Source organism: Oncorhynchus mykiss, chromosome 27 (genome assembly GCF_057628025.1).
Source record: "Oncorhynchus mykiss isolate SJ-2025 chromosome 27, ASM5762802v1, whole genome shotgun sequence".
Classification (NCBI taxonomy): Eukaryota; Metazoa; Chordata; class Actinopteri; order Salmoniformes; family Salmonidae; genus Oncorhynchus; species Oncorhynchus mykiss.
The window spans coordinates 44,192,501-44,295,000 of record NC_143048.1 but is presented as its reverse complement, the minus strand read 5'-3'; the positions used below and the strand labels follow the sequence as shown (position 1 = coordinate 44,295,000).

General features: G+C 41.8%; 3 protein-coding genes and 1 pseudogene across 7 annotated transcripts in view; all 4 read right to left on the bottom strand.

Moving 5' to 3' along the window:
- Positions 1-31,946: 31,946 nt before the first annotated feature.
- LOC110508067 (aldehyde dehydrogenase family 3 member A2) lies at positions 31,947-64,885 on the bottom strand. 2 transcript variants are annotated; one of them, XM_036965656.2, is made up of 11 exons: positions 64,636-64,885; positions 59,360-59,538; positions 59,056-59,184; positions 58,652-58,754; positions 49,425-49,510; positions 48,615-48,823; positions 46,497-46,614; positions 38,176-38,317; positions 37,394-37,560; positions 36,944-37,043; positions 31,947-33,910 (listed from the first exon to the last, which is right to left on the bottom strand). In XM_036965656.2, exons 2-11 carry the CDS (start codon positions 59,513-59,515, stop codon positions 33,618-33,620), a joined length of 1,503 nt encoding a protein of 500 aa, XP_036821551.2. In that variant the 5' UTR covers positions 59,516-59,538; positions 64,636-64,885; the 3' UTR covers positions 31,947-33,617. The 2 variants fall into 2 exon arrangements, with proteins under 2 accessions (XP_036821551.2, XP_036821549.2); XM_036965654.2 differs by lacking the exon at positions 31,947-33,910 and adding an exon at positions 35,397-35,754.
- Positions 64,886-65,142: 257 nt separating this feature from the next.
- On the bottom strand, positions 65,143-84,599 carry LOC110508068 (aldehyde dehydrogenase family 3 member A2). 3 transcript variants are annotated; one of them, XM_036965659.2, is made up of 12 exons: positions 84,420-84,599; positions 83,617-83,819; positions 83,137-83,265; positions 82,664-82,766; positions 81,384-81,469; positions 78,729-78,937; positions 78,182-78,299; positions 75,198-75,339; positions 74,564-74,730; positions 73,172-73,271; positions 72,791-73,029; positions 65,143-65,755 (listed from the first exon to the last, which is right to left on the bottom strand). In XM_036965659.2, exons 2-12 carry the CDS (start codon positions 83,776-83,778, stop codon positions 65,741-65,743), a joined length of 1,470 nt encoding a protein of 489 aa, XP_036821554.2. In that variant the 5' UTR covers positions 83,779-83,819; positions 84,420-84,599; the 3' UTR covers positions 65,143-65,740. The 3 variants fall into 3 exon arrangements, with proteins under 3 accessions (XP_036821554.2, XP_036821553.2, XP_090080220.1); XM_036965658.2 differs by having other exon boundaries at positions 84,330-84,466; XM_090224094.1 differs by lacking the exon at positions 65,143-65,755 and having other exon boundaries at positions 72,782-73,029; positions 84,330-84,460.
- A 3,620-nt stretch (positions 84,600-88,219) lies between these two features.
- On the bottom strand, positions 88,220-93,352 carry LOC118944686 (zona pellucida-like domain-containing protein 1 pseudogene; annotated as a pseudogene). Its single transcript, XR_016492552.1, has one exon. The product of XR_016492552.1 is annotated as a zona pellucida-like domain-containing protein 1 pseudogene (transcript).
- A 7,532-nt stretch (positions 93,353-100,884) lies between these two features.
- The window catches only part of LOC110508072 (syntaxin-1A), a 198,949-nt gene continuing 197,333 nt past the window's right edge, over positions 100,885-102,500 (bottom strand). The window contains exon 10 of the mRNA XM_090224092.1: positions 100,885-101,759. Coding sequence (XP_090080218.1) covers positions 101,676-101,759 — 84 coding nt within the window. The 3' untranslated portion in view covers positions 100,885-101,675. The remainder of the gene's footprint in view (positions 101,760-102,500) is intronic.

Below are 102,500 nucleotides of genomic sequence, written 5' to 3'. Positions count from 1 at the left end.
GGTATTTAAAAGGTATTGTCTCCCAGCTGCCTGATGGTAAAGTGGAGGGTATTTAAAAGGTATTGTCTCCCAGCTGCCTGGTGGTAAAGTGGAGGCTATTTAAAAGGTATTGTCTCCCAGCTGCCTGATGGTAAAGTGGAGGGTATTTAAAAGGTATTGTCTCCCAGCTGCCTGATGGTAAAGTGGAGGGTATTTAAAAGGTATTGTCTCCCAGCTGCCTGATGGTAAAGTGGAGGGTATTTAAAAGGTATTGTCTCCCAGCTGCCTGATGGTAAAGTGGAGGGTATTTAAAAGGTATTGTCTCCCAGCTGCCTGATGGTAAAGTGGAGGGTATTTAAAAGGTATTGTCTCCCAGCTGCCTGATGGTAAAGTGGAGGGTATTTAAAAGGTATTGTCTCCCAGCTGCCTGATGGTAAAGTGGAGGGTATTTAAAAGGTATTGTCTCCCAGCTGCCTGATGGTAAAGTGGAGGGTATTTAAAAGGTATTGTCTCCCAGCTGCCAGCTGCCTGATGGTAAAGTGGAGGGTATTTAAAAGGTATTGTCTCCCAGCTGCCTGATGGTAAAGTGGAGGGTATTTAAAAGGTATTGTCTCCCAGCTGCCTGATGGTAAAGTGGAGGCTATTTAAAAAGTATTGTCTCCCAGCTGCCTGATGGTAAAGTGGAGGGTATTTAAAAGGTATTGTCTCCCAGCTGCCTGATGGTAAAGTGGAGGGTATTTAAAAGGTATTGCCTCCCAGCTGCCTGATGGTAAAGTGGAGGGTATTTAGAAGGTATTGTCTCCCAGCTGCCTGATGGTAAAGTGGAGGGTATTTAAAAGGTATTGTCTCCCAGCTGCCTGATGGTAAAGTGGAGGCTATTTAAAAGGTATTGTCTCCCAGCTGCCTGATGGTAAAGTGGAGGGTATTTAAAAGGTATTGTCTCCCAGCTGCCTGATGGTAAAGTGGAGGGTATTTAAAAGGTATTGTCTCCCAGCTGCCTGATGGTAAAGTGGAGGGTATTTAAAAGGGCAGGAGGACTGCAGAATCAATGAACACTGTGACAATATAGACAAGAAAAATACAATAATTTGTGTGTTATTAGTTTAAGCAGACTATGGTTGTCTATTGTTGTGACTTAGATAAAGATCAGATAATATTTGATGACAGATTTATGCAGAAATCCAGGTAATTCCAAATGGTTCGCTTACTTTTTCTTGCCACTGTATAAGAGAGAGAGAGAAACGGAGAGACAGAGAGAGACGGACGGACAGAGGGATGGACGGACAGAGAGACAGAGAGACCGAGAGAGAGAGAGAGAGAGAGAGAGAGAGAGAGAAAGAAAGAGAGACAGAGAGAGACGGACGGACAGAGAGACAGAGAGACCGAGAGAGAGGGACAGAGAGACAGAGAGCAAGGGACAGAGAGACAGAGACAGAGAGACAGAGAGCAAGCAACAGAGAGACAGAGACAGAGAGACAGAGAGCAAGGGACAGAGAGACAAAGAGAGACAGAGAGAGAGACAGAAAGAGAGGGAGAGATGGAGAAACAGAGACGAGAGAGAGAGAGAGAGAGAGAGAGAGAGAGAGAGGGAGAGAGAGAGAGAGAGAGAGAGACGGAGAAACAGAGAAACAGAAAGAGAGACGACAGACTGAGAGACAGAGAGACAAGAGACAGAGAGAGAGAGAGAGAGAGAGAGAGGGAGACAGAGAGATGGCGAGAGAGACAGAGAGACAGAGAGCAAGCAACAGAGAGACAGAGACAGAGAGACAGAGAGCAAGGGACAGAGAGACAAAGAGAGACAGAGAGAGAGACAGAAAGAGAGGGAGAGATGGAGAAACAGAGACGAGAGAGAGAGAGAGAGAGAGAGAGAGAGAGAGAGAGGGAGAGAGAGAGAGAGAGACGGAGAAACAGAGAAACAGAAAGAGAGACGACAGACTGAGAGACAGAGAGACAAGAGACAGAGAGAGAGAGAGAGAGAGAGAGAGAGGGAGACAGAGAGATGGCGAGAGAGAGGAGGAGAGAGTTACCACTACCAATGTAAAGTGTTGACTGTTGACTGCAGGGATGATGTGATGTCTGTTGTGTTGTGATGAAGAACCATCTTTAGTCATGCATTCTGGCATTGTGTAGAGTGTTTGTGTGTGTACATGCCAAGGTCAGTAGGGGTAATGAGTTGCCATAGCAACAGAAGAAAAAAAAACACTGGGCACAAGCCGGTTGAATCGACGTTGTTTCAACGTATTGTGACACGGAATCTACGTGGAAAATAAACGAAAGTCATCAACTGTCTACAACTGTTGTTTTGAGGGTGTTATTTCAACCACAGTATAATGTCATCATGGTAACCAATTTTAAACATGGACAAACCTTGTATAAAATACGTTGAATTTGTAACTTTGAAACAACGTCAGATCTTCAACGTTATATCCGCTATCAAAAAACAACAACAACAACAACAATAGGCCGGGCAGCATCTCCTACTGGAGAATTGATTTATTTACAGCTATCCCTTGGTCTCCCATCCAGGGTTTTAACCAAGCCCAGCTTAGCCATTGTGTTATTGGGAGAAGGATTCTTGAGAGATCTCTCCATTCACTGTTGCTGTCAACGTCATTCCAAAGGATAGGTTTTAACAAAGCAAATTAAATGTAACCATACTCTAGAAGTTACACAGTGTATCATCAATTATATTATTTCTGCGTATGTAATATTTGCGTCGGTCACGCCCTGACCATAGAGAGCCATTGTTTCTCTATGGTGTAGTTGGTCAGGGCGTGACTAGGGGGTGATCTAGTATATCTATGTCTATGTTGTGTTCTAGTTTCTTTTTCTATATTAGTGATTTTGTATGATTCCCAATTAGAGGCAGCTGGTAATCGTTGTCTCTAATTGGGGATCATATTTAAGTAGTTATTTTTCCCACCTGTGTTTGTGGGATCTTGTTATTGTGTCGTTGCCCGTGAGCACTTCATTGTCTTCACGTTTCGTTTATTCTTGATTGTTTTTGTGCGTTTCAGTTAATAACCATGTGGAAACCAGATCACGCTGCATCTTGGTCCGGTAATTCTTACGACAAACGTGACGTTGTCATCAACAGTTATTGTTTGAGTTCAACCCAGGGTTCAACTAAAAATAGGACAGTACATATAGACCTAGTGATTCAAGCTTTGGTTGATTTCAAATGTTGTTTTAAAGTTAATAATTAATATGTTAGATTCACATCTCAACCTAAAATCTAAGTTAAAGAATTGGACTAAATCAAATCAAAGTTTAAATGCATTTAAAGTTTGACTTGATTTGATTTTGTCACGTTCTACAACTTAGATTTTTTGGGTTGAGATGGAGATGTGAATCCAACAGAAATTATACATGTATAGACACACTGGATATTAAATTGTGTCTGTTTGTCAACGCAACCAAATATTAACATTTGAAGATGGATGTTAGGAGGACTGGTTGTTAGGAGGACTGGATGTTAGGAGGACTGGATGTTAGGAGGACTGGATGTTAGGAGGACTGGATGTTAGGAGGACTGGATGTTAGGAGGACTGGATGTTAGGAGGACTGGTTGTTAGGAGGACTGGATGTTAGGAGGACTGGTTGTTAGGAGGAATGGTTGTTAGGAGGACTGGATGTTAGGAGGACTGGATGTTAGGAGGACTGGTTGTTAGGTGGACTGGTTGTTAGGAGGACTGGTTGTTAGGAGGACTGGTTGTTAGGAGGACTGGTTGTTAGGAGGACTGGATGTTAGGAGGACTGGATGTTAGGAGGACTGGTTGTTAGGAGGACTGGATGTTAGGAGGACTGGTTGTTAGGAGGACTGGATGTTAGGAGGACTGGTTGTTAGGTGGACTGGTTGTTAGGAGGACTGGTTGTTAGGAGGACTGGTTGTTAGGAGGACTGGTTGTTAGGAGGACTGGATGTTAGGAGGACTGGATGTTAGGAGGACTGGTTGTTAGGAGGACTGGATGTTAGGAGGACTGGATGTTAGGAGGACTGGATGTTAGGAGGACTGGTTGTTAGGAGGACTGGATGTTAGGAGGACTGGATGTTAGGAGGACTGGTTGTTAGGAGGACTGGATGTTAGGAGGACTGGATGTTAGGAGGACTGGTTGTTAGGAGGACTGGTTGTTAGGAGGACTGGTTGTTAGGAGGACTGGTTGTTAGGAGGACTGGTTGTTAGGAGGACTGGTTGTTAGGAGGACTGGTTGTTAGGAGGACTGGTTGTGAGGAGGACTGGTTGTTAGGAGGACTGGACGTTAGGAGGACTGGATGTTAGGAGGACTGGTTGTTAGGAGGAATGGTTGTTAGGAGGACTGGTTGTTAGGAGGACTGGTTGTTAGGAGGACTGGTTGTGAGGAGGACTGGTTGTTAGGAGGACTGGTTGTTAGGAGGAATGGTTGTTAGGAGGACTGGTTGTGAGGAGGACTGGTTGTTAGGAGGACTGGATGTTCAACATATTGTCGCTGTCAGATGAAAAGCTTATCTCCAAAATGTCCCAATTTTACCATTAACAATCTTACAAATCTTCTGACTCTATTTTGAATACATTTTTTTGGTCCTACCGTCATGCAAAGTTCAGGGTATGTTGAAAGGAGCAGCACGAAGCAGCAGTGCTAGTCTGATATTTCAATTCACCACTTTAACAAAAAATATATATATTTCACCTTTATTTAACCAGGCAGGCCAGTTGAGAACAAGTTCTCATTTACAACTGCGACCTGGCCAAGATAAAGCAAAGTAGGTCGACACATACAACAACACAGAGTTACACATAAACAACGTACAGTCAATAACACAATAAAAAAATCTATGTACAGTGTGCAAATGTAGAAGATTAGGGAGGTAAGGAAATACATAGGCCATAGAGGCTAAATAATTACAATTTAGCCATAACACTGAAGTGAAAGATGTGCAGATGAGGATGTGCAAGTAGAGATACTGGGTTGCAAAATAGCAAGAGGATAAATAACAATATGGGGATGAGGTAGTTGGGTGTGCTATTTAAAGACTGACTGTGTACAGGTACAGTGATCGGTAAGCTGCTCTGACAGCTCACCACACCACAATCTACATACAATTTAGCAACATTGTGGACCATTGTGAAGCTGCTAGATGAGACAAGTTAACTTTATATGTGTCCCAAATGGTTCATTCCCCCTATAACCACACACTACCTTTCCCCCTATAACCACAAACACATCTCCAAACGGTCCCAATACAGGTTGTCCCAGTACAGGTTGTCCCAGGACAGGTTGTCGTAGTGCAGGTTGTCCCAGGACAGGTTGTCGTAGTGCAGGTTGTCCCAGGACAGGTTGTCGTAGTGCAGGTTGTCCCAGTACAGGTTGTCCCAGGACAGGTTGTCGTAGTGCAGGTTGTCCCAGGACAGGTTGTCGTAGTGCAGGTTGTCCCAGTACAGGTTGTCGTAGTGCAGGTTGTCCCAGTACAGGTTGTCCCAGTGCAGGTTGTCCCAGTACAGGTTGTTGTAGTGCAGGTTGTCCCAGTACAGGTTGTCCCAGTGCAGGTTGTCCCAGTACAGGTTGTTGTAGTGCAGGTTGTCCCAGTACAGGTTGTCCCAGGACAGGTTGTCGTAGTGCAGGTTGTCCCAGTGCAGGTTGTCCCAGTGCAGGTTGTCCCAGTGCAGGTTGTACCAGTACAGGTTGTCCCAGTGCAGGTTGTCCCAGTGCAGGTTGTCCCAGTACAGGTTGTCCCAGTGCAGGTTGTCCCAGTACAGGTTGTCCCAGTGCAGGTTGTCCCAGTGCAGGTTGTCCCAGTACAGGTTGTCCCAGTACAGGTTGTCCCAGTGCAGGTTGTCCCAGTGCAGGTTGTCCCAGTGCAGGTTGTCCCAGTGCAGGTTGTCCCAATACAGGTTGTCCCAGTGCAGGTTGTCCCAGTGCAGGTTGTCCCAGTGCAGGTTGTCCCAGTACAGGTTGTCCCAGTGCAGGTTGTCCCAGTGCAGGTTGTCCCAGTGCAGGTTGTCCCAGTACAGGTTGTCCCAGTGCAGGTTGTCCCAGTGCAGGTTGTCCCAGTACAGGTTGTCCCAGTGCAGGTTGTCCCAGTACAGGTTGTCCCAGTGCAGGTTGTCCCAGTACAGGTTGTCCCAGTGCAGGTTGTCCCAGTGCAGGTTGTCCCAGTGCAGGTTGTCCCAGTACAGGTTGTCCCAGTGCAGGTTGTCCCAGTGCAGGTTGTCCCAGTACAGGTTGTCCCAGTGCAGGTTGTCCCAGTACAGGTGCAGGTTTCTGTGTTTGTGTGTCCATGACCCATAATACAGTATGTTTGGCTAACATCCAAAGACCTGAGGCTGCCGTGTGAGCTGGCTGGAATGCAGACACCCACCCTCGTGCTCACACACACACACACACACACACGCACGCACGCACACACACACACACACACGCACGCACACACACATACGCACGCACGCACGCACACACACGCGCACACGCACGCACACACACACGCACGCACGCACGCACACACACACACACGCACACGCACACACTGCACCGACTCCATGAACCTCACGCCTCTTCAACAGAGCTCAGCTTTATCCCATAGTATTGAATTAATCAACAGTATAGAAAATACATGTTAAAACCCATTCAATTAGAAAGACGAGCACATATCTGAATTATTAACAGGAGAAACATTGTACTACACATGTCTTGCCCTCAAGCTAACTATGCAGTGTACAAAACACGGAGCTGTTTTCCCCAGAGCTGTATCTACAGTGTGAGTGTGTCAGTGGAGGCTGCTGAGGGGAGGACGGCTCTCAATACCGGCTGGAACGGGCACGAATTCAACGGCATCAAACCACGTGTTCGATGTATTTGATACCATTTCCCATATTTCGCTCCAGACATTACCACGAGCCCCCGTCCTCCCCAATTAAGGTGCCAAAACCCTCCTGTGGTGTGTGTGTGTGTGTGTGTGTGTGTGTCTGTGTCTCTGTGTGTGAGGGTGACTGCCAGCACTATGCTATAAAGCAGCTGGAGGCAGAACAGAACAGATCCTTGGCAAAGGGGGGTTGGATTTATCTTGGAGGACAAACAGCATCAAACTCTCACTAAATAAAGTCCACTTAGGAAAGGTCCTGAGAATCAGCATGTGGCCTCGGTGGAAACAGCTTCCGCTTACTGTCTACCGCCTATGTGCCACATTAAAATGAGTCCCTTAGAAGCACCCCTTCACAGGGTGCAAGTCTTTGAAATGGAATGTAGCCACGGTAGGATAGGCTTGTGTCCCACATGGCCCCCTGTTCCCTATGTAGTGCACTAGGTAGTGTAGCTTGTACCGTATGGTCCCTGGTAAAAAAAAGTATAGCGTGCCATTTGGGACAAAACCATTTCGAACGAGCCCTCCCTTCACAAGGAGCAAGCCTTTGAAATGGAATGTAGCCACGGTAGGATAGGCTTGTGTCCAAAATGGCCACCTATTCCCTATATAGTGCACTACTTAGTGCACTACATATACCAGCTTGTACCGTATGGTCCCTGGTAAAAAGTATAGCGTGCCATTTGGGACAAAACACATTTCGAACGAGCCCTCCCTTCACAAGGAGCAAGCCTTTAAAACGGGAGAAAGACACTGTGGGAAACAGGAAACAGGAACAAGAAACATTAGTCAGAGGGTTTATTTTAAACCACATACTGACAATCTGATTAAGCATTGTTCATATTATAATTGTGTTGCAATATTGTAATTTCTCTCCACTCATTTACTGTTACACTATTGGTGTTCCAGCTGCATGTCCATATTATATTATAGATCATATTATAGATCATATTATAAATATAGATCATATTATATTATAGATCATATTATAGTTATAGATCATATTATAGATCATATTATAGTTATAGATCATATTATAGTTATAGATCATATTATAGATCATATTATAGATCATATTATAGTTATAGATCATATTATAGATCATATTATAGTTATAGATCATATTATAGTTATAGATCATATTATAGATCATATTATAGTTATAGATCATATTATAGATCATATTATAGATCATATTATAGATCATATTATAGTTATAGATCATATTATAGTTATAGATCATATTATAGTGATAGATCATATTATAGATCATATTATAGATCATATTATAGATCATATTATAGTTATAGATCATATTATAGTTATAGATCATATTATAGTTATAGATCATATTATAGTTATAGATCATATTATAGATCATATTATAGATCATATTATAGATCATATTATAGTTATAGATCATATTATAGTTATAGATCATATTATAGATATAGATCATATTATAGATCATATTATAGTTATAGATCATATTATAGATCATATTATAGTTATAGATCATATTATAGATCATATTATAGTTATAGATCATATTATAGATCATATTATAGTTATAGATCATATTATAGATCATATTATAGTTATAGATCATATTATAGATCATATTATAGTTATAGATCATATTATAGTTATAGATCATATTATAGATCATATTATAGATCATATTATAGATCATATTATAGTTATAGATCATATTATAGTTATAGATCATATTATAGATCATATTATAGTTATAGATCATATTATAGATCATATTATAGATCATATTATAGTTATAGATCATATTATAGTTATAGATCATATTATAGATCATATTATAGTTATAGATCATATTATAGTTATAGATCATATTATAGATCATATTATAGTTATAGATCATATTATAGTTATAGATCATATTATAGATCATATTATAGTTATAGATCATATTATAGTGATAGATCATATTATAGATCATATTATAGATCATATTATAGATCATATTATAGTTATAGATCATATTATAGTTATAGATCATATTATAGATCATATTATAGTTATAGATCATATTATAGTTATAGATCATATTATAGTTATAGATCATATTATAGATCATATTATAGTTATAGATCATATTATAGATCATATTATAGTTATAGATCATATTATAGTTATAGATCATATTATAGTTATAGATCATATTATAGATCATATTATAGTTCTAGATCATATTATAGATCATATTATAGTTATAGATCATATTATAGTTCATATTATAGATCATATTATAGATCATATTATAGATCATATTATAGATCATATTATAGTTATAGATCATATTATAGATCATATTATAATTATAGATCATATTATATTATAGATCATATTATAGATCATATTATAGTTCTAGATCATATTATAGATCATATTATAGTTCTAGATCATATTATAGTTATAGATCATATTATAGTTATAGATCATATTATAGTTATAGATCATATTATTGTTATAGATCATATTATAGTTATAGATCATATTATAGTTATAGATCATATTATAGTTATAGATCATATTATAGTTATAGATCATATTATAGATCATATTATAATTATAGATCATATTATAGATCATATTATAGTTATAGATCATATTATAGTTATAGATCATATTATAGATCATATTATAGTTCTAGATCATATTATATATCATATTATAGATCATATTATAGATCATATTATAATTATAGATCATATTATAGTTATAGATCATATTATAGATCATATTATAGATCATATTATAGATCATATTATAGTTATAGATCATATTATAGATCATATTATAGTTATAGATCAGATTATAGATCATATTATAGTTATAGATCATATTATAGATCATATTATAATTATAGATCATATTATAGATCATATTATAGATCATATTATAATTATAGATCATATTATAATTATAGATCATATTATAGATCATATTATAGATCATATTATAGATCATATTATAATTATAGATCATATTATAGATCATATTATAGTTATAGATCATATTATAGATCATATTATAGTTATAGATCATATTATAGATCATATTATAGTTATAGATCAGATTATAGTTATAGATCATATTATAGATCATATTATAGATCATATTATAGTTATAGATCATATTATAGTTATAGATCATATTATAGATCATATTATAGTTATAGATCATATTATAGATCATATTATAGATCATATTATAGTTATAGATCATATTATAGATCATATTATAGTTATAGATCAGATTATAGATCATATTATAGTTATAGATCAGATTATAGTTATAGATCATATTATAGATCATATTATAGATCATATTATAGTTATAGATCATATTATAGTTATAGATCATATTATAGTTATAGATCATATTATAGTTATAGATCAGATTATAGTTATAGATCATATTATAGATCATATTATAGATCATATTATAGTTATAGATCATATTATAGTTATAGATCATACTATAGATCATATTATAGATCATATTATAGTTATAGATCATATTATAGATCATATTATAGTAATAGATCATATTATAGATCATATTATAGATCATATTATAGTTCTAGATCATATTATAGATCATATTATAGTTATAGATCATATTATAGATCATATTATAGTTCTAGATCATATTATAGATCATATTATAGTTATAGATCATATTATAGATCATATTATAGTTATAGATCATATTATAGATCATATTATAGTTATAGATCATATTATAGATCATATTATAGTAATAGATCATATTATAGATCATATTATAGTTATAGATCATATTATAGATCATATTATAGTTATAGATCATATTATAGTTATAGATCATATTATAGTTATAGATCATATTATAGATCATATTATAGTTATAGATCATATTATAGATCATATTATAGTTATAGATCATATTATAGATCATATTATAGTTATTGATCATATTATAGATCAGATTATAGTTATAGATCATATTATAGTTATAGATCATATTATAGATCATATTATAGATCATATTATAGTTATAGATCATATTATAGATCATATTATAGTTATAGATCATATTATAGATCATATTATAATTATAGATCATATTATAGTTATAGATCATATTATAGTTATAGATCATATTATAGATCATATTATAGATCATATTATAGATCATATTATAGTTATAGATCATATTATAGTTATAGATCATATTATAGTGATAGATCATATTATAGATCATATTATAGATCATATTATAGATCATATTATAGTTATAGATCATATTATAGTTATAGATCATATTATAGTTATAGATCATATTATAGTTATAGATCATATTATAGATCATATTATAGATCATATTATAGATCATATTATAGTTATAGATCATATTATAGTTATAGATCATATTATAGTTATAGATCATATTATAGATCATATTATAGATCATATTATAGATCATATTATAGTTATAGATCATATTATAGTTATAGATCATATTATAGTTATAGATCATATTATAGATCATATTATAGATCATATTATAGATCATATTATAGTTATAGATCATATTATAGATCATATTATAATTATAGATCATATTATATTATAGATCATATTATAGATCATATTATAGTTATAGATCATATTATAGATCATATTATAGTTATAGATCATATTATAGTTATAGATCATATTATAGATCATATTATAGATCATATTATAGATCATATTATAGATCATATTATAGATCATATTATAGTTATAGATCATATTATAGATCATATTATAATTATAGATCATATTATAGTTATAGATCATATTATAGTTATAGATCATATTATTGTTATAGATCATATTATAGTGATAGATCATATTATAGTTATAGATCATATTATTGTTATAGATCATATTATAGTGATAGATCATATTATAGTTATAGATCATATTATTGTTATAGATCATATTATAGTTATAGATCATATTATAGTTATAGATAATTTTAGTGTATAGATCATATTATAGTTATAGACATTATTATAGATCATATTATAATTATAGATAATTTTATAGTTATAGATAATATAATAGTTATAGATCATATTATAGTATTAGATCATATTATAATTATAGATCATATTATAATTATAGATCATATTATAGTGTATAGATCATATTATAGTTATAGACATTATTATAGATCATATTATAATTATAGATAATTTTATAGTTATAGATAATATAATAGTTATATATCATATTATAGTATTAGATCATATTATAAATCATATTATAATTATAGATCATAATATAGTTATAGATCATATTATAGTTATAGACATTATTATAGATCATATTATAGTTATAGATATTTGTAGTTAAAGACATTATTATAGATCATATTATAGTTATAGATAATTGTATAGTGTATAGATCATATTATAGTTATAGATAATTGTATAGTGTATAGATCATTTATAGTGTATAGATCATATTATAGTTATAGATAATTGTATAGTGTATAGATCATATTATAGTTATAGATAATTGTATAGTGTATATATCATATTATAGTTATAGATAATTGTAGTTAAAGACATTATTATAGATCATATTATAGTTATAGATAATTGTATAGTGTATAGATCATATTATAGTTATAGATAATTGTAGTTAAATACATTATTATAGATCATATTATAGTTATAGATAATTGTATAGTGTATAGATCATATTATAGTTATAGATCATATTATAGTTATAGATAATTTTATAATTATAGATCATATTATAATCATATTATAGTTATAGATCATATTATAGATCATATTATAGTAATAGATCATATTATAGTTATAGATAATTGTAGTTAAAGACATTATTATAGATCATATTATAGTGTATAGATCATAATATAATTATAGACACTATTATAGATCTTATTATAATTATATATGATCTATCTGAAATGTCTTGAGTCAATAAGTATTCAACCCCTTGTTATGGCAATCCTAAATAAGTTCAGGAGTAAAACTTAATTAATTAATTAACAAGTCACATAATAAGTTGCATGGGCTCACTCTGTGTGCAATAATAATGTTTATCATGTGTATGCATGTGTCTGTGCCTATGTTTGTGTTGCTTCACAGTCCCCGCTGTTCCATAAGGTGTGTTTAATCTGTTTTTTTAAATCAAATTGTACTGCTTGCATGGGTTACTTGATGTGGAATAGAGTTCCATGTAGTCATGTCTCTATGCAGTACTGTGGAATAGAGTTCCATGTAGTCATGGCTCTATGTAGTACTGTGGAATAGAGTTCCATGTAGTCATGGCTCTATGTAGTACTGTGGAATAGAGTTCCATGTAGTCATGTCTCTATGTAGTACTGTGGAATAGAGTTCCATGTAGTCATGGCTCTATGTAGTACTGTGGAATAGAGTTCCATGTAGTCACGGCTCTATGTAGTACTGCGCATTTCCCGTAATCTATTCTGGACTTGGGGACTGTGAAGAGACCTCTGGTGGCATGTCTTGTGGGGTAGAGATTGACATGCATATGATTAATGTTTGCTCTCTGTGTACATATATGGGCCAGCCGTGCTGCCCGGTTCTGAGCCAATTGCAATTTCCTAAGTCCCTCTTTGTGGCACCTGACCACACGACTGAACAGTAGTCCAGGTGCGACAAAACTAGAATCTGTAGTACCTGCCTTGTTGATAGTGCTGTTAAGAAGGTAGAAACTAGGGCTGTAGGACCTGCCTTGTTGATAGTGTTAAGAAGGTAGAAACTAGGGCCTGTAGGATCTGCCTTGTTGATAGTGTTGTTAAGAAGGTAGAAACTAGGGCTGTAGGACCTGCCTTGTTGATAGTGTTGTTAAGAAGGTAGAAACTAGGGCCTGTAGGACCTGCCTTGTTGACAGTGTTGGTAAGGTAGAAACTAGGGCCTGTAGGACCTGCCTTGTTGATAGTGTTGTTAAGAAGGTAGAAACTAGGGCTGTAGGACCTGCCTTGTTGATAGTGTTGTTAAGAAGGTAGAAACTAGGGCCTGTAGGACCTGCCTTGTTGATAGTGTTGTTAAGAAGGTAGAAACTAGGGCTGTAGGACCTGCCTTGTTGATAGTGTTGTTAAGAAGGTAGAAACTAGGGCTGTAGGACCTGCCTTGTTGATAGTGTTGTTAAGAAGGTAGAAACTAGGGCCTGTAGGACCTGCCTTGTTGATAGTGTTGTTAAGAAGGTAGAAACTAGGGCTGTAGGACCTGCCTTGTTGATAGTGTTGTTAAGAAGGTAGAAACTAGGGCTGTAGGACCTGCCTTGTTGATAGTGTTGTTAAGAAGGTAGAAACTAGGGCCTGTAGGACCTGCCTTGTTGATAGTGTTGTTAAGAAGGCAGAGCAGCTCTTTATTATGGACAGACTTCTCCCCATCTTAGCTACTGTTATATAAATATGTTTTGACCATAACAGTTTACAATCCAAGGTTACTCCAAGCTGTTTAGTCACCTCACCTTGCTCAATTTCCACATTATTTATTACAAAATTTAGTTGAGGTTTATGGTTTAGTGAATGATTTTTCCCAAATACATTGCTTTTGGTTTTGAATTATTTAGGACTAACTTATTCCTTGCCACCCATTCTGAAACTAACTGCAGCTCTTTGTTAAGTGTTGCAGTCATTTCAGTCGCTGTAGTAGCTGACGTGTATAGTGTTGAGTCATCCGCATAAATAGACAAACTGGCTTTACTCAAAGCATGTCATTAGTAAAGATTGCAAAAAAGTAAGGAGCCTAGACAGCTGCCCTGGGGAATTCCTGATTCTACCTGGATTATGTTTGAGAGGCTTCCATTAAAGAACTCCCTCTGTGTTCTGTTAGACAGGTAACTCTTTATCCACCATATAGCAGGGGATGTAAAGCCATAATCCAGCATCAGACTATGATTGATTTTGTCAAAAGCTGCACTGAAGTCTAACAAAACAGTGCCCATAATCTTTTTATCATCAAGTGCTGTGCTTGTTGAATTTCCTTCCTTATAAGCGTGCTGAATGCCAGTTGTCAATTTGTTTACTGTAAAATAGCAATGTATCTGGTCAAACACAATTTTTTTACAAAACTTTACAAGGGGTTGGTAACAGTATGATTGGTCGGCTACGTGAGCCAGTAAAGGGGGCTTTACTATTCTTGGGTGGCGGAATGACTTTTTCTTCTCTCCATGCCTGAGGACACACACTTTCTAGTAGGCTTAAATTGAAGATGTGGCAAATAGGAGTGGTAATATCGTCCGCTATTATCCTCAGTCATTTTCCACCCAAGTTGTTAGACCCCAGTGGCTTGTCAATGTTGATAGACAATAATATTTTTTTTCACCTCTTCCACACTTACTTTATGGAATTCAAAATTACAATTCCTGTCTTTCATAATTTGGCCAGATATACTTGGATGTGTAGTGTCAGCGTCTGTTGCTGGCATGTCATGCCTACGTTTTCTAATCTTACCAATTAAAAAATAATAAATTAAAGTAGTCCACTACAGAGGACATTTAATAACATCCTGTTGTCCACTACAGAGGACATTTAATAACATCCTGTTGTCCACTACAGAGGACATTTAATAACATCCTGATGTCCACTACAGAGGACATTTATAAACAAGCTCTCACGATTACACACACTTACCATAAAATGTGCTAATTGTGATGGTATTTGTGGTGGTAGCCATTTGAAGAACCAAAAATAAACAACTATCAAGGTGACACCCCCACACGTGACATCGTTGAAAAGCCCAGAATGTCCTGTTAAAGGTACAACAGGACCTAACACAGCGGCACGCAATGGCCTTTAGAGACACGGTCCAAAAGCACATTTTCTTTTAGAGAGGTGAAACATAAATAGCAGGGGTCTCAGGAATATATAGCAGTATGTGTTATATGATAAGATCATAAACGTCAGGTATTGACTTTAGAGAGGGAGAGAGAGCGAGAGCGAGAGAGAGGGAGAGGGAGAGCTAGGTCCCAAGGTGCCCTTGCTCTGAACCTCACTCTGCTAGGCTATGTTCCAAATCAACCCCTAGACACTCCTGTAGATCTGAAATGACTGGATTAAGTTTAAAGACTACAGCAAAGAGTCCCCCCAGCCTAAACTTATACAAATGAAATGTATTGAAATGTTCTGAATGACGCAGATATAAATATAGTAAATATAGCTGAATCCCCCTCTACCAAACACATTTACATCTGCTACGATCAATCCCCCTCTACCAAACACATTTACATCTGCTACGATCAATCCCCCTCTACTAAACACATTTACATCTGCTACGATCAATCCCTCTCTACCAAACACATTTACATCTGCTACGATCAATCCCTCTCTACCAAACACATTTACATCTGCTACGATCAATCCCCCTCTACCAAACACATTTACATCTGCTACGATCAATCCCCCTCTACTAAACACATTTACATCTGCTACGATCAATCCCCCTCTACCAAACACATTTACATCTGCTACGATCAATCCCCCTCTACCAAACACATTTACATCTGCTACGATCAAACCCCCTCTACCAAACACATTTACATCTGCTACGATCAAACCCCCTCTACCAAACACATTTACATCTGCTACGATCAATCCCCCTCTACCAAACACATTTACATCTGCTACGATCAATCCCCCTCTACCAAACACATTTACATCTGCTACGATCAATCCCCCTCTACCAAACACATTTACATCTGCTACGATCAATCCCCCTCTACCAAACACATTTACATCTGCTACGATCAAACCCCCTCTACCAAACACATTTACATCTGCTACGATCAATCCCCCTCTACCAAACACATTTACATCTGCTACGATCAATCCCCCTCTACCAAACACATTTACATCTGCTACGATCAATCCCCCTCTACTAAACACATTTACATCTGCTACGATCAATCCCCCTCTACCAAACACATTTACATCTGCTACGATCAATCCCCCTCTACTAAACACATTTACATCTGCTACGATCAATCCCCCTCTACACAATACATTTACATCTGCTACGATCAATCCCCCTCTACCAAACACATTTACATCTGCTACGATCAATCCCTCTCTACCAAACACATTTACATCTGCTACGATCAATCCCCCTCTACCAAACACACTTACATCTGCTACGATCAATCCCCCTCTACTAAACACATTTACATCTGCTACGATCAACCCCTCTCTACCAAACACATTTACATCTGCTACGATCAATCCCCCTCTACCAAACACATTTACATCTGCTACGATCAATCCCCCTCTACTAAACACATTTACATCTGCTACGATCAATCCCCCTCTACCAAACACATTTACATCTGCTACGATCAATCCCTCTCCACCAAACACATTTACATCTGCTACGATCAATCCCTCTCTACCAAACACATTTACATCTGCTACGATCAATCCCTCTCTACCAAACACATTTACATCTGCTACGATCAATCCCCCTCTACTAAACACATTTACATCTGCTACGATCAATCCCCCTCTACCAAACACATTTACATCTGCTACGATCAAACCCCCTCTACTAAACACATTTACATCTGCTACGATCAATCCCCCTCTACTAAACACATTTACATCTGCTACGATCAAACCCCCTCTACTAAACACATTTACATCTGCTACGATCAATCCCCCTCTAATAAACACATTTACATCTGCTACGATCAATCCCCCTCTACACAATACATTTACATCTGCTACGATCAAACCCCCTCTACTAAACACATTTACATCTGCTACGATCAATCCCCCTCTACACAATACATTTACATCTGCTACGATCAAACCCCCTCTACCAAACACATTTACATCTGCTACGATCAATCCCCCTCTACACAATACATCTACATCTGCTACGATCAATCCCCCTCTACCAAACACATTTACATCCGCTATGATCAATCCCCCTCTACTAAACACATTTACATCTGCTACGATCAATCCCCCTCTACACAACACATTTACATCTGCTACGATCAATCCCCCTCTACCAAACACATTTACATCTGCTACGATCAATCCCCCTCTACCAAACACATTTACATCTGCTATGATCAATTCCCCTCTACTAAACACATTTACATCTGCTACGATCAATCCCCCTCTACACAACACATTTACATCTGCTACGATCAATCCCCCTCTACACAATACATTTACATCTGCTACGATCAATCCCCCTCTACTAAACACATTTACATCTGCTACGATCAATCCCCCTCTACCAAACACATTTACATCTGCTACGATCAATCCCCCTCTACACAACACATTTACATCTGCTACGATCAATCCCCCTCTACTAAACACATTTACATCTGCTACGATCAATCCCCCTCTACCAAACACATTTACATCTGCTACGATCAATCCCCCTCTACCAAACACATTTACATCTGCTACGATCAATCCCCCTCTACTAAACACATTTACATCTGCTACGATCAATCCCCCTCTACACAATACATTTACATCTGCTACGATCAATCCCCCTCTACCAAACACATTTACATCTGCTACGATCAATCCCTCTCTACCAAACACATTTACATCTGCTACGATCAATCCCCCTCTACCAAACACACTTACATCTGCTACGATCAATCCCCCTCTACTAAACACATTTACATCTGCTACGATCAACCCCTCTCTACCAAACACATTTACATCTGCTACGATCAATCCCCCTCTACCAAACACATTTACATCTGCTACGATCAATCCCCCTCTACTAAACACATTTACATCTGCTACGATCAATCCCCCTCTACCAAACACATTTACATCTGCTACGATCAATCCCTCTCTACCAAACACATTTACATCTGCTACGATCAATCCCTCTCTACCAAACACATTTACATCTGCTACGATCAATCCCTCTCTACCAAACACATTTACATCTGCTACGATCAATCCCCCTCTACTAAACACATTTACATCTGCTACGATCAATCCCCCTCTACCAAACACATTTACATCTGCTACGATCAAACCCCCTCTACCAAACACACTTACATCTGCTACGATCAATCCCCCTCTACTAAACACATTTACATCTGCTACGATCAACCCCTCTCTACCAAACACATTTACATCTGCTACGATCAATCCCCCTCTACCAAACACATTTACATCTGCTACGATCAATCCCCCTCTACTAAACACATTTACATCTGCTACGATCAATCCCCCTCTACCAAACACATTTACATCTGCTACGATCAATCCCTCTCTACCAAACACATTTACATCTGCTACGATCAATCCCTCTCTACCAAACACATTTACATCTGCTACGATCAATCCCTCTCTACCAAACACATTTACATCTGCTACGATCAATCCCCCTCTACTAAACACATTTACATCTGCTACGATCAATCCCCCTCTACCAAACACATTTACATCTGCTACGATCAAACCCCCTCTACTAAACACATTTACATCTGCTACGATCAATCCCCCTCTACTAAACACATTTACATCTGCTACGATCAAACCCCCTCTACTAAACACATTTACATCTGCTACGATCAATCCCCCTCTAATAAACACATTTACATCTGCTACGATCAATCCCCCTCTACACAATACATTTACATCTGCTACGATCAAACCCCCTCTACTAAACACATTTACATCTGCTACGATCAATCCCCCTCTACACAATACATTTACATCTGCTACGATCAAACCCCCTCTACCAAACACATTTACATCTGCTACGATCAATCCCCCTCTACACAATACATCTACATCTGCTACGATCAATCCCCCTCTACCAAACACATTTACATCTGCTACGATCAATCCCCCTCTACCAAACACATTTACATCTGCTACGATCAATCCCCCTCTACTAAACACATTTACATCTGCTATGATCAATCCCCCTCTACTAAACACATTTACATCTGCTACGATCAATCCCCCTCTACCAAACACATTTACATCTGCTACGATCAATCCCTCTCTACCAAACACATTTACATCTGCTACGATCAATCCCTCTCTACCAAACACATTTACATCTGCTACGATCAATCCCTCTCTACCAAACACATTTACATCTGCTACGATCAATCCCCCTCTACTAAACACATTTACATCTGCTACGATCAATCCCCCTCTACACAATACATTTACATCTGCTACGATCAATCCCCCTCTACTAAACACATTTACATCTGCTACGATCAATCCCCCTCTACCAAACACATTTACATCTGCTACGATCAAACCCCCTCTACTAAACACATTTACATCTGCTACGATCAATCCCCCTCTACTAAACACATTTACATCTGCTACGATCAAACCCCCTCTACTAAACACATTTACATCTGCTACGATCAATCCCCCTCTAATAAACACATTTACATCTGCTACGATCAATCCCCCTCTACACAATACATTTACATCTGCTACGATCAAACCCCCTCTACTAAACACATTTACATCTGCTACGATCAATCCCCCTCTACACAATACATTTACATCTGCTACGATCAAACCCCCTCTACCAAACACATTTACATCTGCTACGATCAATCCCCCTCTACACAATACATTTACATCTGCTACGATCAATCCCCCTCTACCAAACACATTTACATCCGCTATGATCAATCCCCCTCTACTAAACACATTTACATCTGCTACGATCAATCCCCCTCTACACAACACATTTACATCTGCTACGATCAATCCCCCTCTACCAAACACATTTACATCTGCTACGATCAATCCCCCTCTACCAAACACATTTACATCTGCTATGATCAATCCCCCTCTACTAAACACATTTACATCTGCTACGATCAATCCCCCTCTACACAACACATTTACATCTGCTACGATCAATCCCCCTCTACCAAACACATTTACATCTGCTACGATCAATCCCCCTCTACCAAACACATTTACATCTGCTATGATCAATCCCCCTCTACTAAACACATTTACATCTGCTACGATCAATCCCCCTCTACACAACACATTTACATCTGCTACGATCAATCCCCCTCTACACAATACATTTACATCTGCTACGATCAATCCCCCTCTACTAAACACATTTACATCTGCTACGATCAATCCCCCTCTACCAAACACATTTACATCTGCTACGATCAATCCCCCTCTACACAACACATTTACATCTGCTACGATCAATCCCCCTCTACTAAACACATTTACATCTGCTACGATCAATCCCCCTCTACCAAACACATTTACATCTGCTACGATCAAACCCCCTCTACCAAACACATTTACATCTGCTACGATCAATCCCCCTCTACCAAACACATTTACATCTGCTACGATCAATCCACCTCTACTAAACACATTTACATCTGCTACGATCAAACCCCCTCTACTAAACACATTTACATCTGCTACGATCAATCCCCTTCTACCAAACACATTTATATCTGCTATGATCAATCCCCCTCTACCAAACACATTTACATCTGCTATGATCAATCCCCCTCTACACAATACATTTACATCTGCTACGATCAAACCCCCTCTACTAAACACATTTACATCTGCTACGATCAATCCCCCTCTACTAAACACATTTACATCTGCTACGATCAATCCCCCTCTACCAAACACATTTACATCTGCTACGATCAATCACCCTCTACCAAACACATTTACATCTGCTATGATCAATCCCCCTCTACTAAACACATTTACATCTGCTACGATCAATCCCCCTCTACACAACACATTTACATCTGCTACGATCAATCCCCCTCTACCAAACACATTTACATCTGCTACGATCAATCCCCCTCTACCAAACACATTTACATCTGCTATGATCAATCCCCCTCTACTAAACACATTTACATCTGCTACGATCAATCCCCCTCTACACAACACATTTACATCTGCTACGATCAATCCCCCTCTACACAATACATTTACATCTGCTACGATCAATCCCCCTCTACTAAACACATTTACATCTGCTACGATCAATCCCCCTCTACCAAACACATTTACATCTGCTACGATCAATCCCCCTCTACACAACACATTTACATCTGCTACGATCAATCCCCCTCTACTAAACACATTTACATCTGCTACGATCAATCCCCCTCTACCAAACACATTTACATCTGCTACGATCAAACCCCCTCTACCAAACACATTTACATCTGCTACGATCAATCCCCCTCTACCAAACACATTTACATCTGCTACGATCAATCCACCTCTACTAAACACATTTACATCTGCTACGATCAAACCCCCTCTACTAAACACATTTACATCTGCTACGATCAATCCCCTTCTACCAAACACATTTATATCTGCTATGATCAATCCCCCTCTACCAAACACATTTACATCTGCTATGATCAATCCCCCTCTACACAATACATTTACATCTGCTATGATCAATCCCCCTCTACCAAACACATTTACATCTGCTACGATCAATCCACCTCTACTAAACACATTTACATCTGCTACGATCAAACCCCCTCTACTAAACACATTTACATCTGCTACGATCAATCCCCTTCTACCAAACACATTTATATCTGCTATGATCAATCCCCCTCTACCAAACACATTTACATCTGCTATGATCAATCCCCCTCTACACAATACATTTACATCTGCTACGATCAAACCCCCTCTACTAAACACATTTACATCTGCTACGATCAATCCCCCTCTACCAAAAACATTTACATCTGCTACGATCAATCCACCTCTACCAAACACATTTACATCTGCTACGATCAAACCCCCTCTACTAAACATATTTACATCTGCTACGATCAATCCCCTTCTACCAAACACATTTACATCTGCTACGATCAATCCCCCTCTACACAACACATTTACATCTGCTACGATCAATACCCCTCTACTAAACACATTTACATCTGCTACGATCAAACCCCCTCTACACAACACATTTACATCTGCTACGATCAAACCCCCTCTACCAAACACATTTACATCTGCTACGATCAATCCCCTTCTACCAAACACATTTACATCTGCTATGATCAATCCCCCTCTACCAAACACATTTACATCTGCTACGATCAATCCCCCTCTACACAACACATTTACATCTGCTATGATCAATCCCCCTCTACTAAACACATTTACATCTGCTACGATCAATCCCCCTCTACTAAAAACATTTACATCTGCTACGATCAATCCCCCTCTACACAATACATTTACATCTGCTACGATCAATCCCCCTCTACTAAACACATTTACATCTGCTACGATCAATCCCCCTCTACCAAACACATTTACATCTGCTACGATCAATCCCCCTCTACTAAACACATTTACATCTGCTACGATCAATCCCCCTCTACACAATACATTTACATCTGCTACGATCAATCCCCCTCTACACAATACATTTACATCTGCTACGATCAATCCCCCTCTACTAAACACATTTACATCTGCTACGATCAATCCCCCTCTACCAAACACATTTACATCTGCTACGATCAAACCCCCTCTACTAAACACATTTACATCTGCTACGATCAATCCCCTTCTACCAAACACATTTATATCTGCTATGATCAATCCCCCTCTACCAAACACATTTACATCTGCTATGATCAATCCCCCTCTACACAATACATTTACATCTGCTACGATCAAACCCCCTCTACTAAACACATTTACATCTGCTACGATCAATCCCCCTCTACTAAACACATTTACATCTGCTACGATCAATCCCCCTCTACCAAACACATTTACATCTGCTACGATCAATCACCCTCTACCAAACACATTTACATCTGCTATGATCAATCCCCCTCTACTAAACACATTTACATCTGCTACGATCAATCCCCCTCTACACAACACATTTACATCTGCTACGATCAATCCCCCTCTACCAAACACATTTACATCTGCTACGATCAAACCCTCTCTACACATCACATTTACATCTGCTACGATCAATCACCCTCTACTAAACACATTTACATCTGCTACGATCAATCCCTCTCTACCAAACACATTTACATCTGCTACGATCAATCCCTCTCTACCAAACACATTTACATCTGCTACGATCAATCCCTCTCTACCAAACACATTTACATCTGCTACGATCAATCCCCCTCTACTAAACACATTTACATCTGCTACGATCAATCCCCCTCTACACAATACATTTACATCTGCTACGATCAATCCCCCTCTACTAAACACATTTACATCTGCTACGATCAATCCCCCTCTACTAAACACATTTACATCTGCTACGATCAATCCCCCTCTACACAACACATTTACATCTGCTACGATCAATCCCCCTCTACACAATACATTTACATCTGCTACGATCAATCCCCCTCTACTAAACACATTTACATCTGCTACGATCAATCCCCCTCTACACAATACATTTACATCTGCTACGATCAATCCCCCTCTACCAAACACATTTACATCTGCTACGATCAATCCCCCTCTACCAAACACATTTACATCTGCTACGATCAATCCCCCTCTACTAAACACATTTACATCTGCTACGATCAAACCCCCTCTACTAAACACATTTACATCTGCTACGATCAATCCCCTTCTACCAAACACATTTATATCTGCTATGATCAATCCCCCTCTACCAAACACATTTACATCTGCTATGATCAATCCCCCTCTACACAATACATTTACATCTGCTACGATCAAACCCCCTCTACTAAACACATTTACATCTGCTACGATCAATCCCCCTCTACCAAAAACATTTACATCTGCTACGATCAATCCACCTCTACCAAACACATTTACATCTGCTACGATCAAACCCCCTCTACTAAACATATTTACATCTGCTACGATCAATCCCCTTCTACCAAACACATTTACATCTGCTACGATCAATCCCCCTCTACACAACACATTTACATCTGCTACGATCAATACCCTTCTACTAAACACATTTACATCTGCTACGATCAAACCCCCTCTACACAACACATTTACATCTGCTACGATCAAACCCCCTCTACCAAACACATTTACATCTGCTACGATCAATCCCCTTCTACCAAACACATTTACATCTGCTATGATCAATCCCCCTCTACCAAACACATTTACATCTGCTACGATCAATCCCCCTCTACACAACACATTTACATCTGCTATGATCAATCCCCCTCTACTAAACACATTTACATCTGCTACGATCAATCCCCCTCTACTAAAAACATTTACATCTGCTACGATCAATCCCCCTCTACACAATACATTTACATCTGCTACGATCAATCCCCCTCTACTAAACACATTTACATCTGCTACGATCAATCCCCCTCTACTAAACACATTTACATCTGCTACGATCAATCCCCCTCTACTAAAAACATTTACATCTGCTACGATCAATCCCCCTCTACACAATACATTTACATCTGCTACGATCAATCCCCCTCTACTAAACACATTTACATCTGCTACGATCAATCCCCCTCTACCAAACACATTTACATCTGCTACGATCAATCCCCCTCTACTAAACACATTTACATCTGCTACGATCAATCCCTCTCTACCAAACAAATTTACATCTGCTACGATCAATCCCCCTCTACACAATACATTTACATCTGCTACGATCAATCCCCCTCTACTAAACACATTTACATCTGCTACGATCAATCCCCCTCTACTAAACACATTTACATCTGCTACGATCAATCCCCCTCTACACAACACATTTACATCTGCTACGATCAATCCCCCTCTACACAATACATTTACATCTGCTACGATCAATCCCCCTCTACTAAACACATTTACATCTGCTACGATCAATCCCCCTCTACACAATACATTTACATCTGCTACGATCAATCCCCCTCTACCAAACACATTTACATCTGCTACGATCAATCCCCCTCTACCAAACACATTTACATCTGCTACGATCAATCCCCCTCTACTAAACACATTTACATCTGCTACGATCAATCCCTCTCTACACAACACATTTACATCTGCTACGATCAATCACCCTCTACTAAACACATTTACATCTGCTACGATCAATCCCTCTCTACCAAACACATTTACATCTGCTACGATCAATCCCCCTCTACTAAACACATTTACATCTGCTACGATCAAACCCTCTCTACACATCACATTTACATCTGCTACGATCAATCACCCTCTACTAAACACATTTACATCTGCTACGATCAATCCCTCTCTACCAAACACATTTACATCTGCTACGATCAATCCCTCTCTACCAAACACATTTACATCTGCTACGATCAATCCCCCTCTACTAAACACATTTACATCTGCTACGATCAATCCCCCTCTACACAATACATTTACATCTGCTACGATCAATCCCCCTCTACTAAACACATTTACATCTGCTACGATCAATCCCCCTCTACTAAACACATTTACATCTGCTACGATCAATCCCCCTCTACACAACACATTTACATCTGCTACGATCAATCCCCCTCTACACAATACATTTACATCTGCTACGATCAATCCCCCTCTACTAAACACATTTACATCTGCTACGATCAATCCCCCTCTACACAATACATTTACATCTGCTACGATCAATCCCCCTCTACCAAACACATTTACATCTGCTACGATCAATCCCCCTCTACCAAACACATTTACATCTGCTACGATCAATCCCCCTCTACTAAACACATTTACATCTGCTACGATCAATCCCTCTCTACACAACACATTTACATCTGCTACGATCAATCACCCTCTACTAAACACATTTACATCTGCTACGATCAATCCCTCTCTACCAAACACATTTACATCTGCTACGATCAATCCCCCTCTACTAAACACATTTACATCTGCTACGATCAAACCCTCTCTACACAACACATTTACATCTGCTACGATCAATCACCCTCTACTAAACACATTTACATCTGCTACGATCAATCCCTCTCTACCAAACACATTTACATCTGCTACGATCAATCCCTCTCTACCAAACACATTTACATCTGCTACGATCAATCCCTCTCTACCAAACACATTTACATCTGCTACGATCAATCCCCCTCTACTAAACACATTTACATCTGCTACGATCAATCCCCCTCTACACAACACATTTACATCTGCTACGATCAATCCCCCTCTACTAAACACATTTACATCTGCTACGATCAATCCCCCTCTACTAAACACATTTACATCTGCTACGATCAATCCCCCTCTACACAATACATTTACATCTGCTACGATCAATCCCCCTCTACTAAACACATGTAAATCTGCTACGATCAATCCCCCTCTACACAACACATTTACATCTGCTACGATCAATCCCCCTCTACACAATACATTTACATCTGCTACGATCAATCCCCCTCTACTAAACACATTTACATCTGCTACGATCAATCCCCCTCTACTAAACACATTTACATCTGCTACGATCAATCCCCCTCTACACAACACATTTACATCTGCTACGATCAATCCCCCTCTACTAAACACATTTACATCTGCTACGATCAATCCCTCTCTACACAATACATTTACATCTGCTACGATCAATCCCCCTCTACTAAACACATTTACATCTGCTACGATCAATCCCCCTCTACTAAACACATTTACATCTGCTACGATCAATCCCCCTCTACCAAACACATTTACATCTGCTACGATCAATCCCCCTCTACTAAACACATTTACATCTGCTACGATCAATCCCTCTCTACCAAACACATTTACATCTGCTACGATCAATCCCCCTCTACACAATACATTTACATCTGCTACGATCAATCCCCCTCTACCAAACACATTTACATCTGCTACGATCAATCCCCCTCTACTAAACACATTTACATCGGCTACGATCAATCCCCCTCTACTAAACACATTTACATCTGCTACGATCAATCCCCCTCTACACAACACATTTACATCTGCTACGATCAGTCCCCCTCTACACAATACATTTACATCTGCTACGATCAATCCCCCTCTACTAAACACATTTACATCTGCTACGATCAATCCCCCTCTACACAACACATTTACATCTGCTACGATCAAACCCTCTCTACACAACACATTTACATCTGCTACGATCAATCACCCTCTACTAAACACATTTACATCTGCTACGATCAATCCCTCTCTACCAAACACATTTACATCTGCTACGATCAATCCCTCTCTACCAAACACATTTACATCTGCTACGATCAATCCCTCTCTACCAAACACATTTACATCTGCTACGATCAAGCCCCCTCTACTAAACACATTTACATCTGCTACGATCAATCCCCCTCTACACAACACATTTACATCTGCTACGATCAATCCCCCTCTACTAAACACATTTACATCTGCTACGATCAATCCCCCTCTACTAAACACATTTACATCTGCTACGATCAATCCCCCTCTACTCAACACATTTACATCTGCTACGATCAATCCCCCTGTACACAATACATTTACATCTGCTACGATCAATCCCCCTCTACTAAACACATTTACATCTGCTACGATCAATCCCCCTCTATCAAACACATTTACATCTGCTATGATCAATCCCCCTCTACCAAACACATTAACATCTGCTACGATCAATCCCCCTCTACCAAACACATTTACATCTGCTACGATCAATCCCCCTCTACTAAACACATTTACATCTGCTACGATCAATCCCTCTCTACACAACACATTTACATCTGCTACGATCAATCACCCTCTACTAAACACATTTACATCTGCTACGATCAATCCCTCTCTACCAAACACATTTACATCTGCTACGATCAATCCCCCTCTACTAAACACATTTACATCTGCTACGATCAAACCCTCTCTACACAACACATTTACATCTGCTACGATCAATCACCCTCTACTAAACACATTTACATCTGCTACGATCAATCCCTCTCTACCAAACACATTTACATCTGCTACGATCAATCCCTCTCTACCAAACACATTTACATCTGCTACGATCAATCCCTCTCTACCAAACACATTTACATCTGCTACGATCAATCCCCCTCTACTAAACACATTTACATCTGCTACGATCAATCCCCCTCTACACAACACATTTACATCTGCTACGATCAATCCCCCTCTACTAAACACATTTACATCTGCTACGATCAATCCCCCTCTACTAAACACATTTACATCTGCTACGATCAATCCCCCTCTACACAACACATTTACATCTGCTACGATCAATCCCCCTCTACACAATACATTTACATCTGCTACGATCAATCCCCCTCTACTAAACACATGTACATCTGCTACGATCAATCCCCCTCTACACAACACATTTACATCTGCTACGATCAATCCCCCTCTACACAATACATTTACATCTGCTACGATCAATCCCCCTCTACTAAACACATTTACATCTGCTACGATCAATCCCCCTCTACTAAACACATTTACATCTGCTACGATCAATCCCCCTCTACACAACACATTTACATCTGCTACGATCAATCCCCCTCTACTAAACACATTTACATCTGCTACGATCAATCCCTCTCTACACAATACATTTACATCTGCTACGATCAATCCCCCTCTACTAAACACATTTACATCTGCTACGATCAATCCCCCTCTACTAAACACATTTACATCTGCTACGATCAATCCCCCTCTACCAAACACATTTACATCTGCTACGATCAATCCCCCTCTACTAAACACATTTACATCTGCTACGATCAATCCCTCTCTACCAAACACATTTACATCTGCTACGATCAATCCCCCTCTACACAATACATTTACATCTGCTACGATCAATCCCCCTCTACCAAACACATTTACATCTGCTACGATCAATCCCCCTCTACTAAACACATTTACATCGGCTACGATCAATCCCCCTCTACTAAACACATTTACATCTGCTACGATCAATCCCCCTCTACACAACACATTTACATCTGCTACGATCAGTCCCCCTCTACACAATACATTTACATCTGCTACGATCAATCCCCCTCTACTAAACACATTTACATCTGCTACGATCAATCCCCCTCTACACAACACATTTACATCTGCTACGATCAAACCCTCTCTACACAACACATTTACATCTGCTACGATCAATCACCCTCTACTAAACACATTTACATCTGCTACGATCAATCCCTCTCTACCAAACACATTTACATCTGCTACGATCAATCCCTCTCTACCAAACACATTTACATCTGCTACGATCAATCCCTCTCTACCAAACACATTTACATCTGCTACGATCAATCCCCCTCTACTAAACACATTTACATCTGCTACGATCAATCCCCCTCTACACAACACATTTACATCTGCTACGATCAATCCCCCTCTACTAAACACATTTACATCTGCTACGATCAATCCCCCTCTACTAAACACATTTACATCTGCTACGATCAATCCCCCTCTACACAACACATTTACATCTGCTACGATCAATCCCCCTGTACACAATACATTTACATCTGCTACGATCAATCCCCCTCTACTAAACACATTTACATCTGCTACGATCAATCCCCCTCTATCAAACACATTTACTTCTGCTATGATCAATCCCCCTCTACTAAACACATTTACATCTGCTACGATCAATCCCCCTCTACACAACACATTTACATCTGCTACGATCAATCTGACTTATACCCTTCTCATAATAATTATGTCTTTACCTGGTTCTAACAGAGACCATTTGGTTGTAAATCTGGGTATATGACGATGTCTTCTCAACCAAAAAATTCCAAATATTGACCAGTGTTTCTCCCCCTAGAATCCCAGAGGCCTAGACCTCCCCACCTCGACTCCCTCTGTTCCACAGTACTTGGTATGTGCAGCTCTATGGTACCAGCTAAACCAGACCAGACCTCCCCACCTCGACTCCCTCTGTTCCACAGTACTGGGTATGTGCAGCTCTATGGTACCAGCTAAACCAGACCAGACCTCCCCACCTCGACTCCCTCTGTTCCACAGTACTTGGTATGTGCAGCTCTATGGTACCAGCTAAACCAGACCAGACCTCCCCACCTCGACTCCCTCTGTTCCACAGTACTGGGTATGTGCAGCTCTATGGTACCAGCTAAACCAGACCAGACCTCCCCACCTCGACTCCCTCTGTTCCACAGTACTTGGTATGTGCAGCTCTATGGTACCAGCTAAACCAGACCAGACCTCCCCACCTCGACTCCCTCTGTTCCACAGTACTGGGTATGTGCAGCTCTATGGTACCAGCTAAACCAGACCAGACCTCCCCACCTCGACTCCCTCTGTTCCACAGTACTTGGTATGTGCAGCTCTATGGTACCAGCTAAACCAGACCAGACCTCCCCACCTCGACTCCCTCTGTTCCACAGTACTTGGTATGTGCAGCTTTATGGTACCAGCTAAACCAGACCAGACCTCCCCACCTCGACTCCCTCTGTTCCACAGTACTGGGTATGTGCAGCTCTATGGTACCAGCTAAACCAGACCAGACCTCCCCACCTCGACTCCCTCTGTTCCACAGTACTTGGTATGTGCAGCTTTATGGTACCAGCTAAACCAGACCAGACCTCCCCACCTCGACTCCCTCTGTTCCACAGTACTTGGTATGTGCAGCTTTATGGTACCAGCTAAACCAGACCAGACCTCCCCACCTCGACTCCCTCTGTTCCACAGTACTTGGTATGTGCAGCTTTATGGTACCAGCTAAACCAGACCAGAATACACCAGACCAGACTACACTATACCGGAATACACCAGAATAGACTACACTAGACCAGACATGACTAGACTACACTAGACTAGACCCAGACTAAACTAGGCCAGATAAAACCAGACCACACTAGACTAGACCAGATCACATTAGACCAGACTACAATAGACCACACTAGAGCAGACTACACTATACCACACTAGACTAAACCAGACCAGACCAGACCCAGACTAGATTTATAGAGACATTACAGATTACACCATCATTTTTTTATTGACAACACTATTGTTTAAAAAAGAATTGACAACACAATTTGTTTTTTATTGACAACAGTGAGTGAACAATTACTCCATAATGCCTGGCTGTATTCACCAGCATTAACCACCAGGCTATTAGATGGCTGAGGAGAGAAAGGCATCCAAGAGCATGTAACAGGCTGGTTATTTATGATAACGGATTTGTAAAATCAGAGCAGCTCTCTGCTGCCACCTGGTGTTTAATATATAATTATTTGTAACAGCCTAAACACAGTACTGTGTATAAACTCTGGGTAAAAAACAAACCCAATCCTAAGGTTCTACAGTCTGAACCTTAGGTAATGATCTAAATTGGTATTACAAACTGTGTAGTTTGAGTCCTGCATGCTGATTGGCTGACAGCCGTGGTATATCAGACCATATACCACGGGTATGAAAAAACATGTATTTTTACTGCTTTAATTACGTTGGTAACCAGTTTATAACAGCAATAAGGCACATTGCGGTGCGGTGCGTTGCGGTTTTGCCTAAGAACAGCCCTTAGCCGTGGTATATTGGCCATATACCACACCCCCTCGTGCCTTATTGCTTAAATATACCACAGGTATGACGCAAAACTACTTGTTTACTGTTCTGTGTATGCTGGTAACCAGTTTATAAGTGCAATAAGACACCTCAGGATTTGTGGTATATGGCTAATATACCACGGCTAATAGATGTATGCAGGCACTCTGCGTTGCGTCGTGCCTAAGAACAGACGTTAGCTGTGGTATATTAGCCATATACCACACCCCCTTGGGCCGTATTGCTTAAATATATACTATTTAGTGATGCTAATAAAAGATAGAGCCCTATAGGCCCTGTTCAAGAGTAGTGCACCATATCGGGAATAGTATGTAATTTGGGATGGAACCTGGGGTGTGTGCAACTGTTGCAGGAGAGACACAAAAGGCACGTCCAGAAATGGACAATAAAGATCGAATTGACATTATTGTACAGACCAGGCAGGGCTACCAAGTGCAGCAGGAGAATAAAAACAACGCTGACAGCTACACCCCCCCCCCCCCCTCCTCTAGTACCACCATCCACTTTAAAAGGAAAGAGGAAACAACATCTCTGTAACACTGGGACATATTCATCAAAGGGTTATGTGAGCTGAACATCAGACCTACTAAAGACATGGTTGTAAATGGATTAGTCTACTTCCTCTTTTAAACTGTAGTTAAGTGAGAGAACTTCATAAATAATATTTTATAATATCATTTAAAAAATAAAATGGAAAAACAGTCATTAGATACAAATTCATACAACCGACATAATAGAAAAGGAAGACATGGACAAACAAACTAATAATATTCACATAATGCCTTGACCTTTATGTATTAATACAACAGTTCACTGTGTCTCGACTCTTTCCCAAGATTCTCAGGTTTTCTTGAGAAACCCCGGTAAGGAAGATTCCCGTAATCATAAATGAAGAAGCAGGAAATCAGAAATCTTCTAAACAGGATTTCTGGAAAAAACAGGGAATTTTTGTGAACGATTCCAAAAATGCAACCGTAACCCCACTAACCCCCACGGACCCCACTAACCCCCACTAACCCCCACGAACCCTCACTAACCCCCACAAACCCCCCCTAACCCCCCCTGTGTCTATCCATCAATCACCAACAGGTACAGCTGACGCCGGCCGCTAGTATTAGAATCACAGTCAGGGCGACCAGGAGTCCCAGAGCCACAATGGACGCCGTGACGGCCCAGATGTAGGTGCCCTTGGAGAAGTCGACCAGTGGGGTCCTCATGGCCAGCCTGACCCTGCGAGCCTTCTGATGGTTCTGGGGTGGATACCGCGGCATGTTGACCCGCTCCATGCCCAGGGACTTGACCAGACACGCCCGATGGTGGCTGAACTGGTCAAAGCTGTGTTTCCCATGATACCTGCCTGTTCCACTCTGACCTGTGGGGGGGGGGGGCAGTAAGGGTTAGAAACATTAAATGTTATGACGTTCATGCAGCGTTTCCCAGGCCTTCCTGAAATCTCAGAAATCTCAGTTATTGGAATTTTAGTCGAAAATCAGCGATGCACAATGTTAGTTAGTGTATGTTGCTTTCCATTCCAGCAAACCTCTTCTATGTGACTTTATATGTGAAAGCAGTTTTGGTCATTCTAGATCTTGATCAGTGCTTTAACAAGAGGTAAACAATCAAAGCTGAATGACAAATTGGCTGTCTGACTAGAATTAAATGATAGATTAAAATGGAAGATTAAAGTCAGTGGCTCATCGTCATTACAGAGGATTGGGGGGTTGAAAGCCAAAACCACAAACAGCAGTCAAGAGTTTGGCACCAACAAGGTGTTTAGTCACAGAGACAGACACACAAAGCCAATAGACAATATTCTAAAGCCAAGGAAACCAGACACAGGGACATGTCTTTTGTTAAATGTACACTAACGTTCAACAGTTTGGGGCCACTTGGTAATGTCCTGTTTTTGAAAGAAAAGCACAGTTTTTGTCCATTAAAATAATGTCAAATTGATTCGAAATACGGTGTAGACATTGTTAATGTTGTAAATGACTATTGTAGCTTAAAACGGCAGATTTTTTATGGAATATCTACATAGGTGTACAGAGGCCCATTATCAGCAACCATCACTCTTGTGTTCCAATGGCACGTTGTGTTAGCTAATCCAAATGTATCATTTTAAAAGGCTAATTGATTATTAGAAAACAAGTCATCACAAGTCCTCAACTGGCAGCTTCATTAAATAGTACCCACAAAACACCCGTCTCAACATCAACAGTGAAGAGGCGACTCCGGGATGCTGGCCTTCTAGGCAGAGTTCCTCTGTCCAGTGTCTGTGTTCTTTTGCCCATCTGAATCTCAGTTGTGCACCGGGGCCTCCCACTCCTCTTTCTATTCTGGTTAGAGACGGTGTGCGCTGTTCTGTGAAGGGAGTAGTACACAGCGTTGTACGAGATCTTCAGTTTCTTGGCAATTTCTCGCATAGAATAGCCTTCATTTCTTAGAAGAAAGGTCTTTGTTTCTGGCCATTTTGAGCCTGTAATTGAACCCACAAATGTTGATGCTCCAGATACTCAACTAGTCTAAAGAAGACCAGTTTTATTGCTTCTTTAATCAGGACAACAGTTTTCCGCTGTGCTAACATAATTACAAAAGGGTTTTCTAATAATACATTAGCCTTTTAAAATGATACATTTGGATTAGCTAACACAACGTGCCATTGGAATACAGAAGTGATTGTTGCTGATCATGGTCCTCTGTACGCCTATGTAGATATTCCATTAAAAATCAGCCGTTTCCAGCTACAATAGTCATTTACAACACTAACAATGTCTACGCTGTATCAATTTGTTGTTATTTTAATGGACGTAAAATGTGCTTTTCTTTCAAAAACAAGGACATTTCTAAGTGACCCCAAACTTTTGAACGTTAGTGTACGTCGGCCAATACAGGTACAGACTGGCTAGCGCCAGATTTGCCAGACCCTCCAACAGGTGCAGTTCAGGCCACCAGCAATTAGCAGGATGGCAGTCAAGGTGACCAAGAGACCGAAAGCAAAGACGGTGGCCGTCACGGCCCAGATGTAGGTTTTCCTAGAGAAGTCGACCAGTGGGGTCCTCAATGCCAGCCTGACCCTGTGAGCCTTCTGGTGGTTCTGGGGTGGATACCACACCATGTTGACCTCCTCCATGCCCAGGGACTTGACCAGACACGCCCGATGGTGGCTTAACTGGTCAAAGGTGTGTTTCCCATGATACCTGCCTGTTCCACTCTGACCTGTGGGGTTCAGAGGTCACAGGGCTAGGGTCAAATGAGGGGGGTGGGGGGTCAGGGGTTCATGTGACTTGTTGTTAAGGATTAGACGTTAGCTGCATGACGCTCTAGCAGTATTTCTCCGACTCAGTCCCAAGGACGTGCTACTCTCCAACTCAAGCTACCCTCCGACTCAGTCCCAAGGATCTGCTACTCTCCAACTCAAGCTACCCCCCGGCTAAGTCCCAAGGACGTGCTACTCTCCGGGTCAGGCTACCCTCCGACTCAGGCCCAAGGACGTGCTACCCTCCGGCTCAGGCTACCCTCCGACTCAGTCCCAAGGACGTGCTACTCTCCAACTCAAGCTACCCCCCGACTCAGTCCCAAGGACGTGCTACTCTCCAACTCAGGCTACCCCTCGACTCAGTCCCAAGGACGTGCTACTCTCCAACTCAGGCTACCCCCCGACTCAGTCCCAAGGACGTGCTACCCTCCAACTCAGGCTACCCTCCGACTCACGCTACCCTCCGACTCACGCTTCCCTTCCGACTTGCGCTACCCTCCAACTCAGTCCTAAGGATCCGCTACCCTACAACTCAGGCAACCCTCCGACTCAGTCCCAAGGATGCGCTGCCCTCCGACTAAGGCTACCCTCCGACTCAGGCTACCCTCCGACTCAGGCTACCCTCCGACTCAGGCTACCCTCCGACTCAGTCCCAAGGATGCGCTGCCCTCCGACTCAGGCTACCCTCCGACTCAGGCTACCCGCAAAATCAGTCCCGAGGACGCACTACGTTTGTTGCTTGCAAATTTTCTCTGACCTCTGTGGCCGATATGCAGGTAAAGTCAGTAAGTTACTTACAGTAGAAGTTTTGCCAAGGCTTGACTAGCAGGTGTTGGTCCTGGACAAATGTGTGGTAGTGTTGGAATGAGGTTCTGTTACCATAGGCAACAAGTTAGTGGGGGCATTGGGGCAAAGGGTGAATTTAGACTCAGTCTGTCTGTCTACCGCAGGCAAGCCACCATTGGACTGCCGTAGGCATGACTATTGTAGTGGCAAGCTGTGGTTAGGCCGGCAGTGGCATGCTATCATATCAGCTGCCATCAGTTAACCAGCATCGACCCAATACCGGCTAGCTTGCCAACTTAGGTCTGGCTAGGCAACATCCCAAAGACTTGGCGTGCGTGTAAAGTATCATAGAACACTTCTTACCTACACCCCCGAAGGGCAGAGAGTTGAGGGTGTAGTGCATCATAACGTCGTTGACTGTCACCCCGCCACTGGTAGTCTCAGCCAGCATTCGCTTTATCACCTTATGGACAGAGACGGAGAGAGGGATGTCTTTTATCAGCCCCCCCATATGTAAATACATACCGTACATACCAATATAATTACAAATGTTGTTGCCGCAGTAACAGCTCACCTTCTTACAGTATAATCACATTTCACCAAGAGCTCACCTAAATGTGGCCCAATCCCAAATCAACCCCGAAACCCACTTGTGGAGATCTCAGTCAATCTCTCAATCTCTCCACCGTGTGAAGTTTCACCATGTCTCCTTACTAATTCATTTATATAACATATCCAGATGAGCGTAAGGTCCCAGGGATTGATTTGGGATTCAGCCTTACTCCATAGCTTGCTCACTAGCTCCCTCCAGACCTTCTTGTTGGAGGAGAAGACGTAGAGCGCCAGGGGCTTCTCTCTCTCGTTGATGAAGTGGATGGCGTCATCTATGTCGCTGACGGTCACTATGGGCAACAGAGGGCCGAAGATCTCCTCCTGCATCAGCCTAGCATGGGGGGGCACGTCCTTCACCACCGTGGGGGCTGAGGGGTCAGAGGTCAGGGTTTTTGGCCAACCAAGCATAGTTCCCAAGTGTTTCAGAAATTCAAGTTGGAGGATTTCCAACTGCAACATTTCCGGAACTTTCCCAAAGTCCTCGGTATTCCAGAAATACCCAGTTGGAGAAATACCAAGCTGGAGAAATCCCCAGTTGGAGAAATCCCAGTTGGAGAAAACTCAGTTGGAGAAATCCCAAGCTGGAGAAATCCCCAGTTGGAGAAAACTCAGTTGGAGAAATCCCAAGCTGGAGAAATCCCCAGTTGGAGAAATACCAGTTGGATAATGCCAATTGGTCAATTCTTAGTTGGAGGATTGCCAGTTGGGATATTCCTGGAATCAAGAGGGAATAAGCAGGGAGGCAATCCTTCAACTGGGAATCCTTCAACTGGGAATCGTTCAACTGGGAATTCTTCAACTGGGAGTCCTTCAACTGGGAATCCTTCAACTGGGAATCCTTCAACTGGGATATCTGGAAAACCTTGGAACTTTGGGAAATGTCCCTGGCATGTTGGAACGTGAGGTCAAATACACTACTATTACAACCCAAGTCAACTACAAATGTATCACCAAATATCTGTGAGCCCTATCAGTCTGCCTACCAATGTAGCGCTGTGATGAGTCACTCTGGCCCCCTAGCGCCGCTGTGTAGCCATCCAGTAGAGCCATTACGCGGTTGAAGTGGCGCTGGTTGATGATGCGGCCATAGTCAGGGGAGGATTTGGGGTCGGGCCCATAGAACTCCTTGGATTAAGGAAAACAATCTTTGTATTATTTTGGGGTTCTTCAACCTGGGGTCCATGCGGAAGTACTGCAAGGGGTCAGCACATTTATTTAAATACTTTAACGCGGATTTGGTTTGGTTATAATTTGTGTATGAATATTGCTAGAAACAAAAGAATAAACACATTTTCAATTACATACCTTCTTTCAAGTCAGCTCCTTTTATAAGAAAATTACACTCACTGGAGTATCTGACATAGGCTTTGAAAAAGCACCTGCGAGTATCAGTCCCAGCAGCTATCCGGCCCAGCAGCTATCAGCAGCTATCCGGCCCTGCTGTCACACCCAGCAGCTATCAGTCCCAGCAGCTATCAGTCCCAGCAGCTATCAATCCCAGCAGCTATCAGACCCAGCAGCTATCAGACCCAGCAGCTATCAGTCCCAGCAGCTATCAGTCCCAGCAGCTATCAGTCCCAGCAGCTATCAGTCTCAGCAGCTATCAGTCCCAGCAGCTATCAGTCCCAGCAGCTATCAGACCCAGCAGCTATCAGTCCCAGCAGCTATCAGTCCCAGCAGCTATCAGTCCCAGCAGCTATCAGACCCAGCAGCTATCAGTCCCAGCAGCTATCAGACCCAGCAGCTATCACACCCAGCAGCTATCAGTCCCAGCAGCTATCAGAACCAGCGGCTATCAGTCCCAGCAGCTATCAGACCCAGCAGCTATCAGACCCAGCAGCTATCAGTCCCAGCAGCTATCAGTCCCAGCAGCTATCAGACCCAGCAGCTATCAGACCCAGCAGCTATCAGACCCAGCAGCTATCAGACCCAGCAGCTATCAGTAACACTCCTAGTAGGAGTAGGAACGTGAAGCGTTTGTTGTCATTCAACAAGAGACGACTAGTGTCATTCAACAAGAGACGACTAGTGTTCATTCAACAAGAGACGACTAGTGTTCATTCACATTCTTTCAATTGAGAAATACTAGGACCTCCTCCTTGGCAGAAACGTCAAAATGAATGACAGATTCCTTGATACGTCTTAAATTCATTTGGACTATTTTGAGGAAGTCTTTTCTTGCTCTGTTGTTGCTACGGTGGCTCAACAGGGACAAAAAAACAAATATTGCCGTTTTTTTCCCTTGTTTTTTCAAACGAAGGTCTTTAAGGAGTATGCAAGCACACACGGTCGCTTTGATTGGCCGAGTTCTGCTAGGAGCAAACCGAACCGATGTATGCAGAAGCCGTTTACTGAAGTTGAAGGCCGACCAGGGTACTGCAGGCTGCCATTAGCAATTAAATTATCCTTATAACTTGTGTGTGGGTTATTTTAAAATAAATCGGTTCAAGAACATACATCTGGTGTATTAGAAGCAATTATTGGTACCATGATTGTCTTCTAAACATTTTTCATTACACGAACATTGACTACGAAGATATACATTTTTCCATTTACTATAATGGGGAATCCTGTTTTCTGCAAACAATGCCTCCAGTACCGTGGTCGACAGTGAACTTCCATGGCTTCAATGGGAGTCCTTCTCCCCCGGTAGAGATACATGAAAAGATAGAGGGGGGAGTCGATCTCCCCCGGTAGAGATACATGAAAAGATAGTGGGGGGAGTCGTTCTCCCCCAGTAGAGATAAATGAAAAGATAGAGGGGGGAGTCGTTCTCCCCCGGTAGAGATACATGAAAAGATAGAGGGGGCAGTCATTCTCCCCCGGTAGAGATAAATGAAAAGATAGAGGGGGAAGTCGTTCTCCCCCGGTAGAGATAAATGAAAAGATAGAGGGGGCAGTCATTCTCCCCCGGTAGAGATAAATGAAAAGATAGAGGGGGAAGTCGTTCTCCCCCGGTAGAGATACATGAAAGGATAGAGGGGGCAGTCCTTCTCCCCTGGTAGAGATACATGAAAAGATAGAGAGAGGGATAGAGAGAGAGGCATAGATGAAGAGAGAGAGAGTCGGGGATAGGAAGAGAAAGAGGGGTATAGATATATGTAGAGAGAGATAGATATAGAGAGAGGAATATAGATAGATGGAGAGAGAGATATACAGTGCATTCAGAAAGTATTCAGACCCCTTGACCTTTTCCACATTTTGTTACATTACAGCCTTATTCTAAAATGGAATAAATATATATTTTTTGCTCATCAATCTACATATAATACCCCATAATGACATCACAATACCCCATAATGACATCACAATACCCCATAATGACATCACAATTACCCCTAGTGACAAAGCAAAAACAGGTTTTTAGAAATGTTTGCAAATGTATTTTTTTTAAAAAGAAGGAAATATCACATTTACATAAATATTCAGACCCTCAGTACTTTGTTGAAGCACCTTTGGTAATGATTACAGCCTCAAGTCTTCTTGGGTATGACGCTACAAGCTTGCCACACCAGTTTCTCCAATTCTTCTCTGCAGATCTTCTCAAGCTCTGTCAGGTTGGATGGGGAGCATCGCTGCACATCTATTTTCAGGTCTCTCCAGAGATGTTCGATTGGGTTCAAGTCCGGGCTCTGGCTGGGCTACTCAAGGACATTCAGAGACTTGTCCCGAAGCCACTCCTGTATTGTCTTGGCTGTGTGCTTAGGGTGGTTGTCCTGTTGAAAGGTGAACCTTCAACCCAATCTGAGGTCCTGAGCGCTCTGGAGCGGGTTTTAATAGAGGATCTCTCCGTTCATCTTTCCCTCGATCCTGACTAGTCTCCCAGTCCCTGCTTCTGAAAAACATCCCCACGGCATGATGCTGCCACCACCACGCTTCACCATAGGGATGGTGCCATGTTTCTTCCAGACGTGATGTTTGGCATTCAGGACAAAGAGTTCGATCTTGGTTTCATCAGACCAGATAATCTTGTTTCTCATGGTCAGAGTCTTTAGGTACCTTTTGGCAAACTGCAAGTGGGCTGTCATGTGCCTTTTACTGAGGAGTGGTTTCCATCTAGCCACTCCAGCAAAAAAGCCTGATTGGTGGAGTGCTGCAGGGATGGTTGTCCTTCTGGAAGGTTCTCCCATCTCCATAGAGGAACTCTGGTGCTCTGTCAGAGTGACCATCGGGTTCTTGGTCACCTCCCTGACCAAGGCCGTTCTCCCCCGACTGCTCAGTTTGGCCGGGCGGCCAGATCTAGGAAGAGTCTTGGTGCTTCCAAACTTCTTCCATTTAAGAATGATGGAGAACACTGTGTTCTTGGAGACCTTCAATGCTGCAGACATTTTTTGGTACCCTTCCCCAGATCTGTGCCTTGACACAATCAATACAATTCTTTCAACCTCATGGCTTGTTTTTTGCTCTGACACGCACTTTCAACTGTGGGACCTTATATAGACAAGTGTGTGCCTTTCCAAATCATGTCCAATCAACTGAATTTACCACAGGTGGACTCCAATCAAGCTGTAGAAACATCAAGTATAATTTTTGAGACTCATAGCAAGGGTCTGAATACTTACAGTACCAGTCAAAAATTTGGACACACCTACTCATTCAAGGGTTTTTCTTTATTTTTACTATTTTCTACATTGTAGAATAATGGTGAGGACATCAAAAATATGAAATAACACATGGAATCATGTAGTAAAAAATTCAAAATATATTTTAGATTCTTTAAAGTAGCCACCCTTTGATGACGGGTCACCAGGTGTTCATGTTTTGTTGATTTATTAAGTAAATGTTTTCACTCCCTGAACTTGCTTACCGACTCTCAGTCTCATCTTTACACTTGACATTCTCTCAACCAGCTTCATGAGGAAGTCACCTGGAATGCATTTTGATTAACAGGTGTGCCTTGTTAAAAGTTAATTTGTGGAATTTATTTCTTCTTAATGCATTTGAGCCAATCAGTTGTGACAAGGTAGACGTGGTATACAGAAGACAGCCCTATTTGGTAAAAGACCAAGTCCATATTATGGCAAGAACAGCTCAAATAAGCAAAGAGAAATGACAGTTCGTCATTACGTTAAGACATGAAGGTCAGTCCATCTGGAAATTTTCAAGAACTTTGAAAGTTTCTTCAAGTGCAGTCGCAAAAACCATCAAGCGCTACGATGAAACTGGCTCTCATGAGGACCACCACAGGAAAGGAAGACCTAGAGATACCTCTGTTGCAGAGGATAAGTTCATTAGAGTTACCAGCCTCAGAAATTGCAGCCCAAATAAATGCTTCACAGAGTTCAAGTAACAGACACATCTCAACATCAACTATACAGAGGAGACTGCGTGAATCAGGTCTTCATAGTCGAATTGCTGTAAAGAAACCACTACTAAAGGACACCAATAATAAGAAGAGACTTGCTTGGGCCAAGAAACATGAGCAATGGACATTAGACCGGGGGAAATCTGTCCCTTGGTCTGATGAGTCCAAATTTGAGATTTTTGGTTCCAACTGCCGTGTCTCTGTGAGATGCAGAGTAGATGAACGGATGATCTCCGCATGTGTGGTTCCCACCGTGAAGCATGGAGGAGGTGGTGTGATGGTGTGTGGGTGCTTTGCTGGTGACACTGTTGATGATTTATTTAGAATTTCAGGCACACCTAACCAGCATGGCTACCACAGCATTCTGCAGCGATACGCAATCCCATAAGGTTTGCACTTATTGGGACTATAATTTTTTTTCAACAGGACAATGACCCAAAACACACCTCCAGGCTGCGTAAGGGCTATTTGACCAATAAGGAGAGTGATGGCGTGCTGCATCAGATGACCTGGCCTCCACAAACACCCGACCTCAACCCAATTGAGATGGTTTGGGATGAATTGGACCGCAGAGTGAAGGAAAAGCAGCAAAAAAAGTGCCCAGCATAAGTGGGAACGCCTCCAAGACTGTTGGAAAAGCATTCCAGGTGAAGCTGGTGGAGAGAATGCCAAGAGTGTGCAAAGGCAAAGGGTGGCTACTTTGAAAAATCTAAAATGTTAAATATATTTTGATTTGTTTAACACGTTTTTGGTTACTACATGATTCCATATGTGTTATTTCATAGTTTTGATGTCTTCACTACTATTCTACAATGTAGATAATAGTTCAAATAAAGAAAAACTCTTGAATGAGTAGGTGTGTCCAAACTTTTGAGTGGTACTGTATGTAAATAGGGTATTTATAAATTACATTATTAATACATCATGGTGTATTGTGTGTAGATTGATCTGGAAACAGTTTTATTTAATCTATTTTAAAATAAGGCTGTGACGTAATAGGTAGGATCACCACTTTACTTTATTTTAAGAATGTGAAATGTCAGAATAATAGCAGAGAGAATGATTTATTTCAGCATTGATTTCTTTCATCACATTCCCAGTGGGTCAGAAGTTTACATAAACTCAATTAGTATTTGGTAGCATTTGCTTAAAATTGTTTAACTTGGGTCAAACTTTTCAGGTAGCCTTCCACAAGCTTCCCAAAATAAGTTGGGTAAATTCTGGCCCATTCCTCCTGACAGAGCTGGTGTAACTGAGTCAGGTTTGTAGGCCTCGATGCTCGCACACGCTTTTTCAGTTCTGCCCACAAATTGTCTATAGGATTGAGGTCAGTGCTTTGTGATGGTCACTCCAATACCTTGACTTTGTTGTCCTTAAGCCATTTTGCCACAACTTTGGAAGTATGCTTGGGGTCATTGTCCATTTGGAAGACCCATTTGTGACCAAGCTTTAACTTTCTGACTGATGTCTTGAGATGTTGCTTCAATATATCCACATAATTTTCCTACCTCATGATGCCATCTATTTTGTGAAGTGCAACAGTCCCTCCTGCAGCAAAGCACCCCCACAACATGATGCTGCCACCAACGTGCTTCACGGTTGGGATGGAGTTCTTCGGCTTGCAAGCCTCCCCCTTTTTCCTCCAAACATTACGATGGTCATTATGGTCAAACAGTTCTATTTTTGTTTCATCAGACCAGAGGACATTTCTCCAAAAAGTACGATCTTTGTCCCCATAGTCTGTCTTTTTTATGGTGGTTTTGGAGCAGTGTCTTCTTCCTTGCTGAACGGCCTTTCAGGTTATGTTGATATAGGACTCGTTTTACTGTGGATATAGATACTTTTGTACCTGTTTCCTCCAGCATCTTCACAAGGTCGTTTGCTGTTGTTCTGGGATTAATTTTCACTTTTCGCACCAAAGTACATTCATCTCTAGGAGACAGAATGCGTCTCCTTCCTGAGCGGTATGACGGCTGCGTGGTCCCATGGTGTTTATACTTGCGTACTATTGTTTGTACAGATGAACGTGGTACCTTCAGGTGTTTGGAAATTGCTCCCAAGGATGAAGCAGACATGTCGAGGTCTACTAAAGAAGCTTCTAAAGCCATGACATAATTTCCTGGAATTTTCCAAGCTGTTTAAAGGCACAGTGAACTTAGTCTATCTAAACTTCTGACCCACTGGAATTGTGATACAGTGAATTATAAGTGAAATAATCTCTGTAAACAATTGTTGGAAGTCCTAAACGACTTGCCAAAACTATAGTTTATTAACAAGAACTGTGTGGAGTGGTTGAAAAACTAGTTTTAATGACCCCAACCTAAGTGTATCTAAACTTCAGACTTCAACTATATATATATATATATATATATATATATATATATATATATAGAGAGAGAGAGGGCGCGCTATGGAAATAGATAGAGGATAGAGATATAGATAGAGGGATAGAGATATAGATAGAGGGGTAGAGATATAGATAGAGGGATAGAGATATAGATAGAGGGGTAGAGATATAGATAGAGGGATAGAGATATAGATAGAGGGGTAGAGATATAGATAGAGGGATAGAGATATAGATAGAGGGGTAGAGATATAGATAGAGGGGTAGAGATATAGATAGAGGGGTAGAGATATAGATAGAGGGGTAGAGATATAGATAGAGGGGTAGAGATATAGATAGAGGGGTAGAGATATAGATAGAGGGATAGAGATATAGATAGAGGGGTAGAGATATAGATAGAGGGATAGAGATATAGATAGAGGGGTAGAGATATAGATAGAGGGATAGAGATATAGATAGAGGGATAGAGATATAGATAGAGGGGTAGAGATATAGATAGAGGGGTAGAGATATAGATAGAGGGGTAGAGATATAGATAGAGGGATAGAGATATAGATAGAGGGGTAGAGATATAGATAGAGGGGTAGAGATATAGATAGAGGGGTAGAGATATAGATAGAGGGATAGAGATATAGATAGAGGGATAGAGATATAGATAGAGGGATAGAGATATAGATAGAGGGATAGAGATATAGATAGAGGGATAGAGATAGAGAAATATATAGATAGAGAGGGATGAAGATCGAAAGAGGGATAAATATATAGATATCCCTCTAGTGGTGTGGGGGCTGTGCTTTGGCAAAGTGGGTGGGGTTATATCCTGCCTGTTTGGCCCTGTCCAGGGGTATCATCGGATGGGGCCGCAGTGTCTCCTGACCCCTCCTGTCTCAGCCACCAGTATTTATGCTGCAGTAGTTTATGTGTCGGGGGGCTAGGGTCAGTCTGTTATATCTGGAGTATTTCTCCTGTCTTATTCGGTGTCCTGTGTGAATTTAAGTATGCTCTCTCTAATTCTCTCTTTCTCTCGGAGGACCTGAGCCCTATGCCTCAGGACTACCTGGCATGATGACTCCTTGCTGTCCCCAGTCCACCTGGCCGTGCTGCTGCTCCAGTTTCAACTGTTCTGCCTGTGGCTATGGAACCCTGACCTGTTCACCGGATGTGCTACCTGTCCCAGACCTGCTGTTTTCAACTCTCTAGAGACAGCAGGAGTGGTAGAGACACTCTCAATGATCGGCTACGAAAAGCCAACTGACATTTACTCCTACTACTGACTTGTTGCACCCTCGGCAACTACTGTGATTATTATTATTTGACCATGCTGGTCATTTATGAACATTTTAACATCTTGGCCATGTTCTGTTATAATCTCCACCCAGCACAGCCAGAAGAGGACTGGCCACCCCTCATAGCCTGGTTCCTCTCTAGGTTTCTTCCTAGGTTTTGGCCTTTCTAGGGAGTTTTTCCTAGCCACCGTGCTTCTACACCTGCATTGCTTGCTGTTTGGGGTTTTAGGCTGGGTTTCTGTACAGCGCTTTGATATATCAGCTGATGTACGAAGGGCTATATAAATACATTTGATTAGAATTTGATTTAGATAGAGAGAGGGATGATGATCGAGATAGGGATAGAGAGAGATAGATTAAGTACGAGACCAGTAGTGTCTGCCGGATGCCCTCCACCACTCTGTTCTGGATGCTGGGTTCACACAGGATGTAGTCTGGGGCGATGCACGTCTGACCACAGTTCACAAACTTCCCCCAGGTGATACGCCTGTGGTGGACAAAATCACAGGGATAAAGTAGATAACTTGAAAATGTTTCCTTTTCGATGCTTCTGATGCTTCAGCCTTGGGGCAGAGAGCTAAGCATGTATATTAGAATTACGTCAAATGACTCCTAAACCCTGCGCCTCCCAATTGTAATCTTTATGATCAATCTTTGTGTAATTCATTTTTTTCCCAAAGACAATCATGGTATCATTAATTGCTTCTAATACACCAGATGTTCTTGAACTGATTAATCTGGTGTATTAGAATTTTATTTATTTTTTATTTTATTTATTTCACCTTTATTTAACCAGAGCTGAGATAAGGCGGAGCTTTAACTAGCAAAGACTTATAGATGACCTGGAGCCAGTGGGTTTGTGGACGAATATGTAGCGAGGGCCAGCCGACTAGAGCATACAAGTCGCAGTGGTGGGTGGTATAAGGTGCTTTAGTGACAAAACGGATGGCACTGTGATAAACTGCATCCAGTTTGCTGAGTAGAGTGTTGGAAGCAATTTTGTAGATGACGTCGCCGAAGTCGAGGATCGGTAGGATAGTCAGTTTTACTAGGGTAAGTTTGGCGGCGTGAGTGAAGGAGGCTTTGTTGCGGAATAGAAAGCCGACTCTTGATTTGATTTTCGATTGGAGATGTTTGATATGGGTCTGGAAGGAGAGTTTAGAGTCTAGCCAGACACCTAGGTACTTATAGATGTCCACATATTCAAGGTCGGAACCATCCAGGGTGGTGATGCTGGTCAGGCGTGCGGGTGCAGGCAGCGAACGGTTGAAAAGCATGCATTTGGTTTTACTAGCGTTTAAGAGCAGTTGGAGGCCACGGAAGGAGTGCTGTATGGCATTGAAGCTCGTTTGGAGGTTAGATAGCACAGTGTCCAAGGACGGGCCGGAAGTATATAGAATGGTGTCGTCTGCGTAGAGGTGGATCAGGGAATCGCCCGCAGCATGAGAAACATCATTGATATATACAGAGAAAAGAGTCGGCCCGAGAATTGAACCCTGTGGCACCCCCATAGAGACTGCCAGAGGACCGGACAGCATGCCCTCCGATTTGACACACTGAACTCTGTCTGCAAAGTAATTGGTGAACCAGGCAAGGCAGTCATCCGAAAAGCCGAGGCTACTGAGTCTGCCGATAAGAATACGGTGATTGACAGAGTCGAAAGCCTTGGCAAGGTCTATGAAGACGGCTGCACAGTACTGTAAATATTGGTACAATGATTGCCTTCTGAGCATTTTTAATTACACGAAGATCGCAATTTTTCCATTCACTACAGTGGGGGTCATTCACCACAATGGGGGTCATTCACTACAGTGGGGGTCATTCACTACAATGGGGGTCATTCACTACACTGGGGGTCATTCACTACAATGGGGGTCATTCACTACAATGGGGGTCATTCACTTCAATGGGGGTCATTCACTTCAATGGGGGTCATTCACTACAATGGGGGTCATTGCAGATCATGATTTCTGTAAACAATGCCTGCAGTACCGTGGTCGGCAATGAACTGCCATGTCTTCAATCCTTCTAAATGTTTTTAAAAGTCACCAGTAAACCACTGCAAAAAACATTAGCCAAGGTAAAGTATAACGGAGTGATATTGTAGCGTATAAACCAATAGCGCCATTGACTCTTGATCTTTTCAGCGGCTAAAACTGCTATGCTAGCTAGAAAAAATGTGATAAAGGTAAAATTCCCTATCGGAGTGCTAACGGCTAAAGCTAAAATTCCCTATCGGAGTGCTAACGGCTAAAGCTGAAATTCCCTATCGGAGTGCTAACGGCTAAAGTTAAAATTCCCTATCGGAGTGCTAACGGCTAAAGTTAAAATTCCCTATCGGAGTGCTAACGGCTAAAGTTAAAATTCCCTATCGGAGTGCTAACGGCTAAAGTTAAAATTCCCTATCGGAGTGCTAACGGCTAAAGCTAAAATTCCCTATCGGAGTGCTAACGGCTAAAGCTAGCTCTATTGTATGAAGTTACTGACCGGCACGCAACTCTGAGGTCGACGTCCTTATCAATGTAACAGGGGCTCTTCCCTCCCAGCTCCAGGGTCACAGGGGTGAGGTGTCGGGCTGCGGCCTCCATCACCAGTTTACCCACAGTGCTGTTCCCTGTGTAGAAGATGTGGTCGAAACGCTGACGCAGCAACTCCTGGGTCTCTGAGACACCCCCACACACTACAGGGTACAGCTCCTGGGAAGACCCAGGAAAATAAGGATTTCAGTTCATTTAGCCAATATGTTTTGCAAATTGCCCCTGTCACTTTCCCTTGATTGTTAGCTAGCAGCGGCTAAAGTTAGCTGAAGCTAAAGTGGCTGTTAAAATATAGAAAACCAAACCGTGGATTACAGTTCTCCCTGGCACATAGACTACTTTCATTACGAGAAACCATCTAACATAAAGTTGTAAAATCCTGAACTTCCCCTTTAAAAAGGACAGTTACACAGAACCAACGTTTGTCAGATGCTTGTTCATATACTGTCCCTCACAGGTGGTTCAGAGTGATGTGTACTATCCCTTTAAGAATTCTGGGCGGCGAGCCAGCCGTTGGACATTTACTCAAGACAGCAGTATGTATCTGTAGCTAGTATGTATGATTGGCATGACAACAATAGAAGACTTGTCTATAGAACATACAGTACGAGGTGAGGTGAACACATTGGAACTAAATCACTGATTTCCAACTAGTGGTTGACAGTCACGGTAATCACAGTAGTTTTCCAGTAACTTCAGCCAGATATCTCTACATTTATATTCTTATACAATGAGAGACAAGGGGGAATAGAATAGGTACCTGGTCCAGATATCGTGGGAGCAGAGCTTTGAGGAGACTAGCTGAGTATTCACTCAGCTCAGATGGCTTCACCACAGCGGCATTGCCTAGAGAGAGCGAGAGCGAGAGAGAGAGAGAGAGAGAGAGAGAGAGAGAGAGAGAGAGAGATAGAGATAGAGAGAGAGAGAGAGAAGAGAGAGAGAGAATTTTTATTGTTTATTTCACTTTATATATTCACTTTATATATTATCTACCTCACTTGCTTTGGCAATGTTAACACATGTTTGCCATGCCAATAAAGCCCTTGAATTGAATTTAATTGAGAAAGAGAGAGAGAGAGAGAGAGAGAGAGAGAGAGAGAGAGAGAGAGAGAGAGAGAGAGAGAGAAACAGAGTGACAGAAACAGAGAGGGAGAAACAGAGAGGGAGAAACACAGAGAGAGAGAGAGTTATGAGAAGATGAGCTCCTGCATTTTTCAGCATGTTAAAAAAAAAGAGATAGATTTAGAGTTAGATAAAATTAGTTTTTTTTTTGTCAGGAACAGGATGCCACCCTCTACAACATAACCTTCACTCCAAATCAAAACTCAAAACCTACAACCTGATTTTGGACGGAATTATGGAATTGCATGGAAGGTTTACAACTACCAAAGATTATAATTCCCAAGATATACAGCACCTGAAAACGCCATCCAACCTCAAACTGATTGAGTAATGTTTAGTCTGAAGCTATATTTTATTTCCAAAAGCCAAGAAGAAAAATACATTACAATGACATATTTTACCTTATAAGGACTGAATGCTAAATTAAGGCTACCAAGCTTGATACAACTTCAATTAGCACTGACGTGTCAAGTGAGAGGTGTCAACGCCCTTCAGCCCAACAACGGCAGGAGAATCCAACAGTCTACTCCACCCAAATGGAGAGGTGCCCTTCAGCCCAACAATGGCAGGAGAATCCAACAGTCTACTCCACCCAAATGGAGAGGTGCCCTTCAGCCCAACAATGGCAGGAGAATCCAACAGTCTACTCCACCCAAATGGAGAGGTGCCCTTCAGCCCAACAACGGCAGGAGAATCCAACAGTCTACTCCACCCAAATGGAGAGGTGCCCTTCAGCCCAACAACGGCAGGAGAATCCAACAGTCTACTCCACCCAAATGGAGAGGTGCCCTTCAGCCCAACAATGGCAGGAGAATCCAACAGTCTACTCCACCCAAATGGAGAGGTGCCCTTCATCCCAACAACGGCAGGAGAATCCAACAGTCTACTCCACCCAAATGGAGAGGTGCCCTTCAGCCCAACAACGGCAGGAGAATCCAACAGTCTACTCCACCCAAATGGAGAGGTGCCCTTCAGCCCAACAATGGCAGGAGAATCCAACAGTCTACTCCACCCAAATGGAGAGGTGCCCTTCAGCCCAACAATGGCAGGAGAATCCAACAGTCTACTCCACCCAAATGGAGAGGTGCCCTTCAGCCCAACAACGGCAGGAGAATCCAACAGTCTACGCCACCCAAATGGAAAGGTGCCCTTCAGCCCAACAATGGCAGGAGAATCCAACAGTCTACTCCACCCAAATGGAGAGGTGCCCTTCAGCCCAACAATGGCAGGAGAATCCAACAGTCTACTCCACCCAAATGGAGAGGCCTTTGAAGCTGCCTCCCGCTGTTCAGAGGGAAATACAATACAGTAAGTACTCTGTGTAAGTAAAGGCAAGAAAAGATTACAAAATGAACCTCCTTATGGAAAATCAAGAGAGGCTTTTTGCTGACTAAAATAACAATGGGAACATAAGAACTTGATCTTCCACACAGACCATCCCTTGGTACAGTGCTATATTAACCAGACCATCCCCTGGTACAGTGTTATATTAACCAGACCATCCCCTGGTACAGTGTTATATTAACCAGACCATCCCCTGGCATGGCACAGTGCTATATTAACCAGACCATCCCCTGGTACAGTGTTATATTAACCAGACCATCCCCTGGTACAGTGCTATATTAACCAGACCATCCCCTGGTACAGTGTTATATTAACCAGACCATCCCCTGGTACAGTGCTATATTAACCAGACCATCCCCTGGTACAGTGTTATATTAACCAGACCATCCCCTGGTACAGTGCTATATTAACCAGACCATCCCCTGGTACAGTGTTATATTAACCAGACCATCCCCTGGTACAGTGCTATATTAACCAGACCATCCCCTGGTACAGTGTTATATTAACCAGACCATCCCCTGGTACAGTGTTATATTAACCAGACCATCCCCTGGTACAGTGTTATATTAACCAGACCATCCCCTGGCACAGTGTTATATTAACCAGACCATCCCCTGGCACAGTGTTATATTAACCAGACCATCCCCTGGCACAGTGCTATATTAACCAGACCATCCCCTGGCACAGTGCTATATTAACACAAACATCCCCTGGTACAGTGCTATATTAACCAGACCATCCCCTGGCACAGTGCTACATTAACCAGACCATCCCTTGGCACAGTGCTATATTAACCAGACCATCCCCTGGTACAGTGTTATATTAACCAGACCATCCCCTGGCACAGTGCTATATTAACCAGACCATCCCCTGGTACAGTGTTATATTAACCAGACCATCCCCTGGCACAGTGCTATATTAACCAGACCATCCCCTGGTACAGTGCTATATTAACCAGACCATCCCCTGGTACAGTGTTATATTAACCAGACCATCCCCTGGTACAGTGCTATATTAACCAGACCATCCCCTGGTACAGTGTTATATTAACCAGACCATCCCCTGGCACAGTGTTATATTAACCAGACCATCCCCTGGTACAGTGCTATATTAACCAGACCATCCCCTGGTACAGTGCTATATTAACCAGACCATCCCCTGGTACAGTGCTATATTAACCAGACCATCCCCTGGTACAGTGCTATATTAACCAGACCATCCCCTGGTACAGTGCTATATTAACCAGACCATCCCCTGGCACAGTGTTATATTAACCAGACCATCCCCTGGCACAGTGCTATATTAACCAGACCATCCCCTGGTACAGTGTTATATTAACACAAACATCCCCTGGTACAGTGCTATATTAACCAGACCATCCCCTGGTACAGTGCTATATTAACCAGACCATCCCCTGGTACAGTGTTATATTAACACAGACCATCACCTGGTACAGTGCTATATTAACCAGACCATCCCCTGGTACAGTGCTATATTAACCAGACCATCCCCTGGTACAGTGTTATATTAACCAGACCATCCCCTGGCACAGTGCTATATTAACCAGACCATCCCCTGGTACAGTGTTATATTAACCAGACCATCCCCTGGTACAGTGCTATATTAACCAGACCATCCCCTGGTACAGTGCTATATTAACACAGACCATCCCCTGGTACAGTGCTATATTAACACAGACCATCCCCTGGTACAGTGCTATATTAACCAGACCATCCCCTGGTACAGTGTTATATTAACCAGACCATCCCCTGGTACAGTGCTATATTAACCAGACCATCCCCTGGTACAGTGCTATATTAACCAGACCATCCCCTGGTACAGTGTTATATTAACCAGACCATCCCCTGGTACAGTGCTATATTAACCAGACCATCCCCTGGTACAGTGCTATATTAACCAGACCATCCCCTGGTACAGTGCTATATTAACCAGACCATCCCCTGGTACAGTGCTATATTAACCAGACCATCCCCTGGTACAGTGCAATATTAACACAGACCATCCCCTGGTACAGTGCTATATTAACCAGACCATCCCCTGGCACAGTGCTATATTAACCAGACCATCCCCTGGCACAGTGCTATATTAACCAGACCATCCCCTGGTACAGTGCTATATTAACACAAACATCCCCTGGTACAGTGCTATATTAACCAGACCATCCCCTGGTACAGTGCTATATTAACCAGACCATCCCCTGGCACAGTGCTATATTAACCAGACCATCCCCTGGCACAGTGTTATATTAACCAGACCATCCCCTGGTACAGTGCTATATTAACCAGACCATCCCCTGGTACAGTGTTATATTAACCAGACCATCCCCTGGTACAGTGTTATATTAACCAGACCATCCCCTGGTACAGTGTTATATTAACCAGACCATCCCCTGGTACAGTGCTATATTAACCAGACCATCCCCTGGTACAGTGCTATATTAACCAGACCATCCCCTGGTACAGTGCTATATTAACCAGACCATCCCCTGGTACAGTGTTATATTAACCAGACCATCCCCTGGTACAGTGTTATATTAACCAGACCATCCCCTGGTACAGTGCTATATTAACCAGACCATCCCCTGGTACAGTGCTATATTAACCAGACCATCCCCTGGTACAGTGCTATATTAACCAGACCATCCCCTGGTACAGTGCTATATTAACCAGACCATCCCCTGGCATGGCACAGTGTTATATTAACCAGACCATCCCCTGGCACAGTGTTATATTAACCAGACCATCCCCTGGTACAGTGTTATATTAACCAGACCATCCCCTGGTACAGTGTTATATTAACCAGACCATCCCCTGGTACAGTGCTATATTAACCAGACCATCCCCTGGCATGGCACAGTGTTATATTAACCAGACCATCCCCTGGTACAGTGCTATATTAACCAGACCATCCCCTGGTACAGTGTTATATTAACCAGACCATCCCCTGGCACAGTGTTATATTAACCAGACCATCCCCTGGTACAGTGCTATATTAACACAAACATCCCCTGGTACAGTGTTATATTAACCAGACCATCCCCTGGTACAGTGCTATATTAACACAAACATCCCCTGGTACAGTGCTATATTAACCAGACCATCCCCTGGCACAGTGCTATATTAACCAGACCATCCCCTGGTACAGTGCTATATTAACACAAACATCCCCTGGTACAGTGCTATATTAACCAGACCATCCCCTGGTACAGTGTTATATTAACCAGACCATCCCCTGGTACAGTGCTATATTAACCAGACCATCCCCTGGTACAGTGCTATATTAACACAGACCATCCCCTGGTACAGTGCTATATTAACACAGACCATCCCCTGGTACAGTACTATATTAACCAGACCATCCCCTGGTACAGTGCTATATTAACCAGACCATCCCCTGGTACAGTGTTATATTAACCAGACCATCCCCTGGTACAGTGCTATATTAACCAGACCATCCCCTGGTACAGTGCTATATTAACCAGACCATCCCCTGGTACAGTGTTATATTAACCAGACCATCCCCTGGTACAGTGCTATATTAACCAGACCATCCCCTGGTACAGTGCTATATTAACACAGACCATCCCCTGGTACAGTGCTATATTAACACAGACCATCCCCTGGTACAGTGCTATATTAACACAAACATCCCCTGGTACAGTGTTATATTAACCAGACCATCCCCTGGTACAGTGTTATATTAACCAGACCATCCCCTGGCACATTGTGTTATATTAACCAGACCATCCCCTGGTACAGTGCTATATTAACCAGACCATCCCCTGGTACAGTGTTATATTAACCAGACCATCCCCTGGTACAGTGCTATATTAACACAGACCATCCCCTGGTACAGTGCTATATTAACCAGACCATCCCCTGGCACAGTGCTATATTAACCAGACCATCCCCTGGCACAGTGCTATATTAACCAGACCATCCCCTGGTACAGTGCTATATTAACCAGACCATCCCCTGGTACAGTGTTATATTAACCAGACCATCCCCTGGTACAGTGTTATATTAACCAGACCATCCCCTGGTACAGTGTTATATTAACCAGACCATCCCCTGGCACAGTGCTATATTAACCAGACCATCCCCTGGCACAGTGTTATATTAACCAGACCATCCCCTGGTACAGTGCTATATTAACCAGACCATCCCCTGGTACAGTGTTATATTAACCAGACCATCCCCTGGTACAGTGTTATATTAACCGGACCATCCCCTGGTACAGTGTTATATTAACCAGACCATCCCCTGGCACAGTGCTATATTAACCAGACCATCCCCTGGCATGGCACAGTGTTATATTAACCAGACCATCCCCTGGTACAGTGTTATATTAACCAGACCATCCCCTGGTACAGTGCTATATTAACCAGACCATCCCCTGGTACAGTGCTATATTAACCAGACCATCCCCTGGTACAGTGCTATATTAACCAGACCATCCCCTGGTACAGTGTTATATTAACCAGACCATCCCCTGGCACAGTGTTATATTAACCAGACCATCCCCTGGTACAGTGCTATATTAACCAGACCATCCCCTGGTACAGTGTTATATTAACCAGACCATCCCCTGGTACAGTGTTATATTAACCAGACCATCCCCTGGTACAGTGTTATATTAACCAGACCATCCCCTGGTACAGTGCTATATTAACCAGACCATCCCCTGGCACAGTGCTATATTAACCAGACCATCCCCTGGTACAGTGCTATATTAACCAGACCATCCCCTGGCACAGTGTTATATTAACCAGACCATCCCCTGGTACAGTGCTATATTAACCAGACCATCCCCTGGTACAGTGCTATATTAACACAAACATCCCCTGGTACAGTGCTATATTAACACAGACCATCCCCTGGTACAGTGTTATATTAACCAGACCATCCCATGACACAGTGCTATATTAACACAGACCATCCCCTGGTACAGTGTTATATTAACCAGACCATCCCCTGGTACAGTGCTATATTAACACAAACATCCCCTGGTACAGTGCTATATTAACCAGACCATCCCCTGGTACAGTGCTATATTAACCAGACCATCCCCTGGTACAGTGCTATATTAACACAAACATCCCCTGGTACAGTGCTATATTAACACAGACCATCCCCTGGTACAGTGTTATATTAACCAGACCATCCCATGACACAGTGCTATATTAACACAGACCATCCCCTGGTACAGTGTTATATTAACCAGACCATCCCCTGGTACAGTGTTATATTAACCAGACCATCCCCTGGTACAGTGTTATATTAACCAGACCATCCCCTGGCACAGTGCTATATTAACCAGACCATCCCCTGGTACAGTGCTATATTAACCAGACCATCCCCTGGCATGGCACAGTGCTATATTAACCAGACCATCCCCTGGTACAGTGCTATATTAACCAGACCATCCCCTGGTACAGTGCTATATTAACCAGACCATCCCCTGGTACAGTGCTATATTAACCAGACCATCCCCTGGTACAGTGCTATATTAACCAGACCATCCCCTGGCACAGTGCTATATTAACCAGACCATCCCCTGGTACAGTGCTATATTAACCAGACCATCCCCTGGCACAGTGCTATATTAACCAGACCATCCCCTGGTACAGTGTTATATTAACCAGACCATCCCCTGGTACAGTGCTATATTAACCAGACCATCCCCTGGTACAGTGCTATATTAACCAGACCATCCCCTGGTACAGTGTTATATTAACCAGACCATCCCCTGGCACAGTGCTATATTAACCAGACCATCCCCTGGTACAGTGCTATATTAACCAGACCATCCCCTGGCACAGTGTTATATTAACCAGACCATCCCCTGGCACAGTGCTATATTAACCAGACCATCCCCTGGTACAGTGCTATATTAACACAGACCATCCCCTGACACAGTGCTATATTAACCAGACCATCCCCTGGCACAGTGCTATATTAACCAGACCATCCCCTGGTACAGTGCTATATTAACCAGACCATCCCCTGGCATGGCACAGTGCTATATTAACCAGACCATCCCCTGGTACAGTGCTATATTAACCAGACCATCCCCTGGTACAGTGCTATATTAACACAAACATCCCCTGGTACAGTGTTATATTAACCAGACCATCCCCTGGCATGGCACAGTGCTATATTAACCAGACCATCCCCTGGTACAGTGCTATATTAACCAGACCATCCCCTGGTACAGTGTTATATTAACCAGACCATCCCCTGGTACAGTGTTATATTAACCAGACCATCCCCTGGTACAGTGTTATATTAACCAGACCATCCCCTGGTACAGTGCTATATTAACCAGACCATCCCCTGGTACAGTACTATATTAACCAGACCATCCCCTGGCACAGTGTTATATTAACCAGACCATCCCCTGGTACAGTGTTATATTAACCAGACCATCCCCTGGTACAGTGCTATATTAACCAGACCATCCCCTGGTACAGTACTATATTAACCAGACCATCCCCTGGCATGGCACAGTGCTATACTAAAACAATACAGAAATACACTACGGAAAAAGAAGGAACAGCACGTCAGAAATCAGCTCAATGTAATTGAAGAATCCATAGACTCTAACCACTTCTGGGAAAATTGGAAAACACTAAACAAACAACAACACGAAGAATTATCTATCCAAAATGGAGATGTATGGGTAAACCACTTCTCCAATCTTTTTGGCTCTATAACAAAGAACAAAGAGCAAAAACATATACATGATCAAATACAGATCTTAGAACCAACTATTAAAGACTACCAGAACCCACTGGATTCTCCAATTACATTGAATGAGTTACAGGACAAAATACAAACTCTCCAACTCAAAAAGGCCTGTGGTGTTGATGGTATCCTCAATGAAATGATCAAATATACAGACCACAAATTCCAATTGGCTATACTAAAACTCTTTAACATCATCCTTACCTCTGGCATCTTCCCCAATATTTGGAACCAAGGACTGATCACCCCAATCCACAAAAGTGGAGACAAATTTGGTTGGTGTGGTAAGTGTGTGTGTCAGAGCTGTGTGTAAGTTGACTATCCAAACCATTTGGGATTTTCAACAGATCAATGTTTCTTAGAAAAAGAAGTGATGCAGTCAGTCTCTCCTCAACTCATAGACAAGAGAGACTGACATGCATAGTATTTATATCAGCCCTCTGATTACAATGTAGAGCAAGATGTGCCACTCTGTTCTGGACCAGCTGCAGCTTAACTAGGTCTTTCCTTGCAGCACTGGACCACACGACTGGGCAATAATCAAGATAAGATAAAACTAGAGCCTGCAGGACTTGCTTTGGGGAGTGTGGTGTCAAAAAAGCAGAGCATCTCTTTATTACAGCCAGACCTCTCCCCATCTTTACCACCATGAAATGTATAAGTTTTGAACATAACAGTTTACAATCTAAGGCAACGCTGAAAATAAACACAGCTATGGAGGAATAGTAATGGAGGGGAAAGATAAACATAGTACCAGCAGCGATGGCCCCGACCAGGGGCTGCAGGGTGAGGGCCCAGGGATAGTTCCAGGCCCCGATGATGAGGACCACTCCCAGGGGCTCTGGCTGGATGTATACCTTCAATTACATGAAACTGTATTAATCCTCTCAGTCGGTGGCTAAATGGTTCACATATATACTCCTAGAAATAAAAATCTCCTTCAGCTGTCCCCATGGGGAGAACTTTTAGAAGAAACCTTTTGAGATCCATGTAGAACCGTGTTGGGTTTCATATAGAACCCTCTGTGGGAGGGGTTATTCAAATGATTCTCCAATCGGAGACAGCCGTAGGACCTTCTTTCTAAGAGAGTAGTAGTTAAGTGTAAATGTCTGCTGTAAAGGACTGATGTATTTCACTGATACGTGGTCCACACTGTACCTGGTCTGAGATGGTGAGGAGGCTCTTCTCTACTGGCCGAGGAGCAGCCCACTGCGCCAGCTTTGACACAGCCAGGCTAATCTCATTCTCCAGGCCGATCAGCTCCAACAGCGGGGTGTCGTACTGGCTCTGTGGAATGCAAAGTGAGGTGTATTGATGTGAGATAAAGGACACGTTCCAAATGGAACATCACGCCCTACTTTTGACCAGGGCACAAAAGGCAATTTCACTTTACTTCCTGAAATGTTTGTCTTCAATTTTGTAATTGACCCCAACCCTGATAAGTCCAGTGTGAAGATTTTACCCTGTTGATGTCCTGTTTGAGGGCGGTGGCGATCTCTCCCTGTCTGTCTGTGATCATCCTCTGGAGGGACTTGAGCTGCTGAACTCTGAACTCCAGGGGTCGCGACCTCCCTGCAAGGAAGTTCTCCCTGGCCCGCTGCACCACCTGCATCTCCATGGAAAAGTGTCACCAGCACACACCTGGATAGACAGACCGACAGACACAGGTCACCAACTCGCACCTGTAGAGTACACACACAGGTACCTGTCACCACACCACACCTGTACAGACAGACCAACAGAGAGTACAGACAGATACAGGTACCTGTCACCAGACCACACCTGTACAGTATAGATACAGGTACCTGTCACCAGACCACACCTGTACAGTATAGATACAGGTACCTGTCACCAGGCCACACCTGTACAGTATAGATACAGGTGAACATCTTTTCTACCTACGGCAGGGGACGAGGAGCGCACAGGAGTTCGCTTTGGACTTTCGGACCCTGGCCTCCGGAGCAGGATGGAACGACAGGGCCCTGATCGACTACTATCGCTGCAGTTTGTGCAAGGACCTCCGTCGAGAGTTGGCCTGCAGGGACACCACCCTCATCTTCGAACAGCTGGTAGACCTGTCCATTCTGCTGGATAACCTGCTGGCTACCCGCGGATGTCCAGATCGGGGTCTGTTGGTTCCATCCCCCAGTACCGCCGCTCCGATGCCCACGGAGTTGGGAGGTGCTGCGCTCAGGGAGACCGGAGGAGGTTCCGTCTTGTGCACCATCTGTGGCCGCAGAGGTCACACTTCCGTTCGGTGCTGGGTTGGTTCCTCTGGGGGTCAAGGCAGCAGGCAGGGCACTCTGGCATCACCTCAGGTGAGCCGGCACCATTCTCACCCAGAGCCCTCTGTTGCACATTACTTTTCCTGAGTTTTCCCCGCATTCCCAGCATAAGGCGCTCCTCGATTCAGGAGCGGCTGGGAATTTTATTGACAGATCATTTGCCCATATTTTAGGGATCCCCATGGTTCCTGCGGCTATGCCCATCCTAGTTCACGCCTTAGATAGTCAACCATTAGGGTCAGGGTTGATTAGGGATGCCACCGCTCCTCCGGACATGGTGACGCAGGGGGGTCACATGGAGAAAATCATTTTCTTTCTCATTGACTCTCCTGCGTTCCCCGTGGTGCTAGGCTTACCCTGGTTAGCTTGTCATGACCCCACTGTTTCATGGCAACGGAGGGCTCTCACGGGGTGGTCGCGAGAGTGCTCGAGGAGGTGTTTAGGGGTTTCCGTAGGTGCTACTACGGTGGAAAGTCCAGACCAGGTCTCCACCATGCGCATTCCCCCTGAATATGTCGATTTGGCTCTCGCCTTCTCCAAAAAGAAGGCGACTCAATTATCAACCCATCGACGGGGGAAAATGTGCGATAAATCTCTCTTGTTGTTGACGGTAGTTTATGGATATTAAACGACACCGTTGTAAATCAGTTTTCGCTCTCCTGCGCCTGACTTCTCTGCCGCCAGTACCCACAGCATTACATCGTTGGTGCAGCTGTAGAACCTTTGGAGGATCTGGGGGCCCATGCCATATCTTTTCAGTCTCCTGAAGGGGAAAGGTTTTGTCGTGCCCTCTTCAGGACTGTCTTGGTATGTTTGGACCATGACAGTTCGTTGGTGATGTGGACACCAAGGAACTTGAAACTCTCGACCCGCTCCAGAGGGCCATTATCAGCAACCATCACTCCCGTGTTCCAATGGCACGTTGTGTTATCCAAGTTGATCATTTTAAAAAGGTTAATTGATCATTAGAAAACCCTTTTGTAATTATTACCTCCACCCAGCTGCCCACTGCACTGAGGAAACACTGTCACTACCGATAAATCCACAATAATTGAGAATCTCAACAAGCATTTTTCTACAGCTGGCCATGCTTTCCACCTGGCTACCCCTACCCCGGTCAACAGCCCTGCGCTCCCCACAGCAACTCGCCCAATCCTCCCCCACTTCTCCTTCACCCAAATCCAGATAGCTGATGTTCTGATACACCTGCAAAATCTGGACCCATACAAATCAGCCGGGTTAGACAATCTGGACCCTGTCTTTCTAAAATTATCTGCCAAAATTGTTGCAACCCCTATTACTAGCCTGTTCACCTCTCTTTCGTATTGTCTGAGATTCCCATTGATTGGAAAGCATCCCCTCTTCAAAGGGGTAGACACTCTAGACCCAAACTGCTACAGACCTATATCAATTCTACCTTGCCTTTCTAAGGTCTTTGAAAGCCAAGTTAACAGATTACCAACCATTTCGAATCTCACCGTACCTTCTCCACTATGCAATCTGGTTTCAGAGCTGGTCATGGATGCACCTCAGCCACGCTCAAGGTCCTAAACGATATCATAACCGCCATCAATAAGAGGCATTACTGTGCAGCTGTATTCATCAACCTGGCTAAGGCTTTCGACTCTGTCAATCACAACATTCTTATTGGCAGACTCAACAGCCTCGCTTGGTTCACCAACTAGTTCCCCGATAGAGTTCAGTATGTCAAATCGGAGGGCCTGTTGTCCGGACCTCTGGCAGTCTCTATGGGGGAGCCACAGGGTTCAATTCTCGGGGCGACTCTCTTCTCTGTAAACATCAATGATGTCGCTCTCGCTGCTGGTGATTCTTTGATCCACCTCTACGCAGAAGACACCATTCTGTATACCTCTGGCCCTTCATTGGACACTGTGTTGACTAACCTCCAGACGAGCTTCAATGCCATACAACTCTCCTTCTGTGGCCTCCAACTGCTCTTAAATGCAAGTAAAACTAAATGCATGCTCTTCAACCGATCATTGCCCGCACCTGCCCGCTCATCCAGCATCACTACTCTGGATGGTTCTGACTTAGAATATGACTACAAATACCTAGGTGTCTGGTTAGACTGTAAACTCTCCTTCTAGACTCACGTTAAACATCTCCAATCCAAAATTAAATCTAGAATCGGCTTCCTATTTCGCAAACAAAGCATCCTTCACTCATGCTGCCAAAACATACCCCCGTAAAACTAACCATCCTACCGATCCTTGACTTTGGCGATGTCATTTACAAAATAGCCTACAACACTCTACTCAACAAATTGGATTCAGTCTATCACAATGCCATCCGTTTTGTCACCAAAGCCCCATATACTATCCACCACTGCGACATGTATGCTCTCTATGGCTGGCCCTCGCTTCATACTCGTCGCCAAACCCACTGGCTCCAGGTAATTTACAAGTCTCTGCTAGGTTAAGCCCCGCCTTATCTCAGCTCACTGGTCACCATAGCAGCACCCACCCGTAGCACGCGCTCCAGCAGGTATATCTCATCCCCAAAGCCAATTCTTCCTTTGACCGCCTTTCCTTCCAGTTCTCGGCTGCCAATGACTGGAACAAACTGTAAAAATCACTGAAGCTGGAGACTCTTACTTCCCTCACTAGCTTTAAGCACCAGCTGTCAGAGCAGCTCACAGATCACTGCACCTGTACACAGCCCATCTGTAAATAACTCATCCAATCTACCTCATCCCCATACTGTATTTATTTATCTTGCTCTTTTGCACCCCAGTATCACTACTTGCACATTCATCTTCTGCACATCCTACCATTCCAGTGTTTAATTGCTATATTGTAATTCCTTCGCCACCATGGCCTATTTATTGTCTTACCTCTCTTATCCTACGTAATTTGCACATGCTGTATATAGACTTTCCTACCATATTATTGATTGTATGTTTGTTTATTCTATGTGTAACTCTGTGTTGTTGTATGTGTTGAACTGCTTTGCATTATCTTGGCCAGGTCGCAGTTGCAAATGAGAACTAGTTCTGAACTAGCCTACCTGGTTAAATAAAGGTTACATTTTTTTTTTTTTGGAGCATCAGCATTTGTGGGTTTGATTACAGGCTCAAAATGGCCAGAAACAAAGACCTTTCTTCTGAAACTCGTCAGTCTATTCTTGTTCTGAGAAATGAAGGCTATTCCATGCTTGAAATTGGCAAGAAACTGAAGAGCTCGTACAACGCTGTGTACTACTCCATTCACAGAACTGCGCAAACTGGCTCTAACCAGAATAGAAAGAGGAGTGGGAGGCCCCGGTGCACAACTGAGCAAGAGGACAAGTACATTAGAGTGTCTAGTTTGAGAAACAGACGCCTCACAAGTCCTCAACTGGCAGCTTCATTAAATAGTTCCCGCAAAACACCCGTCTCCACGGCAACAGTGAAGAGGCGACTCCGGGATGCTGGCCTTCTAGGCAGAGTTGCAAAGAAAAAGCCATATCTCCGACTGGCCAATAAAAATAAAACATTAAGATGGGCAGAAGAACACAGATGCTGGACAGTCTATCTCCTTTCCCAGTTTCATCAACAGTTCTGAATTCACGCTGCTCCAGATGCATAGGGCGTTGTACCTAATAAAGTGACCACTGTGTCTATAGACTTTCCACAACGTGTTCTGGGAATACCTGGGGTATTAAACATTTGGCTGTAAGTGTTCAACAGTTTAATCTATTACCTCAGGAGATGGTACTATTCAGCTTGTCTGGGGATGACAAAGGACTTCAACAAAGCCTAAATAGAAAATGATTGGAAGGGGCCTCTTTGCTGTTAAATTAGAGACATAAATAAATGACCGTTGTGCCTTGTAACTACTTTAAACATGTGCAGCTGTTGCACTAACAATGCAAACACTGATTTGGCATACAATTTAAGACTGTAAACATTGTACAACGTAATGTAAACACTGTCTGACTTCATATAGAACAAATTGCACCTGAAATGAACATTTCTTTAAAGTTATTGCAAAATAAATGCATATTTTCACTTTTTTTCTGTGACAATCACTGAATTAGTTATTGATTTCTTCATCTTTTAAATGCAATATTTGAGATTTTATGTATTTCTATCAAGTCAAAACTGGAATTTCTACTCAAAACAAAGAATAGAATAAATCATATCTAGTTTGATGATTCTGTGACAAAACGGTGAATTAGTTATTGATTTGTACATTTTTAAATGGCTTTTGGCGAATGTCTGATGAATGTCCGATTGTGTAAATATAAACTTTACCTCAGTTATAAAAGCCTTTAGAATTATTAGTTGGTTGGTTGTCAATCCTAAAACGGTATACAACTGAAATAACTGTGTAATGAACGTTGTAATTACTCTGATAGACTACATACAGTACTTTGTCTGTTGGATACATCTAAACAATTATGTTCCATATGTAACGGATGTGAAAAAATTTGTACTGTTACACATACTCACACGTGAATGAAAGCATCAATCTGGAGCAACAATACACGAAATCAATGATCCCGATTTATCCAAGTAGTGAAATCACCGCTGGCAGTGTAAAAAAAATAAGCTATCAGAAACGTTCCTATCCTGTGCAATAAAAACAAAATATTGGTGTATAACCAACGAGGTGAACAGCGTTACTGCCACAGTACAATACAGTCTGTCCTTGTTCCTGCCTCACTGACGTGACCGTGGGAGGCACATGGCTGCACATTTAAAGTTTATCGCACGAGGCTACCGGGGTATCGTTTACCCCATCAGACGTCACTAATAACTAGGTAGCTAGGTAGACGTTTTTTTGCATTTATACAAAATGGAAAATTGAGCTACGAAATGGCCATATGGTTAGTCCTACAATATCCCAGAATTTTATTCATGAAGTTGAACAGAATGTTGTATGAAATGTTTTTTGCTAAATATACTTTTTTTTTGTTGTTAAAAAGTGACATCGAAGAAGTGTAATAAATACCCATAAACAAGATAACTTTTTATTTGAAATTAATAACTCTTCACGGTCTTATTTATATATTATTTCACAGCTAAGCCTAAATGTCATTTTAATATCTTAAATAAAACATGAACAATGAGATGATCAGTTTAAGACAGTATATAAGGCAGGCAACTTTTCTTTTGATACTAAACATAAAAGTACTGTTGACATAATCAGTATAAAAACTAGTACAACAAGAGGCACATTCTTTACATTACAAAACAGTTGCACTCCTTTAGGAAATTCCCAGGAATAATGCAAATGCATGGTACTCATTCTTCCATTGAGGTTAGAATCCATTTGCAACAGTGCACCAGAGATGAAATGTGTAGGACACGATACGAAAAATACAAAAATAACCTCAAATATACAGGTTCACTGGCATCATAAACACCTCTAAAATGATTAATGGTTCATAACCCTTGTTTTAAAAAAGAGTTAAATAATTGTGATTTAAAATGAACTATTGCAATTTTGCTATGTTTATGACTGACACTGAGACATAACTGTTGCCCCAGCACGACAAGTCTAAATCAGGGTCCAAGATGGTGGAGCCTCACGTACAGTTTCCCCACATCAGCATCACCGCAGGAACCTCTGCATGAAACACAAGGCACAGAATGTCTCCCATCATCACTTTTCACAAACAGGACAACTGTCACACCCTGGTCAAAGTATTTTGTGTTTATCTTTATTTATTTGGTCAGGCCAGGGTGTGGCATGGGTTTTTGTATGTGGTGTGTATGTATGGGGATTGTAGCTAGTGGGGTGTTCTAGCTAAGTCTATGGCTGTCTGAAGTGGTTCTCAATCAGAGGCAGGTGTTTATCGTTGTCTCTGATTGGGAACCATATTTAGGCAGCCATATTCTTTGAGTTTGTCGTGGGTGATTGTCCTTAGTGTCCTGATGTCATTGTTCTGTGTTAGGATACACAAGTATAGGCTGTTTCGGGTTTTGTTAAGGTTATTGTTTTGGTAGTGTTTGTGTTTAGTGTGTTAATTCATTAAACATGGATTGCAATAGACACGCCGCATTTTGGTCCGACTCTCCTTCTCACCAAGAAAACCGTTACAACAACGATGAATATGACAATCAACAGGGGCACGGCACACTACAAAAACAGATATGTGTAGAGGTACCAGAGGACCCAAAACAAAGGCCTTATTTTGTGAAGGAGAATGCATGCTGGGTAATTAAAGGGGGCTGTAGATCATGTTTCTAGTGTTGTGTGTTTAGATTTCCTCAACAACACCAAACATTGTCTGAAGGAGACAAAGCCATTCTTGTGTTGGGAGCACAAGGGTTCTGTCCACAATGTCAACCTATTCCCTATATAGTGCACAACTTTTGACCACAGCTCTATGGGCCCTGACCAAAAGAAGTGCCCTATGTAGGGAATAGGGTGTAATTTGGGACGGACACCATTCTATGGAGCTGTGGGAGTTAAGAGAGGGAATGTTCGCATAATGTATCTTCCCATCTCTGTGAAAATGTACTTTCCAGGATGGATTCAAGAGACAAAATAGAAGCACTCAGTTAGCATTTAGACACAAATAGCTCATTGAAAAACAATAGCTGGGATTCTTTCGAGATAATCATTTAAATCGTATTAATAGACTTTTTTAATTTGAAAATAAATAAATAAATAGAACAGTTGACAACATAAACTACTTATAATAGAAAAACACCTTATTCGGCTAACAAGCTGCAGTTCGCTACACTCGCATTAACATCTGCTAACCATGTGACCATTAACATCTGCTAACCACGTGACCATTAACATCTGCTAACCACGTGACCATTAACATCTGCTAACCACGTGACCATTAACATCTGCTAACCACGTGACCATTAACATCTGCTAACCACGTGACCAATAACATCTGCTAACCATGTGACCAATAACATCTGCTAACCATGTGTATGTGACCAATAACATCTGCTAACCATGTGTATGTGACCAATAACATCTGCTCACCATGTGTATGTCACCAATAACATCTGCTAACCATGTGTATGTGACCAATAACATCTGCCAACCATGTGACCAATAACATAGGCTAACCATGTGTATGTGACCAATAACATCTGCTAACCATGTGTATGTGACCATTAACATCTGCTAACCATGTGTATGTGACCAGTAACATCTGCTAACCATGTGTATGTGACCAATAACATCTGCTAACCATGTGTATGTGACCAATAACATCTACTAACCATGTGTTTGTGACCAAAAAATCTGCTAACCATGTGTATGTGACCAATAACATCTGCTAACCATGTGTATGTGACCAATAACATCTGCTAACCATGTGTATGTGACCAATAACATCTACTAACCATGTGTATGTGACCAATAACATCTTCTAACCATGTGTATGTGACCAATAACATCTGCTAACCATGTGTATGTGACCAATAACATCTACTAACCATGTGTATGTCACCAATAACATCTGCTAACCATGTGTATGTCACCAATAACATCTGCTAACCATGTGTATGTGACCAATAACATCTACTAACCATGTGTATGTGACCAATAACATCTGCTAACCATCTGTATGTGACCAATAACATCTGCTAACCATGTGTATGTGACCAATAACATCTGCTAACCATGTGTATGTGACCAATAACATCTTCTAACCATGTGTATGTGACCAATAACATCTGATTTGAGTATCAGTCTGTTAGTGGGACACACAAACTTCTATGTCAGCATCCTAAATGGCACCAGTTTTTAATCAGTGGTTTAGAGAGCCAATGGCACCCTATTCCCTATGTAGTGCACTACATTTGACTAGACCCTGGTCAAAAGTAGTGCACTAAATAGGGAATAGTGTGCCATTTGTGATGGACTCTATATCTCCTCTCTCTTCCTTGGATCACCGGTCACTGAGAGGTTGTCGTTATTTAAACCAGTCAGGACCGAGACGCTCCAGTCCCTCCCTCTGCCCTCACACAGGCCACAATGGTATTTAAGTAGGAGGGGCTGTAGTGACCGTCCGAGCTAAGACAGGGATCTATTGTGGGGATCTCAACTGTTTCATAGTATCCACTTTTGGGATATGTCCAGAATGGCACCCTATTCCCTATGTCGAGCACTACAGGGTCTAGTCAAACGTAGTGCACTACATAGGGAATAGGGTGCCATTGGCTGTCTAAACCACTGATTAAAAACTAGAGCAGGAAGGCCTATTAGCAAACTCAGTCTGAACCCCCCCTGAAAAATCAGGGAAAAACAGTTACCAGGATATATATTTTGAAATCTGAGTTTATAGTTTTGGGCGGCAGGTAGGCTAGTGCTTAGAGCGTTGGACTAGTAACCGAGAGGTTGCTGGATCGAATCCCTGAGCTGACAAAGTAAAAATGTGTCATTCTGCCCCTGGACAAGGCAGTTGTTCCCTGCTAGGCCGTCATTGTAAATAAGAATCTGTTCTTAACTGACTTGCCTAGTTAAATTAATAATTTATTAAGTGTTGCAGTGTCTTGCATCCTCGATTTTACATCTCCCAACACTTAGAGATGTTTTGATCAACTAAAGCCTTGTGATTGGAGGCTTGTTGACCACATGTACATGGCACCTTGGGGATATGGTCTAATTACCATTGGAAAAACGTTTTGGAAATGTGTTTCAATTCATGTTGTTATCCCCTCGGTCAAAATGCACATCTTGTTTTGACATAATATTTATAGTCTATCTGACCTGTACTATAGTCTATCTGACCTGTACTATAGTCTATCTGACCTGTACTATAGTCTATCTATCTGACCTGTTCTATAGTCTAGTCTATCTGACCTGTACTATAGTCTATCTATCTGACCTGTACTATAGTCTATCTATCTGACCTGTACTATAGTCTATCTATCTGACCTGTACTCTAGTCTATCTGACCTGTACTATAGTCTATCTATCTGACCTGTACTATAGTCTATCTGACCTGTAGTCTATCTATCTGACCTGTACTATAGTCTATCTGACCTGTACTATAGTCTATCTGGCCTGTACTATAGTCTATCTGACCTGTACTATAGTCTATCTATCTGACCTGTACTATAGTCTATCTATCTGACCTGTACTATAGTCTAGTCTATCTGACCTGTACTATAGTCTATCTATCTGACCTGTACTCTAGTCTATCTGACCTGTACTATAGTCTATCTATCTGACCTGTACTATAGTCTATCTGACCTGTACTATAGTCTATCTATCTGACCTGTACTATAGTCTATCTAACTGACCTGTACTATAGTCTATCTATCTGACCTGTACTATAGTCTATCTATCTGACCTGTACTATAGTCTATCTATCTGACCTGTACTCTAGTCTATCTGACCTGTAGTATAGTCTATCTATCTGACCTGTACTATAGTCTATCTATCTGACCTGTACTATAGTCTATCTATCTGACCTGTACTATAGTCTATCTATCTGACCTGTACTATAGTCTATCTATCTGACCTGTACTATGGTCCATATATCTAACCTGTACTCTAGTCTATCTATCTGACCTGTACTACAGTCTATCTATCTGACCTGTACTATAGTCTATCTATCTGACCTGTACTATAGTCTATCTATCTGACCTGTACTATAGTCTATCTATCTGACCTGTACTATAATCTATCTATCTGACCTGTACTATAGTCTAGTCTATCTGACCTGTACTATAGTCTATCTATCTGACCTGTACTATAGTCTATCTATCTGACCTGTACTATAGTCTAGTCTATCTGACCTGTACTATAGTCTATCTATCTGACCTGTACTATACTCTATCTATCTGACCTGTACTATAGTCTATCTATCTGACCTGTACTATAGTCTATCTAACTGACCTGTACTATAGTCTATCTATCTGACCTGTACTATAGTCTATCTATCTGACCTGTACTCTAGTCTATCTGACCTGTACTATAGTCTAGTCTATCTGACCTGTACTATAGTCTATCTGACCTGTACTATAGTCTATCTATCTGACCCGTAGTATAGTCTATCTATCTGACCTGTACTATAGTCTATCTATCTGACCTGTACTATAGTCTATCTATCTGACCTGTACTATGGTCTATCAGACCTGTACTATAGTCTATCTGGCCTGTAGTCTATCTATCTGACCTGTACTATAGTCTATCTGACCTGTACTATAGTCTATCTGGCCTGTACTATAGTCTATCTGACCTGTACTATAGTCTATCTATCTGACCTGTACTATAGTCTATCTATCTGACCTGTACTATAGTATATCTGACCTGTACTATAGTCTATCTATCTGACCTGTACTATAGTCTATCTATCTGACCTGTACTATAGTCTATCGGACCTGTACTATAGTCTATCTGACCTGTACTATAGTCTATCTTTCTGACCTGTACTATGGTCTATCTATCTGACCTGTACTATGGTCTATCTATCTAACCTGTACTATGGTCCATATATCTAACCTGTACTATAGTCTATCTATCTGACCTGTACTATAGTCTATCTATCTGACCTGTACTATAGTCTAGTCTATCTGACCTGTACTATAGTCTATCTATCTGACCTGTACTCTAGTCTATCTGACCTGTACTATAGTCTAGTCTATCTGACCTGTACTATAGTCTATCTATCTGACCTGTACTCTAGTCTATCTGACCTGTAGTATAGTCTATCTATCTGACCTGTACTATAGTCTATCTATCTGACCTGTACTCTAGTCTATCTGACCTGTACTCTAGTCTATCTGACCTGTACTCTAGTCTATCTGACCTGTACTCTAGTCTATCTGGCCTGTACTCTAGTCTATCTGGCCTGTTCTATGGTCTATCTGACCTGTTCTATGGTCTATCTGACCTGTACTATAGTCTATCTGACCTGTTCTATGGTCTATCTGACCTGTACTATAGTCTATCTATCTGACCTGTACTATAGTCTATCTATCTGACCTGTTCTATGGTCTATCTGACCTGTTCTATGGTCTATCTGACCTGTACTATAGTCTATCTATCTGACCTGTACTATAGTCTATCTGACCTGTACTATAGTCTATCTATCTGACCTGTACTATAGTCTATCTAACTGACCTGTACTATAGTCTATCTGACCTGTACTATAGTCTATCTGACCTGTACTATAGTCTATCTGACCTGTACTATAGTCTATCTATCTGACCTGTAGTATAGTCTATCTATCTGACCTGTACTATAGTCTATCTGACCTGTACTATAGTCTATCTGACCTGTACTATAGTCTATCTGGCCTGTACTATAGTCTATCTGACCTGTACTATAGTCTATCTATCTGACCTGTACTATAGTCTATCTATCTGACCTGTACTATAGTCTATCTATCTGACCTGTACTATAGTCTATCTATCTGACCTGTACTATAGTCTATCTGACCTGTACTATAGTCTATCTTTCTGACCTGTACTATGGTCTATCTATCTAACCTGTACTATGGTCCATATATCTAACCTGTACTATAGTCTATCTATCTGACCTGTACTATAGTCTATCTATCTGACCTGTACTATAGTCTAGTCTATCTGACCTGTACTATAGTCTATCTATCTTACCTGTACTCTAGTCTATCTGACCTGTACTATAGTCTAGTCTATCTGACCTGTACTATAGTCTATCTATCTGACCTGTACTCTAGTCTATCTGACCTGTAGTATAGTCTATCTATCTGACCTGTACTATAGTCTATCTATCTGACCTGTACTCTAGTCTATCTGACCTGTACTCTAGTCTATCTGACCTGTACTCTAGTCTATCTGACCTGTACTCTAGTCTATCTGACCTGTACTCTAGTCTATCTGGCCTGTACTCTAGTCTATCTGGCCTGTTCTATGGTCTATCTGACCTGTTCTATGGTCTATCTGACCTGTACTATAGTCTATCTGACCTGTTCTATGGTCTATCTGACCTGTACTATAGTCTATCTATCTGACCTGTACTATAGTCTATCTGACCTGTACTATAGTCTATCTATCTGACCTGTACTATAGTCTATCTATCTGACCTGTTCTATGGTCTATCTGACCTGTTCTATGGTCTATCTGACCTGTACTATAGTCTATCTATCTGACCTGTACTATAGTCTATCTATCTGACCTGTACTATAGTCTATCTATCTGACCTGTACTATAGTCTATCTATCTGACCTGTACTATAGTCTATCTAACTGACCTGTACTATAGTCTATCTATCTGACCTGTACTATAGTCTAGTCTATCTGACCTGTACTATAGTCTATCTATCTGACCTGTACTATAGTCTATCTATCTGACCTGTACTATAGTCTATCTATCTGACCTGTACTATAGTCTATCTATCTGACCTGTACTATAGTCTATCTATCTGACCTGTACTATAGTCTAGTCTATCTGACCTGTACTATAGTCTAGTCTATCTGACCTGTACTATAGTCTAGTCTATCTGACCTGTACTATAGTCTATCTGACCTGTACTATAGTCTATCTATCTGACCTGTACTATAGTCTATCTGACCTGTTCTATGGTCTATCTGACCTGTACTCTAGTCTATCTGACCTGTACTCTAGTCTATCTGACCTGTACTATAGTCTATCTATCTGACCTGTTCTATGGTCTATCTGGCCTGTAGTCTATCTATCTGACCTGTACTATGAAGGCAGCCATGGCAGAGAACAGGGCCAGTAGTGCCATGCGTCTGAGCCGGCGCAGGTTGACCCGCTTCAGGAGGAAGAAGCGTGCCCAGCCCAGCTTCTTAGCCGTGTGGGGCGGGTAACGCATGGCGTTGGCATCCTCCAGGTTGAGCTTCTTAATGAGACAGGCACGCAGGTGGCTGAGCTGGTCAAAGCCGTGCTGGCTGTGGTAGCGTCCCATACCACTGTTACCTTGGGGGAGGGAGGGGAGGGACACACACACACACACACACACACACACACGTCAGGTCAGGTACTAACAAGGGTGCCATTAAGACACACACATAACACACATATCAGTATCGTATGTGTGTGTGTGTTGGTGTTAACTTACCCACCCCTCCGAAGGGGAGAGCACTGACAGTGAAGTGGACCAGACAGTCATTGGCCACTAGGGCCCCACTAGAAGTCTCTGCTATCACCCTCCTGATCAACTAGAGGTGGAGGGAGGGAGGGAGGAGAGAGAGGGATGGAGAAAGGGGATAAGAGAGAGGGAGGGAGGTAGAGAGAGGTGGAGAGAGATGGAGAGAGGGGGAAAGAGAGGGAGAGAGGGTGAGAAGGGGGGAGAGGGGGTGAGAAGGGGGGAGAGGGGGAAAGAGAGAGGGAGGGAGGTAGAGAGAGGTGGAGAGAGATGGAGAGACGGGGAAAGAGAGGGAGAGAGGGTGAGAAGGGGGGAGAGGGGGTGAGAAGGGGGAGAGGGGGAAAGAGGTGGGGAGAGGTGGAGAGAAAGGGAAGTGGAGAGAGGGAGGGAGAGAGAGGGAGGTGGAGAGGGAGAGAGAGAGAGAGGGAGGGAGAAAGGGAGAGAGAGAGGGAGATAGAGGGAGAGAGAGAGAGGGGATAGAGGGAGGGAAGTGGCGAGAGAGGGAGAAGAGAGAGGGAGGGAGATAGAGAGAGGTGGAGAGAGATGGAGAGAGGGGGAAAGAGAGGGAGAGAGGGTGAGAAGGGGGGAGAGGGGGTGAGAAGGGGGGAGAGGGGGAAAGAGGTGGGGAGAGGTGGAGAGAAAGGGAAGTGGAGAGAGGGAGGGAGAGAGAGGGAGGTGGAGAGAGGGAGGGAGAGAGAGGGAGGTAGAGAGAGGGAGAGAGAGGGAGGTGGAGAGAGGGAGAGAGAGAGAGGGAGGGAGAAAGGGAGAGAGAGAGGGAGATAAGGAGATAGAGAGGGAGAGAGAGAGAGGGGATAGAGGGAGGGAAGTGGCGAGAGAGGGAGACAGAGAGGGAGGGAGATAGAGAGGGAGAGGGGGAGGGAGGTGGAGAGAGATGGAGGGAGGTGGAGAGAGATGGAGGGAGGTGGAGAGAGGGAGGGATGTGGAGAGAGGGAGGGATGTGGAGAGAGGGAGGTGGAGAGAGATGGAGAGAGGTGGAGAGAGATGGAGGGAGGTGGAGAGAGGGAGGGAGAGAGAGGAAGCGAGAGAGACAGAGGGAGAGAGAGAGAGAGGGAGGGAGGTGGAGAGAGAGGGAGGTGGAGAGAGGGAGGGAGAGAGAGGAAGCGAGAGAGACAGAGGGAGAGAGAGAGAGGGAGGGAGGTGGAGAGAGAGGGAGGGAGGTGGAGAGAGAGGGAGACAGAGGGAGAGGGAGGAAGCGAGAGAGAGACAGCGAGTCAGAGGGAGAGAGACAGAGAGACACTAACTTAGTATTTAACGTAGGTCATAAGTCATATTCATTAATATGTATATGTTTCATTAGTTTAATCTTACAGACTTTAGCTTTGATTTGACTTCTATGGTCTTTACCTTGTTGTCAGGTGAGAACACGTAGAGGGCCAGAGGCTTCTCTCTCTCATTGATGAACTGTATAGCCTCGTCCACTCCACTAACAGTGACAATGGGGAGCAGGGGACCAAAGATCTCCTCTTGCATCACCTTGGAGCCCCCTGTCACGTCCTTCAGCACCGTGGGGGCTGAACACACGCGCACATTGAGGAATAACACAATAACACACACACAGTGAGCAGACACAACGGGGCAGGGGGGGGGGAAGGGAAGGCTCGTGAATACTACAAACTTGAGAAATAACACAATAACACACACAGTGAGCAGACACAACGGGGCAGGGGGGGGGAAGGGAAGGCTCGTGAATACTACAAACTTGAGAAATAACACAATAACACACACAGTGAACAGACACAACGGGGCAGGGGGGGGGGGGAGGGAAGGCTTGTGAATACTACAAACTTGAGAAATAACACACGCACACACACACACACACACACACACACACACACACACACACACACACACACAGGGGCCTCGTTAACGTACCTACACACACACACACTTGGAGACAGAACACACACACACACACACACTTGGAGAGAGAACACACACACACACACACACACAGCCTACAGGGGCCTCGTTAACGTACCTATGTAGCATTGTGACTGGTCGCTGTCTCCTCCGATGGCCACAGTACTCCCCTCGAGCAGTGACATCACCCTCTGGAAGTGGCGCTGGTTAATGATGCGTCCGTAGTCCTCGAAGGACTTTGGGTCGTCCGTATAAAACTCCTAACACCAGCACAAAGGTCAAATACACTATTGCGAATGACCATTAAAATGCAGCTATGGGGCCTAGTGAAAGTCTGCACCCTCTTGAATGTTTTTCCTTAACATAAAAAGGAATGGGATTATACTTTTTTTCCCCCCTCTATTTACCAGTATCGTGGTGGCAGCATCATGTTATGGGTATGCTTGTCACCGGCAGGGACTAGGGAGTTTGTCAGGATGAAAATAGATATGAAAAGGAGCAGAGCCCAGGTAAAAAGTTTGAGGAAAACCCCACTTCAGTCTCTAGAGTTGTATTTTTCTACGGGACAACTACACAAATGTTTATGCAAAAGCAGTGTCGAGTGTTCCTGAGTGGTCAAGTCTCAGTTCGGACATAAATCTGCTTAAAATAAAAATCAGAGTCAAGGTTTAAATAACACTGTCCATTAATGATCCCCAACCAAATGTACTGAACCTGAGCAATGTTGACACCAAGTATTAACTCAGGGGGGGTGGAGGTTTAAATAACACTGTCCATTAATGATCCCCAACCAAATGTACTGAACCTGAGCAATGTTGACACCAAGTATTAACTCAGGGGGGGTGGAGGTTTAAATAACACTGTCCATTAATGATCCCCAACCAAATTTACTGAACCTGAGCAATGTTGACACCAAGTATTAACTCAGGGGGGGTGGAGGTTTAAATAACACTGTCCATTAATGATCCCCAACCAAATGTACTGAACCTGAGCAATGTTGACACCAAGTATTAACTCAGGGGGGGTGGAGGTTTAAATAACACTGTCCATTAATGATCCCCAACCAAATTTACTGAACCTGAGCAATGTTGACACCAAGTATTAACTCAGGGGGGGTGGAGGTTTAAATAACACTGTCCATTAATGATCCCCAACCAAATTTACTGAACCTGAGCAATGTTGACACCAAGTATTAACTCAGGGGGGGTGGAGGTTTAAATAACACTGTCCATTAATGATCCCCAACCAAATTTACTGAACCTGAGCAATGTTGACACCAAGTATTAACTCAGGGGGGTGGATTTATCCAATTATCATATTTCAGTTTTTTTTTCTTAATTTGGAAAATGTTGTAGAATTTTATTTTACTTTGAAAATGTGGAGTAGGGTGTGTAGATTTAAATGTGGAGTAGGGTGTGTAGATTTAAATGTGGAGTATGGTGTGTAGATTTAAATGTGGAGTAGGGTGTGTAGATTTAAATGTGGAGTAGGGTGTGTAGATTTAAATGTAGGGTGTGTAGATTTAAATGTAGGGTGTGTAGATTTAAATGTGGAGTAGAGTGTGTAGATTTAAATGTGGAGTAGGGTGTGTAGATTTAAATGTGGAGTAGGGTGTGTAGATTTAAATGTAGGGTGTGTAGATTTAAATGTAGGGTGTGTAGATTTAAATGTGGAGTAGGGTGTGTAGATTTAAATGTGGAGTAGGGTGTGTAGATTTAAATGTGGAGTAGGGTGGAGTAGGGTGTGTAGATTTAAATGTGGAGTAGGGTGTGTAGATTTAAATGTGGAGTAGGGTGTGTAGATTTAAATGTGGAGTAGGGTGTGTAGATTTAAATGTGGAGTAGGGTGTGTAGATTTAAATGTGGAGTAGGGTGTGTAGATTTAAATGTGGAGTAGGGTGTGTAGATTTAAATGTGGAGTAGGGTGTGTAGATTTAAATGTAGGGTGTGTAGATTTAAATGTAGGGTGTGTAGATTTAAATGTGGAGTAGGGTGTGTAGATTTAAATGTGGAGTAGGGTGTGTAGATTTAAATGTGGAGTAGGGTGTGTAGATTTAAATGTAGGGTGTGTAGATTTAAATGTAGGGTGTGTAGATTTAAATGTGGAGTAGGGTGTGTAGATTTAAATGTGGAGTAGGGTGTGTAGATTTAAATGTGGAGTAGGGTGTGTAGATTTAAATGTAGGGTGTGTAGATTTAAATGTAGGGTGTGTAGATTTAAATGTGGAGTAGGGTGTGTAGATTTAAATGTGGAGTAGGGTGTGTAGATTTAAATGTGGAGTAGGGTGTGTAGATTTAAATGTGGAGTAGGGTGTGTAGATTTAAATGTGGAGTAGGGTGTGTAGATTTAAATGTGGAGTAGGGTGTGTAGATTTAAATGTGGAGTAGGGTGTGTAGATTTAAATGTGGAGTAGGGTGTGTAGATTTAAATGTGGAGTAGGGTGTGTAGATTTAAATGTAGGGTGTGTAGATTTAAATGTGGAGTAGGGTGTGTAGATTTAAATGTGGAGTAGGGTGTGTAGATTTAAATGTGGAGTAGGGTGGAGTAGGGTGTGTAGATTTAAATGTGGAGTAGGGTGTGTAGATTTAAATGTGGAGTAGGGTGTGTAGATTTAAATGTGGAGTAGGGTGTGTAGATTTAAATGTGGAGTAGGGTGTGTAGATTTAAATGTGGAGTAGGGTGTGTAGATATGATGGAAAACAAGTTCAAGGGGGTGTTGACTTTGTACAGGCACTGAGTGAATTACAGCTGCTGTCAACTTCTTTAAGAACAGGGGGGTGGCAGGGAGCCTAGTGGTTAGAGAGTTGGGCCAGTAACCGAAAGGTTGCTGGATCGAATCCCTGGGCTGACGAGGTAAAAATCTGTCATTCTGCCCCTGAACAAGGCGGTTAAACCCACTGTTGACTTCTTTAAGAACAGACGTGACATAGATCTTAGTTGCCGGATAAAGGTTCTGTATGAGTGGTCTGGAGTCAACACCGGTTCTGAGCTAATGTACCCCTCCTTGTACTCTGGGTCAGATGAAGTAGTGGAAGGTTAATTACCCTACTGTATGTGTAAGCCCCATTCTGCCCCATTTCTATTCAACTCATTTGTATAATACCGTGATGCATTTCCTGATCTCCTCCACCACTCTGTCCTGGATGCTGGGTTCACACAGGATGTAGTCTGGGGCAATGCACGTCTGACCACAGTTCACAAACTTCCCCCAGGTGATACGCCTGGGGAAACACAGAGGATTAATGGGCTTCTCATCTGAGTAAAATATGAAACAGACTTTGAGCTGTTCTCATCTGAGTAAAGTATGAAACAGACTTTGAGCTGTTCTCATCTGAGTAAAGTATGAAACAGACTTTGAGCTGTTCTCATCTGAGTAAAGTATGAAACAGACTTTGAGCTGTTCTCATCTGAGTAAAGTATGAAACAGACTTTGAGCTGTTCTCATCTGAGTAAAGTATGAAACAGACTTTGACCTGTTCTCATCTGAGTAAAGTATGAAATGGTCTTTGAGCTCTTCTCATTTGAAACAGTCCTTGAGCTGTTGCAGTGACGCTGCCCACAATATACAATTTCCAAGATTTTAGATGACCAGGGACAAAATGACACAGATTGAATAACTCTCAAGGAATATGGGGCAGTCTGCCACTGACCGGCACGCAACTCTGAGGTCGACGTCCTTATCGATGTAACAGGGGCTCTTCCCCCCCAGCTCCAGGGTCACAGGGGTGAGGTGTCGGGCTGCGGCCTCCATCACCAGTTTACCCACAGTGCTGTTCCCTGTGTAGAAGATGTGGTCGAAACGCTGACGCAGCAACTCCTGGGTCTCTGAGACACCCCCACACACTACAGGGTACAGCTCCTGGGGAGGACACACACACACACACACACTTCAGTTTCCTCTCACCATAAACAGAAGCCTACGACACAAGAGGGTTTGAAATGAGAATTTAAAGGAAACACAGTGGCCTTCAGACAGGATTCACACTCCTCGACTTTCCCCACATTTTGTTGTTACAGCCTGAATTTAAAATGGATTTGATTTACCTACACACAACAACAACAACAACAACAACGCCCTACAATGTCAAAGTGGAAATATGTTTGTTATAATTTTTTACTGATTAATAAAAAAAGTGAAAAGCTGAAATGTTTTGAGTCAACAAGTATTCAACCCCGTTGTTATGGCGATGCCTAAATAAGTTCAGGAGTAAACCCTTGCTTAAAAAGGTCACGTAATATGTTGCATGGACTCCCTCTGTATGCAATAGTGTTTAACATGCTTTTTGAATGACTACCTCATCTCTGTACAACACACATACAATTATCTATAAAGTCCCTCAGTCGAGCAGTGAATTTTAAACACAGATAATACCACAAAGACCAGGGAGGCTTTCCAATGCCTCGCAAAGAAGGGCACCTATTGGTAAAAACAAAAAAAAGAGAAGAGCATGGTGAAGTTATTAACAACACTTGGGATGGTGTATCAATACACCCAGTCACTACAAAGATACAGGCGTCCAACCTAACTCAGTTGCCGGAGAGGAAGGAAACTGCTCAGGGATTTCACCATGAGACCAATTGTAATTTAAGTTTAATGGCTGTGATGGGAGAAAACTGAGGACGGATCAACAACATTGTAGCTACTCCACAATACTAACCTAATTGACAGAGTGAAAATAAGGAAGTCTGTTCCAAAACATGCATCCTGTTCGCAACGAGGCACTAAAGTAATACTGCAAAAAATGTGGCAAAGAAATTAACTTTTTGTCCTGAATACAAAGTGTTGTGTTTGGGTCAAATCCAATAAAACACATTACTGAGTCCCACTCTCCATATGTTCAAGCATAGTGGTGGCTGCATCATGTTATGGGTATGCTTGTAATCGTTAAGGACTGGGGAGTTTTTCAGGATAATAAAGAAACAGAATGGAGCTGAGGACAGGCAAAATCCTAGAGGAAAACCTGGTTCAGTCTGCTTTCTACCAGACTCTGGGAGATTAATTCACCTTTCAACAGGATAATAACCTAACACACAAGGCCACATCTACACTGGAGTTGCTTACCAAGAAGACAGTGAATGTTCCCGAGTGGCCGAGTTTTGACTTAAATCTGCTTGAAAATCTATGGCAAGACATGAAAACGGCTATCTAGCAATATTCAACAACCAATTAGACAGAGCTTGAAGAATTTAGAAAAGAATAATGGGCAAATGTTGCACAATCCAGGTGTGGAAAGCTCTTAGAGACTAACCCAGAAAGACTGTAATCGCTGTTAAAGGTGCTTCTACAAAGTATTGACTCGAGGGTGGGAATACTTATGTCAATGTGATATCTGTATTTCATTGTCAATACGTTTGCAAAAAAATAAAAATAAAAAAAACATGTTTGCACTTTGTCTTTATGGGGTATTGTTTGTAGATGGGTGAGATTTAAAAATAATATTTCATCCATTTTGAATTCAGGCTGTAACAACAAAATGTTTCAACAAGACGTAAGAATAACACGAGTAAAGTAAGTAAGCAGAATACATACAGGGTCAGTACCATATTAACAATGTACAGGGATACTGGAGTGATGGAGGTAGATATGTAGAGGGGTAATGTGACTATATACAGGGTCAGTACCATATTAACAATGTACAGGGATACTGGAGTGATGGAGGTAGATATGTAGAGGGCTAATGTGACTATATACAGGGTCAGTACCATATTAACAATGTACAGGGATACTGGAGTGATAGAGGTAGATACTGTATGTATAGGGGGAAGGAGACATCAGGTTATGTGATAAACAGAGTAGCAGGAGTGTACAGTAAGTATCTGATGATTGTATGTGTGTGTGTATGTGTAGAGTCAGTATAAATGCATATTATGTGTGTGTGAGCAGATGATGGAGTGTGTGTTTGTGTGTGTGTAGAGTCAGTATAAATGCATATTATGTGTGTGTGAGCAGATGATGGAGTGTGTGTTTGTGTGTGTGTAGAGTCAGTATAAATGCATATTATGCGTGTGTGAGCAGATGATGGAGTGTGTGTTTGTGTGTGTGTTGGAGTGACAGTGTGTAGGGGCCATGTGAGTGTGCGTAGAGACAGTGCAAAAAAATAAGAATAAAATACAATGGACACCTCAGATAGTTTGTGTAGCCATTTTGTTAGCTATTTAGTTAGCTATTTAGCAGTCATATGGCTTGGGGATAGAAGCTGTTCAGGAGCCTGTTGGTGTAAAGGTAGAATAAGTCAAAGGGTTTCTGAAGGCTGTGTAAAGGAGTAAACATGCATCTGATAGGGATTTGATGCTAGTGAAGTGACCTTGTCCAGGTAGAGAGGGAGCAGTTCCTCCATGACCTTGGCTGAATGAGAGCTGACCTCTGACGGCTTAACCACAGCTGCATTACCTGAGGGAGGGAGGGAGGGAGGGAGGGAGGGAGGGAGGGGAGATGGGAGGGAGGGAGTGAGGGAGGGAGGGAGGGAGGGAGGGAGGGAGAGGAGATGGGAGGGATGAGGGAGGGATGAGGGATAGATGAGATGGGAGGGAGGGATGAGGGAGGGATGGATGAGGGAGGGATGAGGGAGGGATGGAGGGATGGATGAGGGAGGGATGGAGGGAGGGATGGATGAAGGAGGGATGGAGGGATGAGGGAGGGATGGGGGGATGGATGAGGGAGGGATGAGGGAGGGATGAGGGAGGGATGCAGAAGAGAGGTGGTATTAGACAGTGAATGTGTAATCATAACAACGTTATGTGAGGATTCTGTGTTATGCACTATAGCCCGTTACCATATATGTGATTGAATATTATCTGCTGTTGGCTTGTGTGGATGTATGGGTTATGCACCATGGCTGGCTTGAGACATTGTTAACAGTTTCAGGGCCATGGGCCTTTCTCGTGATGGAGAAATACAGAATAACATAAAAACGGACACATACAGAACGTAGTGTCGGGAACAAACGGTCTTTTGTTAGATAACAGGAGCCAGGTGCGTGATAACTGTATCGAGCATGGGCGCATAGATATTCTACACAACTACAACGACTGACCGCTGAAGCGCCCGGGGGCTGGGACCAGCTCGTGCGCCAACAATCAACGATAGGCTGGGTGAGTTTAAACCACGCCCAGTCTCTACTCTGACAGGCTGGCTCAGAAGCAGGAATGACTTCTGTCAGTATATTATAATATCTTTGTCAGGAACAAGTCAGTTCTCTGTTTTGCCTTGCGAGGTGTGACAGAGAGCCCGTATATACGAAAATTGCATTTACCACTTATTGCTTAGCTAATAAAAAATACATAGCATACATTCGGTGACTCAGTGTCATACTTATCCTGATACCAGATTCGATTGACGCAACCCTAACAGTTACAAGACTGTGTTAGCTCAATGTTAGCCTGCTGAGGTAAAGCCTAGGCATTAGCTCTATGCTAGCCTGCTGAGGTAAAGCCTAGGCATTAGCTCCATGCTAGCCTGCTGAGGTAAAGCCTAGGCATTAGCTCGGGGAGCTAACACAAGTTTCCAAGTCTCAGGCAAGGTTATTCATCACGCGAGCATTGTTTACACACAGAACCACCTCCATTACGTTTTCTACTACAGTACCTGCAGCAATAGCCGCGACCAGGGGCTGGAGGGTCACTGCCCAGGGATAGTTCCAGGCCCCGATGATGAGGACCACTCCCAGGGGCTCTGGCTGGATGTATACCTGTGACAAGACGTAGACTATGTTTTTAATCTATGATCCCCCATCCTTCCTATGTTCTGTAGGGGTGGCATGTAGCCTAGTGGTTAGACAGTTGGGCCAGTAACCGAAAGGTTTCTGGATCGAATTCATGAGCTGCCCCTGAACAAGGTAAAGCCTAGGAACCCACTGTTCCCAGGCCGTCATTATAAATAAGAATTTGTTCTTAACTGACTTGCCTAGTCAAATAAAGGTAAAATTTAAACGTTCTATGTTGTAAAAATACATTTAGGTGGAAACAGACAATGAGGTCCGATGGGCCCTGGTCACAAGTAGTGCACAATATAGGGAATAGGCTGCCATTTGGGACCCTCCAATGTTTATCTTGTCTTACCTCGTCTAAGATGGTGAGGAGGCTCTTCTCTACAGGCCGAGGGGCAGCCCATTCTGCTAGCCTCTCCACAGCCACGTCGATCTCCCCTTCCAGACCCAGGGTCTCAAACAACTCTGTGCTGTGTTCAGTCTGCAGCAGGTCAAGGACACACCATTACACCAATCAGTCAGTCAGACAGTCATATTTATATAGCCATTTTTACAAAAACATTGTCACAGAGTGCTCTACAGTAGGTTGACACATGGTTATAAGTGGGTTATAATTAGATGTCCAGACTACATATTAACAAATTCTAAAAACTACTTATAAACCATTTTACAACCCCCTTAAAGGATACCTTTATGTAAATTGTCAAATTAAACTCTCAAATGGTAACCAATTCCCTTTATAGTGTGCTACTTTTGACCAGGACCCAGGGCTCTAAAGTAGTGCACTATAAAGGGACTAGGGTGTAATTTGGGACGCCACTCCAACGCTCACCTTGTTAAGGTCCTTATTGACAGCGTCTGCAATGTCCTTGCGTCTCTCTGTGATGAAACGGTGCAGGTTCTTAAGCTGGTGAACTCTGAACTTCAGGGGTTTCGACATACCGGTCTGGAAGGCCCTCCTTGCCCTCTCTACCACCAGCTGTTCCCGAGACATACTACTACCGTACTGGGTCAAGGACTGGTAGAACAGGGACACTAAGGAAATGCATTATTGGGTTAGTAGCTAACGTTACATGTTGTGTGCTACCGAGGTACAGTGTGTGTGTGTGTGTGTGTGTGTGTGTGTGTGTGTGTGTGTGTGTGTGTGTGTGTGTGTGTTATCAAAACGGAGATAAGGATGCCTCTCTTATATTTCTACTCGTACATAACTATAGGGTAGGAATGTCAAAGTGTATTCATTAAAGCCAGTAGCCTAATAGGAGGAATCAACAATAATGCAAAAGTATATGTCTATGTGGTAGTAATACACACTATCAGAAGGCAAGGATCTTTACCAGGATATTCCTGTAGGCACTCGATTCCAAAACAACGCCTAGCATTAAGAGACTGTATAATCCTGGAGTTTTGCCATTCAAATAAAGGGGCTGAGCTACTAGCCAACGTTAGCTAAATGGCTAACAGCTAACAAAAAAACAACATTGAATTACAGAACCGTTCATATTCGAAGGCAACTAAAATGGCAAACCCAGATTTTCATAGCAATACCTTGTAAAGTCAGCAGAGAAATTTGGTATATTTTTGAACGAACGTTTGCACTTCAGTTGACCCCAATAGTGCAACACGGTAGCATCTCACCTCAGTACAGTAGCTTTCGTCCTGTTATCCGACAAAATTATAACAGTAACACCACGTCATCGGAGGGGGAAGGGCCACTACAGCGAACACCATTGCGGTTGGTTAAGCAATATGTCAATCCAACTCGAGAAGCAAGGTTTGTCAAATGACAAGTGTAGATCGGTTGACTCTTGCCCATTTGGGAAGTAGGCGCCGCCTATTTGATGGTGCCCACAGATGATAGAACAAAGAAACAGATGATTCACCGGATGTATAAATCCGTAGCATCCGGTTGGAATTTTCATTCCCAAATATGGTGAGGGGAGGAAGCTCAGTCAGAGAATAAGAGGCGAAGAGAGAGGTTTCACTCTCGCCAAAATCTGTCCAAAAATAAACCCAATTCGTTTCTACAGTAGCTGTGCGTAGGTAACATCATCGAGGAAGACAAGGCAGAAAAAAATAAGCTATACAACCTAGGTGTTGTGATAATTGCGTTGTTTGCTCTATAACCTGTTAGTTCATATACCTTGCCACCGTGATATATAGGCCTAGACAATAAGACACTGTGGCAGAATAAATTCAACCACACCTTTGTTTAATCACAAAACCAGAGAGCAACCTCTGTCTGGTGAAGTCCACAAAGCATATTCCATGTAACAAACAATTTTGTGATGTTACCCGCCTACATACAGACTCGAAATCATTGGCCACTTTAATAAATGGAACACTAGTCACTTTAATAATGCCACTTTAATAATGTTTACATATCTTGCATTACTCATCTCATATGTATATACTATATTTTAAAGCATCGACTGCATCTTGCCTATGCTGCTCTGTCATTGCTCATCAATTTATTTATATTTTCTTATTCCATTTCTTTACTTATATGTGTGTGTATTAGGTATTTGTTGTGGAATTATTAGATAATACTTGTTAGATATTGCTGCACTGTCGGAACTAGAAGCAAAAGCGTTTTGCTACACTCGCAATATAATCTGCTAACGATGTGTATGTGACCAATAACATTTTATTTTTATTTGATTTACATGACCTACAGCATTGTCTGGCAAATTCATGTTTCTGACATTTTCGGACTACAAAACAACTATTGATGTAGAACCACGGAGAGTTACCACAAGTCACAAAGAAAACGGGAGCTGCCTCCACTATTCCAGCACCATTTCAATTAAAACATTTCAACATCATCAAATCACCCCTGTTTAGTCTAAAACAGCGACAACCAAAATAGCGAATACCAATTTCGTCCAATCAACATAAGCTAGATATGATATGGCTGTCCATGATTTCTGATTTGTGTGTGTGTGTGTGTGTGTAGAAAAGTAGAAAAAACATGACTCACCCTACTTGTAGAGAAACGCCAATGTCATCCTCCTCTCGTTCATGTTGACGAAGCGGTCTATGACTCCGTCATACAGTACACTCTTTTAGTTTTGTTGTTCTTGGCTACCTTGCTAAAACGCTTGCTCGCTAGCCTAGCTTCCTTTCATGGGCAACGATGAGCCAACTAGTTAAGATTAAGCGTACTACATCTAACTACATATTGAACTTCCATCCTCTCAGGCCAGAGGCACAACAATTTATTAATTTGTGGTTGGATCAGAATTGCCGTTTTAATCATTGGCCAGTACGGAGAATTAAGTAAAACCACAAGTCCAAATCTCTATCTCCATACATGGCAAATTTAGGGAAGGGTACATTTTAGCTAGCTGGATAGCCACCGGAGGACAACGACACAACAAGTTTTTTCTGACAATGACATTTTGCTTTTGATTGGTGATTGGTCTGAAGCCAAATCCAAACCTTTTTTTGGACCATTCACATTCGATCTCACTCAGCTGATTTGAAATTATTTTATCTTTTTAAAAAAAAAATGTTATCAAGGGAGACCAAATGCTCACTGGCTTCGCTAGCGTTCAATGGGATTATTTTGAACCTAAGCTTGTCGCATTCCAGGCGTTGGGACAACGACTCCCATTGTTAAGGCGGAGACATGAGCATCTCGTCAATATACAGTGCATTTGGTAATTATTCAGACCCCTTCACTTTTTACACATTTTGTTATGTTACAGCCTTCTTCTAAAATGGATTCAATCATTTTTTCTTTTCTCTCATCAATCTACACACAATAGCCCATAATGACAATGACATAATTACAGGAAATTTGTGATAAATTCACAACGTTTTCTCTCCGTTCCCATGGGAAAATGTGTAGAATTGCCAAAAAGTTACTTTAAAAAACGTAGAGGCTACTTCTGTCAAGAGGGGTGCAAAAAAAAAAAAAAAATTGCACGTGAAGGGGCCCAAAATGGTATAGCTGTACATGCTATACACTCGCAAACTGAAAGCATATGTACAATTTATTGGTTAAGAGAGAGGACTCAAATATCACCTTAATTTGTAGCTTTATCATCGCTGCAAAGTTGGTTCCAGTTTCAGTCACTTCTTTGGCCACGTTCGCATGGGTCTAACAAAAACACTTTAATGACTGGTTGACATATGGAATTGTTTTAAGATGGTGGGTTGGCATATGGGATTGTTTTAAGATGGTCACACCAAGGATAATTTAGTTATTTGATTTAGAATTTTAGGACCCCAGGAAATCACAGATTTCCTGCAATTATGTCATTGTCATTATGGGGTATTGTGTGTAGATTGATGAGAGAGAAAAAAAACGATTTAATCCATTTTAGAATTGTGACCCCTTTAGGTCTAATAAAAATATTGAATGAAACATTTTCACCCATATTTCACCTTTTCATAGAGAGATCATATTAATGTGTAGTCCTAACTGTTCGGACAATACCAACAGAAGATGGCAGATCGGCGGTACCGACTTCCGGCGTGTCCCGTGACGCAACCCAAATCGTTCAAAAGCTACAGATGTTTTTGTGAGATCACTGATTTTCAGGATGTCTTACAGTCTGACGAACACCGCTGATGCGGAAGGCCGCCATTGGCGGATGTGAGGGATTGAGACGCAGCCCATGCAAAATGTATGCTAATTAGATTTACGCGGGGGCGTGGACATCAACTCTAGGTTAAGAAGTGAAATTGTAGAAATAGGCGGGGTTTATGATTGTGGCTGTGGTAACTAGTGACGTTAGTTACTCATTTCATGCAGCGTACCAGAGCAGTTCTTCCCCTGTCATATTAGTTTGTAGCCCAGATGCTACAGACAAAAGTTGGTACATCAGCATTACTGACTTCAGACGAGTCCCGTGACACTTGTGGGGGTCGTAGAGCAAAACGGAGCACACCCTTGTGTTCGTGAGAGTCTTCCCTCTGTAGGCGGATGTGAGAAGGCCGATCTTCAAGATGTCACCTGGTCTGACAAACAGTGTGTAGCTCTGCCACTTTCCACTGCATAAGAGGAAGGGCGACGTAGGTGGATGCGGTGGATTGAGACTCAGTCCATGCAAGAAAGCAGATATCTCTAGCTTAAATTGACAGATTTTGTGGCAGATTTATTTACTATGTTACTTATATGGATGCACCGGTGCCTCAATAGACTCTAGGGGGTTAAATAATAAAAATCAACAAAACATACTGTAGCAATTTTTGCTTTCCATATTGGCGGGATTGCGTAGGTGGTTTGCCTTTTACGCTGGAGACTCAGGTTCGCTTCCCACTCCCTCCGTTCGCTACACTGGTGTCAGAAGTGGGATGGTGGCTGTGAGGCAGTCCCACATGGCCCCAATGTGTGAGGGACACTTGTGGTTAGTCGAAGCACGTACCTTCCCGTTTGTAGGAGGCAGTCTAGTGATTCTCGCCACGTTACAATTAGTTATCGAGCCATCTTACCAGCACCAGCTAGCTTTCTAGCAGGTTGTTTAATGAAGGAGATATCATTTTTTAAATGAACATGTGAGATTTGTGAGATTAGAACAACTTTCCAATGATAAATATAGCTAGTTATCTACAAAAACAGAATCATACAATAAATCACCCCAAAAATGGCTCACTCACCATAACAGCAGATTGGTTCAAGTATCCTTTTGGAGCATGCAGCAGGTTTGAAATAAAATGTAAGCCCCGCCCTCGTAATTGAGTCAACCAACCACATTAATTCTTTCTTCGGGGCAGAGCTGCCTTCATGCCCTCGTTCATATTTTGTCGGGTAAATCGTAAATAGGACCTTCCTACTGGGATATATGCACTTGAACACCCCTCCAACTTGTCGTTACGACTAGGAAACTTGGCCATGATCTCTTTCCCACATGCTGAACACTGACTTCACGCACCACAAACATGACCGTGATTTCGGGTGGTCAATGGTGAGAACGGTTCTTGCTTTCCTTCTGAGCTCCGAGCACGTGAACGCTCCAAGTCTTTCGTCCGATCACTGCGACAGGACGTGAACGCGACATAAGTACATTAGTCATGACATTAAATGAGCACCTGCACATAGCACTAGCTAAGTCTGTAATAGTGTATTTATATAGACACAGCACTAGCTAAGTCTGTAATAGTGTATTTATATAGACACAGCACTAGCTAAGTCTGTAATAGTGTGTTTACATAGACACAGCACTAGCTAAGTCTGTAATAGTGTATTTATATAGACACAGCACTAGCTAAGTCTGTAATAGTGTATTTACATAGACACACCACTAGCTAAGTCTGTAATAGTGTCATTACACAAACACTCTAAAAGGTGGATTGTTCTATTCTTTAGTATGCACAACATTAATCAGCTCTAGCAGACAAATAACTAGAAAAACAAGATCTCCCAAATGTAAACAAATGTGAAAAAAAGGCATGATAAGTTGAGTCCTCCCCCAGAGTAGTGAGACCAGCAGGTGGACACACACAGACACACACACACACACACGGTCTTGAGCTGAGGACCCCATTTATACTCGGAAGTCAATGCCACCAACCTGACCTCTATTTAAAGGAACAACGCCGTCCTGTGTTGCTGACCCGTATTTCAACTCATTCAAGGTGGAGCAGTCAACCCCCTTTTTAATGGTTTGCGTGTCCCGTAGAAGACTGCTGCCATTATAATGACAGTAATGCATACGAATGCCAGAAAGCCCACTGCCACACCAAGTCCTGTAGAAGTGTCTGAGTTGTTGCTGGCAGTCTCCTGTTCTTTCATTGCCACAACTCTTTCTGCTCTTATGGTGATAGGAGTAGAGCTAATGGTTGTGTACCCTGTCACTCCGTCTACAATTTCGGGAACGGCATTCCTTCTCCTCCGGTTGGTACATTGTTTAAGAGTACTGCAGGCGCTCTCCTCACAGAGACGGGTGATGCAGTGGAGGAAGTAGGTGGACATCATCTCATTTGGTTGCTCCACGAATCGGAAGGCCGGGAAGGAGAAGCAGGCACGTTGGCTCTCTCCGTTCTCTCTGATGACGGTCGACGGGTCGACGTTGCAAGGGACAAACAGGTTGAAGACAGTGGAGTTGTCACCGTCGGGTTGTGGAGAAATGGAGGCGTAGCATTGGTCCAGGAACACGTGGTAATGGGAGGTCAGGTTGGTGGCTTGGACTCGAGTGTAGATTTCGGTCCTCAGCTCAAGACCCTGTTTCGGAATGATTAAGGGCGAAATGTAGTCGTCATCGCTGAAAAGATTAAGACTCAAAGTGCTGACGAAAGTACCATTGTTGTCCTTAACCGCAATGGAAGATGCAGACGTATCAATCTGGGTGTTGTTGGTCAGGTACTCTAAGGGATAGGCGCAGGAGTAATGATACTTCAACTCAGTGTTGTAAGTGACCGGCCGTGTGGTGGGATCGTAAGATCGGACCACCCCGCTGATGTTGACCGTCTGGACGTTGGAGAAGTCAGAGAATATCCCCGTGCCTGCAGCGCTGGTTGTCCTGAAGAGGCTGCCACAGGAATTGGTTGTGTTGAGGGGGAATTCAAACCTCACGACAGGTGGAATCACACTTTGATCTAAGGTTCCCTTGCAGGCTGGGCCATTCATGACGTGGTTGAGGATAAGCAGGGACTCGTTGTAGCCAGTGTACATGGCTGGGCAGATGAGGATAGCCAGGCCAATAGATTTGGTTCCACAAGTTACCGAGATGTCAGTGTATTGTGGCCGTCTTAAGTTTGTTCCACAGTCAATTAATTGTAGTTGACTGTTCTTTGCGCCCATCACGGCAAAAAGTACAACGCTGAGAAGTTTCATTTTTGTTTGCGTTCCTTGCTGTGTTCATATCTTGACTGTCCTGCTTCATTACAGGTGCTCTTATAGCCAGGGCTCCTTCTTGGGATAGGACAGAAACAAGGTCAACGTAAGCTCTGCTTATTCAAACGATTACATTGTGTTGAGGGTGTCACGCAAAGAAAATTGCCTATTTCTTTTGTCAATGTTCTTGAAAATGCAGGTTTCCCTTGGGCTGATATGATGTTTCATGCAGTGTTGAATGTAAACGAAACCGTTGTTGGCCTCATTTTTGGACTCTCGACAATACCCCGCTGACCTTTCTCATGACCCAGTGTGGTCGTAAGAGAGCACACAATGACCCAGAAGTTGAAGTTTTAGTCTGTTTATAAATCACATACACATGATGTAGGTGGAGAACAGTGCCATGAAATTCGGACTTGCAGGTTCGCCTCGACAATGGAACAACAATCAAAAAGTAATTAAGTGAATAAAATAGAACAAAAAAAATAAAAGCTAAATGAATACAAATATGATACAACATTTGCTAAAAAAGTATGTGGACACCCATTCAAAAAGTATGTGGACACCCATTCAAAAAGTATGTGGACACCCATTCAAATAGTATGTGGACACCCATTCAAAAAGTATGTGGACACCCATTCAAATAGTATGTGGACACCCATTCAAAAAGTATGTGGACACCCATTCAAATAGTAAATGGACACCCATTCAAAAAGTATGTGGACACCCATTCAAATGAGTGGATTTGGCTATTTCAGCCACACCCATTGCTGACAGGTATATAAATCGAGCACACAACCATGTAATCTCCATAGACAAACATCTGCTGTAGAATGGCCCGTATTGAAGAGCTCAATGACTTTTGGTATTTGGTATTTTATTAGGATCCCCATTAGCTGTTACACAAGCAGCAGCTACTCTTCCTGGGGTCCAACACAGAACATGAAACATAATAGAGAATGACATAACACAGAGCATCAATAGACAAGAACTGCTCAAGGACAGAACTACATACATTTTTAAAAAGGCACACGTAGCCTACATACTGTATCAATGCATACACACAAACTATCTAGGTCAAACGTGGCATCTTGATAGCATGCCACCTTTCCAACAAGTCAGTTTGTCAAATTTCTGCCCTGCTAGAGCTGCCCCAGTCAACTGTAAATGCTGTTATTGTGAAGTGGAAATGTCTAGGAGCAACAACGGCTCAGCCGCGAAGTGGTAGATCACACAAGCTCACAGAGTGGGACCACCGAGTTCTAAAGCATGTAAAAATCGTCTTCCAATTCATCCCAAAGGTGTTTGATGGTGGTTGAGGTCAGGTCTCTGCGGAGGCCAGTCAAGTTCTTCCACACCGATTTCTACAAACCATTTCTCTATATACTTTTCTTTGTGCACAGGGGCATTGTCATGCTGAAACAGGAAAGGGCCTTCCCAAAACTGTTGCCACAAAGTTGGAAACACAGAATTGTCTAGAATGTAATTGTATGCTGTAGCGTTAAGATTTCCCTTCAGTGGAACTAAGGGGCCTTTCCCAGACCATTATTCCTGCTCCACCAAACTTTACAGTTGACACTATGCATTCGGACAGGCAGCTTTCGTCTGACATCTGCCAAACCCAGATTAGTCCGTAGGACTGCCAGATGGTGAAGCGTGATTCATCACTCCAGAGAACGCGTTTCCACTGTTCTAAAGTCCAATGGCGGCGAGCTTAACAACACTCCGGCCGACGCTTGGCATTGGGCATGGTGATCTTAGGCTTGTGTGCGGCTGCTCGGCCATGGAAACCCATTTCATGAAGGTCCACGACGAACAGTTCTTTGTGGTGCCGTTGCTTCCAGTTTGAAACTCGGTAGTGAGCGTTGCAACCTGAGACAGACAATATTTATTTGCTATTAGCTATTTGTTCTGTGAGCTTGTGTGGCGTACCACTTCTGGGGCTGAGCCGTTGTTGCTCCTAGACGTTTCCACTTCACAGGGACAGCTGTGTACATTAGTTATCGTGTAGTCTTTAATCCCACCCTTCAGCTCCTCACAACCCCCTCCCCATCTATCTCTTAACAGCATCCATTTTTGCCTCATATTTTGTAACTGTGCTGTGATTTTTCACAAAAGTTCTGAACCTTTCTATTCTCATAGTTTCTACAGATTTTAAATTAATGATAAAAATGTTTGCTAAAAGTATTATTATATTATTGATCGATTGACTATGACTTTTCAAATCAAATTCTATTGGTCACATACATTTTTTTTTAGCAGTTGTTATTGCGGGTGTAGTGCTATCTGTAGAGTTAGACAATGTTTGTCTATGGAGATTGCATGGCGGTGTGCTCGATTCTACACACCTGTCAGCAACCGGTGTGGCCAAATTCATTAATGTCAAGGGGTGTCCACATACATCTGTAGATACACTGTATTTTTTTATTCAACCAAGTTAGTCAAGAACAAATTCCCCCTCAGCATCCTGAAAAGATTTGGCATCAGTCCTCAGATCCTCAAAAGGTTTTACAGCTGCACCATTGAGAGTGGTTGCATCACTGCCTGGTATGGAAACTGCTCAGCCTCCGACCACAAGGCACTACAGAGGGTAGTGCGTACGGCCCAGTACATCACCGGTGCCAAGCTACCTGCCATCCAGGACCTCTATACTAGGCGGTGTCAGAGGAAGGCCCTAATAATTGTCAAAGACTCCAGCCACCCTAGACATAGACTGTTCTCTCTGCATCTCACGGCAAGCGGTACCGGAGCGCCAAGTCGAGGTCCAAGAGGCTTCTAAACAGCTTCTACCCCCAAGCCATAAGACTCCTGAACATCTAATCAAATGGCTACCCAGACTATTTACATTGACCCCCCCTCTCCCCCTTTCTACACTGCTGCTACTCTCTGTTGTTACCATCTATGCATCTAGGGACTTTAATAACAGTACCTATTGTACATATTACCTCAATTACCTCGACACCGGTGCCCCAGCACATTGACTCTGTACCGGTACCCCCTGTATATAGCCTCCACATCGTCTCTGTACCGGTACCCCCTGTATATAGCCTCCACATCGTCTCTGTACCGGTACCCCCTGTATATAGCCTCCACATCGTCTCTGTACCGGTACCCCCTGTATATAGCCTCCACATCGTCTCTGTACTGGTACCCCCTGTATATAGCCTCCACATCGTCTCTGTACCGGTACCCCCTGTATATAGCCTCCACATCGTCTCTGTACCGGTACCCCCTGTATATAGCCTCCACATTGTCTCTGTACCGGTACCCCCTGTATATAGCCTCCACATTGACTCTGTACCGGTACCCCCTGTATATAGCCTCCACATTGACTCTGTACCGGTACCCCCTGTATATAGCCTCCACATCGTCTCTGTACCGGTACCCCCTGTATATAGCCTCCACATCGTCTCTGTACCGGTACCCCCTGTATATAGCCTCCACATCGTCTCTGTACCGGTACCCCCTGTATATAGCCTCCACATCGTCTCTGTACTGGTACCCCCTGTATATAGCCTCCACATCGTCTCTGTACCGGTACCCCCTGTATATAGCCTCCACATCGTCTCTGTACCGGTACCCCCTGTATATAGCCTCCACATTGACTCTGTACCGGTACCCCCTGTATATAGCCTCCACATTGTCTCTGTACCGGTACCCCCTGTATATAGCCTCGCTATTGTTATTTACTGCTGCTCTTTAATTATTTGTAATTCTTATCTCTTACTTTTTTTTAAGGTCTTTTCTATTCCCCAATTACATGTTCATTATTTAACCCTCTGTTTCCCCCATGTTTGTGTGCGTGTTTGTATATCATGTTCAGGTCGTTACTTGTTGGATGGTATTGTTTGCCGGGTTCATTATTACGCCCGTTATTTACGAGTGACCGGTTTTTTCACGCACCTTTAGTATTAGTTTTATACTGATGCTGTTCGTGGAATAAATTACCGTATTACACTCATCTCTGCTCTCCTGCTCTTGATTCCATGCACCAGTTACCCACAGCCTGACACAGAACAACAGATGTTTACCTTGTCAGCTCGGGGATTCAATCTTACAAACTTCCGGTTACTAGTCCAGCTCTAACCACTAGGCTGACACCTGCCTCCCCAACAGTTTCTTCACTGTATTTCTGATCAATTTGATGTCATTTTAATGGACAAAAATGTGCTTTTTTTTCAAAAACAAGGGCATTTCTAAGTGATGCCAAACTTTTGAACAATAGTGTATGTGTTAAGGCTTTACACACCCTGCTATATTATGGATAAAGAGTTACCTTTCTAATACAACACAGAAAGTGTTCTTTAATGGAAGCCTTGCCAACATAATCCAGGTGGAATCAGGAATTCCCCAGGGCAGCTGTCTAGGCCCCTTACTTTTTTTCAATCTTTACTAATGACATGCCACTAGCTTTGAGTCTATGTATGCGGATGACTCAACACTATACACGCCAGCTACTACAGCAAGTGAAATCACTGTAACACTTAACGAAGAGCTGCAGTTAATTTCAGACTGGGTGGTAAAGGAAGAAATTAGTCCTAAATATTTCAAAAACAAAAAACAATGTATTGTTGAGGTAACTAAACTAATTGGATTTTAACCCTTGATTGTAAACTGTCATGTTCAAAACATGTTGATACAACATTGGCTAAGATGGGGAGAAGTCTGTCCATAATAAAGCGTTACTCTGCCTTTTTAACAACACTATCAACAAGGCAGGTCCTACAGGCCCTAGTTTTGTCACACCTGGACTACTGTTTAGCCGTGTGAACACGGCTGGCCCTTAAATGTACACGGAGAGCTAGCATTAATAATATGCATGCAAATCTCTCATGGCTCAAAGTGGAGGAGAGATTGACTTCATCACAGCTTGTTGTTGTAAGTGTTGTCATGCTGAATGGACAGAGGTGTCTGTATAAACTACTAACACACAGCTCGGACACGCATACAGACCCCACAAGACAATCACCAAATACATTATGGTAGTCCACTACTTGTTAACCAAAATGTATCAAAGGACAGCCACCACTAGCCATGATTTGTTGGCTAGTAGTGGCTACTGCCTGGCCAGTGAGCTAGCTAGCTACAATTCACTAATTTATCTATCCTCCTAAATGCAGTGGTCACTGCCCAGGGACTGCCGGCTGGCTAAAACCGGCACTTTTACTGAAACGTTGATTAATGTGCACTGTCCCTGTAAAAATAAAAATAAACTCAGAAACTCAACCGGATAAAATAACTATGAGTTGAACATATTTGTCTGATAACGAACTAGTCGTGAGTCACTGTTGCCCATGGTGTTATCATGTCTGACCAGTTGGCTACGGTAGCCTGTGTCAGCCCATGAGCTCCCGAGTCTTTTAGCATTCACGGACCAGTGTCCGGTCTGGAGCGTGAAGTCAAGAGCTCTGCTACTGCCTAGCAAGCTAGCGGTGCCTAAAGCCTGGAAAGCCTGTGTAAATAATGATCGCGAGAATGGCCAAACAATTATTGTTTTTAAACCAACATTTTGGGCTCTAAAATGTGTTTATTATTAAAAGTTTATTAAAAGTTTGCCACAAATCGAGATATTTAATTAAATTGCGATCCATTCTGACTCCTACATTTGTCGCCACACAGGACCACACGCTTACACCAATCATGGGCCGGCAGGCTACGAGGACTCTCCCAGTTGACTTTCAGGCAGGATGAAAAAAAGACTACATCGACCATGATCCTTTGCTAATTACGACCACTGACAACTGTATCAAACATCAATAAAATGCTGATCTGACATCTGTCTGGTGGATAGGTGGTGAGTGGGCATGTGCAATGGGCCTAAGACTAAGGAAAAAAAAAGAGAGGCATCACAAAGCTTACGTACGGACAAACTTTACTTAATAATGTCAGTAACAAAAGCAAAACACAGCATCACAACACCAAGGCAACACGTTGAGTAGGCATCATGGCTGTGGTTTGTTTGTGATCTATTTTCTCCCTCACAGACCAACCGAACAGAACTGAGTAGCATGGTAGGACAAAATATCTGGGGCTCAATTCAATCAAACCCGCATTGCAGTATTTACACAGTAGCTTTTTTCTCTCTCCAAATGGTCAAATAAACTCAGATTGGTCTTGGGGACTGTATAAAAACCTAGCAGGTATGCTAACTACTAGCAGGTATGCTAACTACTAGCAGGTATGCTAACTACTAGCAGGTATGCTAACTACTAGCAGGTATGCTAACTACTAGCAGGTATGCTAACTACTAGCAGGTATGCTAACTACTAGCAGGTATGCTAACTACTAGCAGGTATGCTAACTACTAGCAGATATGCTTTCACGTTTCAGAATTAGAAGTGTGTGTACACGAGATTAATATTGTAAATAAAGACATTGCCTAAACATTGCTATGGTGGGTTTGAATGAATCCCAGTATTTTTGTTAAAGCTCAAAAGCAGTTCAAGAAGAACATAAAATAACAGGGTTCACAGAGCAGAACAAATAGAGACCAACCATCTAGACTCCATCTCAACAGCATATTTACAATCATTGGCAGTGGTAGATGCTATTCCTCAGAGAAATCATATACACTTTGTACACAAAAAAACATTGGTTCAGACATTAAAATGCTCTCTCTCTCTCTCTCTCTCTCTCTCACACACACACACACACACACAAACACAACACTGGAATTCATCGGGCAGTATTGTACAGTAGGTAAGGCATTATGGGATACCGTGATGTTGATAGTTAAAATGAGGGTCTTGACCTTCCAGAATAGGATGTGACATCATAAATAGAACAAATTATAAAAATACTGACTCCTTGCCAGGAACTGCAATACCACGAGCAGTGGTGCAACGCACTTAAGTAAAAATACTTGAAGTACTACTTAAGTAGTTTTTTTGGGGGTATCTGTAGTTTACTTTAGTATTTATATTTTTGACAACTTTTGACTTTTACTCCACTACATTCCTAAAGAAAATATACTTTTTACTCCTTACATTTTCCCCCGAAACCCAAAAGTACTCGTTACATGTTTAATGCTTAAGCAGGGACAGGAAATTGTCTAATTCACGCACTTATCAAGAGGACATCACTGGTCATCCCTACGGCCTCTGATCTGGCAGACTCACTAAACACAAATGCTTTGTTAGTAAATGATGTCTAAGTGTTGGAGTCTGCCCATAGCTATCCATAAATGTAATAAAAAGAAAAGAAAATGGTGTCGTCTAGTTTACTTAATATACGACATTTTAAATGATTTATACTTGTGATACTTAAGTACATTTAAAACCAAATACTTTTAGACTTTTTACTCAAGTAGTATTTTACTGGGTGACTTTCACTTTTACTTGAGTCATTTTCTATTCAGGTATCTTTTCTTTTGCTCAAGTATGACAAGTGGGTTCTTTTTCCACCACTGCCCATGAGCAACGACCAAATCCACATCCACATCCTGTTCTGTTTTCCACAGAACACATAACGTCACCGTATCTTGAAATAAACCATGCAAGTGTTGTGAGTTTAGGGTCTATGGAACCCAGTGTTGTGAGTTAGGGTCTATAGAACCCAGTGTTGTGAGTTAGGGTCTATGGAACCCAGTATTGTGAGTTAGGGTCTATGGAACTCAGTGATGTGAGTTAGGGTCTATGGAACCCAGTATTGTAAGTTAGGGTCTATGGAACCCAGTGTTGTGGGTTAGGGTCTATGGAACCCAGTATTGTGAGTTAGGGTCTATGGAATCCAGTATTGTGAGTTAGGGTCTATGGAACCCAGTGTTGTGAGTTAGGGTCTATGGAACCCAGTGTTGTGATTTAGGGTCTATGGAACCCAGTGTTGTGGGTTAGGGTCTATGGAACCCAGTATTGTGGGTTAGGGTCTATGGAACCCAGTATTGTGAGTTAGGTCTCAACCCAGTGAGAGGGGCAGAATGTCCAGGTTTACTGACCTCATCATTATCACACATAATATAATATTTACATATTATATAATATTAAATATGATTATGTTATAAGATTACATTACATAATATTAATATATGATAATGATTACATTACATAATATTATATTATTATATGATAATGATTACATTACATAATATTAATATTAATATATGATAATGATTACATTACATTCTATTAATATTAATATATGATAATGATTACATTACATAATATTAATATTAATATATGATAATGATTACATGACATAATATTAATATTATTATATATGACAGAACATGTGTACTGTGATGTCAGTCAAGCAGGAAGTATGGGGCGCTGAGGCTGCTGCAGCAAAAACCATCATGATAATAACAACAAACCAAAAACATTTGGAAATAATATTTTAGGAACTAATCTTGTATTAGTCTCCGTAGCGCAGGGATTTGTTTTCATTCTGCGTCTATGTCAATGTCACACAACAAGATTACGGTAATAACTAATGAAGAAATTACCGTAGAAATGAAACACTACTGACAACAAGAATACGGTAATAACTAATGAAGAAATTACCGTAGAAATGAAACACTACTGACAACAAGAATACAGTAATAACTAATGAAGAAATTACCGTAGAAATGAAACACTACTGACAACAAGCTTACGGTAATAACTAATGAAGAAATTACCGTAGAAATGAAACACTACTGACAACAAGAATACAGTAATAACTAATGAAGAAATTACCGTAGAAATGAAACACTACTGACAACAAGAATACAGTAATAACTAATGAAGAAATTACCGTAGAAATGAAACACTACTGACAACAAGATTACGGTAATAACTAATGAAGAAATTACCGTAGAAATGAAACACTACTGACAACAAGAATACAGTAATAACTAATGAAGAAATTACCGTAGAAATGAAACACTACTGACAACAAGAATACGGTAATAACTAAAATGAAGAAATTACAGTAGAAATGAAACACTACTGACAACAAGAATACGGTAATAACTAATGAAGAAATTACCGTAGAAATGAAACACTACTGACAACAAGATTACGGTAATAACTAATGAAGAAATTACCGTAGAAATGAAACACTACTGACAACAAGAATACAGTAATAACTAATGAAGAAATTACAGTAGAAATGAAACACTACTGACAACAAGAATACAGTAATAACTAATGAAGAAATTATCGTAGAAATGAAACACTACTGACAACAAGAATACGGTAATAACTAATGAAGAAATTACCGTAGAAATGAAACACTACTGACAACAAGAATACAGTAATAACTAATGAAGAAATTACAGTAGAAATGAAACACTACTGACAACAAGATTACGGTAATAACTAATGAAGAAATTACCGTAGAAATGAAACACTACTGACAACAAGATTACGGTAATAACTAAAATGAAGAAATTACCGTAGAAATGAAACACTACTGACAACAAGAATACAGTAATAACTAATGAAGAAATTACCGTAGAAATGAAACACTACTGACAACAAGAATACGGTAATAACTAATGAAGAAATTACCGTAGAAATGAAACACTACTGACAACAAGATTACAGTAATAACTAATGAAGAAATTACCGTAGAAATGAAACACTACTGACAACAAGATTACGGTAATAACTAAAATTAAGAAATTACCATAGAAATGAAACACTACTGACAACAAGATTACGGTAATAACTAATGAAGAAATTACCGTAGAAATGAAACACTACTGACAACAAGAATACGGTAATAACTAATGAAGAAATTACCGTAGAAATGAAACACTACTGACAACAAGATTACAGTAATAACTAATGAAGAAATTACCGTAGAAATGAAACACTACTGACAACAAGATTACGGTAATAACTAAAATTAAGAAATTACCGTAGAAATGAAACACTACTGACAACAAGAATACAGTAATAACTAATGAAGAAATTACCGTAGAAATGAAACACTACTGACAACAAGAATACGGTAATAACTAATGAAGAAATTACCGTAGAAATGAAACACTACTGACAACAAGAATACGGTAATAACTAATGAAGAAATTACCGTAGAAATGAAACACTACTGACAACAAGATTACAGTAATAACTAATGAAGAAATTACCGTAGAAATGAAACACTACTGACAACAAGATTACAGTAATAACTAAAATGAAGAAATTACCGTAGAAATGAAACACTACTGACAACAAGATTACGGTAATAACTAATGAAGAAATTACCGTAGAAATGAAACACTACTGACAACAAGATTACAGTAATAACTAATGAAGAAATTACTGTAGAAATGAAACACTACTGACAACAAGATTACGGTAATAACTAAAATGAAGAAATTACCGTAGAAATGAAACACTACTGACAACAAGATTACAGTAATAACTAATAAAGAAATTACCGTAGAAATGAAACACTACTGACAACAAGATTACAGTAATAACTAATGAAGAAATTACTGTAGAAATGAAACACTACTGACAACAAGATTACGGTAATAACTAAAATGAAGAAATTACCGTAGAAATGAAACACTACTGACAACAAGATTACGGTAATAACTAAAAATGAAGGAATTACTGTAAATAAGAAACACTACTGACTTTTTTTGGGGGGGGGGAAGACGTCAGATCCTGGGTTATAACCATTCATTGATATATATATATTCAAAATAACCGTGTCAGGAAAAGTCTGAAATGTGGTGGGTTGTTAGGATACATAAGCGTTTCAAAACTGAGTCAACACAACACATTTGGACGTTTGGAATGTGTTAGTATGTATAACAGTAGTTTCTTACACCCCCCCCCCCCCCCCCCCACCGCCCCGTTAAAAAAAATACATTTTGGAAACATTTCAAAATCTTTCACAACACTCAGATAAACACTTTACAGAAACACACACATTTACAAAGAAGGAAGTCATGCAGAAATGACAATCTTTGTCCTGTACACGGAGTGTGTTTAATTGATCACAATGAGCTTTGTGCTGAGGAACACAGGATGTTGTATTCAGGGGAAATGGGCCCACTGGTGGACCTGTATGTGTGTGTGTGTGTGTGTGTGTGTGTGTGTGTGGGTGTGTGTGTGTGTGTGTGTGTGTGTGGGTGTGTGGGTGGGTGGCTCCTGACATGACCTTCAGTGTGTGTCTCAGGCTATACCTAAGTATCCTCCAATTGTAGAAGCAATGACGATTCCCAGAATTACACAGCAAATAATGATCAGAATTTTCTTCTGCACGTTTTAAAAAGAGGAACAAACATCCCAGGCAGCATGTGAAGAGAGGAGGGACATGTGTTATAGATAAAAACACTTAAACAACAGGTCATTAATAACACAGTACTTAAGATTATTCTCACAGACAGTATTGGAGTGCTACAGGTCAGGTAGAGCAATTTCCACATTCTGTATTCTGCATTCTGTATTCTGTATTCTGCATTCTGTTATTCTGTATTTTGCATTCTGTATTCTGCATTCTGTTATTCTGTAGTCTTTTATTCTGTATTATTTTATTCTGTATTCTGCATTATTTTATTCTGTATTCTGCATTATTTTATTCTGTATTCTGTATTCTGCATTCTGTATTCTGTATTCTGCATTCTGTATTCTGTATTCTGCATTCTGTATTCTGTATTCTGCATTCTGTATTCTGCATTCTGTTATTCTGTATTCTTTTATTCTGTATTCTGCATTCTGTAGTCTTTTATTCTGTATTATTTTATTCTGTATTCTGCATTATTTTATTCAGTATTCTGCATTATTTTATTCTGTATTCTGCATTCTGAATTCTGTCCCATTCCGCTTTGGTCTATATTATCTGTTTAAATACAGGGTTTCTCTGAAAACAGAAGCCATACACAGTACACAGTACACAGTACACAGTACACAGTACACAGTACACAGTACACAGTACACAGTACACAGTACAGTCAGTAGTTGATTGTGGTCATAGATAATGATTCATACACTGCACAG

Excerpts from the sequence above, each read along its gene's own strand:
- LOC110508067 (XM_036965654.2), bottom strand. The coding sequence starts at position 59,515 with ATGGAGATGCAGGTGGTGCAGCGGGCCAGGGAGAACTTCCTTGCAGGG. Across the intron at positions 38,318-46,496 it reads GCATCCGGCAGACACTACTG|GAGTTCTATGGGCCCGACCC; the intron begins GTCTCGTACTTA and ends CCTTAATCCAAG. Across the intron at positions 37,561-38,175 it reads CTCATCACAGCGCTACATTG|CCCCCACGGTGGTGAAGGAC; the intron begins GTAGGCAGACTG and ends CTGACCCCTCAG.
- LOC110508068 (XM_036965659.2), bottom strand. The coding sequence starts at position 83,778 with ATGTCTCGGGAACAGCTGGTGGTAGAGAGGGCAAGGAGGGCCTTCCAG. Across the intron at positions 83,266-83,616 it reads TCAATAAGGACCTTAACAAG|ACTGAACACAGCACAGAGTT; the intron begins GTGAGCGTTGGA and ends GACCTGCTGCAG. Across the intron at positions 78,300-78,728 it reads GACCTCAGAGTTGCGTGCCG|GCGTATCACCTGGGGGAAGT; the intron begins GTCAGTGGCAGA and ends GTGTTTCCCCAG.